General features: G+C 34.6%; 7 protein-coding genes, 1 long non-coding RNA gene and 1 pseudogene across 16 annotated transcripts; 5 read left to right on the plus strand and 4 right to left on the minus strand.

The window, feature by feature from the left end:
• Positions 1-4,558: 4,558 nt before the first annotated feature.
• LOC130955179 (F-box/kelch-repeat protein At1g67480-like) lies at positions 4,559-8,116 on the plus strand. Of its 5 annotated transcripts, XM_057881996.1 has the most exons (6): positions 4,730-4,747; positions 4,926-5,024; positions 5,097-5,171; positions 5,805-5,872; positions 5,972-6,848; positions 7,180-8,116. In XM_057881996.1, the coding sequence occupies exons 5-6, from the start codon at positions 6,289-6,291 to the stop codon at positions 7,805-7,807; spliced, it is 1,188 nt and encodes a 395-aa protein (XP_057737979.1). In that variant the 5' UTR covers positions 4,730-4,747; positions 4,926-5,024; positions 5,097-5,171; positions 5,805-5,872; positions 5,972-6,288; the 3' UTR covers positions 7,808-8,116. The 5 variants fall into 5 exon arrangements, with proteins under 5 accessions (XP_057737977.1, XP_057737980.1, XP_057737979.1 ...); XM_057881994.1 differs by lacking the exon at positions 4,926-5,024 and having other exon boundaries at positions 4,559-4,747; XM_057881998.1 differs by lacking the exon at positions 5,097-5,171 and having other exon boundaries at positions 4,731-4,747.
• An 802-nt stretch (positions 8,117-8,918) lies between these two features.
• Positions 8,919-15,083, minus strand: LOC130955478 (suppressor of mec-8 and unc-52 protein homolog 2-like). The gene is made up of 12 exons (XM_057882328.1): positions 14,616-15,083; positions 13,444-13,560; positions 12,853-12,990; positions 12,653-12,702; positions 12,184-12,298; positions 12,000-12,048; positions 11,748-11,837; positions 11,078-11,146; positions 10,855-10,978; positions 10,037-10,392; positions 9,529-9,909; positions 8,919-9,288 (listed from the first exon to the last, which is right to left on the minus strand). The coding sequence occupies exons 2-12, from the start codon at positions 13,488-13,490 to the stop codon at positions 9,007-9,009; spliced, it is 1,701 nt and encodes a 566-aa protein (XP_057738311.1). The 5' UTR covers positions 13,491-13,560; positions 14,616-15,083; the 3' UTR covers positions 8,919-9,006.
• Positions 15,084-22,449: 7,366 nt separating this feature from the next.
• Positions 22,450-24,330, plus strand: LOC130956708 (uncharacterized). Its single transcript, XM_057883716.1, has one exon. The coding sequence runs from the start codon at positions 22,450-22,452 to the stop codon at positions 24,328-24,330; it is 1,881 nt and encodes a 626-aa protein (XP_057739699.1).
• Positions 24,331-43,139: 18,809 nt separating this feature from the next.
• On the minus strand, positions 43,140-48,576 carry LOC130956010 (uncharacterized). 5 transcript variants are annotated; one of them, XM_057883034.1, is made up of 8 exons: positions 48,113-48,572; positions 47,348-47,446; positions 45,509-45,560; positions 44,679-45,088; positions 44,402-44,461; positions 44,200-44,307; positions 43,901-43,946; positions 43,140-43,605 (listed from the first exon to the last, which is right to left on the minus strand). In XM_057883034.1, exons 4-8 carry the CDS (start codon positions 45,069-45,071, stop codon positions 43,385-43,387), a joined length of 828 nt encoding a protein of 275 aa, XP_057739017.1. In that variant the 5' UTR covers positions 45,072-45,088; positions 45,509-45,560; positions 47,348-47,446; positions 48,113-48,572; the 3' UTR covers positions 43,140-43,384. The 5 variants fall into 5 exon arrangements, with proteins under 5 accessions (XP_057739017.1, XP_057739015.1, XP_057739016.1 ...); XM_057883032.1 differs by having other exon boundaries at positions 44,679-45,085; positions 48,113-48,571; XM_057883033.1 differs by having other exon boundaries at positions 44,679-45,085; positions 47,348-47,462; positions 48,113-48,571.
• A 33,908-nt stretch (positions 48,577-82,484) lies between these two features.
• On the minus strand, positions 82,485-85,051 carry LOC130956711 (uncharacterized). The gene is made up of 2 exons (XM_057883717.1): positions 84,268-85,051; positions 82,485-82,834 (listed from the first exon to the last, which is right to left on the minus strand). The coding sequence occupies exons 1-2, from the start codon at positions 85,049-85,051 to the stop codon at positions 82,485-82,487; spliced, it is 1,134 nt and encodes a 377-aa protein (XP_057739700.1).
• Positions 85,052-103,431: 18,380 nt separating this feature from the next.
• On the minus strand, positions 103,432-105,167 carry LOC130954107 (uncharacterized). The gene is made up of 3 exons (XR_009076182.1): positions 104,643-105,167; positions 104,204-104,303; positions 103,432-103,606 (listed from the first exon to the last, which is right to left on the minus strand). It is a non-coding gene; the product is annotated as an uncharacterized LOC130954107 (long non-coding RNA).
• A 3,759-nt stretch (positions 105,168-108,926) lies between these two features.
• LOC130956712 (replication protein A 70 kDa DNA-binding subunit B-like) lies at positions 108,927-111,187 on the plus strand. The gene is made up of 9 exons (XM_057883718.1): positions 108,927-109,076; positions 109,159-109,348; positions 109,459-109,624; positions 109,718-109,842; positions 109,970-110,054; positions 110,136-110,271; positions 110,369-110,532; positions 110,739-110,853; positions 110,948-111,187. The coding sequence occupies exons 1-9, from the start codon at positions 108,927-108,929 to the stop codon at positions 111,185-111,187; spliced, it is 1,371 nt and encodes a 456-aa protein (XP_057739701.1).
• A 17,400-nt stretch (positions 111,188-128,587) lies between these two features.
• Positions 128,588-129,367, plus strand: LOC130956713 (uncharacterized). Its single transcript, XM_057883719.1, has one exon. It carries the CDS (start codon positions 128,588-128,590, stop codon positions 129,365-129,367), a length of 780 nt encoding a protein of 259 aa, XP_057739702.1.
• A 3,916-nt stretch (positions 129,368-133,283) lies between these two features.
• LOC130956714 (uncharacterized) lies at positions 133,284-138,179 on the plus strand (annotated as a pseudogene).
• Positions 138,180-144,179: the final 6,000 nt, after the last annotated feature.

A 144,179-nucleotide genomic window follows, 5' to 3' on the forward strand; every position in this document is an offset into this window, starting at 1 on the left:
ATCCTAACCCAAAAAATCCCTAAAATACTTAAAATCAAATTAATGGTCCAGAAATAGAAAATGATCGAATATCTAACAAATAAGCTAAGAAATTAAATGATAGTCAATGAAAACATAAACCTTAATGGAGAATAAACACAAAAATTAACATATACTAACATGCAAAGCAAAATGCATTTAGCTAGAACGCATAAAAAGGAAACAGTGGAGGAACCGAAAGTGAAGCAAAAAACAAAGCATCATCATGGGTATAGAAGTTTTTTTCTTCACTATTTTTCTTACCTCAAACTTAGTCAATGTAGGTGAAGAGAAGACAGTTGGTGCAATGCGAAGTGGTTGAAGAGAAGAGAATCGCGACTTCAACGAATCTGATAAGTCAGACTCGCAACAACGCCATTGAAGAGAAGAGAAAGAAGAAGAACAATCCTATTATGGGGAGAATATCATGTAGTGCTTGTTTAACTACCACGTTTGCCATCTCAAAATATGAAACGACGTTGTTTTGGGCTGTTTGAACATCAAACCAAAATGACGTCGTTTTAGTGGAGTCCACCTGGCAGTCTCTTGTATACGTCATCTCTCCCGTAATAATTCTGTGATGGAAATCACCGCAGAGAGCAACATGATCAAAATTTGAAAAGTTTAAAAACTAAATTAAGGCAATTAAAATTTTAAAGACTAAATTGAGGTTCGAAGGTAACTTTAGGAATCAAACTGAATATTTTCTCGAGTCACCAAAAAAAAAAAAAACTGAATATTTTCTCATTTATTTTCACTTACGATTTAATAAAGCATATAATTTATTTTTAATGTTCTGTTCTCTTTCTACTTCTAATACTTTGTGATAAATTGAATTGCTCATATATATATATATATATATATATATATATATATAATTCAAGGTTCTGAAAACCGAACCGGTCATTGAACCGGTCAAGTGACCGGTTTAACGGTTTAATGGTTCAACCTCGGTTAAATCGTGGTTGAACCGATTTAATTAAATATTAATAAAATCTTTAAAAATTTAATTATTTCTAAATAAAATTTAAAATAAAAATTTTTTAATTAACTTCTAACAAGTTCTTAACAAGTTCTTACTGAGATAATGAGCAACAATTCTCAAAACAAATACTCAGAATCCAAACCCACCAAACTAATTATGTAGAAACAAGTTTCTAGAGTTTTAGAAAACAAAAAAAAGAAGAGTACTTGAGAGTACTTGAAAAAAAATTAGAAATTAATTAATTGTGACTAATCAGTAACAAACAAGAAAGTGAGAGAAGCCCACATCAAAATCACATATCCATAGGTCATAAAAATTAACAACAGTACATTTAGGACACAATTGATAACCAAAGAACAAGTGCAAACAAATTAAGTTCTAGGGATTCCAGTTTCCACAACAGCAAAAAAGAAAAGATTTCTCATACTGATAATAGCAGGAATTCAAATATTGAACTCTGCATTAAAAAAAAATAAACAGATCTCAGATCGATGGAGTAGTGGGTGAACGGGAAGGAGGTAGATCTCAGATCTGGCCGCCGTGATAACGCTGGATTGGGAGAGGTAGATCTCAGATCTGGCCGCGAAGAACGGAGAGGCGAGCAGAGAGGCGATTTGGGCGGCGAGCCAGCGACAGAGACGAAGTAAACAAACCGGAGACAGAGGGATGTGGGTGGAGTAATCAACGCTGGTTGCGTCAACGAGGAGAGGAGAAGCCGAGGAGTGCTTACCGTAGAAGTGAGTCGACAAGATGAGCAGAGGCCGGAGACTGAAGAGGCGAGACGACAAGATGAGCGACGTCCGACGGTAAAGTGGGCGGCGCGAGCGACGGCGATGTTCCACGATGAGGAGAAGAGGGTGAGAAGCAGCTGTTGGTGGGGGTTGCTCTTGTCTGAGTTCTTTGATAGGGTTTAGGCTGTGTGAATTGTGAAAGTGAAGGGAGAGGGAGCCTTCTGCACTGCCCGTATGTTGTTTTTTTTTTTTAGGAGACAAAACGACGCCGTTTAACATTTTTAATTTCAAACCAAAAACCGTTAAAAAACCGGACGGTTCTCCCGGTTAACCGCCGGTTTGACCGGTTTTTTTTATCGGTTTTTTGTTAGACGGTTTCTGACCTTATCTGGATCGGTTAGGTGACCGGTTCCCGGTTTTTTCGGTTAAACCGGCCGGTCCGGTTCGGTTTTCAGAACCATGATATAATTGTTAATTTTTTTATAAATATTTTTAATTTACAAGTTATATTTGCGTTTCGTCTTACTATTCTATGAATTATGATTTTACACTAGTCTTTCAAATCTAAATAAAAACTACGAGTTCACTATTTTGGTCTCAACATTTTAGAGAGACACAAAATACATATTTTTAATGGTACTTGTGTATGATCGTATCTTTCATAATTTTTTTGTCTCAGTGAATAAACATCATACATATATTTCCGTGTAATTTCGTGTAATTCCGCATTTATGTTTTGATGGGCATGTATACCAAAAACAAACGCTACAAATTTTAAAAATTGGTCTGTATCCAAAATATTTTTCTAATAATTTTTATCTTTTTACTCTTTTTATTGACAGTATCAAACTGACATAAATGTGTATAGTTAATTATGACATTAATATTCATTTCTTCAAAAATAATTATATTTTCACTATCTAAATAATTTTTTTAATTCAAATCTTATATGAGAATATTTAAAATGAGAAGTTTAAATCTTTATCCAATTAACTTAAATAAAGCGGTTTAAACATTTTTGAATTCAATTTAAATTAAATAATTGACTAAATAATTTCACAAATCTTACCCTAAGCGGTTTAAACACTTTTTAAAAAGATTGAAAGTACTTTTTATATTTTCAACGTGTTTGTCAAACACATCCTTTTGCTACATCCTTTTGCTTCTAATTCTATAAATACACTTTTATTTTATTTATATAAATAAGATTTTAATTTTTTATTTCCTTCTCCTATCAATTCACTTATCATACTCTTATCAACTCCACTTATTAATCATAGTAATTATAATATCATATTCTTCATTATTAGGCATTTTTGTAATTACTACTTAATATTCTTTTTTATAATTTGAATTTTATATTTAAGAATACAATAAATAATAATAATAATAATAATAATAATAATAATTAAATGACTTTAATTGTAATTGATTTTTAATTCTTTTATTTTATTTATTATCATTTCAAAAGTTAACAAACGTAAACGCCTTCTTTAATAGATTTATCATTGTTAGAAGAATCAAGAAGGCGGTATACTCCTTCAAATGCCAAAAATCACAACTTTGGTTTAATTATAAGTACAATTAAATTAGGCCAAGGAAATTTACAAGAAGTCGCCTTTGTCATTGCAAATAATATGACATTTGAATTTGACTTTAACACAATATCTATATCAAAAGGAGTTGAAGAATAATTTGAATGACAGACGGACTCATCGATAAGATTGTTGCCAGTCAACCAATTTTTAAAAATATAAAAAATCACATTAGCTTTAATGAGATATGGTAATAAATTGATTTTATTTTATTTTTTGTGTTTTTATGTGCATTTATAATTATACACTACTAACTAAATTCATACACATAACATTCATAAGTTCATATATATACAACTAACATCTAAAAATTAAATTCATATTTATTAGATATTACATTCATACATCGATGTTTTTAAATTTTATTATAATTGAATTTGAAAAAATGTCAAATTTTTAAATTAATTTATTCAATTGATAAATTTACTCATAATATCTATAAATTCATACACATAACATTCATAATTTCATATTAATAACATCCATAATTTTGGACTCATAATATTTATAATTTCATACATATGATGTCTATAATTAATAAATTTTTATAATTAATATTACCAAATTTTAAACTATACATCTTATTGTATTTTTCAAATTATTTCATATGTGCACTAATAGGCCATGATTTTAATTATTTTAATATTTTTTATTTAATATTCATATATATACTTATTTATTAATTTTAATATGACGAGTTAATAATTATTTTTAAAAATTTATTTTTTAATTTTTGTTTATATTTTATTTTTTATTTTTTAATAGTATATACATAAAATATGAATTGTATAGTAGTTGTTAAATTTTTTTAATTTAACCTCCATTAATTTTTGCAAAAAAAATTATATTTTAATAAATAATAATATAATTGAAAAATATTAGAATTTGATTTGAAAAAACTGATATTAATTTTAAAAAATATTAATAACTTCAAGCACAAAAAAATAAATAAAAAAATATATGTCACTAACTTATAAAAAAAATAAGAATTTTTTACGTATTACTCTTTGTCTACCTAATTTGAAAAATTATCTAAACAAATGAATCTAATTGGATTATTGTTTTATCTTGTCAATATATTAAAATTAAAATTTCTAAAAATAATATTAAAAATTAATTTGTCTAACAAGGTTTAATAACTCCTAAATGTGGCCCCCTCTCTCTTCCTTCATCGGTGGAACACGGTTGTGCAAGTGCAACCTAACACTGATCTCATTCCTTCGCTGACTCCAATTATTACCATTTTTCTTCATTTTTCACGTTTGAACTCGGTCCGCTTTCTTGGAAAGTCTTTATCTTTCCTACACTTTTGCTTCTAATTCTATAAATACCCTTTGCCTCTTACACCCTCTTTTCTCTCTCTCTCTCTCCATATACTCTTCACTCTTAATCTTATTCTGCTTCCTCTTTCTCTTCATGTAAGTCCTTTTTCTCTTTTCATCCTTTTCTTCATCATTATTATTGTTATTCTCTTTCCATTTCTCTTATTACAGATCTAATTAGAGTTTTCTCCGTATGCTGTAATATAATTCTGAATCTGGTTCTTATACTCCTTAAATCTTCTATTGATTTCATACATCTCTGCTCAAATAACAGATTTATATTACGCTCTTTAACATTAAGTTCCTCTGCTGAATGAATTTCATACCTGAAAACGTTTCAACTTCCAAACAAGGCTTTTCTTTGTCTGGTTAGGTATTATTTTGATTCTTTGTTTGTTTATCTGAAATGTGAAAAGTCCATCTGAACTGTGTAATTTGATTTCAGATCTGGTGGCTACTTCCGCTTCTGGATTTTTCAGCAAAGAATATTGATATCTCATACATATCTTACAGATTTTCAGTGCGTGGAACTGCTAAATATGTTCTAGTTTTGCTTTGTTTTGAATCTTCCTACTTACTTAGTTCTCATCCCATGTTTTGATCTTTTATCGCCTTTAGTAGGTTGATTATGACCTCATATTTGTCTCAACTATGTCACAAGTTGTTCAATTTTTCTCAAGATTTCGTACATAGTTCATCTCTTTTGTTTGTGAATTGTTTTTGTGTCGAGAGTTGTACATTTATGAGATTTCAACAAAGTAGTGGAGCTTATCTTTTTGAAGTGTTAATCCTCAATATAGTGTTTTAGATTCTAATGTTCACTAAAATTAATGTGAAGTTTTGCACAATTATTTCTTTGTATGGTATTATTTGTAAGATTTTTGGGATAGAAGCTATGAAAATCAAACGCTTGTGCTGGACAATAGATGACTAGTTGTAAATTTTTTTTACATTAAATTGCATAAAAATTAAATTTCTGTGGATTCCTGACCAATTGATGTGTATATTGAAAAGAATGCTGATTGCTTTTGTTAACCCTCTAGATTGAACTTTTTCCCAGTTGAAGTTTCCCCATTGACTATGTATGTATTCTCTCAAATATTGCTACTTGTGTTGAAAATTGACTTATCTTTCTCCTTGTTTAACATTTCAGCAATATAAACTCGAAGAAAATGGAAGTTATAGGTGGCTGAATGTTGCCAAGTTCTATGGCCTACACTGGTATGACTGTGTTTGTACCTATAATAATTTTGTTGATTATCATTGATTAGTTTATTTTTTTAACTTTAGGATGTAACAAATTCTTGTTGTAATTTATAGATCTTTGGGCAATGTGTAAGGGAGGATACAAGTTTAGCAGCCAAAGAAACAATTCGCTGACGAAGATAAATCAGAGCAATCACAGTAGTAGCAGAACTTGTGTTATGGAATTTGAATCAGACTGGACAAAGCACAGAAAATCATCCGCTTACACCGCTCACGTGATTCGTTCTGCAACATCTATCTTGCCTTGGTCTTGTAGAGTCCCAATTGGTGAAGGGTATCATGAATTCCTTTAATTATATAATTCACATTAAGACCTTTGTTCATCGTTCGGTTGATTGGTCACGGAAAAATTCTCTACATCTTGGAGATATATGGTAAGTGTATTTGCTGATTTGGAAAAGATGCCTGGTTTTGTTGCTGGAAAGAAGAGATCTATAGGCCGAAACATGTGTTTCACCAATTTGGCCAATCAAGACAAGTTAACTTGTTTGCAAACCAATCATTTCTTTGCCTCTGAGGTACCGGAAAACGATGATAGCCCCATTCTACCTGGTCTGCCTGATGATGTGGCAAAACATTGCCTTGCACTTGTGCCTCGTTCTAACGTCCCAACTATTGGTGGTGTCTGTAAGAGATGGAGATCATTTATTCAAAGCAAAGAGTTCATTACTGTGCGAAAATTGGCAGGGATGGTTGAGGAATGGCTCTATTTCTTAACAATGGATACTGAAGGAGAGGGAACTCATTGGGAGGTTATGGATCGTCCCAGTCATAAATGCCAAGCTCTTCCACCGATGCCTGGTCCGGTAAAGGCTGGATTTGGAGTGGTGGTTCTTAATGGAAAGCTTCTTGTTATTGCTGGATATTCAACTAAAGATAGAAGTACCTTTGCCTCAGCAGAGGTTTACCAATATGACTCGCTCCTCAACAAGTACGATTTTCTTTTGTGCTTTATCTAGAAATCTATAAATTAGAGTACTTAAATTTTAACATTTGTCAATAGGATGCAATGACATTGTTACTTTCATTTATGTATCCGACCCTACCTGGTACATAAGACTTTCGTGTTTTTTGTTAATTTAGTTAGAAATCTGGGGAATATATTGCATATGATTAATTCTGATATGAAATCTAGTTCAGGATAGCCTCTTTTCTTGTTCATAATTTGGAGAACTTATTTGTCTGTTAAGCTTGTGAATTTTCTCCTGTAATAATTTTGTAAATTTTTCATGGGTGTGTTCCATTTTGGATATCAAATGCAGTTGGAGCAGACTATCAAAAATGAATGTGGCTCGTTATGACTTTGCATGTGCCGAAGTCAATGGCTTGGTTTATGCTGTAGGAGGCTATGGATTGGACGGTGAAATTCTCTCTAGTGCTGAGGTGTACGACCCTGACACCGACAAATGGACACTGATAGAGAGTGTCCGGCGCCCAAGATGGGGTTGCTTTGCCTGTTCATTGGATGGTAAGCTCTATGTCATGGGTGGAAGGTCGAGCTTTACAATTGGAAACTCCAAGTTTGTTGATGTTTATGACCCCGAAGTCCACAGCTGGGGTGAGTTCAAAAACGGCTGTGTTATGGTCACAGCGCACGCAGTATTGGGAAAGAAATTGTTCTGTATGGAGTGGAAGAACCAGAGGAAGCTAGCAATATTCTGTTCTGAAGACAATTCGTGGAAAATGGTGCCACTTCCACTCACTGGTAGCTCCAGTGTTGATTTTAGATTTGGGATATTTGATGAAAAGCTGTTGCTATTCTCACTGGAAGCAGGACCCTCTTATCAAACTTTGTTGTATGATCCAAATGCAGCTAAAGGGTCAGAGTGGCAAATTTCTGATATAAAACCATCTGGTGTGTTCTTGTGCAGTGTAACAATCAAGGCATGAATATGAAATACTAACGAGGATCTGAACTTTGGAGAGTGGAGTGGAAGTGGAAGACTTCATTGGCTTTTAAGTTTTATACATTTTAATAAAGTTTAGGAAAGTAGTTTGTGTGTTTCATTTTATATTTTCCATTTCTTCCACGTGTTTTGATTATGTACTTCTGGATGTGTCTTTTATTTATTTGGATTACGGTATCCTTTAAGTCTTATTTGTGGCATAATATGGTGTATTAAGTCCCAGTATGGGAACTCGAGTTACTTTGGTACAATTAACTTATTGAATTTGAGGCTTGAGCAGCACTTTTTCAAATTATGGTGAGTGAATGATGATTAACAGTAATAGTCATTTCAATTCTGGTCTACATGTTTGTGCGCCTGGGTGTACTCCAATCTGATATGCTAAAGTCAAAGTCAATAATTGAAAGGGAGCATCTATGGTGTGTGGTTGGTCCCAAAAAAAAAAAATTCCACATTTATAGAAATAACGTGGTTCGGGTCTCTCAGTGGCACTTTTTTTTTCTGGGGTATTGTGGTACCTGTTGTTATTTCTGTTCTCCTTCACATATTTCAATCGTGTGAATGAATAGCACTTCAGTTCAGTATTTTTTTTTTTTTTTTTGTTTCCCACGGTATTGTGGTAATGAGCTCCATTTAAGGGTTTGCCGCTGGCCAATGGATTGCTGCATGCACAAGGCGGGATTCGAACCCCCGACACTTGCTTAAGCGGACTAGTGAGCTAACCACTAGACCAACCCAACTTGGTTTTCAGTTCAGTATTTTATCTCCTCAAATCTAAGATTAGTTTTAATGACGTGAGTTTTTTGCGTTATACATTGGGCCAATTAACATTGCAAAACACTGGGCCTATGAACTTGTCCTTTCACGTGATCCAGTAATTATTATTTTTTTTATTATACTACTATTATATGAATGCATTATTATTTAAAAGGAAATTATCTTATATTAACTAGATTATTCACTGATCATGCATAATCAAAATTATTTGTTTTACTATAGATTTTTAAAATGAAAATTAATTAGTCTAATTTTTTATTAGACACAATCAATTAGCGTACTATGTTGATATATAAGGACATATCGTGGATTAAATATAATAATGCAAGAGTTATTATATTTACGGAATGAAATAATATGTACAATAATGTTAATTTAATAGCTATAAGGACATAGGAGACTCGTTCAAATTCGAAGCTTCTTTCCAGGTTGTACCTCATCATCATAGTGGGAACCCCCACCGTCACCATCCATATCCTTTTCCATCTTCTTTCTGGCAAGTATCTTATTGATCTTGTGCAGTTCGTTATTGAGCTTCTGGTCCTTGTTCTGCTTCCGCGTCTTCCGGCCATCTTGCATCTTCACACCAAACTGGAATGCAGCCTTTGGCATTGCTTCCTTCTGCTCATTGTAAGTGGCCCATTCCTCTTCGGTCTCAAAGTCCCAACGATGAAGTCGACCCTTTGCCTGTTCAATGCACATTTTCATTATTATCACTTTTAATACAAACAGGTTATCAGCATGATGATTCTTCTCAAAGGGTCATCTTGAGAATAAAAATTAGTATAATCATTATTATATGTTTTCATATTTATATAACAGCTTTCTGAAATTAGGAAAATATATACTATACTTGAAAATAAATGAAAAACATTGCAGCCAGTTTAATAATAAGAAAATAAGGTAACTGTCGATGCAATTACTTACCCTCCCACCCATATCCATTTTGGACAAGTCATCATCATCACTATCCACTATTTCACGGTTATATTCTTGATACCCTGGGTAACATTCAGAATAACTCTCAGAAATGAAATTGGGGTCCTTTTCTCGGGCATCTTTCTCCCTCAGTTGTTGAAGTCTCTGATCATCTCGCTTAAACACTGATCCCAAACCTCGATCTTTCTCTTCTTGTGTCATAAAACGCGGATCTTGTGGCATATCTAAACCTGCTTGCAAATCATAAGTCTGCATATCTTGCTGAAGGTATTGATCAGGGTAAGCCAGCTGTTCAGCATACTGGTACTCCTGCCACTCTCCTTGGTAGCCACCAGCCAAGGCTTGTGTTTGCATAACATCATATTCATTCTGAGAGAAGAGTCAGATCAATGAGGGCAGAAACTCAACTCAAAAGCCACACTCTAATGTTTCTCTAAAAATTAGGGTGAGGACAAGGTACTAAACATGAAATTTCCAGTTATGTTCACCAACTTACCGATTCTTGCCATGCTTGAGGGAGTGCAGCAGGTGGCACAGGACCATAAGTAGGTTCAGCAAAATATGAAGGTTTGTCCTTGTTCCTAGGAGACTCTTCCATGTCCTCAGAGAGAGGACTTTGGCTCAAGTCTTTACCAGGTACATCATACGCCACACCCTCACCAACAAAAATGTCATCTTCTTCTGCTCTAGCAACAGCTGGGCCTTGTTTTTCTCCTGAATTAGCATGACTTTTCTTCGATGGAGGTGGTGGTGGTGGGATGAACTCTCTTTCAGTTTGATTCTTTACCCTCCCACCTTCAACCTTTGATGAATTCTCTTCATCATATCCATTACCAACAACCAAATTCTTTCCTATGTTCAAAATGGATGGTGCCAAGAGTACATTAACTATTAAAATTTCCAATAAATTATCAGAAATATATGACTATATAAAAGATAGGGTAGCAGCCTCCCTCTCCAATATCTCCCCGAGTTTCTTTGACATTAAAAATGAACGAGGAGGAAAGTAAAAAATATAAAACTGCTTACCATTGATGTATGTTAAATTCAACTTATATAATCGACTCAGGTATGAGCACGATCAATTGAACAAACAAAAACGTTCGCAAATACAAAGATAAAAAAAAAAAAAGAACCTTAAGAACAGCAGCATCATGATGTTTGTAACATAATAATTAGAACAAAGTCAGATAAATTTTAGTAAACCATACTCCAAGAGATTTTATGAAAATTGCATTACCTGATACAATAAAGCATATACTCTACACAATAACATCCAAAAATTCCAGATGAACTGCTCATTGCAGTTATTACCTTTTGCATCTTTTTCCTTCTTTTTCTTCTTCAAAACCTTCCCAGAAGAGCCAAGACGAAGATATGACATTATTTTAGCAATCCGATCTAGAACAGATCCATCAACGCTAACTGTAACCATTTCCTGTGAAAAAATAAGGGCATGTACATGAGGCGACACATTCTAGGCAAGCTATAAAATGCAGAAAAAAAGTGCCACAGAGGAATTGGCAAGATCAAAAACCTCCGGTACTGGACAATCAGCCTTACTACGGTGCAAGGTCGTTGGAATATCATGAGAATATCCACTCTCCTGACATAAAAAAGCTGGAATCTGTCAGAAAAGTGCTTCTATTCTAGAGAGTAACAAAGCTGGTAAAGGATCAGATTAACCGTTCCATCGATTTGAGTTGTAAACCTAAAAATGTCAATATAGCTACCCTATTTAACCTTTCCCCGTTATTGTTTATAATTATCAACATATGTAATTAAAGTGAATCAGGATGCAACAGCTAGCTAAAGGTCTCAAACATTCCATATCTGATGTCCATGCATATGATGCTACATTGGACAACCTACAGTTCGTAGAGACATAAGTAGAAACAGAAAGAGGCAGAGAGAAACAGGTAATATCCACAGCCAAGATGCTTAGTCTAGTGAATGTCCACATGGTGTATTGACTTAAACTAGGTGAAAGAACCTATTCACTAGGAGATAAGCAACTACCGCAAGGATACACAAGATGAAAGCTGTATTTGCCCAATATGCATGTACTTGCAAGCAAACATGCTAATGGCCACACCAAGCATGATAAACAAATAATTGCACAAACAAAGCATGAAATACAATAACCATGAGTCTCATATCATAAAGAACAAAACCGCATCAATTATCAAGTACATGGAAATTCTCACCATGTTAAAAATAAATGTCATTCGACCTGGAAGGAACATTTCATTTGTCTTTATGATGGTCTGAGGCTTCACTATCCACTGATAAACTGACTGAAAGGAGAAAAAAAATTAAAAGAATTGAAACATATTACTAGAAGCAAGCAACAATAATTCATGAATTGGAGCACAAACTTCACATTCAAACTGATAAAAATAGGAGGGGGAAGAGCTTTAGTTCATATTGTCAGTAAATATTCAACAGAAATAAAGAACCTTTGCAGTTGATGTGCGAATTGAGACTTGTTGGTCTTCCTTAGATGCTCTGTTGGCACATCAAAAGCAGGTAGTAAAACTTAGATTCATTAAAAAATAAAACCAAATAATAATTAATAATGTTTTAATTGACAGATTTACAATAAAATGATCGCTATCACTGACACTTCTGGACAAAAGTTACCTAGGTTTCCCATCAAGATCATCCACAGCATCTGGCTTCTTGTCAATCTCACTTCTAACTTTGTTCAGCAATGCATAATCCAAACCTTTGACCAAATGCGTGTGCTCCACATCACCTGCCCAAAAGCAATAACCGCAACATGTTCTGTTTTTAGCATAAGTAAGTCAATATTCAATAAAAGTTACACTAAATATTGTTCACATATGTATTGACTTTACAGTCATGTCTGCAAGAGTAGAGGCAAGAACTCTATTCTAGGGCGATATAATCAAAAACAAAAATAACACAACAGAAAAAGAAAGATCATGGATGCATATGGCACTGGAATCCTACATTTCAACTTCCAAAGCACCTTGTAACAATCCAGATCTCAAAAGCTTTAGAGAAAACAACCAAAAACATACTATCATACTAATTTCTTTGTGAATAAGATGGCAAAACTCAATTATACAAGAGTATGAATGCGAACCTCCAAGGTACTTGCTCTTCTCGATGGATAATTTGTGTGCATCAGCTGACCTTCAAAACATTACCAGATTTTTAGTAGACTAAGCAATGGCAGGTAGCATAATTTTTTTTTTCCTTTTCATCTTATTTTGGCCGAGTTAACTAAAAGATGAATGATGTGATATTAGACAACAAATATAACATAAACAGTAGAAAACTCACCTTAAATCTACAGTACCAGGAGGAGCAACGGCGTGAAATGCCAGCTCTGTAGGCTCATAATCAGGATTTTGATCTTCTCTACGCTCTTTAGCACGATCTCTATATTTTGGTGTTTCTGGTTCTTCTGGTTTCTCTTCCCTGTGCAACTTCCAGTATCAGAGTAAGTATGCACATCATATACACGATGCAAACTTTTACGCAACCCTCCATTTTTTGTTCACTCTACTCAATAAGGATAAGTCAAACTACAAATATAAAGGTATTCATCGAGTGAAAATTCTCCCCTTTTATCTTTGGCAATCATTGCAATAAACAATTGTAAAGAAGTTCCTGAGTAAGCTTCATTGATGTTGGAAATCCATTCATACAAGGGCTAATCATCCTAAATATCAAAACGGTGGAAAGGCATGGAAAGGCATAGTTACCTTCTTCAAGCTTATATTCTAATACCTGAATATTAACCAATTAATGAAGACAAATGTAGAATTGGGAAAAATGTTGCCCAGAAACACGGAAGAGCTAGTAAAAACATTGGTACACCAAAAAAAAAAGACCTTTTTTTACAATAAACATGAATTGGATATGACTTACTTGCGACGTATAGGTTTCTCTTTGTAATTCTTCTTCGACACAGTCATTGGTGTAGTGTGATTTTGTCTGGGGCTGAAATCAAGCTGAAATACCCAATTCGTTCGAAAACTCCTGAAGCTGAACCAAAAAGAATCATGAAGTTTTTTGGAGCAAACTTAAATTACGGTTATGTCCTTCCTATAGACAGACTAACAGATTCAGTAGAAATTTAGAAATGAAAAGATTTAGACGCTGATAAAAATGCTATCGACAAAAAAAATATATTTAAGAGGATTAATTTTGACAAAAATAATCAATTATCAATTGAGTTATCTGACATTAAGGTTAAACGTTGTTGTGTCAGTTAACAATTATTTATAATTACAAAAGTTACTCATACTTTTAATTTTTACAATTTTAAAAAATACTCAAATTATAATTTTTTTTAAATTTCTAATCTCCTTTTTGAGTTAAATTTTAAAGTGATATTTGAATTTGCAATCATCTCAAGAATCACGATTTCACACAAAGAATCAAGATTTCACAAAAATTACAAAGAACTTTCAGTGTTTATCTCAAGGTTGCCAGAACCAGTCATTGAACTGGTCGAATGACAGGTTCAATGGTTCAATAGTCCAATCGTAGTTAAACCAGTTTAATTAAATAATAATAAAATTATTAAAAATTCAATATACAATTTCAAATATACAAATTCAATAATTTCTAAACTAATAAAATTCAAAATTTTTATAATTTGACATAATAACTTGTTCATATTCTATCATTAAAATTCTATAAAATAAAAAAATTATTAATTAACTTATAAATTATGACAAAATAATCAACAAGAATACTCATTGCAATAAAAAATTAAAAATTTAGAATCACAAACTCACCTATACAAAAATTCAAACCCTTAGCAACAAAAAAATTCAGAATCAGAACAAATTTCAACAAAAATCTTCCAATCATTCAACAACAAAAACTCAGAATACAGAAAACTCAACATCCAAATACAGAGAATCCAGAAGCAGAAAAACTAACCAAAACAATCCAAACTTAACAACCAAAAAACTCAGAATCACATAAGCAACAACCTAACTCAGAACACAATCCCAACTAAGAATCTAGTACAAAAACAAAACTCAGAAGCCAGAATCTTAGAAATTGAAACTGAAGAAGCAGTGGCTTACCGGAGACACGGCCAGAGAGGAACGGAGGTGACAGAGTGAGCTCGGAAGAGGATCAGTTTGCGATGGCGAGGCCCCGAGCAGAGATTCCCCGGCTAGGCTCCGGGCAGAGATTCACGGAGGAGAGGACGCGCTTGAATAGGATCAAGCAACCGTTCGCGTGACGTAGAGGAGAAGAGGATCGAGGACGACGACGACGACGACACCCTCTGTCACTTCCGACGACGACGATGACAGAGGCGGGCTTCACGATGAGCACAGAGACGATGAGGAGGAGAAGAGTGGCGGCGGCTGGGGGGCTGACGGTGGCTGGTGGGGCTTCACGATGTGCAGGAGGCTGGGGGCTGACGGTGGCAGCGGTGTTTACTCTGATAGGGTTAGATAGGAGTGAAATTAGGGATTTTTTTGAGAAACTGAGAATGTGAGAGTGAGAGAGAAGGGAGAGGGGATCGCCGACTCGCCGTTTGGATGCTGAAGGGGAGGACCGGGCCTTTAAAAAATTCAGTCGGTTCATTGGTTAATAATTGATTCGATTGGTTTTTTAACCTATTTTTTAAAAGTGAAAACTAAGGTGACGTGAAATTGATATTTGAGAGGTTAAATAAAAATTTAATCAAATTAATTAAATTATCTAACAACTTTTAAGTATCAACTTCACGTGAGTTTCTATCTTTTTTAAATGACAGTTTTAGGAGTTAATCGAATCGGTTAGAGGACCAATTTCCAATTAATTCGGTAGAACTGGCTACTTTGGTCCAATTTTTAGAACCTGGATTTATCTTCTCTTCCTTCACAAGAATTAGAAATTCACAAATTCAAATCAACAACATTATATCGATTTATAATCAACATAATTAATTAGCTACTCACTCATTTAATCAAAGTATAACCTAACTGAATAACTAAAAAAATAAAAAATAAAAAATAAAAACCAAAAGTAAGTTTCACGAAGACACGAACCCAGAAAAGAGAGAAGACCAACCTGAACCCAGAAAGGAGAGAAGACCAACCTGTCCGAGCACGGCCAAGGCGAGGCAGCAACGACGAATGAGGACGCGGAGCAAGGAGACACAACAACAAGGTTGCTTGGGAGCCACAGACGCGACGGTACAGTGTAGGGGAGCCACAGATACAATGGCGCAGTATCGAAGACCAATGACGGACCAGAAAATTTTAAGAGTGGTGGCAAAAATATATATACTAAAATAAATTTTGTTAAATATTATTAATTATATAGAGATATAAAAATTAAAGAGTTAGTGAACACTTTCATTCTTAAAATACTATTCATTATATATAATTTATAAAAAAATATTTTTTATTTCAAAAACTTCAACTTAAAATATTTTAATTAAATTATAAATACCTTATTATCCTAACTAATTTTTTATACACATTTAATAATAAAAGACTGAATTAATTGGTACATTAGCGCCTAATGATACACTAATATTTATAATTTGAAACTAGAATTATATATAAATACTAAAATAATTAAATCTGTATACGAAAAGTATGTTTATATAAAATAACAGAAACATAATTCACAATTTTTTCTTTCTTTTTTTTAAAAATAATTAAATTTGTTATATATTTTTTAATTTAATTTTGATATAATGTTACATGAAAAATTTTATACATCTATTTAATTATGTATTGTAATTAAAATATTTTTCTATTACTATTTCTAAAAATAAAAAATATATTCTAAATTAGTAAATTAATAAATTTATTTTAAAATTTTATACGCAACATAGGTACATATAATAGAACAAAAGATAAAAAATAAGTAATAAAAATGAGTAAATCGAAAATAAAATAAAATATATAAAGTCACAAAGAAAATAAAATATTAGATTAATACCTAAACTACAATTGTTTGAATTAAAATTTGCAATTGAAAATATCAAAAAGAGAAACAATGAAATTGAAAGATACATAGAGTCATGGAGAACTATATAAAAAACATAAAATATTTAAAATTTATTTTTTGATGAAGAGAAGATAACCACTAGACAAGGAATAAAAAAAAAGTTGAAAATATAAAAATAAAAAGAGGGTTTAAGGGAATAAAAGAGTGACGACACAAGAATTAAATTTGATTAGGTTAAATAATAATCAAAATAATAGAGAAATTAAAAAAGTGAATTTGAAACTTTAGCTAATTCAGATTAATTTATTTATAGTGGGGTCATTTAAAATTTGAAGTGAGGGCATATTATATATAACTATATTTTTAAAAAAAATTAAAACACTGTGGGGGCAAGTGCCCCCTCTTCTTTTCTACTGGGTCCGTCCCGGAGCCGGCAAGACGAAGCAGAGAAGACAGTCGGCAATCGCGAGTTCTGAAATTGGAGTGCGATTGGGAGACTCTCTCTCTCTCTCTCTCTCTCTCTCTCTCTCTCTCTCTCTCTCTCTCTCTCTCTCTCTCTCTCTCTCTCTCTCTCTCTCTCTCTCTCTCTCTCTCTCTCTCTCTCTCTCTCTCTCTCTCTCTCTCAATGAAATGACGTTGTTTTCGTGCTGGGAGGGAAAAAAATAAAATTTTCAAACCGGCCGGGTTTATGTTCTGATTAATGGTTATTAAGGATTTGGAGATTCTGATGTCTTATGGTCCAAAGTGTTGTAACCACAAATGGTAAATGTTGTTGTAACTACTGTAGAAAATGGATTTATTGTGTTAAAATCACTGCGGGTTTGATTCTTCGAGATAGGAGATTGTTTTAAAATGAAAATATTTTGGCTTTTGAATTCCTGACAAGTTTAGTAGGTTAATGCAAATTGATGAATGTATGTGATGTAAATAATTTTCTACTATGATTAACATGTTGTGTTTGTTGGTGATTGGTTGATTTCTGAATTTCTTGTGAAATTGATTGAATATATTGGTTTTGGTTTTCTTTTTTGAAATTGATAATGATTGATTTTGAATGACGGATTTAAAAATGTTGATTTGAAATGCTAATTTTGTTATGTTGATGTTGAATTGAAAAAACCCGTGAAGGATGGTAACTCTAATTTTTAGGGGAGGTTCTGCCAGAATTTTTCTAAAAATTTGAAGAGTTTTGGAAGTTTTGGTTATGATTTTGAAAATGAGTTTGGTTTGATTAACTTTATCAAAAGAGATATGTCTTGAATACTTTTAAAGATTTTAAAGAAAATCGAATTCTTATAATTTTGTTAATTCGTGATTTTAACTCATTTATTTTTTATAACAGTGAAGAGAGATTTGATTAACTAGTTAAAACATTTTTAAAAGTAAATTAATTATAAATTCAAAAATTTGGGAATAGAAGAGTGAGTTTGAGGATTTAATGGAATTAAATATAAGAGTTAAGAGAAAGAGAGTTATTTTAAGGAATATGATGATAAATTATGTGCTATTTGATTTGGAGGAAAGTCATGTGAGGGTTAAGATAAATATTGGAAGTTTAATGGGTTGTTGGGTGTTGGAAAGAATGGATATAATTTAGGCTTGAACATGGATGAGGTTTGATAGGTATTGATCTAAAAAAAAAAGTGTTTGAGAAGTATTATTGTGAAAGTTGCTTGAAATTGAAGATTTAGAAAAATTTGGCTTGTCAATCTATAATATGATTAATTAGAGAAATAATTTAATGAGATTGAAGGGTTATGTCGTGTTTGAGTTAAATTGTTGTTAGCTATGAATGATTATGTTTTATTTGAATTAGTATATAACTTTGACCTCGAGTCTAGAGTGTTGTATTAGAGACCTTATACCCGCAAGTTGTATATAACGGTCCAAGTCTCACCCGGTGAATGATAAAGGGTGCGAAGTAAAATTTTAGCGGAGTTATTAATGAGTTTGTTGAGGATTGTGATTTTAAGTTGAGATTATATAGATGATGATAAGAAGTGAGATTAATATGAAACTTATGATGAGAACTTGATTAAGTTGAGATATGTGCGATATATTATGATTGAGAATGACAATTATGTCAGTAATGATGTGATGAGAATGATTATGATAATGAAAATGATGATGATTAATTTTGATTGAGGATGATGGGAATGATTATGATAATGAGAAATGACAATGATTGATTTTTATTATGATTGTGAATGAAGTGCAATGAGTTTGAGGGTGAATTTGATAACTATATTGACTCTAATTGAGATATATCTCCATGGGTAGATGCAGTGGCATTGTTCTACTTGTCCCGGGTTATGGTTTGATTTTCTAGGGTAGATGCAAGGATGGTGGTTTTGTCCCGCTTGCTCCCAATTTATATTTGAGTCTTTTAGGGTCAGTGACGGATTCAGAAAATTATAATAGTGGGGCAAAAATAATATATAAAAATAATTAAAAAAAATAATATATGATATTTAAATCTTGAAATACGTTAGTTAGTCACGTTTTTAATAAATATAATTAACACATTAAAAAACATATTAGTTTATATTAAAAGTATTTTTTCTCATTTCAATGTTTTGATATTATTGCATGATACGTTTATTATTAATACCAGTGCTTTGTTAAATATATCATATTCGTCAAATTATATTTTTATTGAATATTTTTATATAATACAACAAAAAATTATAATTCAACAATTATAGAATCTATAAAAAATATAACTCAAATTAACTAATTTTAAATTTTTACAAAAATTGTATGAGAGACAAAAAAATTATAAAAAAATAAAATTTTAAATCAAACAACCACAATTCTCTTTATATATAAGTATAGATAAAATAATATCTCTTTTTATATTATGTAAATATTCAAAAAATTTGTTAGCATTTAATTATAAAATTGACATTTTTTAATATTTATGATAAAAACTTTTTGACAAAAATAATTATTATATGTAAGACTAAAACTAAATTAAATAAAATAATAAAAAATAAATAAATAATTAATATATATTATATTAAAAAAGCTACTAAATACTAATAATCTTATTTATATTTAAAAAACTATATTTAACTTTAGATAACTAACTAATTGAATTATTATTATTTTTTGTTATTATTTATTTTAAATATATATAATAAAATAATTTTTATCATTGTATTAATATTTAATAACAATTTTTCCTTACACACAATTTTTTTTAAGTTTAGAGGGCAAATAAATTATAACTGTGGGGCAAATATATATATATATATATATATATATATATATATATATATATAAATTTAAAAATTTATCTGAGTCATGAATTTTTTTAGATAGATACAGTGGGTCGGTTCCACTTGCTCCAAGTTGAGATTTGAGATTCTGTTGATCCTTCATCGTAAAATGTGGTCGGACACTTATACTTTTTTGGATGTTCTCCTAATGCATTTGATATATGAATATGAATTTTTAAGCTTGGGGTTGCCTACACGCAGGGACTGTCTAGAGGTCGCTATCGAACATGTCGAGTTTGACTGTATAACTGACAGATAAGTTTATCGGCCATAAGGGCAGACATGCATCATTTGTATTTATGTCTATTGTTTGGATGTGTATTTTGTTTTTGGTTTGTCTATTTGAATAATTACATTTATATGCTATTTGATCTAATTACTCTATGTACTCTCTTTTTGTGTATTTTTTGTATTGTTTTGTCTATATTTAAAAACTGAGAGATCTTTCATGCTGGCGGTGGTAATGCTGAGAGTTGTTCCTGATGTGGTGATGTAGGTTGAGGCAAATTAGATTTGGTATTGTCTTGATACTCCAGTTTATGTATTGATGGGTAGGAATGAACAATGTAAATTTGTTTGATAGTAAGCCCTTAGACACGTCTTTGGTCCTTTTTCCTTATTATCCAATTTACTTTATGGAATTGTAAACTAAAGAAAATTTATTACGACTTTTTTAAAGTAAGTTTTCTCACATAGCTTTCCAAAGGGTTATTTAAAAAATAAACTATTTTTATAATAAAATCCTTTCTATTTGCAAGTATTTCTTTACTTTGATGGTATTCCTTTCTTTACTGAGAATCCGAAAGGATGAGCTCTCACCCCTTTTTACATCCAACACTTCAGTGAGAGGTTTAGTAAGCTTTAGCGCGAAACCACGACCAACTACAGAGCTATATGTATTTGTATTTTCTGCTTTTAGTTTAGTTGAGATTTTTTCCTGGTCATTTGTCATTTTGAGTTTTTAGAGCGATAAGATTTGTATTTGAGAAATTTTGAATAAGTCTATGTATTTAATATTATGTGGATATAATTATGTGATTAAGTAGTTTAAAGTAAAGACTTTTCGATTTCTTAATTAAAAATTCGGTTTGTATTCATGAAGGCTCAACATTAAATAAATATAGTATAAAATTAAAGAAAATTAAAGAAGTAAAGATAAATGACGTTTGAACTTTTAGTGTAATCATAAAGTGTTAAAAGTTAAGGTGTTACACATAGACCAATAAATTCGTAGTAAATGGAAAAGACACTGTTTATGGGGAGTGAATCCTCTCCGGTGAATAAAAAACTGGATGGTGTGCAGTGTTTAATCTAACCATTCACCACACTTTCTCTCTTATTTATTTCTGGTCCCACTATTAAAATCAAAAGTGAGAGATTACACTATATTTTGTCAAGTGTTAAAAAAACTGGAGAGAATCTATTTCCCTGTTTATGTGATCATTGAAAGTGCCCTCAAGTCCTATGCTTATAGCTTCCTCTTTTTGGTTTTCATCCTACCAACTTCCTCCTTTATAATGCACGCTTTGACGGTCTGGATATATATATATATATATATATATATATATATATATATATAGTTGAATAAAACTTACTGCTTTTTATATTCATTATTATTTCAATACTTACCTAAATGCAATAGCTATTGGTTGGAGTCATGAAATCGCTTCTCTCAAAATTTAAAATGACGATAGAATGAGTTATATAAATAATTATATCTATTCTAATACGCACTCTTATGCAACATCTTTTTAGGTTTGCATGAATTTTTTTTTTGCATAGATATCTTTTTTTTCTTTTTTAGATCAAACTCTAAACTTTTAAATCATAAAAATTCTGATATTAAATCTGCATATCATAAAACTAGCTCTTTTATAAATTTAAACTAATAAAAAAAAGACATATAAATAGAGATACAATATTACAATAATGTAAAGTTTGGTTCATGAGATTTTTGAGGCTGACTGGTTATTTTTATTAGTTTTTATGAAACTGCTTTGACAATTCTGAATCCATTGGAAGCCATAGGATCTTATGGGGTGAGGAACTTTGTTAAAAGCAAGTATGTTCATCAAAAGCAGAACCGAACACAGAGCTGTATCGCGGAAAAGCAATGGTGGTAATGGCTGGAAGGCATGGTTCAACAAATCATTTGGATTGAAATTTTATCCCATTAAAGAGATATATCAATTTAGTGTAGTACAATGCAGTGTTCTAGCTATGATTGTGTTACGGCCCGGCCCAGAATCAGCTTTGGGCCGACCCGACCCAAGCAATACCCGACCCGGACACGCGCCCCCCAACCGACCCGGACACGCGTCCTGTACGGCACACACACGGCTGCAGGACAGCGTCCTTGGAGAATTGGACCTGACCTCACGTGGGGCCCATTACTGACATGTATAAAAGGGGAAGATTGGCTCTTCCCCCGAGGTACGTCATATTCCCTCACCCCATTATTCTGCCCGCCTGCACATTGCTGACTTGAGCGTCGGAGTGTCTTTGCAGGTGGCACCCCCCCTCGTCCGTTCACCAGCACAAGAGCTCGCCAGCTCGGCAGACCTGCAATCAGTGCGACCAGGACTAAGGACATCCTCACCTATCCATCTTTACATCTTCTGTCCACCCGACCTGTTTGGAAGACGACTAACGAACATTGGCGCCGTCTGTGGGGAGCGTCTAAATGGAAGTCGTACTGGGTCCCGGCGACCAAGGCCGGGCTGCCGGAGCGGAGGGGGTAGCCTCCGTCGCCTCGCAAGGGGGGCGGCGAAGGTCCCCCCATCGACACACGAGGACCCGACCCTTCGGAGGAACGGGCGGCGATAGCGCCATAATAATGCAAGAGCTACGCCACAGAGTCCAGAACCTGGAGCGACAGCTTGCCGACCGGGAGCGGGACGGACGGTCTACCGATCCGAGCTACACCCCGTCTCCCGGTAGCGAGGAGGAAGACTCTTACCGAAGCCGCCCGCAGACGGAAGCGGAGAGCTCACAGGAGGAGTCACCCATAATGAGGAGACGAAATGACACGATCATCTACTCCCGCGGCAGACCGACCCATCGGGCGACAAGAGGTCGCGAAGACGAAAGAACACGGCAACCTGTGATAATGGGCGCCACCCCGTTCCACCGATCTATCCTCGAGGTCCGGCTGCCGAAACACTTCGACAAGCCAACGGACATGAGGTATGACGGAACTCAAGACCCTCTAGAACACCTCACGGCCTTCGAGGCCAGGATGAATCTAGAGGGAGTAGGCGACGAAGTAAGATGCCGCGCCTTCCCGGTAACCCTAGCAGGACCAGCGATCAGATGGTTTAACGGCCTCCCTCAAGGTTCTATCTACAGTTTTTCAGACATCAGTCGTGCATTCCTGGCCCAATTTACAACGCGGATCGCGAAAGCCAAGCATCCGATCAACCTTCTCGGGGTAACCCAGAGACAGGGAGAGCCGACCAGGAGGTACTTAGATCGGTTCAATGACGAATGCTTGGAGATCGACGGCTTAACCGACTCGGTAGCCAGTCTCTGCCTAACGAACGGCCTCCTCAACGAGAACTTCCGAAAACACCTTACCACGAAGCCGGTTTGGACGATGCATGAAATCCAAACGGTGGCTAAGGAGTACATAAACGACGAGGAAGTCAGCCGAGTCGTGGCTGCCAATAAACGGCAGTCCGGTTACGGCCAGGCCCGGCAGACCGGTGACGGTGAGAGAGCAAGAGAAAAGACTAGGGAGGAGGCGTCAAACAAAGCACCCAGGCCGTTCCCTCGAGTTGGGAAATTTACTAACTACACTTCACTCACCCTCCCCATCATGGAAGTCTACCAACAAATAGCGGAGAAAGGAATTCTCCCGAAGCCCCGACCACTCAAGGACCGCACAGGCGGAAACAAGAACCTTTATTGTGATTACCATAAGGGATATGGCCATCAAACACAGGACTGCTTCGACCTGAAGGATGCATTAGAACAGGCAATAAGGGAAGGAAAGCTGGCAGCGTTCTCCCATCTCATCAGGGAGCCGAGAAGACGTTATCGCGACCAGGATGAGGAAGGCAAGACGCGCTCGGCCAAGCGGCGACAGGAGCCCGAAGACAGAGACCACGGCCTCACGGTGATAAACGTGGTAACGGCGAAAAACACTGCACCAAAATCCCGGTCGGCACATAAGAAAGACGCCAAGGTTCTGGCGATCTCATCTTCACCAGTACAGAGTACCAAAAAACCTCCGTCCATTTCTTTCGGCCCAGAAGATCAATGGTTCAGTGACGCCCCGGAAAACCCTCCCATGGTCATAACGGCCAGAGTGGGAACCGGCCTCGTCAAACGGATCCTTGTCGACACTGGGGCCGATTCGAACATCATGTTCCGAAACGTGTTCGACGCACTGGGGCTGAAGGATGCCGACCTGACTACCCACCAGCACGGGGTTATCGGGTTAGGCGACCACTTCATCAAACCAGACGGAGTCATTTCCCTACCAATCTCGGTGGGACAGGTGCAAGGCCGAAGGTCGGCGATGGCCGAGTTCGTAATCCTCCGAGATTCCACGACCTCATAGGGAAAACGGTCGAAGTTTACGTGGACGACATCCTGGCAAAAACGACACGACCTGACGACCTCCTAAACGACCTGGCAAGTGTGTTTACGTCCCTCCGTCAACATGGTATGAGGCTGAACCCCCTCAAGTGCGCCTTCGCCATGGAAGCCGGCAAGTTCCTAGGATTTATGATAACTCAGAGAGGGGTAGAAGCCAACCCGGAGAAATGCCAGGCAATACTTCAGATGAAGAGCCCGGGCTGTGTCAAGGACATCCAGAGGTTGGCAGGACGATTGACATCACTTTCCCGGTTTCTCGGGGCCTCGGCGACAAATGCCCTGCCATTCTTCAACCTCATGAAGAAAGGGATGGCGTTTGAGTGGACACCCCCGTGCGAAGAAGCCTTTCAACACTTCAAGGAAATCCTAGCGGCACCTCCCGTTCTCGGGAAGCCAAGGGACGGGGAACCACTGTACCTATACCTCGCTATAACAAGCGAAGCCCTGGCCGCAGTACTAGTGCGGGAGGACGGGAGGACCCAACAACCAGTCTACTTCATAAGCAGGGCCTACAAGGAGCAGAGTTAAGATATAGCAAGTTGGAAAAGCTAGCCTAGCACTCCTAACCTCCTCGAGAAGGTTAAAACAGTACTTCCAGAGTCACCAAGTGGTCGTCAGAACGGACCAAGGGATCCGACAAGTTCTCCAAAAACCCGACCTGGCGGGAAGAATGATGACTTGGTCCATCGAACTCTCTCAATATGACATACGGTATGAGCCCCGGGAAGCCATCAAGGCGCAGGCGATGGCGGATTTTTTGGTTGAAGTAACAGGAGACCCAGGCGAAGACATGGGTACACGGTGGAAGCTCCATGTGGACGGAGCCTCCAACCAGACCTTCGGAGGAGCCGGGATCATCCTAGAAAGTCCAAACGGGGTCGTATACGAACAATCGGTCAGATTCGAGTTCCCCATCTCGAACAACCAAGCAGAATACGAAGCCCTCATAGGAGGCTTGACCCTAGCAACAGAGGTCGGCGCAAAAAGGCTGGAAGTATGCAGCGATTCCCAAGTCGTCACTTCCCAGGTAAACGGCAGCTATCAAGCCAAGGACCCCTTGTTACAGAAGTACTTGGAAAAGGTCAAAAGCTTGAGCCAAAAGTTCGACGAGGTCACGGTCCAGCATGTACCCAGAGAAAGGAACACACGAGCAGACCTCCTATCGAAATTAGCCAGCACGAAGCCAGGGGAGGGAAACCGGTCTCTCATCCAAGGCATGACAAGGGAACCTGCAATTGCACTACACATAACAACCCTAAGCCCTTCATGGCTAGACCCCATCACCAATTACCTAGAACACGGCCAAGTCCCTGGTGACGAAAAGGATGCGGTGAAATTAAGGAGAGAGGCGGCCAAATACGCCGTCATCCAAGGACAGTTGTTCAGAAAAGGGCTCAGCCAGCCCCTACTAAAGTGCCTACACCCCGACCAAACGGACTACGTCCTCAGGGAAGTCCACGAGGGCTGCTGTGGGCACCACATCGGAGGAAAAGCCCTAGCAAGGAAGTTGATCCGAGCTGGGTACTACTGGCCGTCGATGATGGCAGATTCCAAAGAGTTTGTCAAAAAGTGCATAAAGTGCCAACAGAACGCCAACTTTGCCAAGGCACCGGCAAACGAGTTGAGCTTGCTGACGACCTCCCGGCCATTCGCTCAATGGGGAATCGACCTCTTAGGGCCCTTCCCTGTCGGCCCTGGGCAGGTCAAATATCTCATAGTGGCAATTGATTACTATACCAAATGGATAGAAGCCGAACCATTGGCTAGCATATCCTCAGCCAATTGCAGAAAATTCATGTGGAGGCAGGTGATAACACGGTTCGGGATACCAGAAGTCGTCATCTCGGACAACGGCACACAATTTGCTGACAAAAAGTTCACAGAATTTCTCAACGGCCTAGGTATAAGGCAAAGGTTCTCTTCGGTAGAACACCCTCGGACGAACGGACAAGTGGAGTTGGTGCACGAAATTGCAATAACACTTTTGCAACTCCGCACAACTAACCAGCAAGTGCACTGGGTCGTCCAAGTAATACCTTGCGTGAGCAAGGGTCGATCCCACGGAGATTGTCGGCTTGAAGCAAGCTATGGTTATCTTGTAAATCTTAGTCAGGAGATCAGAAATTATCAGGATTGATTGTGAAAAGCAAAAGAACATGAAATGGTTACTTGTTTTGCAGTAATGGAGAATAGGTTGGGGTTTTTGGAGATGCTCCATCTTCTGAATCTCTGCTTTTCTATTGTCTTCTTCATCAAACACGCAAGTCTCCTTCCATGGCAAGCTCGTATAGGGTTTCACTGTTGTCAGCAGCTACCTCCCATCCGCGCAGTGAAAGCTAATGCACACACTCTGTCACAGTGCTGCCAATCACCGGTTTGGTTCCCTCCCCTACCGGAGTAGAATCACTCTTTTGCGTCTGTCACTAACGCCCAGTAGGTTACAGGTTTGAAGCATGTCACAGTCATTCGATCATTGAATCCTACTCAGAATACCACAGACAAGGTTTAGACCTTCCGGATTCTCTTGAATGCTGCCATCAGGTCCTGCCTATACCACGAAGATTCCGATTAAAGAACCCAAGAGATAACTACTCAATCTAAGATAGAACAGAGGTGGTTGTCAGGCATGTGTTCATAGTTGAGAATGATGATGATTGTCACGGATCATCACATTCATCCGGATTAAGAACAAGTGTTATCTTAGAATGGAAGCAGCATGATTGATAAGAAACAGTAGTAATTGCATTAATCCATCAAGACACAGCAGAGCTCCTCACCCCCAACCATGGGGTTTAGAGGCTCATGCTGTGGAAGAAAACGTGTAAATGTCATAAGGTTGCATAAGGTACGGATACAATGTCAAAAGATCCTATAAGTAGTAAACTAGTATCCTAAGGTTTACAAAAATGAGTAAATGACAGAAAAATCCACTTCCGGGCCCACTTGGTGTGTGCTTGGGCTGAGCATTGAAGCTTTTATGTGTAGAGACGTTTTCTGGAGTTAAACGCCAGTTCTCATGCCAGTTTGGGCGTTTAACTCCAAGTTTTATGCCAGTTCCGGCGTTTAACGCTGGAATTTCTGAGGCCGGATTGCTACGCAGGTTTGGGCCATCAAATCTTGGGCAAAGTATGGACTATTATATTGCTGGAAAGCCCTGGATGTCTACTTTCCAATGCCGTTGAGAGCGCGCCAATTGGGCTTCTGTAGCTCCAGAAAATCCACTTCGAGTGCAGGGAGGTCAGAATCCAACAGCATCTGTAGTCCTTTTTGGTCTCTGGATCAGATTTTTGCTCAGAACCCTCAATTTAAGTCAGAAAATACCTGAAATCACAGAAAAACACACAAACCCATAGTAAAGTCCAGAAAAGTGAATTTTAATTAAAAACTAATAAAAATATACTAAAAACTAACTAAAAGATACTGAAAACTTACTAAAAACAATGCCAAAAAGCATACAAATTATCCGCTCATCACAACACCAAACTTAAATTGTTGCTTGTCCCCAAGCAACTGAAAATAAAAATAGGATAAAAAGAAGAGAATATACTATAGACTCCAAAATATCAAAGAAACATAGCTCCAATTAGATGAGCGGGACTAGTAGCTTTTTGCCTCCGAACAGTTTTGGCATCTCACTCTATCCTTTGAAGTTCAGAATGATTAGCATCTATAAGAACTCAGAACTCAGATAGTGTTATTGATTCTCCTAGTTAAGTATGTTGATTCTTGAACATAGCCAGTGTATGAGTCTTGCTGTGGCCCAAAGCACTCTGTCTTCCAGTATTACCACCGGATACATACATGCCACAGACACATAATTGGGTGAACCTTTTTAGATTGTGACTCAGCTTTGCTAAAGTCCCCAATTAGAGGTGTCCAGGGTTCTTAAGCACACTCTTTTGCCTTGGATCACAACTTTATTTCCTTCTCTTTTTTTTTTTTTCTTTTCTTTTTTTTTCGAAGTATTCACTGCTTTTTCTTACTTCAAGAATCAATTTGATGATTTTTCAGATCCTCAATAACAGTTCTCTTTCTCCTCATTCTTTCAAGAGCCAACAATTTTAACATTCTTAAAAACAACAAATTCAAGAGACATATGCACTGTTCAAGCATTCATTCAGAAAACAAAAAGTATTGTCACCACATCAAACTAATTCAACTAGTTTTAGAGATAAATTTCGAAATCCTGTACTTCTTGTTCTTTTGTGATTAAAGCATTTTTTTCTTTTAAGAGAGGTGATGGATTCATAGGACATTCATAACTTTAAGGCATAACTTTAATTTTATTAATTATGAATTAAAAACAAGACTAAAAAATAGATATAGAATGAGACTAAAAAAAAAATAGAAGATAATAAAGAGAAAGAAAAAAAAACGCAAACATAGGCTCCTAATGATAGAGGTTTTCACAGAGTTAGAACTCAACAACCTTGATTTTGAGAAGTGGATGCTCCCTCAGCTTGGGAGGAGAGCTTTTGGCGTTTAACCTCTTGGAGTTCACGCCCCTGCTTCTCTTGTTCCTTCAGCAATTTGCAGAGCATGAAGTTCTGATTCTGCTGTTCTTCCTTCAGTTGCTCCATAGTCTCTTGCAGCTTGTTAATAGATGCTTCTAGGCTGGACCAGTAGTCAATTCTTGGGAATTCAGGGAGGAATTCCTGCGCCCTCCTCTTGATGGAGTTGTCTTGCACTTGTCCTTCCATTGACTTCTTGGTGATTGGGTGTTCAATGGGTATGAACTCATCTACTCCCATCTTCACCCCAGCCTCTTTACAGAGCAAGGAAATCAAGCTTGGGTAAGCCAGTTTGGCCTCAGTGGAATTCTTATTTGCAATGGTGTAGATCTCACAAGCAATCACATGATGAACCTCCACTTCTTTTCCAAGCATAATGCAATGAATCATCACTGCTCTCTTGATGGTGACCTCAGAACAGTTGCTAGTGGGCAATATAGAACGCCCAATAAAGTCTAGCCAACCTCTTGCAATTGGCTTGAGGTCTCCCCTCTTGAGTTGGTTTGGGACACCCTTTGAATTGGTTATCCACTTAGTCCCAGGGAGGCATATGTCCTCTAGAACTTGATCCAACCCTTTATCTACTCTCACCATCCTCCTATTGAAGGAATCAGGATCATCTTGTAGTTGAGGTAGTTTGAAGATTTCTCTTATTTTGTCCAGATGGAAGTACATAACTTTCCCTCTGACCATGGTTCTGTGGGTATGGTAAGCGGTTCCAGTCATTCTTTGCTTATCTGTTAGCCACAGATTTGAGTAGAATTCCTGAACCATGTTCCTTCCAACCTTTGTCTCAGGATTGGTCAGAACTTCCCAACCTCTGTTTCGAATTTGCTCTTGGATCTCCGGATATTCATCTTCTTTCAGATCAAATTTAACTTCCGGGATCACTGACCTCAGACCCATTATTTGTGATAATGGTCTTCATGTTCTTTGGTTAAGAACTTCTCTTCATTCCAAAGATTCTTTGGATTAGTCTCTTTCTTTCCTCTTGAGTTGGTTTGTTTTTCCCTTGGGAGCCATGATCTTGATAGATCTTAGCTTAGTGATCACGGAAAAGCACACCAAACTTAGAGGTTTTGCTTGTCCTCAAGCAAAAAGAAAAGAAAGAAGAGAAGAGAGAGAGAGAGAGGAAATTCGAATGGTGTGAGGAAGGAGGGGTGAGGAACGTTCATTTATAGAGTGGGGGGAGGAGAATTTCGAAAACAAAAGAGAGATTTGAAAGGAAATTTGAAAAGATTTTGAAAAAAATTTGAGAAAAGGGTGAGTTTTTGAAGAAGATTTGAGATTATTTTGAAATAGATTTGAAGAATGGTTTTGATTTGTGAAGAATTGAAAGTGAATGATGAAAGGTTGAAGTGCATTTATGTAGAAGATTATGGGTAAAAGAGGAAAGTTTGAAAAAATTTGAGTTGAAACAAAAATGTGGTCCCCCCACCTTTCTGGCGTTAAACGCCCAGAATGGCACCCATTCTGGCGTTTAACGCCCACTTGGCACCCTTTTTGGGCGTTTAACGCCCAGCCAGGTACCCTGGCTGGCGTTTAACGCCAGAAAACCTTCCTCACTGGGCATTTTTCTGAACGCCCAGTGATGCTGCACACCTGGCGTTGAACGCCCAGAATGGTACCCATTCTGGCGTTTAACGCCCAAAATGGTACCATTACTGGCGTTAAACGCCCAGAATGGTACCCATTCTGGGCGTTTAACGCCCAAAATGCACCTTACTGGCGTTTTTTTTGCCAGTAAGCTCATTTTCTCTGCTTTTTGAGCTGAATCCTTCTGTAACTCTGTGAATTCCTTCATTTTTTGATATTTGCCTCTGTAAGAACAATCATACAACCTACTAATGACTGGGTTGCCTCCCAGTAAGCGCTTCTTTACTGTCTTTAGCTGGACTTTCACTGAGAATCACTCTAGTCTCAGTTTTGAGCACTCCTGCTCAAAGTTTCCTTCAAGATAGTGTTTGATTCTCTGTTCATTAACAATGAACTTCTTATCAGAATCAATATCCTGAAGCTCAACATATCCATATGGTGACACTCCTGTAATCACATATGGACCCCCCCAACGGGATTTGAGTTTTTCTGGAAACAGTTTGAGCCTAGAGTTGAAGAGCAGAACTTTTTGTCCTGGCTCAAAGACTCTGGTTGACAATTTCCTGTCATGCCATTTCTTTGCCTTTTCCTTATAAATTTTTGCATTTTCAAAGGCATTGAGTCTGAACTCCTCTAGCTCATTTAGCTGGAGCAGTCTTTTCTCACCAGCTAACTGTGCATCCATGTTTAGGAATCTGGTTGCCCAGTAGGCTTTATGTTCCAGTTCCACAGGCAAATGACAGGCCTTCCCATACACCAATTGGTATGGAGAGGTACCTATAGGAGTCTTGAATGCTGTTCTGTATGCCCACAGAGCATCATCCAAGCTCTTTGCCCAATCCTTTCTTCGGGACATTACAGTCCGTTCTAGGATTCTTTTTAGCTCTCTGTTAGAGACCTCTGCTTGCCCATTTGTCTGTGGATGATACGGAGTTGCCACTTTGTGGCTAATTCCATATCTGACCATAGCAGAGTATAGTTGTTTATTGCAGAAATGAGTGCCCCCATCACTGATTAGCACTCTGGGAACGCCAAATCTGCTGAAAATGTTCTTCTGGAGGAATTTCAGTACGGTCTTAGTATCATTAGTGGGTGTAGCAATTGCTTCTACCCACTTAGATACATAGTCCACTGCCACCAGAATGTAAGTGTTTGAGTATGATGGTGGGAATGGCCCCATGAAGTCAATTCCCCATACATCAAACAGCTCTATCTCTAATATCCCTTGTTGAGGCATGGCATATCCATGAGGCAGGTTACCAGCTCTTTGGCAACTGTCACAGTTACGCACAAACTCTCGGGAATCTTTATAGAGAGTAGGCCAGTAGAAGCCGCATTGGAGGACTTTAGTGGCTGTTCGCTCACTTCCAAAATGTCCTCCATACTGTGATCCATGGCAGTGCCATAGGATCCTCTGTGCTTCTTCTCTGGGTACACACCTGCGGATCACTCCGTCAGCACATCTCTTAAAGAGATATGGTTCATCCCAAAGGTAGTACTTGGCATCTGAAATTAATTTCTTTTTCTGCATGTAACTGTACTCTTTGGGTATGAACCTCACAGCTTTATAGTTTGCAATGTCTGCAAACCATGGAGCTTCCTGAATGGCAAATAATTGCTCATCTGGAAAAGTCTCAGAAATCTCAGTAGAAGGGAGGGACGCCCCAACTACTGGCTCTATTCTGGACAGATGGTCAGCTACCTGATTCTCTGTCCCTTTTCTGTCTCTTATTTCTATATCAAACTCTTGCAGAAGCAACACCCATCTGATAAGCCTGGGTTTTGAATCCTGCTTTGTGAGTAAGTATTTAAGAGCAGCATGGTCAGTGTACACAATCACTTTGGATCCTACTAGGTAGGATCTAAACTTGTCAATGGCATAGACCACTGCAAGTAATTCTTTTTCTGTGGTTGTGTAATTCTTCTGTGCATCATTTAGAACACGGCTGGCATAATAAATGACATGCAGAAGTTTGTTATGCCTCTGTCCCAACACTGCACCAATGGCATGATCACTGGCATCACACATTAATTCAAATGGTAATGCCCAATCTGGTGCAGAGATGACTGGTGCTGTGACCAGTTTAGCTTTCAGGGTCTCAAATGCCTGCAGACACTCATTATCAAAGATAAATGGAGTGTCAGCAGCTAGCAGATTACTCAGAGGTTTGGCAATTTTCGAAAAATCCTTGATAAACCTTCTGTAAAATCCTGCATGTCCCAGAAAGCTTCTGATTGCCTTAACATTGGCAGGTGGTGGTAATTTTTCAATTACCTCTACCTTTGCCTTATCCACCTCTATTCCCCTGCTTGAAATTTTGTGCCCAAGGACAATTCCTTCAGTCACCATAAAGTGACATTTCTCCCAGTTTAAAACCAGGTTAGTCTCTTGGCATCTTTTCAGGACAAGTGATAGGTGGTTAAGACAGGAGCTAAATGAGTCTCCATATACTGAAAAGTCATCCATGAAGACTTCCAGAAATTTCTCTACCATATCTGAAAAGATAGAGAGCATGCACCTCTGAAAGGTTGCAGGTGCATTGCACAGACCAAAAGGCATTCTCCTATAGGTAAACACGCCTGAAGGGCAGGTGAATGCTGTTTTCTCTTGGTCCTGAGGGTCTACTGCAATTTGGTTGTAGCCTGAATAGCCATCCAAAAAGCAGTAATAATCATGGCCAGCTAGTCTTTCTAGCATTTGGTCTATGAATGGTAAAGGAAAATGATCCTTTCTGGTGGCTGTATTGAGTCTTCTGTAGTCAATACACATGCGCCACCCTGTGACTGTCCTTGTGGGAACCAGTTCATTTTTTTCATTATGAACCACTGTCATGCCTCCCTTTTTGGGAACAACTTGGACAGGGCTCACCCAGGGGCTATCAGAAATAGGATAAATGATCCCAGCCTCTAGTAATTTAGTGACCTCTTTCTGCACCACCTCCTTCATAGCTGGATTTAGCCTCCTCTGTGGTTGAACCACTGGTTTGGCATTATCCTCCAACAGGATCTTGTGCATGCATCTAGCTGGGCTAATGCCCTTAAGATCACTTATGGACCACCCAAGAGCTGTCTTGTGTGTCCTTAGCACTTGAATCAGTGCTTCCTCTTCCTGTGAATTTAAAGCAGAGCTTATAATCACTGGAAAAGTGTCACCTTCTCCCAGAAATGCATATTTCAAGGATGATGGTAATGGTTTGAGTTCAGGCTTGGGATGCTTATCCTCCTCCTGAGGAATTTTCGAAAATTCCTTTACTTCCTCTAGTTCTTCTTGATCAGGTTGAGCATCTTTGAAGATGTCCTCAAGCTCTGATTCTAGGCTTTCAGCCATATTGATCTCTTCTACCAGAGAATCAATAATGTCAACGTCCATGCAGTCTTCTGGTGTGTCTGGATGCTGCATAGCTTTCACAGCATTCAACTTGAACTTATCCTCATTGACTCTCAGGGTTACTTCCCCTTTATGTACATCAATGAGAGTTCGTCCAGTTGCTAGGAAAGGTCTTCCTAGAATGAGAGTTGCACTTTTGTGCTCCTCCATTTCCAGCACCACAAAGTCAGTTGGAAAGGCAAATGGCCCAACTTTGACAATCATGTCCTCTATTATGCCTGATGGGTGTTTAATGGAACCATCAGCAAGTTGGAGGCATATCCTGGTTGGTTTGACTTCTCCAGTCAACCCAAGCTTTCTGATAGTGGATGCAGGTATTAGATTGATGCTTGCTCCAAGATCACATAGGGCTATCTTGGTGCAGGCGCCTTCTAATGTGCAGGGTATCATAAAGCTTCCGGGATCTTGAAGCTTTTCTGGTAAGCTTTTCAAAATGACTGCACTGCATTCTTCAGTGAGAAACACTTTTTCAGTTTCTCTCCAATTCTTCTTATGGCTTAAGATCTCTTTCATGAACTTAGCATAAGAGGGTATTTGCTCAAGTGCCTCTGCAAACGGAATCTTTATTTCAAGAGTCCTTAGATAGTCTGCAAAGCGGGCAAATTGCTTATCCTGTTCCGCTTTGCGGAGTTTTTGAGGATAAGGCATCTTGGCTTTATATTCTTCAACCTTAGATGCTGCAGGTTTATTCCTTATAGAAATGGTTGAAGAGGCCTTGTTAGGGGGATAACCATCAGAACTCTCAGGTGCCTGATTCTCCTTGGGCGTTTGAATGCCAGGAGTGGATGAAGTTTGGGCGTTAAACGCCAACTTCTCCCCCTTTTCTGGCGTTTGAACGCCAGAACTGGGCAGGGAATGGGCGTTTAACGCCAGCTTTCCTCCCTGTTCTGGCGTTTGAACGCCAGTATTGGGCAAGGAATGGGCGTTTAACGCCAACTTTCCTTCCCTTTCTGGCGTTTGAACGCCAATATTCCTCTCTGGGCTCTTACTGTCCTCAGAGGGATTTTGAACAGTGGCTTGGTCATCCTCTGTCAACTGTTCCTTAACTGACTTCTTGCTCTTTTGAGCAGTGGCATTCAGTGTTTTCCCACTCCTCAGTTGAACTGCTTGACATTCTTCTGTTATTTGTTTAGATATTTGCTGTTTGCTTGATTCAACTGCAGTTCTATGCTCTTGTTAGCAACCTTAGTATCATGGAGCATTTCTTTAAATTCTGCTAACTGTTCTGTCATCAGGAGCAATTGTTGATTAAGCTCATTCATCTGTTCCTGAGGATTAGGATCAGTGACTAATGCCATGACCTCCTCCTTTGGAACGAACTCATTGCTAGAATATAAGTATTGGTTTCTAGCAACAGTGTCTATGAGCTCTTGAGCTTCTTCAATTGTCTTCCTCATGTGTATAGATCCACCAGCTGAGTGGTCTAAAGACATCTGAGCTTTTTCTGTAAGCCCATAGTAGAAAATGTCTAACTGGACCCACTCTGAAAACATTTCAGAGGGACATTTTCTTAGCATACCTCTATACCTCTCCCAGGCATTATAAAGGGATTCATTATCCTCTTGTTTAAAGCCTTGGATGTCCAGCCTTAGCTGTGTCATCCTTTTTGGAGGGTAAAAATGATTCAGGAACTTGTCTGTTAACTGTTTCCATGTCTTTATGCTTGCTGTGGGTAGGTTATTCAACCACCTTTTTGCTTGATCTTTTACAGCAAATGGAAACAGTGACAGTCTGTAGACATCCTGATCTACCTCTTTATCATGTATTGTGTCAGCAATTTGTAAGAACTGTGCCAGAAACTCAGTAGGTTCTTCCTCTGGAAGACCGGAATACTGGCAATTTTGCTGCACTATGATAATGAGTTGAGGGTTTAGCTCAAAGCTGCTTGCTTTGATGGGAGGTACACAGATGCTACTCCCATATGCAGCTGTACTGGGGTTGGCATAGGACCCCAGAGTCCTCTTGGACTGATTAATTCCACTTAAGTCCATAATGGACAAAAGGGAAATGAGAGTAATTGCAAAGAGATAAATTTTGTTTATTTTTAAATTTTTTTTTTGAAATAACCGAAAAAAAAGAAAATTAAAATAAAATAAAATAAGATAAAAGAAAAATAAAATAAAATTCGAAAATTAAAAATAAAATAAGATCAAAGCAAATTGAGAACTGAATCAATTAGTAAAGAAAAAGATTTTGAAAACAGCAATTAAGAAGATATGATTGAAAAAATTTTATGAAAAAGATTTGATTCTTAAAAAGAGGAAAGAGAAAAACACAAAAAGACACCAAACTTAAAATTTTTGAAAATCAAACACTAATTTTTTTCGAAAATTTTAAAGGAAAAACACAAAGAGGACACCAAACTTAGAACTTTTATGAATCAAAAAGGGACTAAGAACAAGAAAAAAAATTCGAAAATTTTAAAAGAAAAACAAAAGCATGCAATTGACACCAAACTTAGAATATAAAACTAGACTCAACTAAAAGACTCTAAACCAAAAAAGAAAACAGTCCTAATCTAAGCAACAAGATAAGCCGTCAGTTGTCCAAACTCGAACAATCCCCGGCAACGGCGCCAAAAACTTGGTGCACGAAATTGCAATAACACTTTTGCAACTCCGCACAACTAACCAGCAAGTGCACTGGGTTGTCCAAGTAATACCTTGCGTGAGCAAGGGTCGATCCCACGGAGATTGTCGGCTTGAAGCAAGCTATGGTTATCTTGTAAATCTTAGTCAGGAGATCAGAAATTATCAGGATTGATTGTGAAAAGCAAAAGAACATGAAATGGTTACTTGTTTTGCAGTAATGGAGAATAGGTTGGGGTTTTTGGAGATGCTCCATCTTCTGAATCTCTGCTTTTCTACTGTCTTCTTCATCAAACACGCAAGTCTCCTTCCATGGCAAGCTCGTATAGGGTTTCACTGTTGTCAGCAGCTACCTCCCATCCGCGCAGTGAAAGCTAATGCACACACTCTGTCACAGTGCTGCCAATCACCGGTTTGGTTCCCTCCCCTACCGGAGTAGAATCACTCTTTTGCGTCTGTCACTAACACCCAGTAGGTTACAGGTTTGAAGTATGTCACAGTCATTCAATCATTGAATCCTACTCAGAATACCACAGACAAGGTTTAGACCTTCCGGATTCTCTTGAATGCTGCCATCAGGTCCTGCCTATACCACGAAGATTCCGATTAAAGAACCCAAGAGATAACTACTCAATCTAAGATAGAACAGAGGTGGTTGTCAGGCACGTGTTCATAGTTGAGAATGATGATGATTGTCACGGATCATCACATTCATCCGGATTAAGAACAAGTGTTATCTTAGAATGGAAGCAAGCATGATTGAATAAGAAACAGTAGTAATTGCATTAATCCATCAAGACACAGCAGAGCTCCTCACCCCCAACCATGGGGTTTAGAGGCTCATGCTGTGGAAGAAAACGTGTAAAATGTCATAAGGTTGCATAAGGTACGGATACAATGTCAAAAGATCCTATAAGTAGTAAACTAGTATCCTAAGGTTTACAAAAATGAGTAAATGACAGAAAAATCCACTTCCGGGCCCACTTGGTGTGTGCTTGGGCTGAGCATTGAAGCTTTTATGTGTAGAGACGTTTTCTGGAGTTAAACGCCAGTTCTCATGCCAGTTTGGGCGTTTAACTCCAAGTTTTATGCCAGTTCCGGCGTTTAACGCTGGAATTTCTGAGGCCGGATTGCTACGCAGGTTTGGGCCATCAAATCTTGGGCAAAGTATGGACTATTATATATTGCTGGAAAGCCCTGGATGTCTACTTTCCAATTCCGTTGAGAGCGCGCCAATTGGGCTTCTGTAGCTCCAGAAAATCTACTTCGAGTGCAGGGAGGTCAGAATCCAACAGCATCTGTAGTCCTTTTTGGTCTCTGGATCAGATTTTTGCTCAGAACCCTCAATTTCAGTCAGAAAATACCTGAAATCACAGAAAAACACACAAACCCATAGTAAAGTCCAGAAAAGTGAATTTTAATTAAAAACTAATAAAAATATACTAAAAACTAACTAAAAGATATTGAAAACTTACTAAAAACAATGCCAAAAAGCATACAAATTATCCGCTCATCAGGAGTCCGCCAACAAGGTTATCCTTTCAGGGCTAAAAAAGAGGTTGGACAACAAAAAGGGTGCTTGGGCCGACGAGCTGGCATCGGTCCTCTGGTCTTATCGAACAACCGAGCAATCCTCCACCAAGGAAACCCCTTTCCGACTAACGTACGGGGTGGATGCAGTAATACCCGTGGAGATCGGTGAACCAAGCCCGCGATTGCTCTTGAAAGGAGTAGAGGAGACGGTAGAAAAGGACCTGATAGAGGAAGCCCGAGAAATGGCCCACTTGACAGAAACGGCGCTAAAACAAAGAGTGGCGCTCCGCTACAACACTAAAGTGCTCAAGAGGGAATTCGGGGCAAACGACCTCGTCCTGAGGCGAAATGATATCGGCCTGCCGACCCCAGGAGAAGGCAAGCTAGCGGCCAACTGGGAAGGCCCATATAGAATCAAGAAAGTGATGGGAAAAGGGGCCTTTAAGTTAGAAAGGCTCGATGGCAAGGAGGTCCCGAGAACATGGAACGCGGACAACCTTAGAAGATTCTACTCCTAAAGGACGCAGCAACCTGCCGGCTAATCTAGCTAAGTAGTTAATTCGCCATTTGAATTTCATAGTAACTTTCAAGTCTTTTATGTGGATACCGAATAAGATACACTTGTGCAAATTCTCCATTCTATTTTACCTCCGTTTTTCAGATAAATCATCTTGTCGTGACTAGCAACGACACCTAACCCGGGACTGATCACCCCGGAAGGTCATCAACTACCGTTGCAACGGGCAACTACGCGAGAGCCCACGGGCCGCCGATATAAAATTAAAGAGTCATTGTTCACAAGCCAAAATTAAAACGGCTAAGATTAAACTGTTCGTATAAGCCAGAACGGCTAAAAAACAACTGTCTACAAGCCAAAACAAAACGGCTAAACAAAAACAAAGAGTTCATTTCTTCGGAACATCAACAACCTGGCCATCCTTGATAATCTTAAAAACGCCAATTGCCGACGTGTCGAACTCAGGGGCAACAATTTTAATTTGAGCCTTCAGGGCTTCCTCGGTGCCCAAAATCGCGCCTTTACCCTGTTTGACGACGTCTTTGTACTTGGCCTTCCATGTTGCCAGTTCGGCCTCCACGGCCTGCTTCTCCTTCTCGACCTCGGCCGTACGCTTCTGCGCCTCGCCGACCTGTTTCTCCAGAGCCATCTCACGCTCGACCAGACGTTCTATCGTCGCGTCCGACTCTTTCTGTTTCTTCTCGGCAGCTGTTAACTTTTGTTCGGCGGAGGTAGCTTTCTGCTCGGCGGTGGTGGCTTTCTTCTCGGCAGCATCCAACTTCTCCGAAGTTTGAGTCAACTGCTCCCGAAGAGTTTCCACTTCACTTTTCAATTCATTGTTGGCCTTCCCAGCGGAGTCCAACTTCCGACGGAGAGACTCCATCCCGGATAGCTCAAACTCGGCCTTCCGGGCTATCACGGCGCCCCGCAGAAGAGTTCGGTACATCCACCTCGCCTGCCCGGCAAGGGAAGACTCATGGAAGTACTCCTCAGTGCCAGGAATGAGTTGGGTATCTATGAAGTTGCTGGCATCGAAATTCCTTTCCATGACGGTAAGGACACCCTCAGGACTAGATGACGCCGTGGATGTCTTCTTTCTCTTTCTCTTCAGGCTAGAGACCTCCACCACCTCCTCCTCATCATCCGGCTTGGGCACCGAACCCCCAGTCCCGACAACCTCACGGATAGGAGAAACACGGACCGCCTTGCCACCTTCAACCGAGGCGCCCTGAGCCGAGGTCCCGATCCCGTCGGTTGCGGCCTTCTGTTCGGGAACATCCTGGCCCTCCGGGGGAGCATCAGGCCCCTCGGAAGCAGGCTGCTCGTCACCTTCCTCGTCGTCGCCGCCGGCAAGAAAGGTTTGAAACAGATCGGCAAGGCCCGTCACTGACGCAGACATATCCACTGCAAGAAAACAAAGAAGGTCGGTTGATCGTCACATAATATCAACAAAAGGGAAAAAAGATAAAGGGAAAAGTAAAAAGCTTCTCACAAATATAGTTACGGCCGGACTCCCGGTCACCCATGAGGAGATGGGGATTTACCGGGTTCTTCCCAAAAACTGCGTTTAGCACCTCGGCAATCTGTTGATCCACTGCCGACATGTTTTTATAAACCACCTTAATAAAACTATTGGACCCTGCCCCGAAGCTCCAATAAGTCGGGATAAGCCGTACCCCCTCCAAAGAAAGCCAAAAGGGGTGACGACCTTTGGCAGGGCGGACCTTAAAATACTTGTCCTTAAACCCATGGTAAGAATCTTCGAACAAGCCGAAAATCTTCCGACCCTGAGCAGCCCGGAAGGACATGAACCCCTTTCTATGTTTTCCCTCCTTGGAAGGGTTTGTGAGGTTGAAGAAAAAGAGAAAAACATCCACGGACACCGGCAGTTCGAGATATTCACAGACCATCTCGAAACAGCGGATAGAAGCCCAGCTGTTCGGATGCAACTGCGACGGTGACACGGAGATTCGGTTTAAGAGCGCCATCTGAAAGGCGGAGAACGGAATGCGGACCCCGACTTGAGTGAACATGGCTTTATAGAACCAAATCCAGTCGGCGACCTGGCGGGGTTGGAAGTTGATTTCATACAAACGCTCGTGAGGGGCCGGGACGAAGACGTCATAGTTGGCCTCCTCGTCAGTCCCGCCGCACAGATATCCGGCTTGTCGGAACTCGGTGAGCTCCTCCTCACCCATTTGATTGGGGGAATCCCTTATATCAGAGACGACCCAAGCGTATTGGTCGTACGCTGCAGGATTAACGGATGCCCGGGAGACCGTGCGAGCCATACCTACATGGGGGTACCATCCAGTTAGTCTAAGAGATCGGTTGCTCAAGCCGAACACACACACCACCCTCACGACTTCCCGACTAAGGCCAAACAAGACTAAATGGCTAAAAGAGCGAGAACCTACCCTGGAATGGTACTTTTTCCCCAAACACGCCTACTCGCAACTAAGAAACTACACGATAACTACAAAGAACCAAACAACAAGCGCACAGAAATAATGCATAAAAAGGGATGACCCAAGAGTTACCTGAATCGATGAAAGAAAGATGAAGTTGAATCTGGGAAAATGCAAGAAGCACGAACGGAGGCACCACAGCAAAGCCTTGCAGCAAGGAGGAAGAAGGGAGAATAGGGAGTGCGAAAAAAGTGCATGAAGTGCAGAAATATCAAAACCACTCGTTTAAAAACTGCCTCCAGAGCGCGAAACGCCTGGGGGCAAAATGGTCTTTTCAACCGGGGTTTTTTGCCCCATTATGAGCATTCAATGCTCGGCGCAGGAAACGAAGCGATGAAACGGTTGTTTGAGCAACCAAGAGACGCGCCTTGGGGGCACGTCCTCCCCACGAGCGACCGACCAAACGAGATACGAGACGACACGCCATTGGTAGCTCCCACGACTACCATTGGCGCGTGGGGGCACTGTTACGGCCCGGCCCAGAATCAGCTTTGGGCCGACCCGACCCAAGCAATACCCGACCCGGACACGCGCCCCCCAACCGACCCGGACACGCGTCCTGTACGGCACACACACGGCTGCAGGACAGCGTCCTTGGAGAATTGGGCCTGACCTCACGTGGGGCCCATTACTGACATGTATAAAAGGGGAAGATTGGCTCTTCCCCCGAGGTACGTCACATTCCCTCACCCCATTATTCTGCCCGCCTGCACATTGCTGACTTGAGCGTCGGAGTGTCTTTGCAGGTGGCACCCCCCCTCGTCCGTTCACCAGCACAAGAGCTCGCCAGCTCGGCAGACCTGCAATCAGTGCGACCAGGACTAAGGACATCCTCACCTATCCATCTTTACATCTTCTGTCCACCCGACCTGTTTGGAAGACGACTAACGAACAGATTGTTCTTTGTTATTCAATAATAATGTGTTTGTTGCAGTTATGTGCTAGTGCTACTATTAATTCAAGTGCCCTGTTCAAGATAGCACATACGACATTTTTAACACTCAAGATTATGAGCTCGTTTAGAACGTTTCAAAAACTACTTTTTTTTCTTTTTACTTTTGACTTATAAAAAGTCACATTAATATTGTTTGACATAGTTTTATAAATATTTTTAACTTTTTAAAAAGTTGTTTAAGAACTTTTGAAAATATTACTCATTTTCAAAAGTTATTTTATTGCTCCTGTTTAAAGTTATTTTATTGTTCCTGTTCAAAAGATGCATCAATATATGTGTATATAGACCTCTTTACATGCAACGCGTACTGATTTTAGGCTTTAAAATTAACATGGGAATGAATATACTATTTATTTGGTACCCTATGATTGAAGGTACTACTAATCTTATTCCATATGTTGAGAAATTCGATATATAATATGCGAAGTGGATAATGTTTTATGTGATGATATGAAGGATAGGATAATTAAGAACACTCTGTTATCAAATATAATCCATTGAAAGAAATTAAAAAGAAAACAAACACACACACAAGTCTTAGTAGTCAAGGTTGGAATATTGAAAAAAGGAAAAAAAATGTGGGAATACATATAGCCAAAGAAGGTTGGATATATTTAAAAGAAAGGTCGAGAATTAAAGAGATTTCCATGCTTTTATTTCTTTAATTTTAATTTATGGGTAACATGATAATAATTGCAGAAGAATAAAAGATTTTGGTTTCACAATTTTTTTTTAAGAAAAAATAGAAGCATCAAATGGAGTCACAATATTCCTCTAAATGAATATGAAAAAATTATAAGTCATTTAAATTATACCTCGTTGGTTCAATTGAGGTGCTTTAGACTCTCAAAATTATATATAAATTATAAAATCCTATTATGGCATGTTTCATGTTTGCCTAAAAGTAAAAGAAAGAAATTTTGCTAACGAGGTATGTTTAATCTTGCCAACGGCCAAGTTAGTAACTTGTACAGTAGTACCAACCAATGAAGAAAGATTATTATTATTATTATTAAATCAAATGAATCTTTGAAAAATGCACACGATGACCGATGACAAATAGATTCATGAAAATACTTAGCAGCAAATGATCCCTTATCATTTATGAATTTGATCGCTTACATCATAAAGATGGAAGTTATTCACAATTTAACTCAGACATATTTAGGGTTTCGAATATATGCAAAATTATCAAACAAAAAACAAAGTGTAATGTAGATATTTTAGAGACTCATCGTCTTTTATTTCCATAGTTACAATTTACAAGAAATATTTTAAAAAAATACAAGTGAACTCCAAACTTATTCGGTTAGTCTGTCTTAAAATAAGATTATGAATATATACAGAGAGAAAACACAAGTACATCCAATTATTTTCCATTTCTTTCTTTGAGAATACTCAATCTCTAATAAATCACATTGGATCAGCTCAACTGCAAAAAACTAACTGGACACATTATTTTAATCCGAATGCCCTTCAGTAAGTAATCGCCTCTCTTCCTCCTCTAACCTAGCAAGCCATTTGAATCCAAGATCACATCCTGCCTTTGCCGCTATCTGGAACTTTTCTCGTGCCATCTCTACGGGATCAACTGCAAGACTTTCTTTCCCCTTCCCAGCTTTCCGAGTAGCAGAACCTCTCTTCGCACTGAATTTTGTTATTGTTTCTGGAACCTTAACACCTGAGGCAGAATACTTTATTCGTATCATAGTGAAAAACTACGTGATAAAAAAGCCTAAGCAAGCCACCATATCAAATCCAATCTAATTTATGTTTAGACCATCCCCTTTGCTTTCGGCAATCATGCACAATAGAGAAACCTACTTTTAAAACTGCTCGATTTTTAACCATAAAAGAATATGGTAAGCAAGGCATACCCGATAACCAAATGATTGGGATGGGGGATGAAAAGAACTGAAACACCCAACAATATAATACAACAAAATAAGGAAAGGAACACCAGCAGGCACACTGACCTTTAAGAAGAAGAGATCCAAATGCTATAGCTGCCCCGGCATGGCCCTGTGTACACAAAGATTAAAAATAAGAAACCAGCACAAAATATTCTAGAATCAAGAAACTAAAAAATCTGAACTTCTCAGACTCCTGAATGAAACAATAATGAAAGTAAATCAATTAGGTTATGCTTAAACTCTTCTAGATTACAAAGGGTGTAAACAATTTGCGCTGACCAAAACCGAAACTAACCAGACATATAAGGAAACTAAAATCAAGATAGTTTGACAAGCAATACAAGTCTAGGATCTCATATTACCTTCTCTGAAGCCCTATGAAAACACCACAATGCTGAAGCAATATCTTGCTTCACGCAATCGCCCGTCAAATATACAGCACCCAAAAGGTAAAGAGCACCTGGATGCAACTAGAACACAACACAATAAGCACAAGTAAGGTTTTGTCAGGAATTCATAAAACAGGGAAACCAAAAACCTTCCATATAGGTAAGGGAAACATACCTGATCAACAGCTTTCTGCAAATAATAAAAAGCTTGTTGATCTGATTGGACATAGTCATTCTGTGCCAGAAAAATAATATATCAGCAATCATCATTATGTGTCAATCTAATTCTTAACATCAAAATCAGGCAAGTAAAATAAACAAGAAACCAGTGATCCCATTCCCTAAACCTCACTAGCTAACAAAAAAATAGAAATCACATAATAGAAAACTTGAATCCACAAATGATACAATACAAATTAATAACCTAGCATTTCAGTGAGTCAGTGACGCACCTCAATTCTCAATTGACAACCCAATGCAAATTGTGCATCAGCATCACCCATGTCAGCAGCTTCGACCAATAAAGCAGCTCCAACGGCCTTATTAGCGCCGGGAACATGATACTTCATGTGCAATCTGGATAACCAATACCTAGCATGCGTGTTGGTGTTGTCAGCCTCCAAAGCAAGCTCAAAATTCTCCTTTGCTCTAAGAAGCAGAGGGATGAGGCGTGTATCATTGAGCTCACAGTAATCGATTACCCTATCGACCTCCTTCAACGCATTCCAACCTTTTGCGATGAACGCCATCGCCTTCTTGTTCCTATCGTGCATTCCTCTCTGCTGATTCAATTGGAAGAAACAAGTGGCAGAGGGTTTCCGCAAGGACAACACCCTCCACAGCATCTTTCTCGATGGAGCTGCTTCACGGTGGTGAGAGGAAAGAGTGAGAAAAGAAGAATGGTGGCATTGAGGCATATAAGTATAACCAAAAATCCTAAACCCTGATCCGGGTGAAAACCAGGTGTCAATTAGAGGTGTTTAGTTTGCAGTTAGGTTCGATTTTTTGAGAAAAAAAATCATCCGAACTAATTATATATAAAATATTCGATTTGTTTTTGTGAAACCAACTTTTGGTTTGATTTTTCGGTTTTTGCCGCTAATTAAAAAAAAATAACATGTCCTAAATTTCTAATCATATCTAGTATACTAAAAACTTGTCCTAAGCTATTTTCAACTAATAATATGCAAAATAATACCAAGTACCAACATATAATTAACAAAATAACAAGTTCAATTTCATAAAGTAATAAAAGGTCACACAGCACAATAAAAAAAATTACCAATTCCACCTTCTAATTCACCAAAGACGCATTAAGTTTCTTTTGTTCTTCCCTGCATGAAAGCCACCACAATCATCAATTAAACATCAGAGAGTAAAAAATATGAAGAGACAAATATTTGGTCAACAATTTGACAATTTTGTTTCTAGAATGTTTAAAAATACAACACAACTACTATTTGCTAATTCCTATTCATAAATTCTCAATTTGCCAAACCTTCCCAGTACCCAGCACACTTAATTTAAGGTGGTCCAACAAAGTAATCACCAACTATTCTACATAGTTTGCAACGAGATACTACCATGTGATCAAAACCAAGGTTCTGAAAACCGGACCGGTCATCGAACCGCTCTAGTCATTGGTTCACTGGTTTACTGGTCAGTGTTTTAAAATATCGGTTATGGCGGCGCCATGGCGGTATGGCGTGGTGGAATTTGGCCTCGCCGCCATACAGAGGCCACCGCAACGTGGTTTTCACGGCGGGTGAAAAGGCGGCCGCAATTGCGGTGGCGCCATGGCGGAACGCCATTGAAATGGCGGAAATGCCGGTGGTTTTCGGATTTTTTGAAAAAAATTGGGGGGAAATTGGGTTTTTAGGAAACCCTAAGTGATAACTATAACCCTAATTAGCCTCTGTTATTCAAAAACTTCTCTTCCTCTCTTATTCACGTCAAAAACGGCTCTCGTCTCTGTTCTCTGTTCTCTGTGCCTGCCGTCGGCGCCGATCTTCGCCGCTGCCCGTCGCCGCTGGTGGTTGCCGCCGCTCATCACCACAGTTCCCTCTCTTTCTGTTTCGTAGTTACATACATTCCCTTTTTTTTTCTTCGTTGTTCGTTCAGTGCATCATCTCCTTCTCTTCCCTCATAAACCTCTCTTCCTCTAATTTTTTTCCGTTCAGTTCGGTTCACTATGTCAACTTCCTGACCAGCCCCTGTTTCTAATACCCCTGCCCCTGCCTCCCTGCCTCTGCTGGTCATGCTGCTGGCACTGCTCCTGCTCATCCTGCAGCTGCTGTCCGTTCCAGTAGAATTGAAGCAATGGGGGGAAATGCGCCTATGGCAAATACTAGGAGAATACAACAAAATGGAAAAAGCAAACAACCTGCAGCTCCAAAGGGTGGACCAAGTTGATGAGAACTAGAATTTAGATGGTTTATTTCATCATTCTTTAGTTTAAAGACATGATTAGACAATGGCTTTGGTCTTTCTTTTAAGTTTTTAGTTTTTCTGTTCTATATCTTATGTTTATTTGCTGAATTCCCTATTATATTTGCTGCATTAATTGGATGTCTTATGACTAGAAAAATGATTATATAGATTAGATTTTATAGTTTATTATATTAGCAATTTTCTGCATGTTTTTTTGTACACATATATGCATTTTCAAGGTAATCCACCATTTCCACCATTTTCCGCAACGCCATCCGCCATTATTTTATGGCGGATTTTTGGCTCACCGCCATGAGCCGCCATCCGCAATCAAAAACTATGTTACTGGTCTAACCGGTCTAACTGTGGTTCAAATGAAAAAACCGTTCCATGATAAAAATAATAAATAAATTATAAATAAACATCATAAAATATCTTTCAAATTTAAAACCCTATGCAAACTATCACCAACCAAATGTAATTAATCATCAAAATATGCAAAATTAACGAGGTTATGGCAACCAAAATAGGCCCTGCTTTTTGTCTGAATTGTACAAGATATGATTAACAAGGTTAAATATTGAAGTTAGTTAATCAGACCAAAAAAGAACATTTTCCAGTTGTCTCACAGAGTCCAGCCAAATGGACCAAATATCACTGTGTACTATCGTAATTCTAGATCATATCTTACTTTCTCATCAGGCAGTGAAACAACAGACTCAGTTCAAGAAGATGTTATTATCTTCACCAGCTCCCAATTCCCATTTGAAAGTTGAAGCCAACACTTAACCTTTTGAAATAACAAACTTCAGAAGTAAAGGAAATAAATAGAAAATTCTAAACTATCCATGTCTTGCTAATAATGAGAACAGAAAAACTCAATCTCTTGAACTGAATAATTACATCAGTTATCCAACTAAATAACTGCATCACAGTTATCATAAACTGAATTCAAAGCCCATAAGCAGAGTGAAATTAAAAACATGAAGCATATAATAATCAAAAGATCACCAATTGCAAATTTTTTAATAAGAACGGAAGTTAAGAACAATGAAAAATGAAGAAAGATTAACATTTTTCAACCCAATTTTAACAAAGCTCATCACAATGATTAATAACAACAAAAAACACTGAAGGAACAGTGAATCAGTAATATAGGCAGTGCAAATTTAAAATTTAAAAGTTATCAATTTAAAATCTATCATCAAATACAATCAGTGAGCAAAGCCAATCCACCAAGCACTGACTGAGCATTCTGTTCTGATTCTGTGACTGGGAAGCAACAAATTCAGCAACAAATTCAAGTTACAGCAACAAATTCAGCAAATCTTAGTAAAGTCCCGATTTACAGCAACAAGACAAATTTATTGATTAGCAATTCAGCAACATGCAAAAATACAGGGAGAAGGAAAATCTGGAAAAGAGAGAACAGCGAAGCGATGGTGCAGGGACTCACCAACGGTTGACGGCGAGTCGGCGACCACCCCACCGAAGGAGACGGAGCAAGAGACAACCCCACGAGTTGCTTCTGCCGCCAGCGACGAGACAGACGAACCACGAGAGGCCAGTGACTGAGACGAGATTCGAGTGACACTGGGAGGCAGAATCTAGCAGAGACAACCACGGACGACGAGCAGCAACCAACACGCACAGCTCGAGCACTCACTCGCGGAGGGAGGCGCGAGCAGCCGAGCACATATGAGAGAGGCGAGATGCGAGCACACGAGCGGAGGCTAGAGGCCTGAGGGCCGAAGACGGGAGTTCTTGAGTGCGACGGACGGCGGCAGCAGTCTCTCACTCCGACAGACGGCGACAACGATTGGTGGAGGCTGCTAGGGTTTGCTTTCTTTGGTGGAGGCTAGGGCATTTACTGAAGTAAGGAGCTGGAGAAGGGGGGATAACGCGTGCAATACTGCAATCCCTTTCTGTTTTTCCCTTTCAAGAAAGGAAACGACATCGTTTTAGATTGGGCGGTTTTAGACACTGGACCGGACCTTTTTTTGCGATTCCCGGTTAAACCGGTTCGACCAGCTGGTCCGATCCGGTTTTTAAAACATTTTCAAAACAGATCATGTCACTTTGCTTATGCAGTTATCCAAGAGATTGATGAAATATTCATTATGTTCACAACCACAATTCAAACGCATAACAAATCAAGAATTAAGAACAACGGCCAAGAAAATCAGAATTAAAAATCAAGAATCAGAACCAAAAAAATCAATAACAAAATAAAAATGTCCCAGCCAACAACCAATAATAAATTAAAAATTATAAATCAGAACACAAAAATTAGAATAACAGCCATAAATCAGTATCCGAACACAAAAATTAGAAATTTAGAATTAACAAGACAAAATCAAAATAAAAAAAATAAGGTCAGAACAAAAAGAAATCAAAACCAACAAATAATTAGAAGAATTACCTGAGACTCGAGACTAGAGCAGGACGAAAAAACCGAACAGACACGACGGTGAGACACCAAGCTAGAAACGGAGGGACGACGGATAGAGGTTGGATGGAGACGAACGGGGGACAACGGCGACGACAAAACCGAAGAGCAGAGGAAGTGTGTGGCTGCTAACTATGATGCTGAACGGCGATGCGACTGTGAAGGTGTCCGTCGCCGGCGTATAGTGGAGAGTTTTGAGGTTACGGGCGTGAGCGTGGGTGAGTGCGGCCCTCTGGAGAGTGGAGAGTGTGTGGTGTGATGCGAGTGTTTTAGTTTGAGGTTAGGTTTCCGTGAAACTAAAGACTTAAAATTAGATCATACTTTTACATGCCAATGTATTATAATAGAATGTTAATTAATTTTTCATACAAAGCTTGTTTTTAGTAGATGGGAGTTCAAACTCAGAATTATATTCGCGTTTAAAGGAAAAAAAATAGACAAACAAGTGTCTAAAAAGATTGAACTTATTTTTTTGTGCTTCCAACGTGTTTGTCAAATACACCCATAATTTTTCTATACTCACTTAAGAGATTGTAAATTTAAATCTTTCTATTTATACTAAAATAAATATATAAAAAAGAGATTTATACAAACTAATTCTTTATTCATAAATATCAACAAAAATAATGTTACAATCTAAAAATTCAATGTTTTGAAAGGAGTAAAAAAAAACAGATCTATAGGACACTACTTCAAAATAATTATAAACTAAAACGAAAGAAAATTGATTCAACAAATTAATAATAGTATCAGTTTATCTCCCATGCATAAGCATCTTCACTCTCGTCCCAACAATCATCATGTGCTGGCATCTCATTCTCTCCAAGATTCTCTCCAAGAGATTCACAATCATCACCTTCATCGACAACAATAGATGTGGTGACTCGAAGCTTCACATCAAATGGCCAAATTCCTGCGTAGCGGTCACATCTAGACATTTTCATAATCTCCCTGGCAAATTTGCATATGGAAGGCATAATTTCATCTAATAGCTCAGTTGATAAGAACATTGAAGTGAAGGTTTCTTGCAAGTATTTGAATTTCTCTTTGTCATCATCAGTGGTGGGTTGCAAATAACTAGGAATTCTATACCAAGGAACCGAAAAGATTTGGTTGACAGTAGTAGAAGTAAAAGAAGAGAATTCATCACCAATATGTGATTTAGAAGTTGATTTTTTGGTGAATTTTTTATGTTGGATCATTTGATTGGTACAACAAAAGTTTATATGGAAGCAATTATAAAATGAATTTTCTTCGGTTATAGGCCATAAAGATGGTTTTTCAGAACATGTGAGTTCTATTGAATAGGAGGTTGATCTCTTAGCCATGAAAGCTTACTATTAATTAATAAACTAAGTTGACAATGAAGAAAAATTGCAGTTTTAGGATCTTTTATTTTTATCTAATGTTATGGTTATATATATAATGATTTCATACAACAAAATCATAAATGTTTATCTTATATTATCTTATCTTATTAGATTATTTTAGATTTAAAATCTTATTTATTAAGTCAAATATGATAAGATTTAGAATCTAAGATTTAGAGAGACAAATTAAAAAAAAAAAACAAAAAAAAACAAATTAGATACATAATCTTAAATTTGCATTATTATAGATATGATTTCAAATTTTCAATTCTTCCGCAACCTCTCAAGAAAGCAGTAGCAGCACCACTCCTACCTACCCTACTTAGCGACCTCTCTATACACATCCTCCCATCCCTTTCCTTCTCTTCAGAAACAAACATCTCAAAACCTTAACTTCTCAGTCTCCCACCATTGCCAAACCACTTTCACACTGCAGCCTCAACACCGGAAGCACCGACGGCCGCCGAACACACGGAACGCCACGTGACGGCAGAGACGACATTCAACAACACTGATGTTGTGGCAGTGGATGAAGAGGCCCGGTTCAGCTTCGACGACGGCAGTTAAACGGCCGCGGTGTCACGGCATGAGGAAGAAAACCTCGATAGAGGCTACGTTTTTTTTTTTTTACGTGATGGAAGGTATCCTTTTTGGCTCTCGTGGTTATCTAAAAAATTTAGATATGAAAAGGACACTCCAATTTTTTTAATATTTTAAACATAAATTAAAAAGTAGGATCGATTTCTATTCTCTAAATTAAATTATTTTACAATTTAAAAAAATATCACAATAATTTATAATTTAAAAAAATATTATTATTAATCTAATATTAAAAATAAAAATATGCCTTTTTTTTAGATTAAAATTTTTTGTTATAAAAAAAATTAACTTAAAAATAATTAAAAAAATAAATTAAAAAATTTAATAAATTACTTCATTATTGGAATATAGAAGATGAATGTAGAACTAACATTTTTTTGGGACTATAGAACTAACATCTTGACAAAAAAAAAAGTTTTTTCACATTTTGAGTACATGTTGTTAAAGATGAATGATTCAATAATCACGTGAGATTTTTTACCAACATTAGTGAAATTCTTAAGAAACGGACAAATGTTTCTTATGTACACAATCTTAACGGTGTTTATTGGGTTAAGTCATTTAAAAAAAATTCTCTCTCTTTTATTTTGAAATTATTTGGATTTTCGAATTGACCCCAAACAATTGTTATGTATATTAAAAACTTTCAATTTCTGATTCTTGAAACATAATTTTGACTTCATATACAATCTTTAATTAATATGTTCATAGTCCGTAATAAGTCAAGTGAAAGGTTTTATTATTAATATTTAATTGAATATCTTTAATAATTTATTATTAAATTTTTTTAAAAAATTATTTTCAGTAAAATTAAAGATATACCAACAACTTAAATATCTAAAATTAAATAATTAACTAACTAAATATATAGTCATTGTACTTTTTTTTTTCAAAAGACAAATTTTATTGGTGTAATAAAATAAAAGGCCCATTTTGGGCTTACAGCAACAGAAAAATGGGAATTCCCCAACTAAGTAAAAGTATTAGATGGTATCTCCTGATTAAGACATGGAACGTTACTAAAAGGCATGAAAAAGGGTAAAGTGAAAAAGGAAGAGTTTTTGGAGAAGGAGCGTCGTTCTTGGAGCTTCATCAATGGAGGTGAGTCACTGCTTCCATAGTTCCGGATCTTGCAAGAGCTACTACTTCTTGAGGAGAAATGACTTTGGCTTCAAAAATTTTCAAATTCCTCATCTTCCAAATCTGCCAGGTTAGTATTGCTGCCAAATGAGTTTCTTTTTGCATCTGCCTACGCTCTTTGAGTTGTTCTTGGAGCCATAACCACCATCTCTATGTTTCTGTTTCTTGGTTTGTCCAGGGAAGGCTTGCTATTTTCCAAGCATTCTCTGATTCCGGACACTGGGTGAGACAGTGGAGAACTGATTCTACTGTAGCATCACAACGATTACAGATTGGGTTCACCATTTGGATTCTAGAGTGCAATCTTTCTTGAACTGGTAAGCCTTCATGCATTACTTTCCATAGAAAAATTTTAATTTTGGGCTGGCATTTTAACTTCCAAATTGAACTCCAGATTTCTCTTCTTCTGCATTGTTCCGGCAAAAATTCAACTGGTGCATGGTAGAACTGAAAGGCCAACGTATATCCAGAGGCAACCGAGTAGCATTCATTCTTCTCTTTACTCCAGGTAACGATATCTTCTGTTGTTCTGATGCTTATGTTCATGATTGCCTGCGCTACTTTTTGTGTGAATATTGAGGTGATTAGCTCTTGATTCCAATTTTGATCTGGTAGGAGTAGTTCAGAAACCCAAATCGGGTGATTGTGTGAATGGTTGATAATTTGAATTTCATTTAGTTGAATTTGCTTTATCCAGTTGTCCTCTAAGATTTTAACTGAATGTCCCCGTCCAATCTTCCAAAAAATGCCTTTCTCCAGAACTTTTCTACCTTCCAGAACACTTTTCCAGCCCCAAGATGGATTATTACCTGTTTCTGCGCGTAGAAAGGTTGAAAATTTAAAATATCTGCTTTGATAGACCTTGTAAATTAGAGAGTGAGGTCGAGAGATCAGCCTCCAGCCCTGTTTTCCTAACATTGCCAAGTTAAAAGCCCTGAGATCCTTAAAATTCAGACCACCTTGGTTCTTTGGTCTACAAGCAATTCGCCAATTAATCCACTGCATCTTCCTCTCTGCGTTCTTTTGGCCCCAGAAAAACTGCATTATTGACTTTTGGATGTCCTCTAATAGTGTCTCGGGGAGTTTAAAGCATCTCAGTGTGTATAGAGGCACTGCAGTTGCCACTGCTTTTATTAAAACCTCTCTGCCACTAGCTGACAGCACAGCTCGCTTCCAATGCTGTAGTTTTTGCAAAACCTTGTCTTTGACAAAGTTAAATGTCTCTTTTTTTGCTCTATTGACCACTGATGGAAGGCCTAAATACTTGTTCTGGCAGCCAACATGTGGTATAGATAACAGGGCAGCTAGCTGATCACGGACTGATAGAGGAGTGTTCTTGCTAAAGAAAACAGAAGACTTATCTAAATTTATCACCTGACCACTCACTTCTTCATAGTCTCTAAACAACTTTAGTAAACTTTCGCAATCTTTCATTGTCGCCTTACTGAACAAAATAGAATCATCTGCAAAGAATAAATGACTGACCTTAGGGCATCTGGGGTTCAGTCTCAAACCAGAAAACTCTAGCCTCCGTTCTCCTCTGTGGAGCAGACGGGAAAAACCCTCTGCACAGAACAAAAATAGATAGGGGGAGAGAGGATCACCCTGACGTAATCCTCTACATGGTTTAAAAAAACCATGAGGTTGACCTTCCACAGTAACAGAGTAAGAAACCGTTGTCACACACTCTTTGATCCAGTCCATCCACTTTTTACAAAATCCCATCTTGCTCATAATCTCCCACACAAAAGTCCACTCAACCCTGTCATAAGCCTTGCTCATATCAAGTTTTAGAGCCAATTCATAGTCTCCATAACTCTTATTCTTCAGAAAATGCATAAACTCATGCGCAATTAAAATATTATCGCTAATCAATCTTCCTCTAATAAAAGTGCTCTGAGTATCACTTATCACCTGATTCATTACATGTTGTAGTCTGTGTACCAAAATCTTAGAAATGATTTTATAGAAAACACTACTAAGGCTGATTGGTCTAATGTGCTTCATAGTGTTAGCATTTCTAATTTTCGGAATAAGGCAGATATTTGTATGATTGAAAGATTTCAACAATTTACCTCCTGAAAAGAAACTCTTGATTGCACTAATTACATCCTTCTGAATTAGGTCCCAATAAAATTGAAAAAAATTTCCTGTAAACCCATCATCTCCCGGAGCTGAAAATGGATTAATAGAAAACACTGCTGCTTTAATCTCACTGTCTGTTACTGTTCTAGTGAGCATTCGGTTTGTGCGAGCATCTACCTTCGTAGGAATTTCTTCTAAAACTTCCGTAGGTTCCCTTGGATTGTCAGAAGTAAATAGATTAACAAAATATTCCTGAGCTACAGCCGCAATACCTTGTTGATCAGAGGCCACATTACCACTGTCATCTACGAGTTCTTGGATTTTATTCCTCCGGCACCTTGACTGAAATTTAGAGTGAAAGAACTTTGTATTTTTGTCACCCCAATTTAGCCATTGTACTTAAACGTTAATTAAATAAATAGCTTACTAAATATTGCTTGCAATAATTACATTTAGTTTTTAATTCTCGTTAAACCCGTTTGATTCTGCCTGAACTAATATTTGCGTTAAAAAAAAATTAGAGTATATACTCATTTTAGTTCTCAAAGAATTTTAGACTAGACACTTTAGTCCCTAACTAAAATTAATTACTCGATTGGTTCTTAACAATTAATTCCGTCAGTCACTTAAATTCTTTATTCCGTTAACTCTAATGGAGGATAAAATAGTCCCTGACAACTCTAACAGGAGACAAAATGGTCCTTGATCTCCTTTGTTCGTAAACGACACTGTTCTCTCCCAATTTCCATTATATCTTGCATAACACTAGCAGTCTAACACTATAACTTCAAACTATACAATGCACACTCTATAAATTTAATATTCATAAGAAACAAATTCTCAACTTGTTCTCAACCAATTCATACTCAAGAAACTAATGCCTATATCTCTCAACTAGTTATCGTCTTCGATGGATCCTCTGAATCTAGACAGCAAGTCTGGTTTGTTAAGACCCGTCATCGTCGTTGCCATCTCCCTCCTCCTATACCCTATCATCTCCATGACCACATTGTCCACCACTCTGATCGCTTCCTTCAACTTCTTCTCCGAACCAATGTTTAAGAATCACTTCAGTTTTCATATGAGTGGCAATGGTGACATTGCTCGTTGTACTGATAGCTTGGATGCGAGGTCGAAACTGTCTGCCAACTTGGACTCTGGAAAAGAAGGAATGAAGCACTCGGTATCTATTTCAAATGAAAATTTGCATATGATGTCGAAGGAGAATCTTCTCATGATGTTCTAATGTCCAACAATCTATATTGTTTATCAGAGAGTGGAGAAAGGCATGCTCTTGGAGTAGTTGTGGAACTTGGTCTTGAGGATGTCGTGGACGTGTTAGGAGGAGGTGATGTTATCGAAAACGTGGAAGTGGATGTTTTTTGTGGGTGAAGTGCAGAGGAGGTGGATGTACCAGTCACAAAGAGGAGGAAGGAAAAGATGAAAAAGAAGACTGTGAATGTGAAGAAGGAGAGTATGAATGTTAGAGTTATGCAAGATATGATAAAAATTGGGGAAGAATAGTGTTGTTTTCGAATAAAATGGTCATGGATCATTTTGTCCCTTGTTAGAGTTGTCAGGGACTATTTTGTCCTCCGTTAAAGTTAACGGAGTAAAGGACCTAAGTGACTGACGAAATTAATTGTTAGAAACTAATCGAGTAATTAATTTTAGTTGGGGATTAAAGTGTCCAATCTGAAATTCTTTGAGGATCAAAATGGGTATATACTCAAAAAAGTATATCCAACATGTAAGACCCAGGTTTTTGAAAATTAAGTAATTAGTTAATTTTAAATTATTATTATATTATATTGAGATTTTGTTTTTAAAAAAATTATTTTTAATAAAAATAATTAAATAAAATTTTAATATTATTGAAGCTTAATTTAATTATTATTTATTCTATTAAATTTAAAATTATTTATCAAAAAATAGTTTGATAAAACAAAAATTAAATTAATTATTATTATTATTATTATTATTATTATTATTATTATTATTAATGGCCGAAACCATGAAGGAACCAAAAATCAAAGAAACGTGGCTTGTGATTATATAAACAAATATATATGTAATGTGACACATACCCTTTCTATATTCTTTAATCATCATCATTCTTTCTTACCTTTATTTGATTCTAACCGAACCAAGGAAAGACAGAAAAGAAACAAAGAGCACTGAGCGAGAGAAAGTGAGAAGCCATGGCACCGTAAATTTTTGTTGTTCGATTTCTTGTGATCCGTAACTTCAATAAAAAATTTAATCCAGTAAAAGTGTTCGTATCCTCCTCCTCTACGTATTGGCGTCACTTTTGATTGGTGGAAGTTGACGGTGACGTAGCTCCTCTTTCCCTTAAGTTCGGCCAACTGGAGTTTTAGGAGGCACATATGATTTCTAAAGCTTTCCTCTTCAGTAGCTTGATGACAAGTCATCTTAGCCTAGTTTTACTAGTCTTTTTCTTTTGTTTTCACTTGAATTATGCACTTTCTTGAGGCTTAAGCAAGCTAAGTTAGGTAGATTTTCATGCTTCCTTTGATTAAACCAACCATATATGATTTAATGCAAATTCATGAGGTTTGATGCCATAATTGGTGCATATTAGGATAGAATGATCATCTCATGATTTCAAGCATAGCTTTGATGTGTTTGGTTGATTTATGATAGGTGAAGAAAGCTTGGAAAAGGATTGAAGTGAGAAGGAATGGCTAGAAGCTAAGATGAGACAATGAATCAAGGGAGATTGAACCAGGAACAAATGAAGTTGGAATTGAAGTTAGCCCCAACGTTAGCCCCTAACTTGGAGGCTAACGTTGGGAACTAAAATTGCTCCCAGAGGTTAGCCACGTTAGCGCCAACGTTAGCCCCTAACTTGGAGGCTAACGTTGGCATTTGAATTGTTTCCCAGGGGTGTGCAACGTTAGCGCCAACGTTAGCCCCTAACTTGGAGGCTAACGTTGGCGCCATTCCAACATGAAGCAAGGCCAACGTTAGGGACAAAGTTAGCCCCCTAACGTTGGCCCAAACGTGAAGTGCAGAGAATGGGGTTTGCTGCTAAAAAAAGTTAGCCATGAAGTTAGCCCCTAACTTTGAGGCTAACTTTAAAAACCCAACTTTGCAAAACTCACATCCGGTTCAATTGATTCACTTGGGTCTCTTTCCAAATTTCAAGAGCAATCAACCAAGGCCTCCTTCAACCCAATTCCATCAAGAGCAAAGGCCCAAACCAAGGCTTGAAGATCAATTGAAGAAGGTGTATAAATAGGCTAGAATTCAATTTGTTTTGGGGGAGTTCTCTTTTTAGAATTTTGCTGAGAGCTTTCCTTGAGTTTTGAGTTACAGAGTGATCTTTAGTTTCTTGTTTCGGGGGAAGGAGAAGTCCATTCTCTTCCTCTTAGCTTTCAATTTCAATTACACTTGTCTTGGATCTTGGGTTGGAGAATTGAAGGAATTCTGTTTCAATCTCACCTTAGATCTCTCTTTTGATTTACTGTTTAATTGAATTTAGCTTCCTGTTAATTGCTCTTCTTCTATTTCCCTTGCAATTTACAATTTCCTGGCTATTGTTCTTGTTGGATCTAGGAAGGCATTGAGATCTAGACTCAGTTTTCTAGTCTCTGGGTCCTGAGATCCAATTCTCACATTTTAAATTTTCTGCTCTTGCTTTACTTATTCATTTACCTTTCTGTTTTAACTACGATCTAATCCCAATTCCCAATTATCCTTCTGTTCGATGCAATTTTACTTTTCCTTGTTTAATTTCTGCAAATCCAACTCCCAATTCCCTTTACAATTCAAGTCATTTACATTTCCAGCACTTTAAGATTTTGCAATTTACATTACTTGCTCTTTAAGTTTCTGCCATTTAATTTCTTGTTCTTTAAGATTCAGCAATTTACTCATTGCTCTCTTTACTTTCAATGCAATTTAAATTCTGCAACTCAATCAACCAAATCTTGATTCGCTTGACTAATTCAACCACTAAACTAAAATTGCTCAATCCTTCAATCCCTGTGGGATCGACCTCACACCCGTGAGTTTTTATTACTTGATGCGACCCGGTATACTTGCCGGTTAGATTGGTGTTATTTTTGGGAGAGATTCTTGTCTCAACCTAAAATATCCCATCAAGTTTTTGGCGCCGTTGCCGGGGATTGATTAGATTGACAATGATTAAGTGAAGTGGAGATCTAGATCAAGCATTTTTACTTCTCTGTTTCTTTAATTTTTGACTAACACACTAACTGTTTGAATTTTTGCTTAAGCTAACTAAAACCTCATTCTAGCAATAGATTGAAGTGTCACTGGTTGTGTTTCCTTTGTGTTGTTTATGTCAGGAGAAAGAAGCGATGAATCCACACCTTTTGATCCTGAAACACTTTGGAGGTTGAGAAGAGAACCAAGAAATGGAAGAAAATCCAACAAATCCACAAATGGGAGTGGCCAACGACAATGGTCAGCCCCAAAGGAGAGTATTGGCTTCATATACATTTGCTAATCCAAGGCATTGTGGGAGTAGCATCCTTACCCCGAATGTCGATGCAAATAACTTTGAATTGAAGCCACAACTTATCACATTGGTCCAAAACAACTGCTCTTTTGGAGGAGGACCATTGGAGGATCCAAACCAACATCTATCCACTTTCTTGAGGATTTGTGACACAGTTAAAAGCAATGGAGTGCACCCTGACATATACAAGCTGTTGTTATTCCCATTTTCTCTCAGAGACAAAGCCACTCAATGGTTGGAATCCTTCCCAAGAGAAAGCATCAACAATTGGGATGAATTAGTAACTAAGTTTCTTGCCAAGTTTTACCCACCTCAAAGAGTTATTAGATTGAAGACCGAGGTGCAGACATTCACACAATTGGATGCTGAAAATCTATATGAAGCATGGGAAAGATATAAGGCTCTGCTGAGGAAATGTCCACCAGAGATGTTTACTGAGTGGGACAAGCTGCAAAACTTCTATGAAGGCTTAACACTGAAGTCCCAGGAATCTTTGGATCATTCAGCTGGAGGTTCCTTGCAACTCATGAAAACTGCAGAGGAGGCTCAAGAACTTATTGATATGGTGGCCAACAACCAATATTTCTTTGCTCATCAAAGAAACCGCCAACCATCACAAAGAAGAGGAGTAATGGAGCTAGAAGGAGTGGACTCAATTCTGGCTCAAAACAAAATGATGCAGCAGCAAATTCAACAACAATTTGAGCAAATGGCCAAGAGGATCGATAGCCTCCAAGTTGCAGCAGTCAACACAAGCCAATCATCAACCAAATGGGGGAAAAATGAAGAAAACCAAGAAGATCAGCAGCAGGAACAACCTCAATATGTGCACAACCAAAGCCCCGGCCAAAATGACGTCTATGGTGACACCCACAATTCATCCTGGAAGAACCATCCAAACATAAGATGGGGAGATAACCACACTCAAAATCAGCAACCATGGCAACGAAATTCAAACCAAAACAACTCAAGAAACAACCAAAATCACAACCAGCAAAACACTAACCCCAATCCATATAGAAAACCCCAAAACAACCACTCAAATTCTAGCTACTATCCACCCAATAACCAAACCACTAACCAAAACACCCACCATCAACCTTCAACACCCCACAACCAGCCACAAACATCACAAGACACTCAAAGGATCTCCAACTTGGAGACATTGATAGAAAATATGATGAAGCACCAAGAGACAATGATGGAGAAACTCATGAAAAATCAAGAGATGGCAAGACAAGATCAAGAAGCAGCACGGAAGGATCAAGCCATAACAATCAAAAACCAAGAAGCTGCAATCAGAAATCTTGAGAGGCGTATGGAACAAATGGCTAAACAAAACACAGAGATGGGTGAGAAGCAATCAAATGCATCCCCTAGTACCACTTCAGACCACCCAAGGGACAAAGGAAAAGCTACAAAGTGGGAGGAGTGCAAAGCAATTATGGTGGGAAGTGAGAAGGAAGCCATCAATCAGGAAGAACACAACAGAAAAGTTCCACGAGAAGAGACAGAAGAAAGAAGTGAAGAGGAGAGAAAGACCAAGAATGCAAAAAGCTCAAAGAAAGATGAGGACATCCTTGAAACACAGCCACAGGAGAAGAAGGAAGGGGTGAAGCCAGATGTCCCCAAACTTCCATACCCTCAGAGGTTCAAGAAAGAGAATGAGGATAAGCAATACTCAAAATTCCTGGACATATTCAAGACACTCAGCATCAATATTCCTTTCTTGGAAGCACTTGAACAGATGCCACTATATGCCAAATTTATGAAGGAAGTGCTGACAAAGAAAAGATCCCTGCAGGAAGGACAGATTGTTAAAATGACAAAGGAATGTAGTGCTATCCTCCAAAGAGAGTTACCAGAGAAGAAAGATGATCCTGGGCGTTTTTACATACCTTGCACCATAGGAAACATAACAATTGAGAAGTCATTTTGTGACCTGGGTGCAAGCATAAACCTGATGCCTTTGTCTCTAATGAGGAAACTTCAAATTTCTGAGCTGAAATCCACACGAATAGTTCTCCAAATGGCTGACAAATCCACTAAGCAAGCACTGGGAGTTGTGGAGAATGTATTGGTAAAAGTGGGAAAATTCTTTCTCCCTGCTGACTTTGTTATCTCAGATATAGAAGAAGACCCTAACACTCCCATCATCCTGGGGAGGCCTTTCCTAGCTACGGGCAGAGCATTGATAGATGTTGAAAAAGGGGAATTGTTGCTGAGAGTGCATGATGAGCATCTAGCATTCCATGTTTTTAAAACTTTGCATGAACCTATTCAAGAAGACGATTCCATGAAGGATAAGGCCAGAGATCAAAGTCTGAAGGAGGCAATCAATGAGTTAACTCCAAGACTTCTAAATCCATGCTTGAAAGCAGTAAAAATGGTGCAACAAACCAAAGAAGTTAAGGAGGAACTAGATCCAAAACCCCCAGATGAGAACCTCAACACCCCAAATAAAGAACCACCAAGGCAGGGAGTATCTCTTGAGAAAGAAAAGAAGAAGAGGCCAAAAGGGTGGAGAAACAAGAAGATCCCTACTGAAGGCTTTTCACCAGGAGATAAAGTGGTGTTAAACACCCAACCAATGAAGGTGTCTCAACAATTATCTAAATACTACACTGTGAACCGGGTCCTTTCACTTGAACACCTAGAGATCATCAAAGAGGAGACTGGAAGGAAGTTCACAGTAAGAGGAGAAAAGTTAAAGCACTATGATTTTCAACCCCCATGATCAAAGAATGAAGGATGTCAAGCTAGTGACATTAAAAGAGCGCTTGTTGGGAGGCAACCCAACCTGAGGTAATTTTTTCTTCATAGCTAATTTAATAAAAGAGTTGAGTAAATTTCTCTGTATTGCAAAGAGCTAAGTTTGGTGTTGCACACCAAAATAGTTAAGGGGTGAATGTTGGATGCTAAGTTTGGTGTTCCACCAAAAATTTCATTAAGAACACATTGCACCCTCAGCATGATCAGTATCAGCTCCAAACCATCAGAGAAACTGCTTAACAATTGTCATGTTTCTAGTTTTTGGTTGTTTTCTGGTTCATAGTTTGTTTCTTAGTTCATAGTTTATTTCCTTAATAAAAGTACTTGATGTTTCATGCATGTATTCATTTTGCTACATATAGAAGTAGGCAAGGAACTAAGTTTGGTGTTCCCACATCAACTTAGGTTCACAGAATCACAAGCATACATGCATGCTAACTGCCTCTCAAGTGCTTGGGGAACAAGCAACTTTCAATATCTTTTGTAGGAAGTCATTCAATCTCTTGGAGGAAAAAGTACATCATCATGGACAGAGGAATGATATAGAAGCCAACAATGATGATGACACAGAGGAAACAAAGAGACTCCAAGAGGTTGTATTGTTCTCTGACTAATTCTAGTTCAAGTATGTTAATTGAAAGTGCAAATGTCCCCTGTTAATTAGTGTCTTCTTAGATTCATTTACTGTCTGCGAGTTTGTTTGGTTTCATGCTATTATGGTTTACTAGTCTAAGTGCTTGATTCACTTTCATCTTACTTGAATTATATGCCTTGTTCCTCATGCTTGAATAAAAGAAAAATAACTGTGAAATAGAGAAAGAGTAAAAGTCTAGCATGATATGAGACAAAATGAGGTTATGTGGTGGTATGTGCTGGTTTATTAGTTGATTTATGAATAAGGCTGAATGTTAGCATGACTTTGTGATATGAACTTGAGTTACATTTCATGAGTCTTGACAAAAGAAAAAGGTCCAAAATAAAAGAAAGAAAATGCAAGAAAAAGAAGCAAAAAGAAATAAACACGGCTGGGCATCAATAGCTTGAGATTTGGATATATGCCTGTGATGCTTTTTGTACAAAGATAAGCTTGGATAACTAGGTTCTAAGGGGTGCTTCATCACCCGGCAACTTGGGTTAACTAACCCGGGATTGCCAACCGAAAGTCCACCATCAAGAGCTACTTTGAGACAAAGCATTTAGTAACCCAAAGAGGTGCTGGGCATCAATTTCCAAAGAACTAACAGAGATGAACAAAACAAGCTAAATGCCTGTGATGTGTGTGTGCTAAGGAGAGGCTTGAGCAAGTAAGTCCATAGGGGTGTTTTAACACCTAGCATCTTGAACCAACTGGGACGGGAATGCTGGCTGAAAGCTTACTCTAAAAAGTTGCCTTACCACATAGCATTAAGCCTCAGCCAAGAAAAGAACAAGAAAAGCTAAGGACCAAGCTAATAACAAGTCTCATTTTTTTTTTTTTGTAATTCAAGTAAGGATCCAAAGGAATGTTGATGTCTCAGCCCCAGAATAAAAATCCCTAAGATACCATGCATAAAAACTCCATTCACCAGTATTCAATGTCTTCCAATAAAAGGCTTATACACTTCTCTGCTTCTAGTAATTTTTCTTATGTTTCACTGCTTGCTTGGGGACAAGCAAGATTTAAGTTTGGTGTTCTGATGACAAGTCATCTTAGCCTAGTTTTACTAGTCTTTTTCTTTTGTTTTCACTTGAATTATGCACTTTCTTGAGGCTTAAGCAAGCTAAGTTAGGTAGATTTTCATGCTTCCTTTGATTAAACCAACCATATATGATTTAATGCAAATTCATGAGGTTTGATGCCATAATTGGTGCATATTAGGATAGAATGATCATCTCATGATTTCAAGCATAGCTTTGATGTGTTTGGTTGATTTATGATAGGTGAAGAAAGCTTGGAAAAGGATTGAAGTGAGAAGGAATGGCTAGAAGCTAAGATGAGACAATGAATCAAGGGAGATTGAACCAGGAACAAATGAAGTTGGAATTGAAGTTAGCCCCAACGTTAGCCCCTAACTTGGAGGCTAACGTTGGGAACTAAAATTGCTCCCAGAGGTTAGCCACGTTAGCGCCAACGTTAGCCCCTAACTTGGAGGCTAACGTTGGCATGAGAAATTGCTCCCAGGGGTTAGCCACGTTAGCGCCAACGTTAGCCCCTAACTTGGAGGCTAACGTTGGCATTTGAATTGTTTCCCAGGGGTGTGCAACGTTAGCGCCAACGTTAGCCCCTAACTTGGAGGCTAACGTTGGCGCCATTCCAACATGAAGCAAGGCCAACGTTAGGGACAAAGTTAGCCCCCTAACGTTGGCCCAAACGTGAAGTGCAGAGAATGGGGTTTGCTGCTAAAAAAAGTTAGCCATGAAGTTAGCCCCTAACTTTGAGGCTAACTTTAAAAACCCAACTTTGCAAAACTCACATCCGGTTCAATTGATTCACTTGGGTCTCTTTCCAAATTTCAAGAGCAATCAACCAAGGCCTCCTTCAACCCAATTCCATCAAGAGCAAAGGCCCAAACCAAGGCTTGAAGATCAATTGAAGAAGGTGTATAAATAGGCTAGAATTCAATTTGTTTTGGGGGAGTTCTCTTTTTAGAATTTTGCTGAGAGCTTTCCTTGAGTTTTGAGTTACAGAGTGATCTTTAGTTTCTTGTTTCGGGGGAAGGAGAAGTCCATTCTCTTCCTCTTAGCTTTCAATTTCAATTACACTTGTCTTGGATCTTGGGTTGGAGAATTGAAGGAATTCTGTTTCAATCTCACCTTAGATCTCTCTTTGATTTACTGTTTAATTGAATTTAGCTTCCTGTTAATTGCTCTTCTTCTATTTCCCTTGCAATTTACAATTTCCTGGCTATTGTTCTTGTTGGATCTAGGAAGGCATTGAGATCTAGACTCAGTTTTCTAGTCTCTGGGTCCTGAGATCCAATTCTCACATTTTAAATTTTCTGCTCTTGCTTTACTTATTCATTTACCTTTCTGTTTTAACTACGATCTAATCCCAATTCCCAATTATCCTTCTGTTCGATGCAATTTTACTTTTCCTTGTTTAATTTCTGCAAATCCAACTCCCAATTCCCTTTACAATTCAAGTCATTTACATTTCCAGCACTTTAAGATTTTGCAATTTACATTACTTGCTCTTTAAGTTTCTGCCATTTAATTTCTTGTTCTTTAAGATTCAGCAATTTACTCATTGCTCTCTTTACTTTCAATGCAATTTAAATTCTGCAACTCAATCAACCAAATCTTGATTCGCTTGACTAATTCAACCACTAAACTAAAATTGCTCAATCCTTCAATCCCTGTGGGATCGACCTCACACCCGTGAGTTTTTATTACTTGATGCGACCCGGTATACTTGCCGGTTAGATTGGTGATATTTTTGGGAGAGATTCTTGTCTCAACCTAAAATATCCCATCATAGCTCGGTCAGAAAGTTTCTCCGGAGCTTTCGATGATTTTGATTTCATACGGAGGTAGGGGATTTTGTTTTGAAATTAACTGTTTTTAAACTATGAATGCCATGGAAGTCTAGTGGGTATTTGTAAATAATTTATGATTGTTTGAAATGACTGAATGATGAATTTGAGTTGTGTTTGTGACTGAATTTGATGAATATGTATTTGATATCTCGATTGAAAAGAGGTTGAAAAGGGTTCAGTTGGGACGCGAAAAAGGGTGGCTAACCCCGAGTTTTAGGGGAAGTGCTGCCAAAATTTTTATCAAATATGAGGTTTTATTTGAAAAGTTATTTTAAAAAATTTGGTTTTGAAAAATTAAATTATTTAAAATATATTTAGTTAAGAAAAGATTTATTCTATTTTAAAGTTTGATTTATTAAGGAAAATATAATGTTTTAAACCCAATCTTTTAAGGAGAGATTTTGTTTTAAGTAAAGATTTGAGCTCGGTTTATTAAGAAAAAGAATCTCTGCCACAGGAGAGCAGAGAACAAGAATTTAAAGAATATATTAATTAATGAAGCGTCTGCCACAGGAGAGCAGAAGTGACATTGTTTGGGCCTTAGTGATGATTGGATTTTTGACGGTTTAGAATTTCACTAATGAAATCTCGTTGTAAAGTATAGTTTCTAAACCAAACAATAATCCTTTCATACAAAAAGTTGTTTGTCACTAAAACAAACCCCTAAAATTTATAAACCGAAGTATCAAACCTCGGGTCGTTCTCCCTAGGAATTACAATAAAGTGTCTTGTTATTGGTTGTGAGTTATTTTGGGGTTTTTGAGATTTTAGACAAGAAATATAAATGGCAAAAGAAATAAACTAACAACTAATAAAACTCTTGGTAAGATATGAGAACTAGAAGTCCTATCCTAGTTATCCTCCTCAATTGTGATGAGAATTATTCATTGCTCCCACTTGGTTAACCTCTAACCATGGAGGAAAGTCAAGTGGATGAATCAATTTGATTCCTCAAGTCCTAATCAACTCCTAAAGGAATGACTAGCTTTAGAGACATTCAAATCAATTAGCAATCCCTAATTATCAATCAACAAAGGAATTAGATAACTCAAGAGTCACTAATCACTCTACCTAGGCCAAGAGGAACAAAACCTACACTAAAATTTCGCCAAGCATTTCATCAAACACTTGGAAGGCACAAAAAGAAAGTATAGTAAATCAACAACAAGAATGAAATCTAACAACAATTATTGCAAAGAATTAACAACAACAAATTAGGGGTGTGCATGGCCCGGCCCGGCCCGAAGACCCGGCCCGGCCCCGAACACTTTTGGGGCTAATTTGGTGTGATTTCATCGGGTTTAGGGTCGGGTATGGGTCTCAAAAATAGACCCGGTCATTATTTCGGGTCGGGTCCGGGCCATAGCTCGGGTCACCCGAAATCGGCCCGGTGGCCCGGTCATCATACACAATTAATATTTTTTGTTATTAGTGATGGATGATGGCTATTATTATGTGAAATTTAAGTATTGTAAACCTTAATATTTTGTATTACTAGTCATTATATATAAGACTATAAGTTAATGTTTTATATTTAAAATGCATAAGACTTTAGACTAATGCATAATCTTGTGTTATTTGTATTGATTTAAATATTTGGTGTTATTAGGCAATATTAGTATTAATTATGGTTATGCTTTAATTTTAGAGAAAAGTTGGTTCTTATTATATTTTTTTAAGTGAATTTTACCATGTCAAATAATAGTTGGAGTCTTGAAAATTTGGATATTTTTACATGCTAACTTACAAGAAGGTATCAAGGTAATATAATGTTAATGACCCGGTTTTCACCCGGTTTTTACCCGGTTTAATCGTGGCCCGAAAGTGTATAGGTTTCATCGGGTCTAGGGTCGGGTTCGGGTCTAACAAATAGGCCCGATATATATTTCGGGTCGGGTCTGGGTCGCATCAAACCCGGTTTCACCCGGCCCATGCACACCCCTACAACAAATCAAGGAAATCACAATTATCATGAATTACCTCAAATTGCATTATTGAAAGAAAACAAATGAACAACAATCTATCCAAAACAAAATGAAGAATTACAATTATTAAAGTACATAACTAGAAAGAGGAAGAAGAGAAGATTAAGACTTGATGAAGGAAAAGTGAATTGAAGCATGAATTAAACCTAGATCTAAGAGGAGAGATTAACCTAATCCTAATCCTAGAGAGAAGTGAGAGCTTCTCCCTCTAAACTAATCCTAATTATGCTATATGCTAGATTCTAGATAGCTTTTTCCCAATCCTTGATCCTTTTATTCCTTTCTATCAGCAATTGGCGCCAAAATGGGTTCAGAAACCCCCTCAAATCGCCAGGCACGTGTTGTTTTAATGAAGTCATGTGCAATCATCGACGCGTGCGCACACGGTACGCGTGCGCGTCCCTGGCCGATTCTGCAATGTGCGCGTGAGCGCCTTGTGCGCGTGCGCGTGCATGGTCGAGATCAATTCTTTGGCTTTTGTGCTTCTCTCCACTTGCATGCTTTCTTCCTTGCTCCCTTGATCCATGTCTAGCCTATTTCAACCTGAGATTACTAGCAAACACATCAAGGCATCTTATGGAATCAAGGATGAATTAAAATTATCAAATTAAAGACTTAAAAAGCATGTTTTTACACTTAAGCACAAATACGGGAGAGATAACAAAACCATGCTAATTCATAGGTTAAATGTGAGAAAAGGTCATCAAAATACTCTAAATTCAATACAAGATAAACCCTAAAAATGGGGTTTATCACTTAGTGCCAAATGTAAAATGGGGACGCCCACACACTGAGAACTGTTTTCCAGATGTACGCTTATTGATTTGGAAAGTCACACTGTATGCAGCCTGGCCGTACGACTTAAAGTCACACTGTATGCGGCCTGGCTGTACGACTTATAAGCACATTGTATGCATCTGGAAAGCCATATCTGGGACTTGTGCCCGGGTAATATCGGGAGCGGGTAGGCAACCGACACATGAGCTCATGGTCTGCATTAGGAATAGACATGCATCATGTTGTTTGCACATTTGTGTTTGGTTGTGTTTGCTTGTTATATTTTCTCTGTGATTGTGCTGCTTGACTTGTTTGTCTTATTGCAATTTGTTTGTGTGTTGATCTGTTTCTTGTGCTATTAGTTGGTGTATTGAGGTGACTGAGAATTGGGCTTTGTTTTTAGTTCGAAAAATTAAAAAGCGTAATTAAGTATATGAAGTAAGAGTAAGAAGTATTTCCAAAGGTTTTAAAAAGAAGAAAATAGTTTTATTAAGTAAAGTTAATTATTTGCATTTTATTTCACTACTCTACGGCATTCCCATTCCCTACTGAGAACGCGTGATTTGTTCTCACCCCAAAATATTTTCTCCTTTCAGCGACACAGGTTCGAAGATTCAGTTTGAAGCCGCGGGCGAATATTAACCTTATTTGAGTTAAATTTATGTGTTGAGTTGTTTTCATAGAATTCCCTCGTCCTTGTTATTTAAGATTTTATTTTATATAGAGGGATAGAAGTTGTAACTGAGTTTTATTTGAATTCCGTTGTATGATATTTATTATTATTAATAATTATGTGATTAGTATTGCTTGAGGATCTTTGATATATGATTTTAATTAGAAAAAGCAAACTTTTCTGGTATTTTCTTATAAACTGAAACGCGATATCGACCTAAAGGCTCAATAGTAAATTTATAATAAAGGAAATCAGGTCCGTAACGCCTTACTTTTGGTACGATCATGACGTGCTAAAAGTTAGGGTGTTACATTATGGTATCAGAGTAGTTCGTTCCTGTTAGAGCCTTGGGAATAGACTGATTGTGCTTCATTGCATACTCTGAGTGTCTGTCATGCAATAGGACTTGTCTTAATGGCAAGAGTTTGAGTTTCAGATGCATGACTGTCTATTGATTAATGCCGTTAGTTTACCGTTGCATATCTGTTAATACTAAGTCTGGCCAACTTAATGTTGATGGTTTATGTATATGAGAAAGTTAACGGGTTATCATAGGCAAAATAGAAGTAATAGGTAACGTGAATCATGGGGTTTGAGAACGTTAGAAGTAAAGTTTTAGGAAAACGTATACTCCTTATTCGTGCTAAAGTAGTTTGAAGTCATCTCTTCCTTGATTGCTTGCAGAGAAATTTTTGTTTCGAATTTCTTTCTTGAAATATGTTTTGAATAACTCCTGACCATATCTTATCATTTATAAGATATGATTTCCTTCACATGAACTGGACATGCCAAACCTTTTTCTTTCTTTTCCTTGACGTTTTGAAAGTGAAGTTGATGCAAATCTTTTCTATCTTATATCAATTTTCGAGGACAAAAATTTTTATAAGTGGGATAGGATGTAACACCCAGATTTTTGAAAATTAAGTAATTAATTAATTATAAATTATTATATTATATTGAGATTTTGGTTTTAAGAAAATTATTTTTAATAAAAATAATTAAATAAAATTTTAATATTATTGAAGCTTAATTTAATTATTATTTATTCTATTAAATTTAAAATTATTTATCAAAAAATAGTTTGATAAAACAAAAATTAAATTAATTATTATTATTATTATTATTATTATTATTATTATTATTATTAATGGCCGAAACCATGAAGGAACCAAAAATCAAAGAAACGTGGCTTGTGATTATATAAACAAATATATATGTAATGTGACACATACCCTTTCTATATTCTTTAATCATCATCATTCTTTCTTACCTTTATTTGATTCTAACCGAACCAAGGAAAGACAGAAAAGAAACAAAGAGCAGTGAGCGAGAGAAAGTGAGAAGCCATGGCACCGTAAATTTTTGTTGTTCGATTTCTTGTGATCCGTAATTCCAATAAAAAATCTAATCCGGTAAAAGTGTTCGTATCCTCCTCCTCTACGTATTGGCGTCACATTTGATCGGTGGAAGTTGACGGTGACGTAGCTCCTCTTTCCCTTAAGTTCGGCCAACTGGAGTTCTAGGAGGCACAGATGATTTCTAAAGCTTTCCTCTTCAGTAGCTCGGTCAGAAAGTTTCTCCGGAACTTTCGATGATTTTGATTTCATACGGAGATAGGAGATTTTGTTTTGAAATTAACTGTTTTTAAACTATGAATGCCATGGAAGTCTAGTGGATATTTGTAAATAATTTATGATTCTTTGAAATGACTGAATGATGAGTTTGAGTTGTGTTTGTGACTGAATTTGATGAATATGTATTTGATTTCTCGATTGAAAAGAGGTTGAAAAGGGTTCAGTTGGGACCCGAAAAAGGGTGGCTAACCCCGAGTTTTAGGGGAAGTGCTGCCAAAATTTTTATAAAATCTGAGGTTTTATTTGAAAAGTTATTTTAAAAGATTTGGTTTTGAAAAATTAAATTATTTAAAATATATTTAGTTAAGAAAAGATTTATTCTATTTTAAAGTTTGATTTATTAAGAAAAATATAATGTTTTAAATCCAATCTTTTAAGGAGAGATTTTGTTTTAAGTAAAGATTTGAGCTCGGTTTATTAAGAAAAAGAATCTCTGCGACAGGAGAGCAGAGAACAAGGATTTAAAGAATATATTAATTAATGAAGCGTCTGCTACAAGAGAGCAGATGTGACATTGTTTGGGCCTTAGTGCCAAATGTAAAGTGGGGACGCCCACACACTGAGAACTGTTTTTCAGATGTACGCTTATTGATTTGGAAAGTCACACTGTATGCGGCCTGGCCGTACGACTTATATGCACACTGTATGCATCTGGAAAGCCATATCTGGGACTTGTGCCTGGGTAATGTCGGGAGCGGGTAGGCAACCGACACATGAGCTCATGGTCTGCATTAGGAATAGACATGCATCATGTTGTTTGCACATTTGTGTTTGGTTGTGTTTGCTTGTTATATTTTCTCTGTGATTGTGCTGCTTGACTTGTTTGTCTTATTGCAATTTGTTTGTGTGTTGATCTGTTTCTTGTGCTATTAGTTGGTGTATTGAGGTGACTGAGAATTGGGCTTTGTTTTTAGTTCGAAAAATTAAAAAGGGTAATTAAGTATATGAAGTAAGAGTAAGAAGTATTTCCAAAGGTTTTAAAAAGAAGAAAATAGTTTTATTAAGTAAAGTTAATTATTTGCATTTTATTTCACTACTCTACGGCATTCCCATTCCCTACTGAGAACGCATGGTTTGTTCTCACCACAAAATATTTCCCCCTTTCAGCGACACAGGTTCGAAGATTCAGTTTGAAGCCGCGGGCGAATATTAACCTTATTTGAGTTAAATTTATGTGTTGAGTTGCTTTCATAGAATTCCCTCGCCCTTGTTATTTAAGATTTTATTTTATATAGAGGGATAGAAGTTATAACTGAGTTTTATTTGAATTTCGTTGTATGATATTTATTATTATTAATAACTATGTGATTAGTATTGTTTGAGGATCTTTGATATATGATTTTAATTAGAAAAAGCAAACTTTCTGGTATTTTCTTATAAACTGAAACGCGATATCGACCTAAAGGCTCAATAGTAAATTTATAATAAAGGAAATCAGGTCCGTAACGCCTTACTTTTGGTACGATCATGACGTGCTAAAAGTTCGGGTGTTACACAACACCTTAAAAGGCAAAAAAGACGCTGTGTAACGAAGGATGTTTATACTTTATACTAAAATACTAAAATGAATACGTAAAAAAGTAATGCAGTATATGGAATCAAGAGGTTACCAGTAAAAAATTAAACAAAACCAAATTAATTTATATTAATAATTGATTAATTTTAAATTTTTTAAATTCAAAATTTGAAAAATTTAAAATTGATTAAATAAACCTAATTAAAACCTATAAAAACCTTCTTCTTCTCTCTCACATTAACCTACCCACCTCTAACAATCACACACACAGATCCCCTCTCTCACCGTCAGGCCCTCTCCGCCTCCCCACCACAACCCACTCCTCTTCTATCACCGACATCTGACTCGTCGAATTTGCCACCGTCGATAAGAACAATTCAATTTCTTTTTTCTCATTACACACTTCCCATTCTAATTCAATTTGTTAACAGGGTCTTGATCCAAGAACAACTGCTAGAATATTTATCAATGCAAGATGCATCGGGGAGAAGAAGATCAATGGGGATGACGGTTTCATTCTCAAGCTTTGTGCAGATCCCTCCACACTAAAAGTCAGGAGCGAAGTCCAGCTGAGATAATAAGGCATGTTTTATTTGGTTACTTCAGTCAGAAAACAGAATTTCTTGTGCACTTGGAAGACTCTCGTCTCACTTGGATTCAGAACAATGGAGGAGATGTTGTGTATTGGAAGACCACCATAAATTTGTTTCTTGATGATTACAAGCCTGTTGACGGAATCATGATTGCTCATTCTGGTCGTTCCGTGGCAACACTTTCCAGGTTTGGGGAAACATCTATGAGCCACACCAAAACAAAGATGGAAGAAGCATGGACACTTGATGATTAAAGATACTGCAAACTACACACTTGATCTTAGCCAAAAAGAGTCTTTGAACAATTAAAGAAATATAAAAAAATATTCATTTAATATGAAAAAAAATATCTTAATACTTAACAAAAGAAATATCTAATTATATTTTAGCAAAAATAATTAAATATCTATAAAATTTTAAAAAAATTATGAAATTCTTAAAGAAATAGAGACATTCACATTTGTAATACAAAAAAATTCGAAAAATATATAAAAGAACATTCATTTAGTATGAACAAGAAACATTCTGATACTTAGCAGAAGAAATATCCATATATATTAACTCGTAAAAATTTTGGATGCATCCAGAGATATTTGGCTTATTTTTTGTTAATACCCTTTTAGTTCTTAGCATTGTTGTTATACAAATACAATAAACCGTTTGGAGGTCAATGTGTAAAATTAAAAGATTTCATCCATGTTGGTGAAAAAACTTTGTGGATCTTCAAATTTTTTGCGGCTATTCAAATAGGTATTTAACAAAAGCAAAGTTTTGTTTTATATATAGAAAAGTATAGGTAAATAATGAAAATACTAAATAATGTGAACAATAGATATGTCGAATGTTTAATTTAATAGGTATGCAAATAATTATGTTCATTATTTTTAATTAGATGGTTATTTTTTAATTCGATTTACTTATGTACAGTTAATAATAGTTAGATGTTCAATTTACTAAGTATGCAGATGATTATCCTAATATTAAAATTTATGAGGTAATTTGGCGATGAAGTGTTTTTTTTTTATTTTATTAAGTCAATTTTAGAATTCATTGTTCATATTGTTTAAATATTGTCGTGCATGAAGTTCTAATGCTCTATGATTTATATGAAATTTAAAAAAAAAATGTTATTTGGATTATGTATTACTATTAGTAAATATTTTTACTTTTTTAGGTCCTGGGCAGGTTAAACACTACTTCAAAATAATTATAAACTAAAACGAAAGAAAATTGATTCAAGAAATTAATAATAGTATCAGTTTATCTCCCACTCATAAGCATCTTGGCTCTCGTCCCAACAATCATCACATGCTGGCATCTCATTCTCTCCAACAGATTCACAATCGTCATCTTCATCGACAACAATGGATGTGGTGACACGAAGTTTTGCATCAAATGGCCAAATACCTGTGTAGCGGTCGGTCACATTTAGACATTTTCATGATCTCCTTGGCAAATTGACATATGAAAGGCATAATTTCATCTAATAACTCAGTTGACAAGAACATTGAAGAGAAGATTCTTGCAAGTATTTGAATTTTTCTTTATCATCATCAGTGACGGGTTGCAAATGACTAGGAATTTAATACCAATTAAGGAACCAAAAAGGTTTGGTTGACAGTAGTGGAAGTAAAAGAAGAGAATTCATCATCAATATGTGGTTTAGAGATTGATTTCTTGGTGAATTTTCTATGTTGGATCATTTGATTGATACAACAAAAGTTTATATGGAAGTGATTATAAAATGAATTTTCTTATGTTATAGGCCATAAAGATGGTTTTTTAGAACATGTGAGTTCTATTAAATAGGAGGTTGATCTTTTAACCATGAAAGCTTACTATTAATGAATAAACTAAGTTGACGTAAAGAAAAATTGCAGCTTTAGGATCTTTTATTTTTACTCTAATGTTATGGTTATATATATAATGATTTTATGGGAAAAACTCTACATCTATATAATTTTTTTCATCCAAGCTATTCAAGTAACTTCAATCACACGTGTCTCTCCAACTCCCTTACGTGTTTGTTATACACGCGTCTCATATAACGTATATAACGTAAACATTCTGCTGCGTGATAAACATTTCTCAACGTAAATCTTGTTCGCTTCTCGCGTTCTTCTTCTTCAACCTAATAAAATTCGTCGTTCTTTTCTATTCGCATTTTTCTTTTTCTTTTCTGCTCGCATTCTTCATATTGGTCTGCATTGAATTCAACGTAATAAGAATGGAAACAATGAATGATTCAACTTCAAATCAGTTGAATGAGGTTATTATGTTGAGACAGTTAGGAAATGATTGCTGCATGCTATCACAATAATCTTAAGCACTAAACAAAGTAAAAGGAGGCCACCGAACCGAACAACATTCACCTGGTGAATCAAAATCACAAAGGCCACCGAACCAAACAATATTCATGTGGTGAATAAATGATGATCAACTTTCAATCAATAAGAATAGTATATCTCCTCCTCTTTCTCATATCTCCTTCTTCTTTCAAATTCGCGCACGTAGATTCTTCTTCTTCTTCTCCTTCTTCTTCTTCTAATCATCACCAACAACACCAATATTTTACTCGGTTAAGTGGAGTTGCTCATTTTGATTCACTTTATTGTTAATGTGTTCAGTTGAGTCCTTGTGCATACAGAAATATTTTTCTTACTGATTGAATGCTTATCACGTTTATTCGGCACATGATTGGTGTTTGGTTCAGTGGTGTTGACCATTTCGGTTCACCTGATTGTTATGTGTTCACTTACAATTCTTTTGCATGGAAAAATGCTATTCTTGATGATTGAATGCTTATGACGTTTTATTCAGCACATGAATATTGATTGATTCAGTGGAGTTGCTCATTTTTATTTACTTGATTGTTAGTGTGTTCATTGAGTCCTTGTGCATGTAGAAATATTTTTCTTGATGATTAAATATTTATGACGTTTTATTCAGCACATGAATGATGTTCGGTTCAGTGGAGTACAGTTAGCCATTTCGGTTAATTTCGTTCTGCACAATTCAAAACTCTTCCTCCTCACCTTCTACTGCTTCTTCACCAAGGAGAGAAAGAGGAAAAGACAAAGAAATATTTTTCTTGATGATTAAATATTTATGACGTTTTATTCAGCACATGAATGATGTTCGGTTCAGTGGAGTACAGTTAGCCATTTCGGTTAATTTCGTTCTGCACAATTCAAAACTCTTCCTCCTCACCTTCTACTGCTTCTTCACCAAGAAGAGAAAGAGGAAAAGACAAAAAAATACAGTAGCAATAACAACAAAAGAATGAAGATAAGGAGAAAACACGTGAAGAAGAAGGAACGCAAAAAAGGAGGAGAATGAAGAGGAGGAGGAAGGCGAATCTTTGTTGTTGTTTTCGTTCGTTTCTAGTTGTTCCTTGCCAAATCTTCTCGCGATTCTTCTCCAGTAGTGGTTTTCGCAGAGAACGTCTTTGAGTGATTTTGAGAGAGATTTGAAGAGAATGAGCGATTTTGTGTAGCGGTTTCATGTTGAGGAAGAAGTAACATTTTTTCATAATGAGTGCAAAGTAATGAAGGATTTTCGGACCCGTGTTTTTACTTGTCATAAATGCGCGTAATTTTATTTGAGCTTGAGCCAACTTAGTTACATGGTTACATGAATATGTAGCGCGCTCCTGATTTTATACAGCAAAATCATAAGCATTTATCTTATCTTTATATTATTAGATTGTATTAAATTTAAAATCTTATTTACTAAGTCAAATATGGTAAGATTTAGAATCTAGAATTTGGAGGAACAAATTTAAAAAAAGAAAAATTAGATGCATAATCTTAAATTTGCATTATTATATGTATGGTTTCGGTTAATAATTTTTACTTTGTAATTTATTAAAAGTTGGAGATAAAGATTTACTCTTGAGTTGTCAAACATTAAATGGAATAGAGAGCTAACCCATTTTAGGAGCTCTTTAAAATGTGTCAGATTGTCTAGAACACAAAGTTTATTTGGTGTATTCTTGGATTACTAGTGATCAACTGTATAACACAAACTTGCAATATAGCTGTACTAAGAAGATTTGGTTTTTGTGAAGAAGCAAATGATTGAAGTAAGATGTCCTATAATTAACTTATCTTTGCATTATTATTGAATACTGATACACCCTAAGTCCCTAATATTAATTTTAGAATTACTTTTACATGCTCCTAAATGTTAAATATCTTGGTCGCATACTAAGAAAATTTCAATCTTAAAATGTAAATTTTTTGCAAAGAAAATAATTAATTTTTCCTTTCAACAGGACAAAAGCAGGTTAGAAACTATTTCAGATCATGCTTTTGCTTTTTATATTTAATTTTTATTTTTAGAAAGATTTATCCAAATACCACTATTATTTCACAACAACAATTCTAGAACATTGATGAGCTATTTTAAATTAAATATAGTTTTGAAATTCTAACTTTTTCTAACTTTTTTAGTTTTAAATAATAAAGTTGTTATATTTTGTTTTTAAAAATATTTTTTCATTTATTACAAAATTACAAAATTTCCTTTAATTTTCAAATATTATCAGAAAGAAAGAGTAATTGAAACATTGTTAGCTTAGTTTTCCACATATCGAACTATCGAAGTTTATAGAATATCAGTGGAGGAAGGACGTTCAACTAGGTTTAGGAGAAAAATAAAATGCACATTCTATAATAAAAAAATGTATGGCTCTGAAAAAAATAGACAAAATATTAATAAATGAATCGGGTACATTAATAAATGAGCTTGAAACAAAGAATAAGTTCATAGGGCTCTCATATAATATATAAGTACAAACTAATTTCAAGTCATGCAAATTATTTAGCATATAAAACAGCATTAGAGCATAGAATGGATGACCCTGCAAATTCATTAAATATTACTAGGAATATTCAACTTAATAAAGAACCGATGCACAATATTATGCTAGATTATATTAACACTACTAGAGATACGGTAGTTTATTACAAGAAAATACTCACGAACAAGCAGCAGCAACAAATTTTTATAATTGTGGTAATTAGTTGCAACATTTTGTTTTTTTTGTGATTAAATTATGTGAAAGTTTTTTTATGTTTTTATTTGTTTGTGGCCAACTTAAACTGATGTCTACTTTCAAATTACGCACTCTTATGTTCACGAGTGTTTCCTTTCATTCATTTCAAAAATCTTAGATGCAGTTTTTACTTTTTCTAAATTTAAACTTTAGTAATAAATTTCGATTATCCAGTTTGTCGATAGTTATTTTTTTTCTCTCCTTTCTACCCATTTTCAATTGATAAGATATGCATTAGTTGAAATAGTATAAAAAGAATATATGCTTATAGTTCTAATTAATTGAGAATGAATATTAAAAATATTAAATTCATGATAAAAAGAGTACTTTTTTTGTCTCTAATTCACAATATGTATTAATTTTTTTAAATTTTATTTTTTTATTTTTTTATTATCTTTTTATTAATTTAATAAAAAAATCCGACATAAATTAACGTAGGTTTATTTTTGAAACAGTTACAAAATTTTAATTTTTTTTTCTCTGGCAATTTTTTTTATTTTTTTAAATCCAACGAGCTAAAATTCATCCTAATCAGTATGTACTGTCTTTGAAATATGGTATATAATTATAATTTTATATTTTTTATTATAGTTAACTATTAATTTAAATTAAAAATCTCAATTACTCGACTGAAATAAATTCAAATGAACATTTACAATAGCACAAGTTAAATTTTGAGCCGAAAAAAAATTTTCATTCAGCACTAAAGTAAAGTCCACTCACTAGAAAATCGAAAGAACTTTCTCACAGATTCATACTATTTTTTCAATTTCTCCGTGACCTTAGTAAATTCAGCATTGAGTAGCTGAACATGCATTAGTTAAAATAGTATAAAAAGAGTACATATTTATAATTTTAATTAATTAAAAATAAATATTAAAAGTGTATATAAAATTCATGATAAAAAGAGTACTTTTTTATCCTAATTCACAATATGCATTAGTTTTCCTAAATTTTATTTTTCTATTTTTTTATTATCTTTTTATTAATTTAATTAAAAAATATCCAACATAAATTAAGGTAGATTTATTTTTGAAATCGTTACAAAATTTTAGAATTGTTTTTGATAATTTTTTTTATTCTTTTAAATCCAACGACCCAAAATTCATAATCTTAATTAACATATACTGTCTTTGAAATATGGTATATATTATAATTTTATATATTTTTTATTATAGTTAACTATTAATTTAAATTAAAAATCTCAATCACTTTGCTGAAATAAATTCAAATGAAGGTTTATAATAATACAAGTAAAATTTTGGGAAAAAAACTTAAAAGTAACTTTCACTTAGCACCAAAGTAAAGCCCACTCACTAAAAAATTGGAAGAACTTTCTCACAGGTTAAGACTATTATTCAGTTTCTCTGTATCCTTAGTAAATTCAGCATTGAGTCGCCAAAGAAAGTCCCAAAAGAGTGTAAATTAAAATTTTACTGACAATCCTGAATCACAAAGAAGATTAGAAGGAACAATAAGCAGCTCTTTTTTATGTTTATCTAATATTGTCTCTTTGCTGAAGTTTTTATTTTTTATTTTTTGTATTTAAAAGACTATTTTTTTTACTATTAACTAACTCTTTCTCAATATTCCTTGTGTAGAAACTACATCTGTGTGTATCAACACTGCAACTTTGACTATTGTCGATGCTGAGATTCCCGTGTAAGTTTGTGTTTTCTTTTAAATTATTCAACTTTTGATTTATCTTTGTGGCTTTGTAATTATTGAAACTTGTATAAATATGGATAAATTTAAACTAAGTAGAAAACAGTGTTGGAGGTCCTGTTACTGTTTGAATTCTGCCAAAGTTGAATAAAGTGGCACTTCTTATTTTTTTTGGCATTATTTTTATTTTTTTGTATTTCTTTTAGTCAACAATGTAAATTAATTTTAGACTTTTTTTTTTTGTTATCCCAATATACATTCTTTCGTTTGTTACTGACTGTAGATAGATTCTAAACTACCAATTGACATTTTGAAAAATATTATGCAACTAGCAATTGAAAGCTGCAAAGCAATTGCAAATTACATCCTCGAAGTAAGTGTTGTACCTTAATTTTTCTGATCATCCTCTAAAGAGTCAAATTATGGCCTATTAATCTTTTAGCTTGATTTCTGATCTCTGTCTTACTTAGCAGATTTTATTGGAACACACAAAATAATTGGAGTATCGACAGAATGTATAATTCAGTGGCTGAAGTTACATGTCATTTTTGCTATTTATTGTATGTGTAACAAAAAATGAAAATTGTCTTGGTACCTTTAGGCTTTTAGTTTTTTTATCAATTTAACAAAGTCTGATATTTATTTTGTAATAGTTATATTGGAATATTTTTTTAACATTAAACCCATGTAATTCAGGATATTTACTTTTAATATTAAGTATTAGTTAATTTTATATTTTTATACTATGGATAATACCTATAGGAATGTTATTATTATTTTTTTAATTTTATCTGATAAAATTTTATATTAAGGAGCATTTTTATTACGATGTTTTTTTTTTTAATTTAACTTTTATTGTTAACCACGAAAAAAATGTGGCAAAAAAGTCTGCTCTGACCAATTTTATCATAGTAGAGTGTGGCAGAAATAATTATTTTGTTATGCATTCTTTCATTTTATCACGGAAAAAAACGTGTCTAAACGTGCTAAAATTGTGACTAACAAAATGTCTCTACGGGTGTTAAGACTGTGACTAATGGAGTAAAAAGTGTGTCTAATTAAAAACGCGTCTCCCTCCTTAGCAACAGATGTTCATTTGTTGCCAAAGTATAATTGTCACAATTTTTTTAGAATTTAGCTACGAATTTTTTTATGACTAAATCCCTTATTTTTTATAGTGTAAAGTATTAATAAACTAAATTATGTCTATTGTGTCTGCTCCTCTCTTCAACATCAACCTCATAATCCGCACACATTTTCATAAATGCTAACAATGATCAATAATATTTATATGAAAGGAGGGTGTGAAGGCATGGAAGAAAGAAAAAATTCAAATATGTAATTTTAGCAATACAAATGAAAGAACCGTAAGTAAACCAATTGAAGATTGATATTATGTAAATTCTAAAATGAAAAAATGTTACGTGAATGTCTTTATAAAGATTTTTATATAAATCAAAAGATTTCATACAAATGAAATAGGTCTAGTTTGATTTATGCATGTATTTTGTCCATCCTAGTAAATTGAATATGTTTAATTCGATTTACTTAATAATACGAACTACACTATTAATGAATCTGGCCGTTTCGATTTACTATTATTCTACCAAAAAATATAAATAGATGCAGGCTAATTCGAATTATTAGGATGTAAAGCGTATATACATACCAGTTGAACGTGAATTCCATAGAATTCATGTAATTATTTTAATACACCAACAATTATATTCATATGGAGCTTACCGAGTACATTACAAATTTTTATAGTTACATCGTAATAATGTTTAATTTAAAAATTGTTATTAAAATTTTAGTTGTACTCGTTACAAAATATGAATAATTATAATAAAACTTTTAAAATTATAACAATATATAAATATAAAATGAATTGACCGATTTAAAAATAAGACAATCTAATAATATTAAAAGCCAATCAATTTAAAAACGTAATTTAAAAAATAAATCCTTCACATATTTACATAATTATAAATTTATGATATGATAAATACTTCCAAAAAATTATTCTAATGCTTCTTCTAAACACTGAATTATTTATTTAAATAATTTAATTTTTTTAACCTAATATAATAAAGTATCTTTAAACCTTATTATTATTATTGTAAATAATTTTATAAAATGTGAACATATTTTTTAGAAGATTTTATAAGTACTATAAAAATTTGTAAGTCCAATTTATGTAAATCGGTTCAAGAAAATTTTTATAATACTCGTGACATCTTTTAAAAAAGTTTTATAAAAAAAATTATTGTAATTATTTATTTTGTAATTAGTACAACTAAAATTTTAATAATAATTTTTAAATTAAATATTATTATAATGAGTACTATAAAAATTTGTAATGTACTTGTTACTAACCAATTACATAATAAAAAATTTTAAATTTTATTAAATGCAAATTTTTTTGCATAAACTAGTATTATCGAATTAATTGAATTCGATTTAGCATTAGCTTCATATAGATATAATTATTTTTGTTAGTGTATCAAAATAATTGTATGGATTCGATTTATGCTATGGAATTCACATTTAACTTATATTTACACCCTAATAAATCGAATTAGCCTACATCCATTTATATTTCTTGGTAGAATAGTAGTAAATCGAAGTAGTCATGTTCAATTTATAGTGTAGCTCGTATTACTAACTAGATCGAATCGAGCATATTCGATTAACTAAATATATGATAATAGAAGCATATTTGATAATAGAAGCATAAACAGTGAAATGCTTTCCGTTGATTGGACTCTATTCAATAACAGAAAATAACGGTGCCGTCGTGTGCACACGATCCATGGGGAAGCTGTGATGCTAAAGGTGTATCATCTCATGTTTCAATCACAAAAGAAGTCACACCATATAGCAGCCACTACTGCACTATGCAGACTTAAATCCAAGACCCCTGTTTCTTATGGACTGTATAGTTTCTTGTTTTCTTTTTACGCTTCCCGATTTTGCTTCTGTTTCTTCAAAGGCTTTTTAGGTCTAAATCGCCTTCTAAAAAGATTTAGCAACCATTGGATTTAATTATCAAAACATTTATCATAGCAAAGAGTTTTATTTGCTTCTGTTTCTTTGCGGTTCTGCTGCTTGCCATCCAATGCTTCCGACTTTGTTTGATTGAAATTCGCGCATTTCAGCCATCAAATTCGGTTTCCATAGCCGCCATTCTCTCCGTTCTCCAGCACTCATCTTTCCGGGTTGCTGGCTTGTTTTGATTTTCATATTCCTTTCTTTCTTTCTTTCTTTTTTCTTTTCTTTTTATTAATTGTGATTATTCCATTTATCATATTCACTATTGTAAATGCAGACAAATTAATTTTTTATTCATAAATATCAACAAAAATAATGTTACAATCTAAAAACTCAATGTTTTGAAAACAGTGGGAAAAAAAAATCTACAGAGCACTACTTCAAAATAGTTATAAACTAAAACGAACGAAAATTAATTCAAAAACTTAATAACAGTATCAGACTATCAGTTTATCTCTCCATGCATATGCATCTTGCCTCTCATCCCAACAATCATCATCTTTTGGCATCTCATTCTCTCCAACAAATTCACAATCGTCATCTTCATCAACAATGGATGTGGTGACATCAACAATGGATGTGGTGACGCGAAGGTTCACTTCAAATGGCCAAATTCCTGCGTAACGGTCACATTTAGACATTTTCATGATCTCCCTCGCAAATTCGCATATGGAAGGCATAATTTTATCTAATAGCTTTGATGATAAGAACATTGAAGAGAAGGTTTCTTGCAAGTATTTGAATTTTTCTTTATCATCATCAGTGGTGGGTTGCAAATGACTAGGAACTTTATACCAAGGAACAAAAAAAGTTTCGTTGACAGTAGTGGCAGTAAAAGAAGAGAATTCATCATCAATATGTGGCTTAGAGGTTGGTTTCGTCACAATTTTTTTTTGTTGGATTATTTGATTGGTACAAGAAAAATTAATACGGAAGCTATTAGGAAATGAATTTTCTTCAGTTATAAGCCATAAAGATGGTTTTTCAGAACATGTGAATTCTATTGAATAGGAGGTTGATCTCTTAGCCATGAAAACTTACTATTAACTAATAAACTAAATTGAGGTGAAGAAAAATTGCAGCTTTAGGATCTTTTATTTTTACTTATGGACTTATGGTACTATATATAATGATTTTATTCAGCATAATCATGCATTTATCTTATCTTATCTCATTAAATTATTTTTGATTTGAAATCTTATTTATTAAGTCAAATATGGTAAGATTTAGAATTTAGAATTTGAAAAGACAAATTAAAAAAAAGATTAGATACATCATCTGAATACCTAAAATTAAATTGCACTTTTACATATTGAAAATTAAATAACTAACTAACTAAATATATAGTCATTGTACTTAAACGTTAATTAAAATAAATACATAAAAAAAGGTTTATACAAATTAATTTTTTATTCATAAATATCAACAAAAATAATGTTGCAATCTAAAAATTTAATATTTTAAATGGAACAGAGAGCTAGCCCATTTTAAAAACTCTTTAAAATATATCAGTTTGAACATAACACAAACTTTATTTGGTGTTTTAATGGATTATTAGTGATCAACTACATAATATATCAAAAACTGATGGTGCAGAAAAATAAATAAATAAAAATAAAAAGACTATATATGAAACACAAACTTGCAATATGGTTATGTTCAGAAGATCTGATTTTTGTGAAGAAGCAAATGATTGAAGTAAAATATCCTATAATTAACTTATCTTTACATTATTACTGAATACTGATGCACCCTAATATCAATTTTAGAATTACTTTCACACGCTCTTAAATATTAAATATCTTGGTTGCATATTAAGAAAATAATTAATTTTGCCTTTTAACAAGACAAAAGCAGGTGATCATGCTTTTGCTTTTTATATTTAACTAATGTATAAATCCGTGCTAAGCACGGAAAAATTTATAAAAATAAAAAAAATTATATACTTCAATATTTAAAATAAAAATATAAAATAATTATTATTTTAAAAATTTTATAAAATTATTATCAAAATCAAAGTTTAATTTAAAAAAATAAGTAATAATTATTTTATATTTTTTAAGGTAAAATAATTATACACTGATACAGAATTTAAAATAAAATTAAAATATTTACATTAGAATACTATTTTTTTAAAGATTTCTTTATAAACAACATTGATGGTTGAATTTACAGACATTCCTACGTGATTCATAAGTAAAACTTTTAAACTTCTCTTACTCTTAATTCTTGAAAGTGCCACATATAGTTGGCTATGTGTAAAAACTGGTTTGAGCAAGTACAATCCAACATGAGATAAAGTTTGTCCCTGAGACTTATTAATTGTCATGGCAAACGATACTATTATGGGAAACTGTCTTCGTTGGAATCTAACTGTGACGGTTTCATTTGTTGGTACCATATTCATTCTTGGAATCAAAGCAATATGACCAACATTGTTACCTGTTAAGACTTCACATTTTATGACATGATTTCCAAGCTTCCTAACTTGTAGCCTTGTACCATTACAAAGACCACTGGATTGGTCAATATTCCTTAGTAACATTACCAGAACACCAACCTTGAGTATTAATTTATGTGGAGGCAAATCAGAGCAATTTATGCTATTCAGTAATTCAGGACCATAGAGATCTAGTTGACTCTCCATATTCCCTTCATCCATACAAATGGAATCCGAACTAAGATATATTTTTTTTCCTCCAGGAATAATAGCCATCAGATGGTTGTTGACCTCTTTAATGATGTCTAGTGTGGGAGCCAGTATAGTTCTTGCTTTGAAAAAATTCTTTGAGGACATGTTTTCCAAAATATTTCGATAAGAAAAATGAACCAACTCATCAAATGCCTGGTCCGAAGAAGGAATAACAATATCTCCTGGAAGACATATCTCAGATTCACCATCCATATTGTCACTTATTAGACCATCACCAACTTTCAATAACCACTCATCAAATTGCTCTGTCTCATCTTGATCTGAAGCAATCGTCCCTACAGAGAGTCTCATATTTTATGTTAGTTTGAGCATCTGACAAAACTTCTAAAGATAAAACGAATTCACGGTTGAATGAATGATATTTTATCTCGATCCTCATGGAATGACAGAAAAAATTTGTCTAAAGTCTCCACCTAGTACAACCACTTTTCCTCCAAAGGACAAATCTTTGCTATATGTTGGAGAACACCTCATGATATCACCCAAGTATTTATCAAGCGCTTCATAGTAGTACCTACTAACCATTGGAGCCTCATCCCAAATTATAAGTTTGGCTTTCAACAACAACATTGCTTGAGGGGAACCAGGTTTGATATTACATATAGAATTCTCAGTTATATTCAGCGATATTTTGAACCTTGAGTATGTTGTTCTTCCATTGGGAAAAAGTAAAGATGCAATACCACTCAAAGCAACATTTAACACTATATCACCCCCTGAGCGAATCTCAGCAGATATAAGATTCCAGAGAAATATTTTTCCAGTACCCCCATAACCATATACAAAGAAAAAACTCCCTTCATCACAATATACAGTGTAACAATTTTATCGAATGCATATCTCTGCTCAGGTGTTGCGATGGCCAACATGTCTGAGGCATTTTTCTTTAAATCATCCCTGTTAAAGTTTAGCTCTTTCCTAATAACCTTTTCGATTAACAAAGAACTATCAACTTCAGTTGCTAAAGGCATAGGAGGATAGTCTTTCAAGATTTTACCATAGAAATGTAAGATCTTGTCTATATCTATTAAGCACAACTGCTTAATCTCATCATCTGACATTGTTAACTCTGCATATTATATGATACTGTAAAAACTCAATCAAACTAAAATTGATCAATAACAAAGAACTTTTATCATTGTAATTAATAAAAACTCACCCTTCATGTTCATCACGGCTCTCTGTTGATAAAAATATTATCTGAGAGTTAATGCCAACATCTATCCCAGACATGTTCTGGTCTTGAGATATTGTTAGATGTTAATAGAATGACAAATAACCTCTTAACATATGATCCTCAGGCCCATGAGCTTGCTTCCTTAATTGCATCAATGAATTCTTTGTCATCTTGCAAGAGTCCAAGGACGAAGCATGCATCTCTATACCTAGCATAAATTGTTCCTCATACTATTCTTATATCTCGAAAACACATACATCCTCTTTGAGTATTCAAGAGAAGTCGTTGGTAATATTCTTCGGTATTTGCTGCAAAAAGTTTGGTTAAACTCCCACTTTTAAGTTGTTAAATGGATTAAGCTACGCTATTTTAATTATTATGTAGCTACACATCCGCATAAGAATAATTTTCCTAAAAAATATAGAAAAATAAAAAATTGTATAATCTACAGATTATAACTATTGAAGGTTATTTGAATATTTATTTTCTAGTGTAGATAAATCGAATAAAATGGACGTGAGGTACAGGCTGTTAAGATTTTAAATTTAAATCATTAAATAAGTAAGATCAAAATTGAATATAAACTCGTCATTACCTGCAGGTACATGAGTCAACCTTCCAATTGCGAAGCCTTTCTTTCGAGGAAACCACTTTGAAGAATCGTCATTCCAAACAAACTTGATTGGAAACTCAACATAAGGCAGACTTCAAACATAAGGATATGACGTGTTCGCCGTCATCCATCCCAAAAACATGGACATATGAGATATTGCTCTTTTGACGATATCATTCACATTAGAAGTTTTACCATAAACCACAGGTTGCTCATCCTCCAAATGAAATGGAAGTCTAATCACAAATGATTCTTTCTCTTGGATTTCGTATCCAAATAGATGCCAGACTGCCTCACATGCCGAAATGTACCTACAATCGTAGTAATTCCTAATTTCGTCAACAACTTGTGTGGCTTTTGACGGATCACCAGCATTGTATAGAGTAACTGTTACACGGTCATTACCCTTGTGTACATACTTAAACAGATACTTAATAGAACTTGTTTAGCATGTGTATTCCACATTTATGTGGCACCCGAACTTAAGCAACAATTCTGAATTATACGGAACAATGAACTTATTGTCTAGTACACATTTCCTTTTCTTCACTGTTCGACCGTTATCAGTACGCCTATATTTGAGAAATTTGGCCTCTTCAATGAGTGTTCGCTGTCTAAACTTTTTAGGATAGAACTTTGAACATGATCCATTCTTCATACAAGGTGAATTCTTATTGTACGGACCACATGGACGATGTACCATATAATTTTGAATAGCTCCATGTAGATTTGGCCTTTCATTTTCATCAAGAATCTCATCTGTTATATGTTTGTCTATGTCATCTGGTGTTTGTGACTTGAACTCGTTACTCATGAATAAAAGGATATGTGCATGCAAAAGCCCTCTCTTTTGAAACTCTACAGTTCAAACATCTGAAAATTGAAAAAGACAAATGAGTAAAGCATTACAACATAAGATTTTAATAAAGCGTTGCATAAACACAGACTTACATCCCAAAATTTTGCCAAAATTTTTTTCTTCTTTAGGTCATCAATCAAACCATCAAATTTGATCTTGAAAACTCGACATAATATATCAGGACGGTCTTCTGCCTTCAATCCAATAGGAGTCACTTTTCTTTTTATCTCATCCTATTTAGGGTTACAGGTCATGGTGATAAAATAGTTAGGATATCCTGCATATCTGCAAATTGCAAATGCATCTTTACAATTATTCATTATATACCTAGGTCCACGGGTAAAAGTACTGGGAAGAGTGATTTTTTGCTAAGCCTTGCAGCATCTACATTCCCGTTTATAAGACTTTCATGTAGACATTTGTATTTATCAACCCTCAACTGTGGTTTTTTACACCTAAAGAATTTTAACCTCTATGATTTCACCATTGTGTAGGCATCTACCAGAAATTATTAGAATAATCTCTTTGATCTCAGAATTAACGGAGATTCACCCGTCTTTTTCTATAGTCGAAAAGCAAAGAACTGTCACAAAGTGATTATTTTGTTTTTCTTTGTAGGCCTAGCGGAGATAGAATCTGATGTTATAATACCCAAACGAAATCCATCCTCCCCATATAGAAACAACAATGGATATTGCAAGGCTAAATAAGATGGATGAAAAACATCAATCCGCTGGAGCTTTCTAGATTGACTCTCTATAATAATATCTCTATCTTTGCTAAGTTGTTCGACATCACCAACAATCAATGCAGCCACCTCAGATGCAGATGGCAAGTTGTATTTCCTGCCATCTGTAGTCCTTTTACTAATCAACTTAAGATTTATGTTTGTGCAATTTTCCTTTTGGTACCTATCTCTTGCATAGTGAAAATTCTTTGCCAAACTATTATATTTGTCTAATATGTTTCTTAATATTGCCACAATTTCCCTATCCCGCTCATTTATAGCTTTATTGGAACTGCAAAAAAAAAACAATAAAATTTATGTTATTTTCTCTCACAGATAAGAAATAACTAAAAAGTTTGGCTGGTTGCATGAAAAATACCGATGTGTGCCTATTCGATTATCAATCTCATTTTTTGTGTCATAGATATATAGTTGGGAAAATGTTGGTCACAAACTATCAGGAGGAAGTAAGCTACCGATGCTGTGGTAGTTTTGACCCCAAGCTTAAAAATTGGAGGAGCAGTCCCATTGTTCACCCCACGGTCAATTTTTTTTACTATTGATGTAAAATAAAATATTGAATTAAATATCCTTATATTTTTTAGGAAATGAATACTTCTTTGTTCTCCTCCAGTATGAAGCTGAATGAGCTCATCAGGAGGCACAGAAAGTAGAGAAAGCTCGATCTTTCCTTCCATACAACATAATGAAAACTTTGGTTGGGGCGACTGTTTGGATTTTAGCAAGCCTTTCTCCATACCATATCCATGCTTTACAGTGTTGACATTGATAAATAGGATTTCTTATATCCCAGACATCTGTCGAATGAACTCTCTTTAGATACTCAATTGTCATACCGATGTAATTTAGTCCACGATGTACACAAAGATGCAAATAAACATACAGATAAAATTTGTACATACCGTTTAAGGTTTCTGAGGATAGTATAAAATTATCTTCCATATCCACATCCAACATTGAATCATCATAACCATTCAAAACTACAATAAATAAAAATTATAAAAAATGCAAATATATATGTTGATGTATTACTAATAATTCATATCTCTTGCAAACTACAAACTTAAATTCTTGATATAATGAGAAATTACCTTCATCATCAATAAAAGGGTCAATATTTTGGCCACTTTGTGTGTCACCGCTTGGTAGGTGCGTCTTAACAGTCGATAAATTTACATCTTCATAAAGTTGTGCCAAATTAATAGCCACCGAAACAACAACAGAGGAAGATTATCTTTTTTGCACCCCAATTATAGTAGAACTTCTTTACAAAAAGTTCAATTTTATTCAATTAAACATTAGACACTATAGGAAAGAAAATAATATAATAATGATGATCATATTTTCTAAATTACCTTTCTGTTAGGCACGATCTGTGAGAACCGCAGTGTGATGGAAGCTGATTTTGCAGAACGACTTCTGTTAGATTATTGGCAGGTCCTTGTACACTGGAGTATGCTAGAATTGTAATAAATCTATGTTATATAAATTATTTTCAATGAAGTATACTTTTTGTTAAATATTGGTGCATGAATCATTTGGCAATCATTAATTATACGTACTATTTGTTAACACAGATAGTGTAGTTCTTGTCAATGATGGATCCGTCTGAAGAGTTAAAGATTTAGATCTTATCTCTGATGTAGAAGATCTTACATAATTAGGAGGAGTATTTTTCTGTCCAATTCCATGCGAGGCACAGTGTACACCATACATAGATATTTACTTTCCTATGAATGAGTAATGAGAAATATATAGAAAATTTTTATCATTAAACTGATATAAATTAAATTTAGATAAATATGAGTTAATTACAATGAAAAAAATTCACCTTTATCTTCACTGGATTGTAAACTGAGAATATTAGATGAGGTACCAGTTTCTCGACACACTGTTCTTTGACTTATAGTAATATGATGCACATTTTTATGTACGTCAAAATTTGTATTATTATTGTTCTTCGACACTATTAAGTCAAGAAAAATAAATGAAACACAATTAATAATTATTCAATTTACTAATTTCGTATTTAATTGAATAATTAAATATTGTGTTTCATTTATTTTTCTCATTGATTAGTTAAAATTGTATGACTGGATAATTATTTAAATAAGTTATTTATTTCTTGCCAAAATAATCTTTCGTCTTAACCTTGCAACCTTGAATTGTGTGACTGGAGTGGGATACATTATCGTTATTAAGTCACTTATCTACAATATATTTCTCCAACAACAATGAGTTACGAATACAAATTTTCAAATTTTAATACTTATCTTGAAGTTAAATTTTAAAAATCCATTAACTTACAATACTGATTATTTATTGATTAATTTATGAGATATCATTTTTTATTTAAAAAGTAAAAAACTTAATTTTTAAATATGTAAACTTTTAATTCACAAATTAATAATCTAACTAAAAGGGGTATATATATATATAAGCCAAACCAATTTAAATATAGCTGTCTTAAGCAAACTAATTTTTATATTATATATTATTAAATAATAAATTAAAAATATACACTCATGCACAACAATTTTTAAATTTAAATTTAGAAGTGATTAATAAATCATATTTTTTTAATCAACGTATAACAAAAAAATTAGTTAAGGACAAAATATTCAATATATAATAATTTTAGTCATTTAAAATTTAAATATTAAAAATTGGATTACGTATTAAAAATTAAATACAACTTTGTGGTATGTTTTAATAATAATAATAATAATAATAATAATAATAATAATAATAATAATAATATACTTTTAAAAGGTAGTACTGTATGTTCTTTGTGACATATAATTTTTAAATTTATTTTATAAATAACAAAATAATTTTTTTGGATAATTAGATTAAGTGAATAATAAAAATTAGTATCCAAATTAATAAACTTTAATCTATCTAATAAAAAAAATAAAACTTATATAAAACATATAAAACTTACCTAAAACATAGTGTATTGTGTAGTATCAGTACTTTTAGAGATTGCATAATATATAGTCTTATTTTTTTTAAATATTTAAAAATTATACAAATATTATTTATTTTCAATTACTAAGCTAATAAGTTTATAACATGTGAACCCTAAAAAAAGTAAAATTGCAAAGAAGTTGAACAAAATAAAATGAAAACACTAATCAATAGAAGACTAATCGACATTTAAAAAATTTATTTAAAATGAAAAAAAAAATTTACATAAAGATGTGGTGCAATGTGCAACAGTAACACTTTCAAAAAATATCTAATAATCAAATACTGAATATGATAATTATATGTAATTGTAGAGTTCTTATATAGAACTATTGTATTTTGGGTTGGGCTAAAATTTTAATGTGTATATGTTATAATTTGTTGAAAAAAATCAAAGAAATGATTTTATTTCAAATCAAAAGTTTCTTTTTTGAGCGAAATAAAAAATTTTCATTTACTGAGTCATAAATATAATGTAACCTACTTTAGTGAGCCACAGCATCATATAACACCAACACTCTAACAATCACTCTCATTCAGTAAGTATTCTCATTTAATAATATTTTTTATTTGATAATTTAAGGTTCAATGACTAATTAATAATAAATTAAAAGCACTTTTTATTATTGTTATTATTGTATTTCGAAAAAATCTATATACTAATTTTTATTTGCCGATTCAGGTTGAAGAATTTAGAATATAAATAATATATATCGATCCCATGTCATGATTGTTTAAAACTTGTGCCATCTTCTTCGTGAACCACTCCTATTTCAACAAATTTGTGGTTATCTCATCTTTTTATTGTTTTCTAAACCAGGTATCATACACACCAAAATTAAGATAGTTTTATTCCATTAATATACCTTTTTTATGAGTTTACATTATTAGAAAAAATAATTTTATAACATAGTATCTTATTTTCTATAATTTAAAATTTGAGACTTTGATTTTTATTGACTCCAAAAAAATATTGCAATATAAGACAAATAAAAAAAAACATACAAAATTTAGACAAAATAAAAAAAATTACGTGAAAAGACATATTAAAAATAGAATCAATTGTATGATAAATCATATATGGGTCATATGCAATTTGGGATTAGGGTTTTAAATTACATATATTAATGAATTAGTTTAGAGACTTACCATGATTACAATTGAATAATTACATATACGAAAGATTATTCTAACTTATAAAGAGACTACTTGTGATTGATCAAATTTTCTACACGTATTTTGATAAACAAAGAGATTGATTAAAAAAAAGTTCTTATTTTTTATCATTGAATATATTCTTTCTATTTTAAAATAATTGTTGCTTTAATTTTAACTTTTAGATTTATTAAAAAATTAAAATATTCATTAGAAAATTAAAATAAAAGCCTTACTTATTTTCAAAATAAATAATTATAATGATATTAGTATTTTATATAACAACCCATACAAAAAAAATTCAAATTTCATGCAATATTTTTTCGTTCATTTTTAATAGCTCATAAATACAAAAAAAAATATTGTACGGAATTTAAATTATTTTTGTATTAATTTTTATATAAAATACCCATATCATTATAATTATTCAGAAGTTGCATATAATTCGAACCTTATGAATTTAATTTACTACGTATTTGCCTAAATCGAATTGAATTATATAGAAATGTAAATTCGGTTTATTTAATTTAATTTATTTTTGTATGTGGTATGATTTGATTGAGAGAGCAATAATTTATACTATTTCGTAGATTCTTCTATAATTTTATCTAGCATCAATAAAATTCCACTATCACTGGTTTTAAAAAAAATTAAAATCTAAAACGATGGTTAAAAATAAATAAAGAGGATAGATTTAATTCTTCTATAATTGTATGCATTTTTTTTTTCTGATTTGCGTTTTTATCACAATCTACAAATACTATGGTTTATAAATTAATGTTAATTCATATATAGTATATAAATAAATTTAATTACGAATAAATAATAATTTATTTATTTTATTTTAGACTTTATAAATAAAAAGACTAATTCACTAATATAACGAATTATAATTAATGTAGTATAATTAATTAAGTAATATAAATTATAATAAATTATATTAATTATATTAATATTTAAATATCTAATCAAATCAATTAGTTGATATAATTAAGTCAGTGCAATAAATTGTGTTGAATGAGTTAAAACAATTAAATTGAGAAACACTCTTCGAAGCATGCCACATTGTTTCATCATTAAATACAGACATCCGATTTTTATATAATAGAATAGATTTTTATTTTTAGAAAGAGTTATCCAAATACCACCATTATTTCACAACAACAATTCTATAACATTGATAAGCTATTTTAAATTAAATATAATTTTAAAATTCTAACTTTTTTAGTTTTAAATAATAAAGTTGTTATCTTTTGTTTTTGAAAATATTTTTTATTTATCAAAAATTTCCAAAATTTCCCTTTCGTCCCACATATCTTGGAAGAATAAAGATTCACTTGTCTTTCCCTACGTTTCTCTAACTCTTCATTTTCTTCCTTTTTTCCAACCAACTTAAATGATCATCCCGCAAAATGTACCATATTACGAAAACCACTGATATTATCAGAAAGAAAGAGTAATTGAAATGCTGTTGGCTTAGTTTTTCACATATCAAAGTTTATAGAATACCAGTGGGAGAAGGAAGTTCAACTAGGTTTAGGAGAAAAATAAAATGGACATTCCACAATGATAAATGTATGACTCTGGAGAAAATAGACAAAGATATTAATAAATGAATTGGGTACATTAATAAATGAGCTTGAAACAAAGAACAAGTTCATAGGGCTCTCATGTAAAAATATGTAAGTACAAACTAATTTCAGGTCCTGCAAATCATTTAGCATATAGAACAGCATTAGAGCATAGAATGGATAACCCTGCAAATTCATTAAATATTATTAGAAATATTCAACTTAATAAAGAACCGATGCACAATATTATGCTAGATTCTATTAAAGTATCAATAAACTAAATTATGTCTATTGTGTCTGCTTCTCTCCTTAACATCAACCCATAATCCACATTTTCATAAATGCTAACATGATCAATAATATTTTGCTAACATGTAACTTTAGCCCAAAAATAATGTTTGTCATCATTAATTAATTTAGTTAATTTCTTAACTCAACAGTAATATTTTTTCATAATGAGTGCGAAGTAATGAAGGATTTTCGGGCCCGTGTTTTCACTCGTCATTAATGCGCGTGACTTTATTTAAACTTGAGCCAACTTGATTACATGGTTACATGAATGTGTAGCGCGCCCCGATTTTATACAGCAAAATCATAAACATTTATCTTATCTTTATCTTATTAGATTGTATTAAATTTAAAATCTTATTTACTAAGTCAAATATGGTAAGATTTAGAATCTAAAATTTGGAGGAACAAATTGAAAAAAAGAAAAATTAGATACATAATCTTAAATTTGCATTATTATATGTATGGTTTCGGTTAATAATTTTCACTTTGTAATTTATTAAAAGTTGGAGATAAAGATTTACTCCTGATATATCAAACATTAAATGGAATAGAGAGCTAACCCATTTTAGGAGCTCTTTAAAATGTGTCAGATTGACTAGAACACAAAGTTTATTTGGTGTATGCTTGGATTACTAGTGATCAACTGTATAACACAAACTTGTAATATAGTTGTGCTAAGAAGATTTGGTCTTTGTGAAGAAGCAAATGATTGAAGTAAGATGTCCTATAATTAATTTATCTTTGCATTATTATTGAATACTGATACACCCTAAGTCCCTAATATCAATTTTAGAATTACTTTTACATGCTCCTAAATGTTAAATATCTTGGTCGCATACTAGGAAAATTTCAATCTTAAAATGTAAATTTTTTGCAAAGAAAATAATTAATTTTTCCTTTTAACAGGACAAAAGCAGGTTGGAAATTACTTCAGATCATGCTTTTGCTTTTTATATTTAATTTTTATTTTTAGAAAAATTTATCCAAATACCACTATTATTTCACAACAACAATTCTAGAACATTGATAAGCTATTTTAAATTAAATATAGTTTTGAAATTCTAACTTTTTCTAACTTTTTTAGTTTTAAATGATAAAGTTGTTATATTTTGTTTTTAAAAATATTTTTTCATTTATTAAAAAATTCCAAAATTTTCCTTAGTTTTCAAATATTATCAGAAAGAAAGAGTAATTAAAACATTGTTAGCTTAGTTTTCTACATATCGAACTATCGAAGTTCATAGAATATCAATGGAGGAAGGACGTTCAACTAGGTTTAGGAGAAAAATAAAATGCATATTCTATAATAAAAAATGTATGGCTCTGAAAAAAATAGACAAAATATTAATAAATGAATCGGGTACATTAATAAATGAGCTTGAAACAAAGAATAAGTTCATAGGGCTCTCATATAAAAATATACAAGTACAAACTAATTTCAAGTCCTGCAAATTATTTAGCATATAAAACAGTATTAGAGCATAGAATGGATGACCCTGCAAATTCATTAAATATTACTAGGAATATTCAACTTAATAAAGAACCGATGCACAATATTATGCTAGATTCTATTAACACTACTAGAGATACGGTCGTTTATCACAGGAAAATACTCACGAACAAGAAGTATTGACAAATTTCTATAATCGTGGTAATTAGTTGCAACATTTTGATTTTTTGTGATTAAATTGTGTAAAAGTTTTCCATGTTTTTATTTGTCTATGGCTGATATCTACTTTTAAATTACGCGCTCTTCTGTCAACAAGTATTTCCTTCTATCCATTTCAAAAATCTTAGATGCAATTTCTACTTTTTCTAAATCTAAACCTTAGTAATAAATTTCGATTTTTAAGGGTGCAGGCCAGTTTATTGATAGTAATTTTTTTCTCTCTCCTTTCTAGTCATTTTCAATTGATAAGATATACATTAGTTGGAATAATATAAAAAGAATATATACTTATAGTTCTAATTAATTGAGAATGAATATTAAAAATATAAAATTCATGATAAAAAGAGTATATTCTTTTTGTCTCTAATTCACAATATGTATTAGTTTTTCTAAATTTTATTTTTTTATTTTTTATTATCTTTTTATTAATTTAATAAAAAAATACGACATAAATTAACGTATGTTTATTTTTGAAACAGTTACAAAATTTTAATATTTTTTTCTTGGGCAATTTTTTTATTTTTTTAAATTCAACGAGCTAAAATTCATAATCCTAATTAGTATGTACCGTCTTTGAAATATAGTATATAATTATAATGTTATATTTTTTTATTATAGTTAACTATTAATTTAAATTAAAAATCTCAATTACTTGACTGAAATAAATTTAAATGAACATTTACAATAACACAAGTTCAATTTTGGGCGAAAAAAAATAATTTTCACTCAGCACGAAAGTAAAGTTCACTCACTAGAAAATCGTAAGAACTTTCTCACAGGTTCAGACTATTTTTCAGTTTTTTCGTGATCTTAGTAAATTGAGCATTGAGTAACTAAAGATGTATTAGTTAAAATATTATAAAAAGAGTACATATTTATAACTTTAATTAATTAAAAATGAATATTAAAAATGTATATAAAATTCATGATAAAAATAGTACTTTTTTTGTTCCTAATTCCTAATATGCATTAGTTTTCTTAAATTTTATTTTTTTATTTTTTATTATCTTTTTATTAATTTAATAAAAAATATCCAACATAAATGAACGTAGATTTATTTTTTTATATTTTTTATTATAGTTAACTATTAATTTATATTAAAAATTTCAATTACTTGGCTGAAATAAATTCAAATAAAGGTTTACAATAATACAAGTAAAATTTTGGGCGAAAAACTTAAAAAGTAACTTTCACTTAGCACTAAAATAAAGCCCACTCACTCAAAAATCTGAAGAACTTCCTCACAGGTTAAGACTATTATTCAATTTCTCTGTATCCTTAGTAAATTCAGCATTGAGTCGCCAAAGAAGATTTTACCGGCAATCCTGAATCACAAAGAAGATTGGAAGGAACCGTAAGTAGCTCTTTTTTTATGTTTATCTAATATTATCTTTGCTGGATCTTTATTTTTTTGTATTTAAAATACTATTTTTTGACCAGAAATAAACTCTTTCCTAGTATTTCTTGTGTAAAAACTAGGGTGTGTTTGGATTTACGTTGGAAAAGAGAAAAGCTCGTTTGAGCTCCTTGAACGCTTCATCTTCATGTTTGGCAATGATTTTATTATGTAAACGTAGAAATGATTTTTGTCTTCAACCCACGTTTACCAAAAGCTAAAAATTCTAGCTTTTCCGTTCAGCTTTTCACGTTGGATTAAACTTTATGTTCTATGTACTAATTATACCCTTTATTATTCATATATTTATTATTTTCTTTTTTATAATATATCTTTTTAATACTTTCTTATGCATATTATTTTTTATAAAACTTCTGTTTTTTTATATGAGTTCTTTTACTGTTATTGTTATTTCTTTTTTGTATAGAATATTTTTTTTATTTTGTATTATGATTCTATTAATTTTATTAGAGTATTAAAGAATACTGAGAATACTAAAAAATATTAAAATTTATTTAAATATTTAAAATAAAATTATAAGATAACATAAAATAATTATTTAAACTCATGTCTTTTTTTGTAATTTTCTATCTAAAAGTGATTTTGAATAATGTAATCCAAACAATATTTAGTTTACTATAATCCATTTTGAATAAAAATTACCAAACATAAACCACGTTAATACTAACTCACTTTTGATCAAAATCACTTTTACAAAATCAATTTTATACAAACCTCCGTTTGCAAACGGTAATCCAAACACACACTAGATCTGTGTGTATCAATGCTGCAACTTTGACTCTTGTCGATGCTGGGATTCCCATGCAAATTTGTGTTTTCTTTTAAACTGTTCAACTTTTGATTTATCTTTGTGGCTTTGTAATTATTAAAACTTGTATAAATATGGATAAATTTAAACTAAGTAGAAGACAGTATTGGAGGTCCCTGATGTTACTGTTCGAATTCTGCCAAAGTTGAATAAAGTGGCACTTCTTCATGTTAATTTTTTTTACATTATTTTGTTTTTTTTTGTATTTCTTTTAGTCAACAATGTAAATTAATTTTAGACTTTTTTTTTATTCCAATATGCATTCTTTCGTTTGTTACTGTAGATAGATTCTAAACTACCAATTGACATTTTGAAAAATGTTATGCAACTAGCAATTGAAGGCTGCAAAACAATTGCAAATTTCATCCTCGAAGTAAGTGTTGTACCTTAATTTTTCTGATCATCCTCGAAGGAGTCAAATCATGGCCTATTAATCTCTTAGCTTGATTCCTGATCTCTGTCTTGCTTAGCAAATTTTATTGGAGCACACAAAACAATTGGAATATCGACAGAATGTATAATTCAGTGGTTGAAGTTACATGTCGTTTTTGCTATTTATTGTATGTGTAACAAAAATGCAGAGATTGATAAATTTATTTTGTCTTGGTACCTTTAGGCTTTCAGTTTTTTGTATCAATTTAGCAAAGTTTGATATTTATTTTGTAACAGTTATATTTAAATATTTTTTTAACATTAAACCTATATAATCCAGGATATTTGCTATTCAATATTAAGTATTAGTTAATTTCATATTTTTATACTATGGATAATACATATAGGAATGCTATTATTATTTTTTTAATCTTATCTGATAAAATTTTATATTAAGGAGCATTTTTATTATGATGTTTTTTTAATTTAACTTTTATTGTTAGTCACGGAAAAAAATGTGACAAAAAAGCCAATTTTATCATGGGTAGAGTGTGACAGAAATAATTATTTTGTTATGCATTCTTTCATTTTGTCACGGAAAAGAGCGTGTCTAAACGTGCTAAAGTTGTGACCAACAAAATGTCTCAACGAGTGTTAAGACTGTGGCTAATGGAGTAAAAAGCGTGGCTAATTAAAAACGCGTCCCCCTCCTTAACCACAGATGTTCATTTGTTGTCAAAGCGTAATTACCACAATTTTTTTAGAATTTAACCACGAATTTTTTCATAGCTAAATTCCTTATTTTTGATAGTGTAAAGTATTAATAAACTAAATTATGTCTATTGTGTCTGCTTTTCTCCTCAACATCAACCCCATAATCCACACACACATTTTCATAAATGCTAACAATGATCAATAATATTTATATGAAAGGAGGGTGTGAAGGCATGGAAGAAGGAAAAAATTCAAATATGTGAGTTTAGTAATACCGTAAGTAAACCAATTGAATATTGATATTACTTAGATTTTCAAATGAAAAAATGTTACATGAATGTCCCTTATAAAGATTTTTATATAAATGGAAAGATTTCGTACAAATAAAATGGGTCTGATTTGATTTATGCATGTATTTTGTCAATTCTAGTAAATCGAACATGTTCAATTCGATTTACTTAATAATACGAACTACACTATTAATCAAATTTAGCCGTTTCGATTTATTACCATTCTACCAAAAAATATAAATAGATGCAGGCTAATTCGAATTATTAGGATGTAAAGCGTATATACTCGTTATAAAATATGAATAATTATAATAAAAACTTTTAAAAATTATAATAATATATAAATATAAAATGAATTGACCGATTTAAAAATAAGACAATCTAATAATATTAAAAGCCAATCAATTTAAACACGTAATTTAAAAAATAAATCCTTCACATATTTACATAATTATAAATTTATGATATGATAAATACTTCCAAAAAAATTATTCTAATGCTTCTTCTAAACACTGAATTATTTATTTAAATAATTTAATTTTTTTAACCTATTATAATAAAGTATCTTTAAACCTTATTATTATTATTGTAAATAATTTTATAAAATGTGAACATTTTTTAGAAGATTTTATAAGTACTATAAAAATTTGTAAGTCCAATTTATGTAAATCGGTTCAAGAAAATTTTTATAATACTCGTGACATCTTTTAAAAAAGTTTTATAAAAAAAATTATTGTAATTATTTATTTTGTAATGAGTACAACTAAAATTTTAATAATAATTTTTAAATTAAATATTGTTATGATGAGTACTATAAAAATTTGTAATGTACTTATTACTAACCAATTACATAATAAAAAATTTTAAATTTTATAAAATGCAAATTTTTTTTTCATAAACTAATATTATCGAATTAATTGAATTCGATTTAGCATTGGCTCTATATAGATATAATTATTTTTGTTGGTGTATCAAAATAATTGTATGGATTTGATTTATGTTATGGAATTCACATTTAACTTATATTTACACCCTAATAAATCGAATTAGCCTACATCCATTTATATTTCTTGGTAGAATAGTAGTAAATCGAAGTAGTCATGTTCAATTTATAGTGTAGCTCGTATTACTAACTAGATCGAATTGAGCATATTCGATTAACTAAATATATGATAATAGAAGCATAAACAGTGAAATGCTTTCCCTTGATTGGACTCTATTCAATAACAGAAAATAACGGTGCCGTCATGTGCACACGATCCATGGGGAAGCTGTGATGCTAAAGGTGTATCATCTCATGTTTCAATCACAAAAGAAGTCACACCATATAGCAGCCACTACTGCACTATGCAGACTTAAATCCAAGACCCCTGTTTCCTATGGACTGTATAGTTTCTTGTTTTCTTTTTACGCTTCCCGATTTTGCTTCTGTTTCTTCAGAGGCTTTTTAGGTCTAAATCGCCTTCTAAAAAGATTTAGCAACCATTGGATTTAATTATCAAAACATTTATCATAGCAAAGAGTTTTATTTGCTTCTGTTTCTTTGCGGTTCTGCTGCCATCCAATGCTTCCGACTTTGTTTGATTGAAATTCGCGCATTTCAGCCATCAAATTCGGTTTCCATAGCCGCCATCCTCTCCGTCCTCCAGCACTCATCTTTCCGGGTTGCTGGCTTGTTTTGATTTTCATATTCCTTTCTTTCTTTCTTTCTTTTTTCTTTTCTTTTTATTAATTGTGATTATTCCATTTATCATATTCACTATTGTGAATGCAGACAAATTAATTTTTTATTCATAAATATCAACAAAAATAATGTTACAATCTAAAAACTCAATGTTTTGAAAACAGTGGGAAAAAAAAATCTACAGAGCACTACTTCAAAATAGTTATAAACTAAAACGAACGAAAATTAATTCAAAAACTTAATAACAGTATCAGTTTATCTCTCCCATGCATATGCATCTTGGCTCTCATCCCGACAATCATCATCTTTTGGCATCTCATTCTCTCCAACAAATTCACAATCGTCATCTTCATCAACAATGGATGTGGTGACATCAACAATGGATGTGGTGACGCGAAGGTTCACTTCAAATGGCCAAATTCCTGCGTAACGGTCACATTTAGACATTTTCATGATCTCCCTCGCAAATTCGCATATGGAAGGCATAATTTTATCTAATAGCTTTGATGATAAGAACATTGAAGAGAAGGTTTCTTGCAAGTATTTGAATTTTTCTTTATCATCATCAGTGGTGGGTTGCAAATGACTAGGAACTTTATACCAAGGAACAAAAAAAGTTTCGTTGACAGTAGTGGCAGTAAAAGAAGAGAATTCATCATCAATATGTGGCTTAGAGGTTGGTTTCGTCACAATTTTTTTTTGTTGGATTATTTGATTGGTACAAGAAAAATTAATACGGAAGCTATTAGGAAATGAATTTTCTTCCGTTATAAGCCATAAAGATGGTTTTTCAGAACATGTGAATTCTATTGAATAGGAGGTTGATCTCTTAGCCATGAAAACTTACTATTAACTAATAAACTAAATTGAGGTGAAGAAAAATTGCAGCTTTAGGATCTTTTATTTTTACTTATGGACTTATGGTACTATATATAATGATTTTATTCGGCATAATCATGCATTTATCTTATCTTATCTTATTAAATTATTTTTTATTTGAAATCTTATTTACTAAGTCAAATATGGTAAGATTTAGAATTTAAGATTTGAAAAGACAAATTAAAAAAAAGATTAAATACATTATCTAAATACCTAAAATTAAATTACACTTTTACATATTGAAAATTAAATAACTAACTAACTAAATATATAGTCATTGTACTTAAACGTTAATTAAAATAAATACATAAAAAAAGGTTTATACAAATTAATTTTTTATTCATAAATATCAACAAAAATAATGTTGCAATCTAAAAATTTAATATTTTAAATGGAACAGAGAGCTAGCCCATTTTAAAAACTCTTTAAAATATATCAGTTTGAACATAACACAAACTTTATTTGGTGTTTTAATGGATTATTAGTGATCAACTACATAATATATCAAAAACGGATGGTGCAGAAAAATAAATAAATAAAAATAAAAAGACTATATATGAAACACAAACTTGCAATATAGTTATGTTCAAAAGATCTGATTTTTGTGAAGAAGCAAATGATTGAAGTAAAATATCCTATAATTAACTTATCTTTACATTATTACTGAATACTGATGCACCCTAATATCAATTTTAGAATTACTTTCACACGCTTTTAAATATTAAATATCTTGGTTGCATATTAAGAAAATAATTAATTTTGCCTTTTAACAAGACAAAAGCAAGTGATCATGCTTTTGCTTTTTATATTTAATTTTTATTTTTAGAAAGAGTTATCCAAATACCATTATTTCACAACAACAATTCTATAACATTGATAAGCTATTTTAAATTAAATATAATTTTAAAATTCTAACTTTTTGAGTTTTAAATAATAAAGTTGTTATCTTTTGTTTTTGAAAATATTTTTTTATTTATTAAAAAATTCCAAAATTTCCCTTTCGTCCCACATATCTTGAAAGAATAAAGATTAACTTGTCTTTCCCTAAGTATCTCTAACTCTTCACTTTCTTCCTTCTTTCCAACCAACTTAAATGAGGAAATAGATCTTCTCCATTTTTTCTAATACTTGACAGAATAAAGTGTGATCTCTCACTTTTAATTCTATAAGTAGGATCAAAATTAAATAAGAGAGAGAATAATGAAAGATGAGATCCTTCACTGGACACCATCCAGTTTTTTTTCACGGGAGAGAATCCACTTCTTTTAAATGATCATCCCGCAAAATGTACCATATTACGAAAACCACTGATATTATCAGAAAGAAAGAGTAATTGAAATGCTGTTGGCTTAGTTTTTCACATATCGAAGTTTATAGAATAATAGTGGGAGAAGGAAGTTCAACTAGGTTTAGGAGAAAAATAAAATGGACATTCCACAATGATAAATGTATGGCTCTGGAGAAAATAGACAAAGATATTAATAAATGAATTGGGTCCATTAATAAATGAGCTTGAAACAAGGAACAAGTTCATAGGGCTCTCATGTGAAAATATGTAAGTACAAACTAATTCCAGGTCTGCAAATCATTTAGCATATAGAACAGCATTAGAGCATAGAATGGATGACCCTGCAAATTCATGAAATATTATTAGAAATATTCAACTTAATAAAGAACCAATGCACAATATTATGCTAGATTCTATTAAAGTATTAATAAACTAAATTATGTCTATTGTGTCTGCTTCTCTCCTTAACATCAACCCCATAATCCACACACACACATTTTCATAAATGCCAACATGATCAATAATATTTTCTAACATGTAACTTTAGCAAAAGACTACAAATCTATAATTTCCCTAAAACAGAAAGCAAAAAAGTCTACAACACATAAGGGTGTTCTTGAGAAGCTATATATAGAGAAACACAAAGATAATGGTAAAATATCAATGATCACGAAGTCAGCATCCATCAGATTAAGATTCAATTTCTTTAACAAGTTAAACATTGAACAATTAACATGTCAGGGAATACGCCAATCAGAGTTACAAAAAGATTACCGCGGTCGAATTATGATTATTATACAGAAAACAACACAGCCTTACAAGTCACTATATGGTTTAGGGAACTCTTAAAAACTTTTATGGGGAATAAAATTACACATTAAGCAATAATATCAATTTCGTGACCACCGATAATTGTATGTTTAAAAGAGAAAACCTACCACTGACTAGAGGTAGAATGTAGCTCAGATTCTCAGAAGAAGATTATTGAAACACCCATCATAAAGCAACCTACGGATACCCACAGGCTTAATCGTTCCCCTGTTTCAGCAACAACTCAAGAAGATAAAATCACTAATTATCATCCAATCAAATATATTTTTATGCTCATTTACTTTGTAGCATTTCATTTTAGAGCTTTCTAGGCAAAATAAATATCTAACATATTCCTTAATACATCCCCACAATGGTAAAGCTAGGACTCAAGGATTCCACCATAATTTAGCCTTGTGAAGATCACAGGACATTAAAATGCATTTTGAAGGAGGAATGCTCCAAAATAACTAGCATAAACAAAGAAAACAACTAGATATTTGAAAGCACACATGCAAAATTAAAATGAAACTTCACACAGTAGTAAATCAAATAGGAGACTGTTACCTATTCTTGGCCCCTTCCAAAAGAACTTGTCACTAATGTCACTTGTTCAGCAAGTTCTAAACATATGCTATGAAGAAAGCAAACAAATTTGCAAAATCCAAAAGATATATCCAATGATTCAAAGAATCAAAACATAATATAACTAGGTGAAGGATTCTAAAAGAATTGTGATTGACCGAGGCAAACATGTAAATTCACATGTGAATATTATCATACACTTGTAGAAAGAGTAAGGGTAACCGCAAACAATAGAAGCATAAACAGTGAAATGCTTCCCCTTGATTCAATGTTTAATATCGTCAAAATTAGGGACTCTATTCAATAACAGAAAATAATGGTGCCGCCATGCGCACACCATCCATGGGGAAGTTGTGATGCTAAAGGTGTATCATCACATGTTTCAATCACAACCAAGAGTCACACCATATAGCAGCCACTACTGCACTATGCAGACTAAAAATCCAAGACCCCTGTTTCCTATGGATTGATAGTTTCTTTTTTTTTTTTTTTGTCCTTCCCGATTTTGCTTCTGTTTCTTCAAAGGCTTTTTAGGTCTAAATCGCCCTCTAAAAAGATTTAGCAACCAAATTTATAAGACTTGGATTTAGTTAAGTATATCAAAATAACATTTAACACAGCAGAGATTGTTTGATAGGATAAATGAGTCAAGATAAGGGAACAGATCGTTCAAACGACGTTCACAAGTCATTATCATGTGAGATTTTTTACCATTGATTTTAAAAATGGGACCCAGACAAGAATGACATAAAATAAAGAGTAAATAGCTAAATTGGTTGTCAAATTTTCAGATCAGACATTTTGGTCCCCAACAAATTTTTATTCACTAAAAGTCCTTGAGAATTACTCTTGTCAGACAGAGTCCTTCGGTCACTTTCAATCAAATTTTCAATGTTTTGAACAAATAGGTCCTTAGTCCCCCTTCAAAATGACGAAAGGACTAATTTGTCTGGCGGGAGTAATTCTTGAGGACTTATAGTGAATAAATATTGGGGACCAAAGCGTCCGATTTAGAATTCTTTGAGGACCAAATTGAGTGTTTTTTCTAAAAGAAATAATGATGAAAAAGCAAATAAGATCATTAGAAAATTTAGATGTGTTGATTTTTCACAATGATACTTTGACTTAGGGTTGATGTGGTTGGGACTGGTTCACCTATAAAAAACGTGAGGCAACAAGCAAAAGTGAAGAAGGAAACTAGTTCAAGTCCTTCTAGATCATGGGGACAGGAACCTATATAATATGTAAAGGAGGAATAAGCCAATGATGTAGAAATGTAAGTGAAGGAAGAGATCAACAAGTCTATTAGTGCCTTAGTGGTGAAATTAACATGGAAAGTTACGTGTAGTATATTGAAGACAATTATTCCAACCCCATGAGCATGTTTAGGTTTTTAAAACATTAGTTACTTTAAGTCCTAGAGAACTAAACATAACTATGTTTTGGTTCTGTAATTTGTTTACTCACTTATGCTACAGGACTTCTGTTGTAGCGACTTGTTAAATTTGCATCAGATTGACGATGATTGTGTGCTATCTATAAATGTTTGCATCTTGTGCCTTACTCTTCAATGTGATAACAATCTCACTCTCCTGTATCCTATTGCAGCATATTAGGGTTCAGCTGCTCTGTTTTAGTATTCAAGATTAATAACTATGTTGATTAAGAGAACTCGAAAATGTTCAATAAAAATAACATTAGGAGCACATTGAGGACAAGGAACTATATTATCCCCAATTGTTTTCCATGTTTAGATGTTTAGATAAGCTCCCAAACAAGGTAAACTGATAAAGGTTTAGAAAATGGGTGTTTTCGATTGAAGGCTAAAAATGGGATAGAAAATTTTATGGCTGAACTAAAGCTTCTCTATTTCTCCATTCTCCTCCATCTGAAAATCAAGAGAGTATCACATATGCCATTTTACTATGTAATAACTAGTCATCTACATCTAACATGTGGGCAAATTGAATTGCTCCAAGAAACATAAATTAATATCCTAACCCCAAAGTAAAAATACTATATCCTCACAACACCACACCAAAAAGCAACATTCATATCGAAAGCATATGTACTAAGATGAAGCCATGATGGATAATCAACAGTTCAACATCTCCATAAACACTACACTAGTGCAATCTATTCTACATCTATTATCTATTACCTATCACTATCACATTTTACTAAATCATGGATCAACAACAAGCAACAATGAAAGGTAAAACGTGTGAACGAACAGTATTATATATAGAAACGTATCTATATATGTATGTATGTATGCATGTATATAGATGCAAATACATACCCAGTTCTTGGTTCAAGGACTGCTGGAAACTGCATCTTGAAGTAAGTAAGAAAATTGGTGGGTTACCAAAATTGAAGCAAATAATAATAATAATCCTACGTTACAAGACAATGGGTGATCCGTGCCAGAGAAATACATCTCTATTCCTCATTAATTTACTTAATCTCCACTTTTGTTTTCTTTCTCTGTTTCTCTTTTATGGAATATTGAATAGAACTGAATAGGATTCATTTCTCGGAGGAATTCTTATGTAGTTATGTAGTGTACTAGTATGTACTTATGTTTGGAGGTGTAGTCTCTGGTGTCTATGTCCATCTGGTCGCTAGAATGACTACGGATGTGGCATATATGATATTTTGAGTGTTGACCGTGATTATGACCGTTTATCTTGCGATAAATTTATTAATTAAACTGGATAAAATTTATGCTTTTACTAAACATTGGCAAAGAAAAAAAAATAATATACTAATGAAACATTAATTTGAATAAAATTAAAATTTGAGAAAATTTCACTCTTATCGTGTGATATGTTAAAATAACACTCTCCTCCTCTTTATTTTATAAATATACATTCTCCTTCTTTCTAATTTTTAAAAAATCTCCTCTTTAATCTATTTTAAACTTTGAGAAAATTCTATTTTCCTTCCCTGTGAGATACTAAAATGACATTTTTCTCCTCTCTATTTTATAAATGTACATTCTCCTCCTTTCTAACTTTTAAAAAACCTCTTCTTTAGTCCATTTTAAACTTTTTGTGTTAACTAATGTTAATTTTATAAATTTTTTAAGAAAAAAATTATTTTTTAAAAATATACCCAATAACAAAAATTTTATTTTTTATCATTAGATTTTACTTACCAAAATATCCTTTAATAAATTATTTTTTTATTGATTAAATTATATCTTAAAAAATTTAATAATTATATTATTTTTTCTAAAATAACTTTCAATAAATTTTTAATTATTAAATTATAATTTTAATAAAATTTTCTTTAACAAATTTTTTTATGTTTTACTATTAATTTTTCGATATCTATATATATTATTTAAACATTAAATAAAAAATTTTAGTAAGATTATTTTTTAATATCAATATATGTTAATTGTTATACATATTAGCAGTAGTAAGATTTTTTATTTAATGTTAAAATAATATATATTGATATCAAAAAATTAATAGTAAATATAAAAATAATTGTTAACAAAAATTTTAATAAAATCACAATTTAATAATTAAAAAAATTATTGAAGGGTTGGTATCTTAGAAAAAAATAATTTAATTATTATTTTTTTAAAAATATTTTTATAAAAATATAATTTAATTAATAAAAAAATAATTTATTAAAGGATATTTTGGTAAGTAAAATTTAATGATAAAAAATAAAATTTTTGTTAATAATTTTTTTTAAAAAAATAATTTTTTCTTCAAAAATGAATAATATTAGCATTAATTAACACAAAAAGTTTAAAATGGATTAAAGAATAAATTTTTTAAAAGTTAGAAGAAAAAAAATGTACATTTATAAAATAGAGGGGAGAGAAGTGTCATTTTAGCATCTCGCAAAAAAAAGTGAAATTTTCTCTTAAATTTTTTGTATTAACTAATATTAACTTTATATTTTAAAAAAAAAAATAAATTTCTTTCCTCATTGGGAACGAAACTTTTATATTGGAGGATCTGATTATATCTTATTATCATCTATTAATATATAATAGGAGTGTAGTAGTGGTCTTTGGTTGACATGTGGAACATCATTTGCTTGACAAGTGTATCTCCTAATTCAATGACATCTGGCAACCTAATACAACACAACAAAATGAGTCAATATGTAGAGTAGTATACCAACCCAACCCAACCTCAATGGATATAAATCAAAGATTTCAAATTATAGTATAAAAGGTATTGAAATAGTTTCTCACCAATAAACACATAGCAGTTTAATTTTTCTCAAAGCTGCGTAAAAATGTCTGAAGGGTATGATATGCTAATGAATGTCAATGCCAAGAAGCTTGAATGGAAATTTCAGGTGTATGTTGTTCGTATATGGAAAAATCCAAACAGGTACAACCAAAAGGAAGTTAATAGCATAGAGATGGTACTTCAAGATATGAAGGTAAGCTGTTAATTTTATTTACTTCATTTCAGTTCGTTGTTGATCAATGAGATTCTTATGGCAAATGAATTTTTTTTCCCAGGGAGAAAGGATCCAAGCGTCAATCAATAAAGGTTTATTCAAGAAGTGGAGGGGTTTTTTTGAGGAGTTTAAAATGTACATTATGAGTAACTTCATAGTTGTGGACAAGATGGAGAAGATTAAAACAACAAGAAATAGGTGGACTTTGAACTTTTCCCACAGAACAGTTGTGGTTCGTGTGGAAAATCCAAGTTTTTCTCTCGAACCCTTCTGCTTGAAGCCTATCCCAGAGCTCCTTGCTACCGAAAAGCTTGATGATTCTCAACTATTGGGTAAGCAACTACTTTGTCTGTTTCTTTAGATAGTAACCATCCTTTCCAGTATCTTTCATATTGTGACTTATTTGGTATCATTCATTGTTCGTTACACATAATCGGGGAGGTTGTTGGGAAGGAGGACCCAAGGGATATAATCACAAGTAAAGGAAAGGAAACAAAACGTATGGTGGTTGTGATAGCAGACCTAGAGTAAGTTTCTTGAATAAAATAGACAAGTTTTGTGTTGTTTGAAACAGTATACATCAGTTTAATGTGGATTTGTATGGTTTTTGTGTTACGCAGTAACAACAATCTTGATTGTGTGTTATTTGGTGACATGGTCGATCAAATAGTTCCCCATCTTGAAGATGGCAGGGTTGAACCACTAATAGTGGTGTTGCAGTTCTTTAAACCCAGCCGATGGAATGGTATGCATAAACATGTTAAAATTCCTAACCCACTCCATTAGTACAAGTGGTTTGTTTACGAAAGTTGGTATGTGATAAACCCATGTTTACTAAAGGCAAAACTGATTCTTATTGTTCATGTTTTTAGAAAAGGTATCGGTTCAGAGCCACTTTGATGTCTCTAAAATACATGTTAATCCTGACATGAAGGAAGTACATGATTTTCGGAAAAGGTTTGTCTAACAATCAATGAGAAGCACTTTTTTCTGTTGTGTTCCCAATTAACGACGTTGTTTAATGGAATGAATGTGCAGCTTGCTTGACAGTGTAACCTCTAATTCGGTCAGGATTAGTCAGGTATCCGGTCATGGTGTGCAATCTGGTGCTGCAGAACTGAAAAGAGGAGGTGTCGTAGTGAAATCAATAGAGGACGCACTCAATTCAACAGAGGTCAAATTAGCTAACACTTTTACTAATAACTAAGTGTATTATGCATTCATTAAACACAACAATGATGGTTTGATACTTACACCTGGGCTTGGTGCAGGAAGGTCCTATATGGATTGGCGAAACCATTGTCTCTATCAATGCTGGCAACAACGATTGGTTTTACAAATCATGTAGGAAGTGTCCAAAGAAAGTAGAAACTCCAATTGGAAATCGATATGAATGTTCCAAATGTGGTCACACACATGGCAGTGCATCCCTTAGGTGTGAGAGAAGACTTAATTTGGGTGCCTTTAATAGATTTCAAAGAATAATGTTTTCAAGTTTCAGATGCAGTTTAATTAATATTAACTTTCTTGCATGAATTGTAAAGAATTGATCCCATTTTATTGGTCTACTAAACTATTTGGCAAGGGAATTTATTAAGAGGAAATCCTTTTTGACAATTGGTATTGCATATTTTATAATAGGTACAAGATTGAAGTTATGGCCTATGATGGAACAGGAAGTATAACTATGCTAATGTGGGATAGAGAAACAACACAGCTTATAGGGAGACAAGCTGAACAAATCAAGGATGAAGATGTTTGTTCAACATATATCCCTTTCAGATATCAAATTTTTGGATTTTTTGTGCATATACACTAATTGTGATTTGTTCATTCTTTTAAATTTTCAGTGTTTGGAAGGGGAAGGTTACCCCCCAACTCTTGATAACATGATGGATAAAAAATTACTCTTTAAAATTAATGTAAAAACAGCCAACATCAACAAGCATGACCAGGTTTACACTATCATGAAGATATGTGACGATGAAGACATTGTAGAAAAAAATTGCCCTATGGAATTCATCAGCAATCCTTCTGACGTGTTAACTGTATGTATCTTCTATATCTATTGCTGTATAAATATAAACTAATAAACATTCAAGTCAGAAACTGGCTATAATATCTAAGAAGGATTATTGTGTGCCTTTGTGTAGGAGAATGGGATCAGCAATTCAATGGATGTTTTAGCAACTGTGGCTAATCTCAAGTCTGATAATAATTCTCAGTGCTCTGTGGTGTGTATTTAAAGTTTTACATTAAACATATGAAGGACATCTATGGATAATTAGTTTATTGTCAACTAACCCAATATACACGTATGTATTCCACAGGATGTTGTGGAGGATTCTGTCACAAGCCTCAAGTGCAAGACCCCAACTAGGAGAGCTCTCAATGGGGTAAAACATGCAGTGTCGTTGAACATTGACAATGAAGAAGATTTCCAACTCTCCACTAACAAGTTAGGCCAAAAGGGTGGCAAGAAGAGGCAAAAGATGCAGACCATTGAATGTGATAATTAACCCTAATCAATATTTGAGTATAGTTGGGAAATTACACATGATGCGTTGCCTTTTGGTTATATAATATATCAACCAGTATTAATTTAAGTTTGCTAGCGTTTTGAGTACTAATGTATGCCTTAATGAACAAGTTATTTGGGTCTTTTAGAAATATTGTAATATGTGATAACCAGTATTGATTTATATATGCTAGCATTTTGAGTACTAATGTATGTCTTCATGGACAAGTTATTTGTGTTTTTTGGTAGTATTGCAGTATGTATTGTGATGGATTAAACACATGAATTAAGACTTTGGCAGGTACTAATAGCAAGTATAAATTATCAACAATGTCTATAGATTTATAAAATTCAGACGTCATACTACCATAACCAAGGCTTCTATTTCATACTTGAAATCACAGATATAGCGGCTTATGCATGTCTGAAATAAATTGATCTGCATGACTATATAAATGCCAAATGAATTTTAATTGCTAGACCTAATGGATGTCTGATATAAAATGATCTGCATGACTATATAAATGCTGAATGAATTTTAACTAACACAAAAAAATGAAACACCTAATCCATTTAGGACTAAATTTTAACAGGTTAAAACTTCATTAGATTTATATAAACCCAAATTGTAGTGAATAATAGTAGACTCCATTTTCCCAGAAATATAATTTTTTTCCAAAATCATGCCGTGTTTTGTTTTCTAACATCGAGAATAAGAAAGTTCACAATGGTGTGATCTGTTGACTTTATAAATCTTTGCAGGATACTCACTGCACATTGCCTAAGAACTAGACCCATGAAAGTTTTGAAGTTTCATCTATATTTCAACCTATCCGTATAAAAGTATTGACGTTATTCATAGGTGGAGTGCATTTGATGTGTAAATGAATAGGAGAAAACACAAATAGATAGTCACTACATGTAACATTAGTGCAATAAGTATAGTATTAGTTTAAATATGCAACTAATTTGGTAGAACTTACTTAATGCATGGCTTCCGTTTAGGTGAATTGAAAGAAAAACTCCAGTGCCTTCGTCATACCTGATAAAAAGGGAAGGCTAATTGATGTCATAAAAATTAATACTGTCATGGGGTGGACCAAATTTAAATTCAATTAATCAATCCTGGTGATTAGCCAACAAATTTGGGCTCATCAATTATAATTAACGTAATTCAGTTACTTAATTAATATAATTAGCTTATACCATTTGATATCTATCTTAATAAAACCTGATATATTTGTCGTGTAGTAGATAAAACCTTATATCGTTATCTACATGTCCTAATGATTCAAACAAAGTAACATTGGATGTAGATGTTCCATTACAATAATGATAGCTATTCATCTAACTTTATTACTTTATGATATATTTGTCAGCATATACACTAGCCACTTAGCTTTTTTTGTATACTAATAAAATAATCATAACTATTTAACTTCAAATTTGCATATCCATACAATTGACTTTTGTTTTAGTCAGGTAATAATTTATAGAAAGCAATCAAGTATTCTAGGAATCCACATATGACAAGGCATCGATAAGATTGATAATCATCAATCTTCAAACTCTGGGGAAGACATTTGTTCAACATTGACCAAGTCCAATAGTCAGGAATTCCTAAACATATGAAAGTATAGCTGCACACAAAACCTTTCCTAAAAAGTGAATGGGATGCATGCATAGAACTTTGGATAGGGAGATCAATTTAGTTCGTTATGAGATATTAGAAATTTTTCCTAAATCTATGAAGCTAACTTTGAACTTCATCAAGTTCATATCTCGATGTTAGTCCTGCTACATGTTTCATGCCAATTATATTTTCTTTTTCAATTCCGAAATCAAAACATGGCTAATGACAATGAAGAATATAGCGACACCCCATGTACAACAAAATATCTTCTCCATGGAAAAAATAGTTCGACATAACACAAATTTTTAATAAAAATATTACTTTTTTTATTTAAAGGATTGATTAGCCATATTAAATTAGTTATACCTGTGAAGATTAAAATTCGTAGAACCCACTTAAAGAAACTTACTAAATACATCATGTATATAATCGCACTTTAAGTATTACCATTTTTTTGATGCAACTGATTTTATTATTGACTTTAGTTAGCGTGTTCTCAATACATATGACAAGCCATCGATAGGATTGATAATCACCAAATTTCAAAAGCTATGGAACAAATTTGTTAAAGTTTGACTAAGTCCAATAGTAAGGAATGCCTAAACATATCAAAGATCCCGCTGCACACAGACCTTTTCCTAAATAGTGAATGATCTGAATCTATATACCATTGGATAGGGAGATCAACTGTGTACGTTATGAGGAATTAGAAATTTTCCTCAAATCTATGAAGCTAAAAGTTTTCTCCAAATCTATGAAGCTAACTTTGTACTGCATCAGGTTCATAGCTCCATGTTAGTCCTCTGACATTTGAAGATTCAAATAAAATTACACATTTCAATGCGAAAATCAAAACCTTGCTAATCTGAATGAAGAAGGCAGTGAGACCCAATGTACAACACAATTAGGATTGAATTATAAATAAAGTTGTGATTATTCCAAATTAAATTACGTATAAATATAGTAATAATAAAAAATAAAGTAGTTTTCAGTTTACGATTATATATCTATTAATATATAATAGTTCCTTTTTATATATAAGGTTGTGATTATTCCAAATTAAATTAATTATATTTTTTTAGATTGAAATTCGTAAAAACCCACTTAAAGAAAGGCACTAAATCCGTCAAGTATGTAATGGCAGTTTATATATTACTGTTTACCTTAGGAATTGATTTTATTATTGACATTTTATAAAAGAAATAACTCTTATAATATTGGATAAAAATATTATATAAGTAATAAATGTATTAAGAAAAGTGTTTAGGGTTTAAGTCTTAGTACTTAGGGTTATATCTAAAATGCTTTATGGTTTAAGTCTTAGTGTTAAAAAATAGTTGAGCTGCATCATAGGTTTAGGAAGTACAATTTTTTTAGAAAAGTACAAGTTAAAAATTTTTCCTTAAAGAAAACCAGTTGTGGTTGCTGCAATTCATATGCTTTATAGGCAGCAGAACTTGAATATACAACAAAGAAAAATCTACTAAACAAGATAAACAATACCATGTTACACCATATTCAGCTAAGGCACTTTAAAATGAAACCATTTGCTAGGTCAGGGCTATATAAAAAAATTGTGATTCAGCTTTTGAATTCCCAGTTAGGTACGTGTCCAAAAGTGCAGGTATCTATGCTAATGTCCAACAGATAAAATGCTCACATGATGGGTTCACAGAGCTATGTGTCATTGGAGATGATGACACATACCTTATTAGTAAAAACATGTGCTGAGAATAGAGTCAAAGGATAAAGCAATTTTGAATAAAGTAGTTATTCCTAAATAATAATCAATTGTGAGTGACCATTGGTCTATACAAGGTATGTGTGGATAAAAACTCGCATCAATGCAAATATACAACCATTTAAGGAGGTTTATCCTAAGCAAATCATATCAAGTAACTGCTGGACAAAAAAAGGTTTGAACCTTATTTCGAGAATTACTTTCATAAAAAATTTTCTTAAAAAAAAAATGAAACTTAGGCTATACTTATATGATATTTCAACTAATAATTTATTAGGGTGGATTACAACAGCATGTATGATATAAATTGATCTGCATGACTGTATAAATGCCAAATGAATTTTATTTGCTGGCTTCTATTTCATACTTGAAATCCACCCATATAGGGCCTGGTGCATGTCTGGTATAAATTGATTTGCATGATTGTATAAATACCAAATGAATTTTAATTGCTGGACCTAATGCATGTCTGATATAAAATGATCTGCATGACTATATTGCTGAATAAAATTTAACTAATAGTAGACTCCATTTTCCCAGAAATATTATTTTTTTCCAAAATCATGTCGTGTTCTGTTTTCTAACATCGAGAATAAGAAAGTTCACAATGGTGTGATCTGTTGACTTTATAAATCTTTGCAGGAATTCCTAAACATATGAAAGTATAGCTGCATACAGAACCTTATACTAATTAGTGAAAACATGTGCTGGAAAAGGAGTCATAGGATAAAGCAGTTTAGCATAAAGGAGTTATGCCTAAATAATAATCAATTGTGAGTGACTGATGAGCGGATAATTTATACGCTTTTTGGCATTATTTTTAGTATGTTTTTAGTATGATTTAGTTAGTTTTTAGTATATTTTTATTAGTTTTTAGTTAAAATTCACTTTTCTGGACTTTACTATGAGTTTGTGTGTTTTTCTGTGATTTCAGGTATTTTCTGGCTGAAATTGAGGGATCTGAGCAAAAATCTGATTTAGAGGCTGAAAAGGACTGCAGATGCTGTTGGATTCTGACCTCCCTGCACTCGAAGTGGATTTTCTTGAGCTACAGAAGCCCAATTGGCGCGCTCTCAACGGAATTGGAAAGTAGACATCCTGGGCTTTCCAGCAATGTATAATAGTCCATACTTTGCCCGCGATTTGATGGCCCAAACCAGCGTTTCAAATCAGCCTCAGAACTTCCAGCGTTTAACACTGGAACTGGCATAAAACTTGGAGTTAAACGCCCAAACTGGCATGAAAGCTGGCGTTTAACTCCAGAAAAGGTCTCTACACATGAAAGTTTCAATGCTCAGCCCAAGCACACACCAAGTGGGCCCGGAAGTGGATTTTTCTGTCATTTACTCATTTCTGTAAACCTTAGGTTACTAGTTCACTATTAATAGGATCTTTTGACATTGTATCTGCACCTCATGACACTTTACACGTTTCTTTGTGTACCTTCCACGGCATGAGTCTCTAAACCCCATGGTTGGGGGTGAGGAGCTCTGCTGTGTCTTGATAGATTAATGCAATTACTATTGTTTCTTATTCAATCATGCTTGCTTCCGTTCTAAGATATCACTTGTTCTTAACTCGGATGAATGTGATGATCCGTGACACTCATCACATTCTCAACTATGAACGCGTGCCTGACAACCACCTCCGTTCTACCTTAGATTGAGTAGATATCTCTTGGATTCTTTAACCGGAATCTTCGTGGTATAAGCTAGAACTGATGGCGGCATTCAAGAGAATCCGGAAGGTCTAAACCTTGTCTGTGGTATTCTGAGTAGGATTCAATGATTGAATGACTGTGATGAGCTTCAAACTCCTGAAGGCGGGGCGTTAGTGACAGATGCAAAAGAATCACTGGATTCTATTCCGGCCTGATTGAGAACCGACAGATGGTTAGCCGTGCCGTGACAGGGTGCGTTGAACATTTCCACTGAGAGGATGGGAGGTAGCCATTGACAACGGTGAAACCCTTGCATACAGCTTGCCATGGAAGGAGCCTTGCAAGCTTGAAGAAGGAGACAGTAGGAAAGCAGAGATTCAGAAGATGGAGCATCTCCAAAACCTCAACCTGTTCCCCATTACTGCAAAACAAGTACTTATTTCATGTTCTTTTGCTTTTCACAATCAATCCTGATAATTTCTGATATCCTGACTAAGATTTACAAGATAACCATAGCTTGCTTCAAGCCGACAATCTCCGTGGGATCGACCCTTACTCACGTAAGGTATTACTTGGACGACCCAGTGCACTTGCTGGTTAGTTGTGCGGGATTGCAAAAGTGTGATTGCAATTTCGTGCACCAAGTTTTTGGCGCCGTTGTCGGGGATTGTTCGAGTTTGGACAACTGACGGCTTATCTTGTTGCTTAGATTAGGACTGTTTTATTTTTGTTGGTTTAGAGTCTTTTGATTGAGTCTAGTTTCATATTTTAAGTTTGGTGTCCTCTTTGTGTTTTTCCTTTAAAATTTTCGAAAAAAAATTGTGTTTGATTTTCTAAAATTTTAAGTTTGGTGTCATTTTGTTGTTTTTCTCTTTCCTCTTTTCAAAAATCAAATCTTTTTCATAAAAATTTTTTCAATCATATCTTTCTAATTGATAATCTCAAAATCCTTTTGATTAACTAATTGATCCAGTTTTCAATTTGCTTTGATCTTATTTTCTTTTTTATTTTCGAATTTTTATTTTTTTTCCTTTTGTTTTATTTTATTTTTCTCGGTTAATTCAAAAAAAAAAAAAACAAAATTTATCTATTTGCAATCCATATCAGTTCCCTTTATCCACTATGGACCTAAGTGGAATTGATCAGTCCAGAAGGACTCTGGGGTCATATGCTAACCCCATTACAGCTGCATATGGGAGTAGCATCTGTACACCTCCCATCAAAGCAAGCAGCTTTGAGCTAAACCCTCAACTCATTATCATAGTGCAGCAAAATTGCCAGTATTCCGGTCTTTCTCAGGAAGAGCCTACTGAGTTTCTGGCACAGTTCTTACAGATTGCTGACACAGTATATGATAAAGAGGTGGATCAGGATGTCTACAGACTATTACTGTTTCCATTTGCTGTAAAAGATCAAGCTAAAAGGTGGTTGAATAACCAACCTACAGCAAGCATAAAGACATGGAAACAGTTATCAGACAAATTCCTGAATCACTTTTACCCTCCAAAGAGGATGACACAGCTAAGGCTGGACATCCAAGGCTTTAAACAAGAGGATAATGAATCCTTTTATAATGCCTGGGAGAGGTATAGAGGTATGCTAAGAAAATGCCCCTCTGAAATATTTTCAGAGTGGGTACAGTTAGACATCTTCTACTATGGGCTTACAGAAAAAGCTCAGATGTCTTTAGACCACTCAGCTGGTGGATCTATACACATGAGGAAGACTATTGAAGAGGCTCAAGAGCTTATAGACACTGTTGCTAGAAACCAATATTTGTACTCTAGCAATGAGTTCTCTCCAAAAGAGGAAGTCATGACAGTAGTCACTGATCCTAATCCTCAAGAACAGATGATTGAGCTTAATCAACAATTGCTCCTGATGATAGAACAGTTAGCATAATTTAAAGAGATACTCCATGAAACTAAAGTTGCTAACAAGAACATAGAACTACAGTTGAATCAAGCAAAACAGCAAATATCTAAACAGATAACAGAAGAATGTCAAGCAGTTCAACTGAGGAGTGGTAAGACACTGAATAACACTGCTCAAAAGAGCAAAAAGCCAAATAAGGAACAATTGACAGAGGACAACCAAACCACTATTCAAAATCCCTCTGAGGACAGTAAGAGCCCAGAGAGGAATGCTATTGGCGTTCAAACGCCAGAAGCGGAAGGAAAGCTGGCGTTAAACGCCCATTCCTTGCCCAGTTCTGGCGTTCAAACGCCAGAAAAGGGAGAGAAGTTGGCGTTTAACGCCCAATCTTCACCCATTCCTGGCGTTCAGACGCCAAGGGAGGATCAGACACCTGAAAGTGCTGACAGTAATCCCTCTAAAAAGGCTTCTTCAACCATTTCTGTAAGGAATAAACCTGCAGCATCTAAGGTTGAAGAATATCAAGCCAAGATGCCTTATCCTCAGAAACTCCGCAAAGCGGAACAGGATAAGCAATTTGCCCGCTTTGCAGACTATTTAAGGACTCTTGAAATAAAGATTCCGTTTGCAGAGGCACTTGAGCAAATACCTTCTTATGCTAAGTTCATGAAAGAGATCCTAAGTCATAAGAAGGATTGGAGAGAAACTGAAAAAGTATTTCTCACTGAAGAATGCAGTGCAGTCATTCTGAAAAGCTTACCAGAAAAGCTTCAAGATCCAGGAAGCTTTATGATACCATGCACATTAGAAGGTGCCTGCACCAAGACAGCCCTATGTGATCTTGGAGCAAGCATCAATCTAATACCTGCATCCACTATCAGAAAGCTTGGGTTGACTGGAGAAGTCAAACCAACCCGGATATGCCTCCAACTTGCTGATGGCTCCATTAAACATCCATCAGGCATAATAGAGGATATGATTGTTAAGGTTGGGCCATTTTCCTTTCCAACTGACTTTGTGGTGCTGGAAATGGAAGAGCACAAAAGTGCAACTCTCATTCTAGGAAGACCTTTCCTAGCAACTGGACGAACTCTCATTGATGTACACAAAGGGGAAGTAACCCTGAGAGTCAATGAAGATGAGTTCAAGTTGAATGCTGTAAGAGCTATGCAGCATCCAGACACACCAAATGACTGCATGGGCGCTGACATTATTGACTCTCTGGTAGAAGAGATCAATATGACTGAAAGCCTAGAATCAGAGCTTGAAGACATCTTCAAGGATGTTCAACCTGATCAAGAAGAACCACAGGAAACAAAGGAATTTTCGAAAATTCCTCAGGAGGAGGATAAACCTCCCAAACCTGAACTCAAACCACTACCACCATCCCTGAAGTATGCATTTCTGGGAGAGGGTGAAACTTTTCCAGTGATTATAAGCTCTGCTTTAAATCCACAGGAAGAGGAAGCACTGATTCAAGTGCTAAGGACACACAAGACAGCTCTTGGGTGGTCCATAAGTGATCTTAAGGGCATTAGCCCAACCAGATGCATGCACAAGATCCTGTTGGAGGATAATGTCAAACCAGTGGTCCAACCACAGAGGAGGCTAAATCCTGCCATGAAGGAGGTGGTGCAGAAAGAGGTCACTAAATTACTGGAGGCTGGGATTATTTATCCTATTTCTGATAGCCCCTGGGTGAGTCCTGTACAAGTTGTCCCCAAGAAGGGAGGCATGACAGTGGTTCATAATGAAAAAAATGAACTGGTTCCCACAAGAACAGTCACAGGGTGGCGTATGTGTATTGACTACAGAAGGCTCAATACAGCCACCAGAAAGGATCATTTTCCTTTACCATTCATAGACCAAATGCTAGAAAGACTAGCTGGTCATGATTATTACTGCTTTTTGGATGGCTATTCAGGTTACAACCAAATTGCAGTAGACCCTCAGGACCAAGAGAAAACAGCATTTACTTGCCCTTCTGGCGTGTTTGCCTACAGGAGGATGCCTTTTGGTCTGTGTAATGCTCCTGCAACCTTTCAGAGATGCATGTTATCCATCTTCTCTGATATGGTGGAGAAATTCCTGGAAGTCTTCATGGATGACTTCTCAGTATATGGAGACTCATTCAGCTTCTGTCTTAATCACCTAGCACTTGTCCTGAAAAGGTGCCAAGAGACTAACCTGGTTTTAAACTGGGAAAAATGTCACTTTATGGTGACTAAAGGAATTGTCCTTGGGCACAAAATTTCAAGCAGGGGAATAGAGGTGGATAAGGCAAAGGTAGAGGTAATTGAAAAATTACCACCACCTGCCAATGTTAAGGCAATCAGAAGCTTTCTGGGGCATGCAGGATTTTACAGAAGGTTCATAAAGGATTTTTCGAAAATTGCAAAACCTTTAAGTAACCTGCTAGCTGCTGACACACCATTTGTGTTTGACACACAGTGTCAGCAGGCGTTTGAGACCCTGAAAGCTAAGCTGGTCACAGCACCAGTCATCTCTGCACCAGATTGGACATTGCCATTTGAATTAATGTGTGATGCCAGTGACCATGCCATTGGTGCAGTGTTGGGACAGAGGCATAACAAGCTTCTGCACGTCATTTATTATGCCAGCCGTGTTCTAAATGATGCACAGAAGAATTACACAACCTCAGAAAAAGAGTTACTTGCAGTGGTCTATGCCATTGACAAGTTTAGATCCTATCTGGTGGGATCCAAAGTGATTGTGTACACTGACCATGCTGCTCTTAAATACTTACTCACAAAGCAGGATTCAAAACCCAGGCTAATAAGATGGGTGTTGCTTCTGCAAGAGTTTGATATAGAAATAAGAGACAGAAAAGGGACAGAGAACCAGGTAGCTGATCATCTGTCCCGAATAGAACCAGTAGCTGGGGCGTCCCTCCCTTCTACTGAGATCTCTGAGACCTTCCCAGATGAGCAACTTTTTGCCATTCAGGAAGCTCCATGGTTTGCAGACATTGCAAACTATAAAGCTGTGAGGTTCATACCCCAGGAGTACAGCAGAGTGCAAAGAAAGAAATTAATTTCAGATGCCAAGTACTACCTATGGGATGAGCCATATCTCTTTAAGAGATGTGCAGACGGAATGATCCGTAGATGTGTACCCAGAGAAGAAGCACAAAGGATCCTATGGCATTGCCATGGATCACAGTATGGAGGACATTTTGGAAGTGAGCGAACAGCCACTAAAGTCCTCCAATGTAGCTTCCACTGGCCTACTCTCTATAAAGATTCCCGAGAGTCTGTGCGTAACTGTGACAGTTGCCAAAGAGCTGGTAACTTGCCTCACGGATATGCCATGCCTCAACAAGGGATATTAGAGATAGAATTGTTTGATGTATGGGGAATTGACTTCATGGGTCCATTCCCACCATCATACTCAAACACTTACATTCTGGTGGCAGTGGACTATGTATCTAAGTGGGTAGAAGCAATTGCTACACCCACTAATGATACCAAGACCGTGCTGAAATTCCTCTAGAAACACATCTTCAGCAGGTTTGGTGTTCCCAGAGTACTAATCAGTGACGGGGGCACTCATTTCTGCAATAGACAGCTACACTCTGCTATGGTCAGATATGGAATTAGCCACAAGGTGGCAACTCCTTATCATCCACAGACAAATGGGCAAGCTGAAGTCTCAAACAGAGAATTAAAGAGAATCCTAGAACGGACTGTGATAGCCAGAAGAAAGGATTGGGCGAAGAGTTTGGATGATGCTCTATGGGCATACAGAACAGCATTCAAGACTCCTATAGGAACCTCTCCATACCAACTGGTGTATGGGAAGGCCTGTCATCTGCCCGTGGAACTGGAACATAAAGCCTACTGGGCAACCAGATTCCTAAACATGGATGCTCAGTTAGCTGGTGAAAAAAGATTGCTCCAGCTGAATGAGCTAGAAGAGTTCAGACTCAATGCCTTTGAAAATGCAAAAATTTATAAGGAAAAGGCAAAGAAATGGCATGACAAGAAGTTGTCAACCAGAGTCTTTGAGCCAGGACAAAAAGTTCTGCTCTTCAACTCTAGGCTCAAATTGTTTCCAGGAAAACTTAAATCCCGATGAAGGGGTCCGTATGTGATTACAGGAGTGTCACCATATGGATATGTTGAGCTTCAGGATATTGATTCTGACAAAAAGTTCATTGTTAATGGACAAAGAATCAAGCATTATCTTGAAGGCAATTTTGAGCAGGAATGCTCAAAACTGAGACTTGAGTGATTCTCAGTAAAGGTCCAGCTAAAGACAGTAAAGAAGCGCTTGCTGGGAGGCAACCCAGTCATTAGTAGGTCATATGTTTTGTTTTTACAGAGGCAAGTATCAAAAATGAAGGAATTCACAGAGTTACAGAAGGATTCAGCGCAAAAAGCAAAGAAAAAGAGCTTACTGGCGAAAAAATGCCAGTAAGGGGCATTTTGGGCATTAAACGCCAGAATGGGCACCATTCTGGGCGTTTAACGCCAGTAAAGGTGCCATTTTGGGTGTTAAACGCCAGAATGGGCACCATTCTGGGCGTTTAACACCAGGTGTGCAGCATCCTGGGCGTTTAGAAAAACGCCCAGTGACAAAGGGGATTCTGGCGTTTAACGCCAGCCAGGGCACCTGGCTGGGCGTTAAACGCCCAAAAGGGGCACCAAATGGGCGTTAAACGCCAGAATGGGTGCCATTCTGGGCGTTTAACGCCAGAAAGGTGGGGGACCCAGATTTCGTTTTCCAATCAAATTTTTTCAAACTTTCCTTTTCTTACCCATACTTTTCTACATAAACACACTTCAACCTTTCATCATTCACTTTAAAATCTTCAAAAACTAAAAATCATTCTTCAAATCTTTCTCAAATCAACCCCAAATCTTGTTCAAAAACTCACCCTTTTCTCAAATCCACTCCATATCTTCTCAAATCTCTTTTCAATTTTTCGAAATCTCCTTCCCCCCCCTTTATAAAAACAAGTTCGGCCTCCTCATTCCCCCACACCATTCGAATTTGCTCTTCTCCTCTCTCTCTTCTTTCCTTTCTTTTGCTTGAGGACAAGCAAACCTCTAAGTTTGATGTGCTTTTCCGTGATCACTAAGCCAAGATTCATCAAGGTCATGGCTCCTAAGGGAAAACAAACCAATTTAAGAGGAAAGAAAGAGAATAATCCAAAGAACCTTTGGAATCAAGAGAAGTTCTTAACCAAAGAACATGAAGACCATTATCACAAAATAATGGGTCTGAGGTCAGTGATCCCGGAAGTTAAATTTGATCTGAAAGAAGATGAACATCCGGGGATCCAAGAGCAAATTCGAAACAGAGGATGGGAAGTTCTAACCAATCCTGAGATAAAGGTTGGAAGGAATATGGTTCAGGAATTCTACTCAAATCTGTGGCTAACAGATAAGCAGAGAATGACTGGAACTGCTTACCATACCTACAGAACCATGGTCAGAGGGAAAGTTATGTACTTCCATCTGGACAAAATAAGAGAAATCTTCAAATTGCCTCAACTACAAGATGATCCTGAATCCTTTAATAGGAGAATGGTGAGAGCAGATAAAGGGTTGGATCAAGTTCTAGAGGACATATGCCTCCCTAGAACTAAGTGGATAACCAATTCAAAGGGTGTCCCAAACCAACTCAAGAGGGGAGACCTCAAACCAATTGCAAGAGGTTGGCTAGACTTCATTGGGCGTTCCATACTGCCCACTAGCAACCGTTCTGAGGTCACCATCAAGAGAGCAATGATGATTCATTGCATTATGCTTGGAAAAGAAGTGGAGGTTCATCATGTGATTGCTTGTGAGATCTATACAATTGCAAATAAGAATTCCACTGAAGCCAAATTGGCTTACCCAAGCTTGATCTCCTTGCTCTGTAAGGAGGCTGGGGTAAAGATGGGAGTAGATGAGTTCATACCCATTGAACATCCAATCACCAAGAAGTCAATGGAAGGACAAATGCAAGACAACTCTATCAAAAGGAGAGCGCAGGAGTTCCTCCCTGAATTCCCTGAAATTGGCTACTGGGCCAGCCTAGAAGCATCTATCAACAAGTTACAAGAGACTATGGAGTAACTTAAGGAAGAACAGCAGAATCAGAACTGCATGCTTTGCAAATTGCTGAAGGAACAAGAGAAGCAGGGGCGTGAACTCCAAGAGTGGAAACGCCAAAAGCTCTCCTCTCAAGCTGAGGGAGCATCCACTTCTCAAAATCAAGGTTGTTGAGTCCTAACTCTGTGAAAACCTCTATCATTAGGAGCCTAGTTTAAATTTTTGTTTTCTATTTTTTTCTCTATTTTTAGTTTCATTTTATATCTATTTTTGAGTCTTATTCTTAATTCATAATTAATAAAATTTAAAGTTTATGCCTTAAAGCTATGAATGTCCTATGAATCCATCACCTTTCTTAAATGAAAAATGCTTTAATCACAAAAGAACAAGAAGTACAGGATTTCGAATTTATCCTTGAAACTAGTTGAATTAGTTTGATGTGGTGACAATAATTTTTGTCTTTCCGAATGAATGCTTGAACAGTGCATATGTCTTTTGAACTTGTTGTTTTGAGAATGTTAAATTTGTTGGCTCTTGAAAGAATGAGAAAAAAGGGGAACTGTTATTGAGGATCTGAAAAATCATCAAATTGATTCTTGAAGCAAGAAAAAGCAAAAAAAAAAAGGGAAAAAAATTCGAAAAAAAAAGAAAAAAAAAGGAGGAGAAGAAAAAGAAAAGGAAAGAAAAAGAAAGAAATAAAGTTGTAAACCAAGGCAAAAAAGAGTGTGCTTAAGAACCCTGGACACCTCTAATTGGGGACTCTAGCAAAGCTGAGTCACAATCTGAAAAGGTTCACCCAATTATGTGTCTGTGGCATGTGTGTATCCGGTGGTAATACTGGAAGACAGAGTGCTTTGGGCCACAGCCAAGACTAATACACTAGCTATGTTCAAGAATCATTATACTTAACTAGGAGAATCAATAACACTATCTGAGTTCTGAGTTCCTAAAGATGCCAATCATTCTGAACTTCAAAGGATAGAGTGAGATGCCAAAACTGTTCGGAAGCAAAAAGCTACTGGTCCCGCTCATCTAATTGGAACTATGTTTCTTTGATATTTTGGAGTCTATAGTATATTCTCTTCTTTTTATTCTATTTTGATTTTCAGTTGCTTGGGGACAAGCAACAATTTAAGTTTGGTGTTGTGATGAGCGGATAATTTATACGCTTTTTGGCATTATTTTTAGTATGTTTTTAGTATGATTTAGTTAGTTTTTAGTATATTTTTATTAGTTTTTAGTTAAAATTCACTTTTCTGGACTTTACTATGAGTTTGTGTGTTTTTCTGTGATTTCAGGTATTTTCTGGCTAAAATTGAGGGATCTGAGCAAAAATCTGATTTAGAGGCTGAAAAGGACTGTAGATGCTGTTGGATTCTGACCTCCCTGCACTCGAAGTGGATTTTCTGGAGCTACAGAAGCCCAATTGGCGCGCTCTCAATGGCATTAGAAAGTAGACATCCTGGGCTTTCCAGAAATGTATAATAGTCCATACTTTGCCCGAGATTTAATGGCCCAAACCGGCGTTGCAAATCAGCCTCAGAACTTCCAGCGTTTAACGCTGGAACTGGCATAAAACTTGGAGTTAAACGCCCAAACTGGCATGAAAGCTGGCGTTTAACTCCAGAAAAGGTCTCTACACATGAAAGCTTCAATGCTCAGCCCAAGCACACACCAAGTGGGCCCGGAAGTGGATTTTTCTGTCATTTACTCATTTCTGTAAACCTTAGGTTACTAGTTCACTATTAATAGGATCTTTTGACATTGTATCTGCACCTCATGACACTTTACACGTTTCTTTGTGTACCTTCCACGGCATGAGTCTCTAAACCCCATGGTTGGGGGTGAGGAGCTCTGCTGTGTCTTGATGGATTAATGCAATTACTACTGTTTCTTATTCAATCATGCTTGCTTCCGTTCTAAGATATCACTTGTTCTTAACTCGGATGAATGTGATGATCCGTGACACTCATCACATTCTCAACTATGAACGCGTGCCTGACAACCACCTCCGTTCTACCTTAGATTGAGTAGATATCTCTTGGATTCTTTAACCGGAATCTTCGTGGTATAAGCTAGAACTGATGGCGGCATTCAAGAGAATCCGGAAGGTCTAAACCTTGTCTGTGGTATTCTGAGTAGGATTCAATGATTGAATGACTGTGACGAGCTTCAAACTCCTGAAGGCGGGGCGTTAGTGACAGACGCAAAAGAATCACTGGATTCTATTCCGGCCTGATTGAGAACCGACAGATGGTTAGCCGTGCCGTGACAGGGTGCGTTGAACATTTCCACTGAGAGGATGGGAGGTAGCCATTGACAACGGTGAAACCCTTGCATACAGCTTGCCATGGAAGGAGCCTTGCGAGCTTGAAGAAGGAGACAGTAGAAAAGCAGAGATTCAGAAGATGGAGCATCTCCAAAACCTCAACCTGTTCCCCATTACTGCAAAACAAGTACTTATTTCATGTTCTTTTGCTTTTCACAATCAATCCTGATAATTTTTGATATCCTGACTAAGATTTACAAGATAACCATAGCTTGCTTCAAGCCGACAATCTCCGTGGGATCGACCCTTACTCACGTAAGGTATTACTTGGACGAACCAGTGCACTTGCTGGTTAGTTGTGCGGGATTGCAAAAGTGTGATTGCAATTTCGTGCACCAGTGACCATTGGTCAATATAAGTTTTTTATGGATAAAAACCCTAAACCCTTGCAAATACACAACCGTTTAATACGTTTAGTTTATCCCTAGGCAAATCATATCAAGTAAGATCTTATCACAAAAGGTTGGAACATTATTTTCAGGATTGCTTTCATCAAACAATTTCTTAAAAATTAAAGAGATATCAGGCTATACTTATATCATATTTCAACTAATATCATATTTCAACTAATAATTTATTAAGGTGGATTACAGTAGCGGTTTATTTGTGAAGAGACTAAGTCACCTATATTTTTAGTTACAATCACATTTTATTGGTCTGTTGAACTATAGAACATTGATTATAACAACAGAAGATTCATTAGTTCATGGTTCACTTAATTGCTTTATCAATCCCATTAGTAGCACACTTCTTGAAATATCCCAACTATGGTGGTGGATATCATATTAACAGAACTGCTATGCTATAATCATATAGATTATAATTAAAAGATTATGCTAAACCAAGTTGTTAAGTATTAAGCACTACTAATACTCCATATATTGAGAGAAGATATCTGCTAATGACATAACTATAGATCTAGCACCTTCAAGAAACATTACTTAAAAAGGACAACTTGGTGGGCTGAGTTTTCTCTTAAGGAATAATGTTAGAAAAACCAATAATAATTATGTTTCTGCTTGAGTGGGATTCCAACATATTTTACCATATATCCCCTAAATTAAAATACATTATTCATATTAATAGATGTTTTATATAGCTCTTTTGCCTTGCAATAAAAAATTATTTTTTTAAAGTAACCACACCCACGTCCTTATAGAAGGATTAAACAATTCTGCACATTCACACCATATAAGCTAATTATATAAATAGGTTAGAGTAAACTGTTGTGTGGTATTCCAATTGAGTGACCATTCCTCTAAGTCACTAAACCCCATTAGCCAAACGTTCAACCCCTTTACAGCCACAATGAGTGATATCCCACCAAAGAGATGCGATCTTCCATTCTTGAGTGATGATATTATCTTGAAAATCTTCGTGAAAGCAGATCCAAAGACAGTAGGAAAGTGCAGAAGTCTGAGTAAAGCTTGGAATTCTAGACTATGCACCAACTTATTTATCAAGCAAAACTATAAGGAAACCAAAGACAGAGACCGAAGCATCATTGTTGGGATTGGGTCCCCCCCCAAGTGATCAAAACTCAATGTGGTTTGTTCGAGCCTCAATTGATACTGGGCGGTAGTTTAATTTCAATGTTCCGATAGAAATCAACCATTATGGCTTCTACTCGATCATAGGCTCCGACCATGGAGTCATTTGCTTCAGGATTTCCATGGGGGGTCTCAATTCTAGGCTACTTATGTGGAATCCCCTCACCCGAAAGAGGCATTTTGCACCAGACGAAGCTAGCAAGCACTGCTGCCACGTTGTATCTCTTTATGCCTTTGGGTATTTGGAAGATAGTGTGGAATACCGCATTGTGCATGTACACAAGCGACACTACTCTGACAGTACCATGTCCTGGAGTATTTATAGTTTAGTGGAGAGGGAGTGGACTCATGAAGGTTCATTTGAAAGCAATGTTCAGAAGCTTGGACCCAAATCTGTTGTGGACAATGGCGTCATTTACTGGATAGGTTGGGAACGTCCTAACTTTCCTGAGCCAGTAAGCATTATCACATTCAATCTCAGGCACAGATCTTTCCATGAGGCTACAATACCTGCAGAGGTGAAATCTGAATATCACTCCCTGACTCCCTTTAAAGAAGGTATAGGATTATTAACCTATCACAATGTTGGATTGTCAAGACAGATATTGGTTTGGGAAATGAAGCAAAATGGGGAACAAAATCTTGATTGGGCTAAGATGATCAAGGTTACTGGGCTTGGAATTCCATACAGTCCTTCTTTATTAGTTGGTAAGGATATCATATCCGTAATGGAGACTAGGAATGGTTCTAACTGTTCAAATGACACTGAGAGGACTGATCTACTTATAACAAAACTGAGGTTCATGGAAGCAAGAAGAGTCCACCTGGCGCACCGATTTTGGCAAGAGCACGTTAATGTAAAGACAATCACTCTGCACTCCAATGGACTGTATATGGTTTAGTATATCTTGATGAGGGTGGGATGAGAGTATAACGATTCCGGTTATTTTGTTTTGTGCCACTCAGTACCTAGACAATTTGTCTTATATGATAGGGTTTGTCCACTTTCTTTGATTTAGGAGTTATTTCCTTTTTGTTTACAAATTATAATGTAATTTTATCAATGGAAGGCAACCATGGTAATAGGAATAGTTTATCAATTTGGGATAGCCTGAAAGATTAGTAGCTTTATTTTGCTAGATTTATTTATGTTTTCAAATTCAGGTCAATATCTTATGTATTAGCAATATATATGTAATGGTAAGAGTGGCTTGAAATGATATATTTATTGTTAATATATATCTTATTCTGAGGAGTATAGTGAAATGCAAGCTAACACACCAATGAATCTTGAATTAAAAAAAAAACACTCACTAATCTATATATTGACATAATCTAATTAAGGAAATGATTACTAATCCATGTATGACAATTATAAAACATAAGTGTTCTATCAAATTATGTTGAAACAATAATTAAATAAAACTGTGATCATTACTATTATCTTTTAAAAAGTTATTTATAATTAGCTTTTACACACAAATCGATTTTTAATTTTCCATGACCATTACTCAGATTATTTACAAAATATAGCTAGGACACAGAGAAATTGCTGTGGTCCCAAATTGAGGGGTTATGCATATGAGGGTTTAGATTTTGGGGAACTCAAATCAAAACACGAAGTTTTAGCAATATCATGTAAAAGGCAACATCCATAAATTTATACTAAGATGAGTCACTAACAAAAAAATATCATTCAACTTCAAAAATAGACTTTGAAAAAATAAATGAAATAATGGTATTTTTATGCAAATTCTTAACACAATGCACGTGAAGTTTGGCCACTCATCAAGTTATACTTCAAAATAAGCAAGAAAACAACCATAGTGAAAACCTATGAGAATATTTTGCTTCTGTGGACAGATAACAAAAAATGGAGGATAGGATGACCAGCTTACTTAATTCACAGCACCAGTCTCCACACAACATGACGACCAGAACCCCCCTTACAGAAATCAGGAGCAACTCTCATACAAAAATTGCAGGTACGTAAGATATACTCTCATACATGGTTATTGAAAAATATAGGCACATGTCACTTAGTTTATTAGTAGGAAACATTAGTAAACAAGAGAGCAAATCTTTTTGGTGTTATTAATAATAATCTTTTCCATACCACCATGTGTAGATGAAGATGAATATGCATCTCTTAAAAATAAAAGGAAGATGAACCAGCATGACAGCAATGATCATGCAAACATCACAAACCACCAAGATGTGAATTATATACCAACGGAATCAGTTCTCCAGCAAGATGGCATTCAAGAGATCAGACAAGGTAACTAATTAATCAACCAAAATAAATAATAATGTAGATTCTTTGACCAATATAAGCCACTTGGGGGGTCAATCTAAACCTTAGTAGATTAAATTTTCTTGCAAGCTAACAACTACCTTAATATATACTTCACATAGTGCTCGCTCAAACAAATATAGAAGAGCCCTTTCATGAAGGAAAGGAAAACAACATTTGCCCAGATTTCAATGTCATTGGTATTCAAAGAGAAACCAATAGTCAGGTTGGACAAAGAAAATTCCAGAATACTGCTTACCTGACAGTTTTGGCAACGCATAGATGGTTAGAAGATGCAAAGTATGCTAGGAGGGAACGATCTATCAAACTAGCTAAGAAAAGACAGCGTACTGATGGAGCATGTCAACAAGGTAATACCCTTTTAATACTTAATTTAAGTTAGAGACTTTATTTTAACGTCTTAGTTACATATACATTAGAGGCTTTAATTTAAGTTATATATATATATATATATATATATATATATATATATATATATATGTTCATGTATTGGATTAGATTTAAGCTTAACAAGTATATACTTATACTGAATACATCTGGACAGTGAGGAATCTTGGACAAACTATAGGAATTTTTTATTAACTGCTGAATGTAAAAAGTAAAACACGTTAAAACCTGGGTTATATAAACACATACAAGTGTCAAAAAATTAGTGCAGATTTTCTTAATGCATTTACTTTGTCATGTGGTCAAAAAAATTATTGTTACGATAATTTTCATTCATGAAAAATATGCTAGCAGGTCCTCCATTCAGGCACTGATGTTTTTATATTCTTATCTACAGGACAGTCACAATTCAATGGAAGAAGCATGGAGGGACTTAGCCAAACAAGGGGTTCTATACCATTAAGTAATTACTATTTAGATACAGATTTAAAAGGCTACAGAATTTTTTTCAAAAAATACTCGGGTTAACCTTGAATTCGTAATGCAGGCACTATAGATTGCATACATAACAATGCAAAGAAAATGTATGAAGAGGATAAGGAAAACAGCCTTTGTTTTGTTAGTAATGGAAGGAATGTAGACCTAGCCATAAGGGTGGGAGAGAATGTCAGCAATGGACAGTATAATCTGAATGAGGTTCCCCTTCAATCAACCAATACATTAGCACCAGAAATTCCAATGATAGGTAATGAAATAGATTGTAAACAATTCACCAAACACTTATCTACCAGTGCATATCGGGTAAACAAATTAACTTTTGGATATTCAGACCTTGCAAAGCATGCTAGGATGAAAAGAGCATCGAAACGAGCTCAACAAAAACATACCAGTGTATCTCAAAGTAAGGAAGGTAAAATTTATTTTGTATGACCAGATAACATTCAACCTGAATTGCTGAAATGATATATAGATAATCAGGTTTTTGGTGCTCTTAAAGAGAACGAATTTGTATCTCAATAAAAGAGAGATCTATTTTTGGTTAACAGGTACAGCAGATATAACTATATCGAACCAAAGCAACATGGATTGGACTACAATTCAATGTATGCTAAATGAATTAAATCTTTATATTATTACTTTAAATTATGCAAGAGATAATTATAGTTAATGATGGAGACAGTGCATTTCAAAATACAGATTCAGGTGGTCCAAGAATAATTCAAGATAGAGTGGACTCAATTCAATCTAGCAAGACAAAAATATCAAACACTATTAGTGTAAATAGTATGGCGGATAATAAAGCACAACAGAAGAACTATGCATGAGGTACATGAAACACTGACCATCCTTTGTTTTAAAATATAAATGAGGCCATACTTCTTTTTTATGAAGATAATGTTGCCTATATGTGTACTAAAACTATCAAACCAAACAGAAGAATTTAGAAATGCCAGGAGGAGCAGAAGGTTGAAATTAAATGCTTCAAGACAAAATGAGACCAGAATCCACAACCAAGGTATTCATAATTAATTCTTTTAAATTAGGAGTTAATAATATATCTATATGAAATTAAAATCATACCCAACCAACCACTTTTCTATGTTGTGGATAGTATTTTTCAATGCTTAGGATCTGTTCGAAATTGGTAAGGACAATTGTTTGTTATTTTAGATATATCCTCCTATAACTATTCATAGCCAGTTTATGAGTAATTGACTAAGAATCAAATAAACATAGAAGTCAGTGTTCATTTTCTGATCATATTAATAATAGGATTAATGAACAACAGTCATTAGGTTATGAGCAGATTTCTACATTTCGTCTATTAGTAAGAATGTGTCAATTATCAATAAATTAATTAACATAAAACTAACATTGTGAAGTTTCTTAAAATGATGTAGGTACAAGATCTGGCCTAAGATCTTGCAATACCACTAAAAAAACAAAATCTAAAGAAGGCGGTACGTACTAGATAAAACATGTTTTACTGACACAAATATAAAAAATCTAAGACATTCCTAATAATATCGTATTGACTTAATTAATCCTTCTTGCTGCTTGCAGAGTATGTACACATGGGGGATGCAGTGTATGAATGTGAGCATTGTAATGCTCTTTTCTGGTATGACGAAAGGTCAAACAAAAATTATAACACAGGCCAACCTAAATTCACTCTATGTTGTAAAGGAGGACAAGTTCAAGTTCCACACTTACAAGAAGCTCCTAAAGTGTTGTATGAGTTGTTATACGGTAATGGTCCAAAGAGCAAGCATTTTCGTGAAAATATTAGATCTTACAATAGCATGTTCCAGTTCACATCCATGGGCGCGAAAATAGATCGTGGCAGGAATAATTCCAGAGGACCACCAACTTCCATTCTCTTTGGTGAGAACTATCATTTAATGGGTAGTCTCATACCACCCGAAGGAAGTATGGCCAAATTTGCGCAATTATATGTATTTGATACACAAAATGAAGTCCAAAACCGCATGGCTGCCATCAGGTTTGTCATCTTTTGATTAACGCATTATTAATTAAAATTTTCAGAGCCAAAACATTGTAATTTATATGCTGCTATTATAATATTATACTTGATTTGCTGCCGTAGGGGTGAAGAGAACAAGCAGATTCATGAAGATATTGTAAGAGATTTGAAAAAAATGCTTGATGACAATAATATTTTGGTCAAGGCATTTCGTATGGTCAGGGATTCAATTGCTAAGGATTCAAATAACTCGATCAAGCTTAGGCTACTCGGCAAAAGAAGAAAGGATGGTAGAAGATATGACTTGCCCTCAACCGATGAAGTGGCTGCTTTGATTGTTGGAGATTTTGATATAGATAAGACTGATCGAGACATTGTAGTTGAGACACAAAGTGGAAGATTGCAAAGGATCAATCAACTCAATCCAGCTTATTTGGGATTACAATATCCTTTGTTATTTCCTTATGGGGAAGATGGTTACAAAGAAGATATACTTCTTAATAAGCGGAATCATAGTGGTGGGAAAGGACGACAAGAGGTGTCCATGAGGGAGTTTTTCGCATTCAGGATTCAAGAAAGATTAGCTGATGGATCTCCCCTCTTATATGCAAGAAGACTATTCCAACAATTTTTGGTTGATGGATATTCTATGATTGAATCAGCCAGGTTGAACTATATACGTCAAGAGCAAGATAAATTCAGATGTGAAATGTACAAGGGAATAAAGGAAGCAGTTTTCAGTGGAGAAACAACACCATCATCATGTGGCAAACGTATTATATTGCCTTCTTCATTTACGGGGGGTCCCAGATATATGATACAGAATTATCAAGATGCAATGGCTATTTGTAAGGTGGTGGGTTATCCTGATCTTTTCATTACCTTCACATGCAATCCTAAGTGGCCTGAAGTTGAGGACTTTCTAAAGAACAGAGAGTTGAATCCCGAAGATAGACCTGACATTGTTTGTAGAGCTTTCAAGGCAAAACTAGATACTCTAATTAAAGATATTAGAGCCAACAAGATATTTGGAAAAGTGAGCGCAGTCACTAGAAACCTTTCATGTTATCAATATAAGTATTATTACACATACACTATTTAATTAAATTTTCATTAATGGATTTTGCAGTTGTTTACACAATTGAATTTCAAAAACGTGGATTGTCACATGCATATATACTACTATTTCTCCATAAGGATGACAAATATCCAACAGCAAAAGACATTGACAGAATTATATCAGCTGAGATACCAGATAAGAAGACAGATGCAGATTACTTTGAAGTAGTGGAAAAGCACATGATGCACGGCCCGTGTGATTTGGTTAAGAAAGATTCACCGTGTATGGAAGATGGTAAATGCATTCGTCACTTCCCAAAGAAATTTGTTGATAACACAACCGTCGACGATGAAGGTTATCCGGTATATAGACGTAGGGAAGATGGAAGAACAATTAAAAAGTCTGGCATTGACCTTGATAACCGTTATGTGGTCCCTCATAACAGGCTCTTACTTATGAGATATGGGGCTCATATAAATGTTGAGTGGTGCAACTAATCAAGGTCAATAAAGTATTTATTCAAATATGTGAATAAAGGACATGACCGCGTCACAGCCTCATTCTATAAAAGTGCTACATCAAACACCGAGTTGGATGAATATGATGAAGTGAGCATGTATTATGATTGTAGATACATATCTCCATGTGAAGCAGCCTAGAGAATTTTTGGGTATAACATCCATTATAGAGATTCTTCTGTTGTGAGATTAGGTTTTCACTTACCCGATGAACAAAATGTGATATTTAAAGACCATGAAAATTTAGATGATGTGGTGAAACAAGCATCCGTCAAGGAATCTATGTTCATTGGATGGTTTCAAGCAAACAGGGATTATATGGAGGCTAGGTCATTGACATATGCAGAACTCCCTACAAAATTTGTATGGAAAGCAAAAGATAGGGTGTGGTTGCTTCGAAAAACACACAATGTTATTGGAAGAATCTTCTTTGTGCCTCCAGGTTCGGGTGAAAGTTACTACCTCAGACTACTCCTTAATTTTGTGAAGGGACCAACTTCCTATGAAGATATCAGAACCGTAGATGGTGTTGTTTATTCCTCATTTAAAGAGGCATGTTATGCACGTGGTCTTCTAGATGATGACAAGGAATATATTGATGCAATAGAAGAAGCTAGCCATTGGGGATCTGGAGCGTATCTGAGAAAGCTCTTTACTACACTTTTATTTTCTAATTCAATGGATAGACCAGAACATGTATGGGAAAAAACATGGACTCTACTATGTGATGACATACTTCATAGGCAGAGAAGACTACTTGATAATCCAGGTATCAATTGTTACTTCAATTCATGTTTATCATAATTAGATATTTTCGCTATCTCAATAGGTAAAAAATGATATTTTAGTAATTAATCAATAAATTTTATCACAACAGTTTTGCTATTCCAACCAACCACAATATAATAATGAATTAATTTTCATGAATCTGTATATTTGTATAATTGTGTAATGTTTAATCAAAATACAGTTGCAATAAATTTATAGGAAAATAAAGTAAAAGGATAACCAATTGATGGTGAGGGATAGGAATTTGTGACAAATATATCACTAACTTAAAAAAGAAGGCTCTTATGCTAATTAGACTAACATTTTTAATTTGTAATAAATTGTCCTGTCCTGGAAAATTGTGTTATCAATTGTAAGTCAAATCAGATACTTAATATGGTCAGCTTGGCTATTACAATCCTTATACAAGTCATAGAGAAATTTTTCCACACATAGGTGAGTTATTACATTACACTGATTTGGATGAGACCTGTTATGCACGCAGATTTAGTTCTTACAGACGATGAGTTGAAGGAGCTAACACTCATACAAATTGAAAATATGCTAAACAGTTACAACAAGAGCCTTAGAGACTACCCACCAATGCCAGTACCAGATATGAGTCAATGTTCGAACCATCAACTAATAGCAAATGGCGTTAACAGGTTAATTTGTGATGAACTGCGGTATGACAGAAGGCAACTAGCCGCGAATCATATTACTTATCTGCAAAAACTGACAGATGAGCAAATGATGGTGTACGAAAAAATAATGGAGGCAGTTCATAGTGGGAAAGGTGGAGTATTCTTCCTGTATGGTTATGGTGGGACTGGAAAAACTTTTGTTTGGCAAACATTAGCTTCTGCATTGAGATCTCGATCACAAATTGTACTCACGGTTGCATCAAGTGGGATAGCATCACTTCTATTACCCGGTGGCAGGACAGCACATTCACGTTTTGCAATTCCACTCAATTTGGATGAATTCTCCACATGCAATATAAGACAGGGGAGCGCCTTGGCCGAATTGTTGATAAAAACAAAACAAATAATTTGGGATGAGGCTCCTATGGTAAATAGGTACTGCATTGAAGCTCTTGACAGGACGATGCGAGACATTCTAAGATTCAAGAATGTGAACAGTGAAATGGAGCCATTTGGAGGAAAGACAGTCGTATTTGGAGGTGATTTTCGACAAATACTACCAGTGATCCCAAAAGGAACTAGGCAGGAAATCGTTAATGCCACAATAAACTCATCGTATATTTGGAATAGCTGTCAGTTGTTGACCCTCACAAAAAACATGAGATTGAGAGTAGGTGATTCCACTGAAAGGTCGCATGACTTGAAGCAATTTGCTGATTGGATTCTAAGTATTGGTGACGGAAGTTATGGTACACCTAGAGATTCAGGTGAAAGAATTGAAATCCCAGATGACATTCTGGTAAAGAACTGGGATGACCCAATAGAGGCAATCTGTAAGGTAACCTATTCAGAACTATTTTCAGGGGAAAATCTTGATCAACATATAAAAGACCGAGCAATACTTGCACCAACATTGCAAATTGTGGAAGAAATAAACAATTACATGATGAGCTTAAATCCCACTGAAGCACATACTTATTATAGTTCTGATAAAGCATGCCCAACAGAGTCTAATAATGATTTACTGGCATCCATACACACTCCTGAGTTCCTGAACACAATCAATTGCTCAGGTGTTCCAAACCATCAGTTGACATTAAAGGTTGGAACCCCTATAATGCTACTTAGGAACATTGATCACTCGGCAGGATTGTGCAATGGTACACGTTTAGTTGTCACCAAGCTTGGAAAACACATCATAGAAGCACAAAGCAGCACAGGAAAAAACAAAGGACAAAGAGTGTTCATCCCAAGAATGACTTTAAGTCCATCCGATCATCGAATACCATTCAAATTCCAACGGAGACAATTTCCTATAATGGTATCTTATGCAATGACTATAAACAAAAGTCAAGGTCAATCATTGTCAAAGGTTAGACTCTTACTCAAAAAGCCTGCTTTTACGCATGGTCAGCTATATGTTGCAGTTTCTAGAGTCACAAACAAAGAAGGACTTAAGATACTACTAAGTCATGATGAGAAAAAAAAATGAGACGGATAATGTAGTATTCAAAGAAGTCTTCAGGAATGTCTGCTGAATGCATCAACAATGATCTTTGATATAAAAATGAGTGAGTTATTTTTGAAATAATGTAACCAAACTGAATCATGGATCTTCAGCACTTTGTCTGGCGGTAGAGAATGTTTCTTCAAGACACTAATCAGTTTGAATCATCTCCATGCACAAATCAGGTACTTAATACCATTTTGTCCGACATATTGTTAGTATGACCATTAGCAGTATTTTCCTTAAATCCAATTATTCCTCGAAACTTTCATGTTTAGAAAACTAAAGAGGATGAAACTATGCCTAGGTTGCACATGTTAGATTATATGTCTTATATCTAAAAAGGATAAATGAATTATAATTAATATTTACTCGATAATAAGGATAACACCCTAAACTCAAGTATCATCACAAAAGAGATATAACACAACAAAATAAAAAACTAAATAGGTTAAACTAACCTCAATCTGTGTCATCCATCACAAAGGTTGCTCCCAACAAGATACTTCAGTCTTCAGTAATTAAAAAACCAGCTTATAATCAAATCTAGAAACTTGAAAAATAAATTCATATCAGAATTACATTTAAATATTTTCTTTGTCCGATCCCTGAGTCACAAATCATTGATTAGCAACATTGATTAGCAACAATAGCAACATTGTAACCAATAAACTTGCAAAAGCAATAGACTACAGTAACCAATAATTTTGATTTCTAATGTTAAATGAATATATTTGTACTTAAAAGATAACAAAGATAAACATAAATAATATCAAATCATCAAAATCACTATAAGGAAAATATTATCCTTATTCTTAGGTAAGTGAACAATGGGAAACTTGAACGTTGTCAGCCTAGATAGTTGCCTAGATTGTGATTTTGCAATATATATAAATTTTAAGCCACTGAATATTTTGAGACCAAAAGGATTGACATTAAGAAAAGAAAAAAACCTAATGAATATCACGAACAGAAGTTTTTCACCATTGTAAATTAAGACTACTCATACATCAAATTAAAGAGCCTAAGGCCCAAAACAACAACAAAATGCAAGAAATATAATTAAGTGTATATTCTTATTGGAACATCTTGCTAAAACATGACAAAAGATTATATTCTTTAAATAAAGATGTGAAAAAAGAATATCTTGCTAAACCAACCTGTTATTCTCCCATTAGTATCAGATTTATACAGAAAAAAATGCACACTAAATTTAAGAAATGCTCACTAAATTTAAGAAGTAGAAGAATATTTTTAGGATTTCAAACAAATTAACTACCATTTGTAAATTCTTATTGAAATTAAAAATATACAAACGGGCAAAATTCACCATATCAGAAGAAATAAGAATATTTTACAATGATTAAATTCATATGAAAGGAAAATCAAATGGCATATAGGACAACTCATTTTTTGAAGTTTTCATTTCCTCAACTGAGTAATAAATTGAAGACTAATTAGAAGATTGTCATTAAGTATCCTATTCTGCATCTAAAAATTCAGTCTCTATCAACACGGCTTAGCAGAAGTTATCAAAAGAACACTAGAAAAATCATAAAAAAAAATTAAAATTAAAGCAAATGTGCTTTATAGCATTCCTAACACTTAACATAGTCAGGCCCAAAATGAAAAACATAGAAATCCAAAATTGTAACAAAGAAAATATACACAAAAAATATTGAAAATTAAATAAAATATAATAGAAAACCCATGAAAGGTACACCCTGTTGATATAATAGGCACCGATAAAAAAGCAAAATTGATTCCCTAACCAAAGATCAAGATACAAAGCTTTTAACATAAAGGCTTAATGCAAAGTTCAAAATAACATATAAAATCAATGTCCAAAACATCTAAAACTTTTGGATAAATATACAAATCACTCACTTGGATCTTAAATCTTCTTGAACATCTCAACTTCAGCCTCCAGAACACTATCTTCTTAGATTTTACTATCTCTCGCAAGTCCTCTAATCAGAAAAATATGAAAAGTCCCTGCAAAATTACCAAGCGCCATAACAGATTTTCACTATAAATAATAAAAAAATAAGCATATTAAAAGTGGCGCATATAATATTCACGACCTCATAGTGATTGGATTTAATATAAAGGCTCAAATCTCTCCCAATTTGTCCGTGTTAGTACTTTGAAATAAGTCCAGAATGATATGCATATAACTATACATTGAAGCTTATTACTGAAATATAAGTTCAAACTTCCATTTTTTTATTGGAGCAAAACAAAAAATATTATTTTAGTGTTGGATCCAATTAGTCAAAATAAAATGATATAACATTCAAATATTTTTATCCTTTCTTCTCTACATGTCATATTATTTTAAAAAATATTATTTCAAAATTCAATTCAAATTGTTTATTAATTTTATATAGTAGTTAATAAATACATATGTAATTTCTCAAATTTCTATTGAAAATAAAAAATTTGGTACCTAAAAACTCATAAAATTGCCACTGAAAATAATAGCTTAACAGTCTCCCATGAATACACCAACAATATATCATTTTGACACTTTTAAATGACTCTTTTTATCCTTATTCAAGTGCTATATTATATTATCTTTTACAATCCTTTACCTTTAAGGCATCTTCATGTCCAATTCTTCCATCCGGATGAAATGTTATTGAGCGCACCCCTGCTCATGAGAGAACCTTTATGGAAACATTCTTACAACTGGCACAAAAGAAAACAAATGTTTAAAACCAAGAACATACATAGAGAAAAAGATCATTAGCCTATGAAATGATATTGCCATTCCAATTTCATTATACATGATATCAAGGAGAAGCTATGATCAGTACCTCTTCCATGGTAGTGCCAATATCAAGTCTGTGCAATTCATTCAGTGAATACTATGCAGTGAACCTTTGATGCCAGAATAATTTCACTAAGAACAATTTCAGCAGCTTCATCAGCAGCCTTTGAACTTTCAATAGCCACACTGCCTTCAGTATTCTGACATCAACGAAAACTCTTTTAAATTCATATTATAGAGTGTTCATTTTGGAATCTTGAAATAGAGATGCTTACATACTGAGAGTATGCACAGATTAATGCACACAAAAATATTCAAGAATTTGGCAAGCATAGGCTAAAACAAATATTGTCATACGGATAATACAAAATCACAAGATGCTACAATTACAAATAGTGATGCAAAAAAAAATAAGCGATCAAATTCCCAAACAGTTGTAACATTACAATTCACAGATTATTCCAATAATCCATTTGCAAACTTCACTCATAAATCCTAAAAGAATATCTTCGCCACAAAAATAGAGTGATACAGACAGAAAATGCAAAACAAAGAAAAAAGAGAGCAACTTTTTAGCCACAGTACGGTGTTCAAAATATATATATTGCTCATAATCAACGCTGTGAACTTCAAAAGTAAATCTAAAGAGGACGGAAACCTGAAATTTCAAAAATATACGACACAAAAGCCACAATTGGCCATCGACACCAACTGTTTCTCCCCAAACATCATCCATACTCTTAGCCTAAAATTCAAAGAAAAAATGTCTCAATAATTGTATATGTATATTTGTATTTCTACAACATACCTTGAGGTACATCAGTTATTCCGCCAGAAACTAATGTTTCAAGTCATTAAGAACTCTCATTGAGACTCTCATCTTAGAACTTTAGCCACATCAAAGTTTCCATTCAGATCAAGTAATAAATATTACAAGTAAAGTAATGAACCTCATTATGGAGATGAAATATAATTGCAGTTTTCTTTCTTTAAAAAGGTTTCTATTTTTCTACAACTTCATATAACTTCAAAGAAAGCTGCAACTTCACAAACCTGCTAAATCCAAACCATTAATTAGTCATTTATTAGCAGAACCAGAATAAGATTAATCAACTTGGTATAGAGATTACTAATTATATTAACTATATTTACTTTCTACGGTGATTTAATATTACTTTTAAAAGATTTCTAAAATTATTCATACTATCTAAATATTCACGGTATCCATGTACAATCTACTTATACTCACAATTTAATGTTGAGCATCATACTATCATAAAGATAAATTTTTTTTTCCTCCATAAATATTTAAAGGGAATCCGTTTTATAGTTACATGCATAGATCAAATAATGGTATCCGTTTCAAATTAAATTTACCGTAAATTAAACCAAAATACAAACTTATCATCAATTCTAAAAAAAATAGATATATATAACAAATAAAAAGTATGATCAATAGATAATCAACAAAAATAGAAAAAAAAATTAAGCACAAATTAAATAAATTTATAAATTAAAAAAATAAACAAAATAATACAAGCTTGAGTTACTTCTGAAAAGCTAACCCATATTAAAATAGAAGCTCCATGCATCTATTTTTTCAACCCATTTTAAAATAGAAGCTCCGATGCATCTATTGATTCAGGAAATTAAAAGAAAGGGGATTAATACTTTGAATAAACTATACAAATGTATAGAGAATAATAATATCATCTTTACGCAAAACTTCATTTACACAACTTTATTAGTTTACCTTTTGCCCAAATTCGAACTCTTTAAACATCTTCTGAGCCAACAAAGCTTCTACTCGAAGAAAATAGTCAGTAGCTGAAAAAACCAAAGAGGCGGAGACTTAATTTAAAGGAATATTTTAGCCTTTTTGTTTCTGAAAAAACCAAACATCTTTCTATGCCTTTTTGTTTCTCTTGATGGATGTAGTAGGTAGGATAATTAATTATGAAGGAATGCTTCTTATAAAGAGTTAGTGGATTTCAATCAGGGGCCTGCTACACATACAAGTAAAAAGGCCGTACAAGTTTTACAAGTTATCAGCCCAAACTTTATTAGCACGCGCACTAACTCATTTTGAATGGAGCGTAACTACACGCGCCCCACTCAAACGGTTCCTCTTCGTCTTCTTCTTCTTCTTCTTCCTCTTCCTCTTCCTCTTCGTCTTCTTCTTCTTCTTCTCTTCTTCTTCTTCTTCTTCTTCGTCTTCTTCTTCTTCTTCTTCTTCTTCCTCTTCCTCTTCCTCTTCCTCTTCCTCCTCTTCTTCTTCTTCTTCTTCTTCTTCTTCTTCTTCTTCTTCTTCGTTTTTTTTCGATTTTCATGGTTTTTGAAATTCTTCTTCTTCTTACTGCACGTTCTTCTTCCTCTTACTCTTCTTCTTCTCCTTTTCTTTCGTTTCTGCACGTTCTTCTTCCTCGTTTTCTTCTTCTTCTTCTTCATTTACATCTTTTCTCTCTGTTTTCTCATTTTTTTTTCAATTTTTCATGGTAAAATCGTTTTTGAAGAAGAAGAAGCAGCAGAAGATGAGGAGGAGAAAGAGAAAGAGTTCTGAATTATGCATAAGATGTACTTCAACGAATTTTGGGTGTATTTTCTTAAATCCTTTGGGTGTATTTTCTGTAACCCTTTGGGTGTATTCTATAATCGTTTGGGTGAATTCTTGTAACCATTTTGGTGTATTTTCTGTAATTCTTTGGGTGTATTTCTGTAATTATTTGGGTGTATTTGAGTGATATCTGACTCATATCTATGGGTGTATCTTACTGATATCTATGGGTGTATTTTTCATTTCAGAAAAAATGGCAGGCATTACAGAAATACACCCAAACGATTACATAAAATACACCCAAGAGATTACAGAAATACACCCAAACGATTACATAAAATATACCCAAGAGATTACAGAAATACACCCAAACGGTTACAGGAATTCACCCAAACGATTATAGAAATACACCCAAAAGATTACAGAAAATACACCCAAAGGATTTAAGAAAATACACCTAAAATCATGCATAATTCAGAACTCTTTCTCTTTCTCCTCCTCATCTTCTGCTATTTCTTCTTCTTCAAAAACGATTTCAGAGCTTGATGTCAAAAAACAATAGAAATCGAGAATAACGAAAAAAGAAAACAGAGAGAAAAGCACGTAAATGAAGAGGAAGAACAGAAAGAGGAAGAAGAACGTGTAGCAAGAAGAAGAAGAAGAAGAAGGAGAAAGAGAAGGCAAGAAACGTACCTTGAATAATG

This window comes from Arachis stenosperma, chromosome 10 (assembly GCF_014773155.1).
Source record: "Arachis stenosperma cultivar V10309 chromosome 10, arast.V10309.gnm1.PFL2, whole genome shotgun sequence".
Classification (NCBI taxonomy): domain Eukaryota; kingdom Viridiplantae; phylum Streptophyta; class Magnoliopsida; order Fabales; family Fabaceae; genus Arachis; species Arachis stenosperma.

Excerpts from the sequence above, each read along its gene's own strand:
- LOC130955179 (XM_057881994.1), top strand. The coding sequence starts at position 6,289 with ATGGTAAGTGTATTTGCTGATTTGGAAAAGATGCCTGGTTTTGTTGCT. Across the intron at positions 6,849-7,179 it reads TATGACTCGCTCCTCAACAA|TTGGAGCAGACTATCAAAAA; the intron begins GTACGATTTTCT and ends TATCAAATGCAG.
- LOC130955478 (XM_057882328.1), bottom strand. The coding sequence starts at position 13,490 with ATGACTGTGTCGAAGAAGAATTACAAAGAGAAACCTATACGTCGCAA. Across the intron at positions 12,991-13,443 it reads GAGAAACCTATACGTCGCAA|GGAAGAGAAACCAGAAGAAC; the intron begins GTAAGTCATATC and ends GAAGTTGCACAG. Across the intron at positions 12,703-12,852 it reads CCTGGTACTGTAGATTTAAG|GTCAGCTGATGCACACAAAT; the intron begins GTGAGTTTTCTA and ends AATGTTTTGAAG.
- LOC130956708 (XM_057883716.1), top strand. The coding sequence starts at position 22,450 with ATGGAAGTCGTACTGGGTCCCGGCGACCAAGGCCGGGCTGCCGGAGCG.
- LOC130956010 (XM_057883031.1), bottom strand. The coding sequence starts at position 45,071 with ATGCTGTGGAGGGTGTTGTCCTTGCGGAAACCCTCTGCCACTTGTTTC. Across the intron at positions 44,462-44,678 it reads GTTGTCAATTGAGAATTGAG|AATGACTATGTCCAATCAGA; the intron begins GTGCGTCACTGA and ends TTTCTGGCACAG. Across the intron at positions 43,606-43,900 it reads TGGATCTCTTCTTCTTAAAG|GTGTTAAGGTTCCAGAAACA; the intron begins GTCAGTGTGCCT and ends ATTCTGCCTCAG.
- LOC130956711 (XM_057883717.1), bottom strand. The coding sequence starts at position 85,051 with ATGAGACTCTCTGTAGGGACGATTGCTTCAGATCAAGATGAGACAGAG. Across the intron at positions 82,835-84,267 it reads GGCACTTTCAAGAATTAAGA|TTCCTAGTCATTTGCAACCC; the intron begins GTAAGAGAAGTT and ends CTTGGTATAAAG.
- LOC130956712 (XM_057883718.1), top strand. The coding sequence starts at position 108,927 with ATGTCTGAAGGGTATGATATGCTAATGAATGTCAATGCCAAGAAGCTT. Across the intron at positions 109,625-109,717 it reads GTTGTGATAGCAGACCTAGA|TAACAACAATCTTGATTGTG; the intron begins GTAAGTTTCTTG and ends TGTGTTACGCAG. Across the intron at positions 110,055-110,135 it reads GTACATGATTTTCGGAAAAG|CTTGCTTGACAGTGTAACCT; the intron begins GTTTGTCTAACA and ends ATGAATGTGCAG.
- LOC130956713 (XM_057883719.1), top strand. The coding sequence starts at position 128,588 with ATGGGGGGTCTCAATTCTAGGCTACTTATGTGGAATCCCCTCACCCGA.